The 121265-nt window shown below is 43.2% G+C and overlaps 1 protein-coding gene and 3 pseudogenes across 1 annotated transcript; 2 read left to right on the plus strand and 2 right to left on the minus strand.

The window, feature by feature from the left end:
- The first annotated feature begins 29806 nt into the window (after nt 1-29806).
- LOC133755273 (small ribosomal subunit protein eS24-like) lies at nt 29807-30180 on the plus strand (annotated as a pseudogene).
- Nucleotides 30181-41248: 11068 nt separating this feature from the next.
- LOC133755153 (protein-L-isoaspartate O-methyltransferase domain-containing protein 1-like) lies at nt 41249-46656 on the minus strand (annotated as a pseudogene).
- A 6044-nt stretch (nt 46657-52700) lies between these two features.
- Nucleotides 52701-55541, plus strand: LOC133755154 (endogenous retrovirus group K member 25 Env polyprotein-like). Its single transcript, XM_062185409.1, has 2 exons — nt 52701-54462; nt 55120-55541. Exons 1-2 carry the CDS (start codon nt 52701-52703, stop codon nt 55539-55541), a joined length of 2184 nt encoding a protein of 727 aa, XP_062041393.1.
- A 15572-nt stretch (nt 55542-71113) lies between these two features.
- Nucleotides 71114-72015, minus strand: LOC133755288 (calcium release-activated calcium channel protein 1-like; annotated as a pseudogene).
- Nucleotides 72016-121265: the final 49250 nt, after the last annotated feature.

A 121265-nucleotide genomic window follows, 5' to 3' on the forward strand; every position in this document is an offset into this window, starting at 1 on the left:
TTTTTCTAGGCCATAGCAGAGAGCTGGATTGGAAGTGGAGCAGCCAGGACTCGAACTGGAGCCCATATGGGATGCTGGCACTGCAGGCGGCAGCTTTACCCTCTACGCCACGGTGCCAGCCCCCAAAGCCACGGCTTTTATAGTGTTGATCCCTTTTCTTATCCTGATTTTTACACAGATATAATGTATCTGCAATGTTTTATCCTGGCTCTTAAAAATGTTTGCTATTTATTTGAGAGACACAACAGAGAAACAGAGCACTCTCATCCACTGGTTTACTTTCCAAATGCCTGCAACAATGCAGGATAGGCAGCGAGAAAGCAAGAAGCCAAGAACTCATTCCAGATTTCTCATCTGCAAGGATCGAATTACTTAAATGATCACCTGTGGCTAAGGAAGCTGGACTAAAGAGCTAGAGTGCAATTTGAACCCAGACACTCTGATATGGGATGCAGGCACCTTAATCACCAGACTAACCACCACTTCATGTCATACATTGATAGTTTTGGGGAGCATTTTTTTTTATGACTGTGATGTTCCATTAAATAGATATGTGATAACTTCTTAAACAAAGGTAGGTTAAATTTATTGGCCACTTAGGTTGTTTTGACATTTTTGTCATCATAAAGCCATTCAATAAATATTAATTGAGTATCTATGTGATAATACTAGATGCTGGACATCATCTTAGCACTGTGATATAGCTCCCAGGGAAATAGTAAGGCCACATATTACCATGTTTCTACTTTTTCTATTCTTTAAGCTTCTTCCTTAAGAGTCTGAATTGATGAATGAGTTCAAGTTGGGAAAAATGAAAATATTTCATTGATGAACAGTATCAAACTTCACTGATGAGCAATAAAGGTATTGGAAGCCATTGAATGTGATGACATCATATTCCATCACCAATTACTCCCTCCCTCATGCTTTGAACATTTTAGTAGCTGACTTGTCATTCTATTAACTACCACTTCCGTCAAATTCTTGGTTTTCTAAAATGTATGTGAAAGCTTGGAGGCAGGGAGAAACAGGCAAGACTTGTGTCTGCAGAGGCTGACCTAGAGCATGCAAAAGGCCACAGCCCTAGGGAACAAGACATGCCTACACAAGAGATGGTTTAGGCTACCTGACCCTCAACCCTGACCCATGTAAAGCAAATAAAAGTATATGAACATTGAAAGGCAGGGCTCAGACCTGTGAATCTGCAGTCCCCTGTCCCTCACATTTTTTCTACCTGAATGTGCCCCTGAGTAGATTTTTATCTGCCAACACACAGGGGTGGCTGGACCAACCTGGCAATCAGCAGAAATAATTCACTCCCTAAATGCCTGCAGCAGCCAAGGATACTATGGGCTGAAGCCAATAGCCTAGAACCCTACCTGGGTCTCTTACATTGATGCAGGAATCCAAATGCTTGGCCCATCTTCTGTTGCCCTTCCCATCCCCAACCCGGGGAAGCATATTATCAGGAAGCTGGATTGGAAGTGGAGTAGCTGGGAATCAAATCACTACTCTAATATGTGATGGTAGCATTGCTCACAGCAGCTTACCTTGCTGCACAACAACACTGGCTACATCTGTTACTTTTAGATGAAGGCTGTTATGAACAGCTTACACTAGCAGTTTGGAATGCTACAACTTCTCCATGAGAGCAGAGTTTACATGTAAATTATCTCTAAACTCTTCTGCATAGGGTTTTTATGCTCTATCATATGTATTTATGCATCCAGTTGTTTCTGTAAGTGTAGATTTATAGATAGCTATTTTATATCTTGGGTATATTCCAATGATATTTCATTTACTTTCTTATGGACATATTCCGACTTTGGCCATCAGGAGATTTTTCAATTGGTTTCTGTATCCTTGACCATACTCACAACCATTTCTTTTTAGCACTTCTTTACTTCTAGTGCTGCAAGATGTTCCTGGCTTATTTTGTATATTACTTGCCTCATCTTAGTCATTCATCTGAAGAATTTGGGTGCCTTTAATTGGAGAATGGCATAAAAACTGAGGATCAGAATATGAGGTATGCATGCTGCTACAGAGAAGAAGTTACTTTTAGGCCCACTCAGCTAATAGCAGGAGTAACCATATTAAGTAACCTATGTGGATACATGTTATTGCCATTGTGTAGAAACAAACAAGACTCTCACTCAAACTTTGGATATTGAGAACAATGATTACATGTGTGCACACACACACACATAGACTATGAGAATCTGTTATGTATTATTTCACACAAAATGAATTTCTGGAGAGAGAAGAGTGGCTTCCCAGGAGGTTCAAACACATAACTTGAAATAGCAGGGAAAGGAGATTTGTTTCTGGTTTTGTAAGGGTTACAGTTTGGGCTGGGATAAGGACCCTGTGTTTGACTTGAACTCATACTGGTGCAAAGAGGGAACACTTGGGTTTTCTTAACAGCCTCCCTAGATGTAGAAAAGTAGTAGAAGTCACTTGGGTGAGGCTTCAAAGATGCCCCAGTTAAAATAAAATAAAAAAAACCAGAATCTTACTCTTCATCATAATACACATAGCAGTAAAGATTTTACATGCAGCATTTTAACTGTGATAGTAGCCCAAATGACTCCATTTTGCTTTGTAAAAACTGTTGTATTTGTGACTAGACTTATGCTTAAGAAACAAGTTATGCCTGCTTGAGGATTTTAGAATATGGTCTTGAGAAAGTCAGCTGAATTTGAATCTGTAGGACGCACAATTTAATCTTTAGACCTTATAAAATAGATGGCTAACATTTTTCTGTAATAGCATAGCCAAAATAAGAACTTAAATAATAATCTCATAGCTAGATTCACTTCGCCATCAGCAAAGTATACAGTAAGTAGAAAAAACCTCCCTTTCAGACCAAAGGGAAAGAAAGTTTTAAAGTGAGAATATAATTTTCCTCATGGGCATTGTCTACCTTAGAAAAACTACTACAGAACATGCCTGTGACTATAGACTTGTAGTTCAGGCCACCAAAGATTAGAGATGAGACTTGGGCACTCCCTTGCCTAATATCCTCTGGTCTGCTTTAACACAAACCAGGAGGAAAAGAAAGCTAGGCATCAGAAGCAATGGGTGGCATGCCTATTAATGGCTGATCTGTACAGTGATCTGCCCTCAAGGAGACCCAACAGGCCAGTCCACTGCAGTGGCTTTCAATGTGGTAAGCCTGGGCTTCAGCAGAAGTCAGCTTGTGAAGAGCCCTGGCAGCTCTGCCAAGAGTTGGATCACTGGAAATGGACCTGCCCTGGAGTTGAAGGTTGCCCAGGTCAGAGCCACAGATCTTATTGGCTCTAAGCTGAAAAGCCCTTCACTCAGCCCAACTTCCAAAGTGACCCCTGCAGCTGAGGGGATGGTCAAGTAGGGTCAGCAACATTGCAGGCAGAACTGTAAATTTCTTGTTAGAGATGCCACCTGCCTTTACCTGGCCAGCTCTCCTCCCAGGCCAGCTAAGTAATGAAAGTCAACAGAGTGCCTTCCCCTAGGAGGGTCACACCTCCCTTAGGATGCACCCCATGTGAAAAGATAGGTAGGTCTGGGCCTCTTAACTTACAAGGCCTAAAGCCCACCAGATTATTATCAAGCCCCTTCTATCAGGTTCTATTTGCCTCTCAATCAGAAAAATTACTTGTAGCTTAGACAGCACCTTTCTTAGCTCCTCTAATAATGACTCTGTCCTTTGTTCTAGACCCTGTCTAGCACACTTGGGCCTCATTCCTTTGTAATCATAACCTCTACTCTACCACCAATGGCTCTTCTCCCAACCTGTGTGTACTGATGGTCCTCTTCCCCACTTAATGCTGTATAATTGTTCAAACCTGGTAAATACCACTCTTACGATCATTGGTTACTATCCTCACTCTGTCTTTTATGACCTTGTCTAAATATGATCAGAGTCAGCAAACTTGGAAGGCTTCCATAGCCTTGGCAACTCATGACGAGGGCCTAGGGTGGTTACTGGCGCCATAAACTAGAGTGTCAATTTGTTGGGTCAACAACAGGAGTCACGGTGCACTTGCTCCTCATGTGGGATCTCTGTCCTTAATGTGCTGTACATTTTGATTTAATGCTATAACTAGTACTCAAACAGTATGTTTCACTTTGTGTTTCTATGTGGGTGCAAACTGTTGAAATCTTTATACTAAATTGATCTTCTGTATATAAAGAGAATTGCAAATGAATCTTGATGCAAATGGAAGGGGAGAGGGAGCGGGAGAGGGGAGGGTTGCGGGTGGGAGTGAAGTTATGGGAGGGAGAAGCCATTGTAATCCATAAGGTGTACACTGGAAATTTATATTCATTAAATAAAAGTTAAAAAAATGAATTTGCCAAGTAAATAGCCTACCCCAGTCAGCAGGACCAGAGGCTGGGATTTGTGACTACACGCTCAAATTTAACCTCTTTGACTCTGACCATCCTCCTTATTTTCTGGCCGGAGCCCAACATGCAGCAGGGCCTATCACTGATGCCCCTTAGTCCTGATTCCCCATTCTGGTCTCATCTGAGACAATCCTGCTACCCTGAGATGCTGCGATAGTCTTGGTGACAATCACATCCTCCTTCTCCCAACATTTCTGGCTTCTTGAATTAACCTGCTTTCATGCATCAGTTCTTGACTCTTAAATATTGGTCTGCAAGCAGAGAGAAACTTTTCCTTGTTTTTGGTAAAATATCTATATCAAGAAAACATGAATTTATACTATATATTTAGTTCAATATTACATGCTTCATTCTTCCCTACTCATCATCTCTACTCCCTCCTTAACAGTGAGAATCTTGATTCCCATCACATAATAATTCTGCTTTAGAATGTATGTATAGTGATTTAGAATTAACAGCAGCCAATAATGCAGCCATATCAACTACCATATACAATGTACGCAAACTCCTTTTGTCATTGAGTTTGAAAATGCCACTCTTTTCCTTCTTAAAATATTTATTTATTTATGCATTTGAAAGGCAAACTTATAGAGTGATAGGGAGACATAGAGAGATAGAAATCTCCCTCAGCTGGTTCACTTCACAAATGGCCACAATGGCCAGGGCTGGGCCAGACTGAAGCCAGGAGCCAGGAGTTTCATTCAGGTCTCACATGTGGGAGAAGGATCAGAAGTAGAGTGGCCACAAAGGAGCTAGCACCCATATGGGTCTTTGGCTTTGCAAGCAATGGCTTAACCTGCTATACCACAATGCTGGCCCCAGTAACACTCTTTTCCAAGTTTTTAACATTGGAAGCTTATACCTCAGGCTCTTTAGTAAAGTGCTTCATGCTTCTTTTATCCTCTTATTACAATTAATTAGTGCTACTTCTATCCTCTTATTACAATATGCAGATGTTCAGGCTTTGCTCTACCACTGTATGTAGGAAGAGGGTCCTCAAAAGGTTTACTGCTCGGCGCCGTCCTCGTCCAGCAAGAGACAGAGACCGAACACTTTGCACGGGGTTCCTTTATTGCTCGGCAAGCAGGAGATCCAGCTTCGATCTCTTCTGGGCAGGAACTTCCTTTACACCCGCGTAGCAAGGGTTTATATGCACAATACACGTCACAAATCAGGTGATAGGCTAGAAGCGCGGGGATAGGACAATCTCGTGGCAAGGCGGGAAGGAGCGAGCTAGAGCGGGAAATCTAAGGCGGGAAGGAGCGAGCAAGAGCGGGAACTCCCTGAGATGAGGAAGAACCCGGAAGCAGGGAGTCGGCGCCATCTTAGGGGCACGGTTCCTCCGGTCTGGTTCCCTACATCTCCCTCCTTTTGTTTTTGCACAAATCACATCCCCGACGGCCCTGGCTCATGAGGGCCGGGAGAATATTTACTAGGCAGAGAGTAGAGGTGCATACCCAGCGTGCTTGTGATCCGTTAGTTACGGAACTTCAAGGGCCTGGCCACAACCCCTGATGTCTCCGTTAGGGATCAGTTTTTATTCCCTTTTGCTGGGGCAGGCTGGGAATTGAACCTGCATGCATATGCATATGCTCTCCCAGGACCCCCGGAACCCCCGGGTGGACTCCTGCTGCAGTACCTTTGGTCTCGCATACCCAGTTTTCGCTCCCCGTCAGGGATGGGTGATACAGCCCAATGAATGAGAGGGGGAACAAGACAACTCGAGGAAGGTGTGTGCCTGATGGAGGCATTGTCCATATGTAGCCGCGTGGTAGGCCGGGGATCCCCTGGAGGGGCAGATATGCAGTTTTGTCCCCACAATCAGCTGTGGCGATGTGAGTACGCTGCAGTACGGTGTTGCTGGTCCCCCCCTTGCAGTCGCAAGGGTTGCCTACGTTCTGCAGTAAAGCAGTGGGGTTGGAGTTAAAGCCCGCATAAGAGCCAGGGAGCAAAGCCGCTGCCAGTATGAAGAAGCGGAAGGGGTGCATCTCACGTCTCGTTGTTTTGTTGCAATTTGTCGTCCTGTGAGAGCGTGGTAATCTCGGTTATCTCGGGGGAGATGTCGTCCGTAGGTGATAGAGGTGTATCTTGCGGCGGCGGGGCTGTTTTTCTGACCAATCTTTCCGGTATCCAGAGAGGTTCTCTTCCAGATTCCTGTGGGAAGACACAGACCGCGCCTCGGTTCCAGCATAATACCGGATCCGGGCCGTACCACTTTCCCGTGAGGACATCTTTCCAACGGACATAGCCTCGTGAAGATGGCTCCTTTAACATGTGTCTCTCAGCGGGGGACATAGAATGATCTGTCAAATTCAAAAAGTTTATAGTAAACAGTGCAAGGGAGAGGCGCATTCGAGGGGTTTTGCCCGTGGCAATTCCCTCCTTTTGTTTTAAGAGAAAAGCCTTGAGGGTTCGATGAGCCCTTTCAATTATGGCCTGTCCCTGAGGGTTATAAGGGATTCCAGTTTTATGTTGTACCTGCATACGGGTGCAGAAATCTTGGAATGATTTACTTGTGTATGCAGGACCATTATCTGTTTTTAAAGTTTTTGGTTTGCCCCAGGCTGCCCATGCAGCAAGGCAGTGATTAATGACATGGGTGGTACGCTCACCCGTCTCCAGAGAAGCAAAAATTACTTGGGAACAGGTGTCAACTGACACATGAACATACTTTAAGGTCCCAAACTCGGATATGTGGGTGACATCCATCTGCCAGATATGTCCTGGTAGTAATCCTCGGGGATTAACCCCCACCGAAGGCACAGGGGTTAAAGTAGGGCATGCGGCACAATGGCGAACAATATCGCGAGCGGCAGCACGAGAAAGACCGAATTTGGCGGCAAGGGTTTTTGCGTTTACATGGAACTCTGAATGAAACTGGATAGCCTGCTCTTCTGGGGAAGAAAATTGGAGTATCCAAATGGGGCGTGTGGCTTGATCAGCTATAGCATTGCCTGTGGTCATGGGTCCAGGTAAGGAAGAATGAGCTCTAATATGAGTAATAAAGAAAGGAGCAGACCGATTCCAAATAGATTTTTGCAGGGTGAGGAAAACTGTCGCTACGGAGGATGAAGAATTGACTAGTCCTGCGGCCTCAAGGATAGACACAGAATTAACCACATAGCGTGAATCAGACACAATATTGACAGGTCCGGGGAAATCAGAGAAGACTTGGTTAACTATAAGAAGTTCAGTTACCTGGGGGGAGTTAGTAGCGAATTGGAATGTTTTTGGCACAGATCCTGAAACAACATATGCACCGACTCCTGTTTTAGAACCATCGGTATACACTACTGGGGCTCCCTGTAAGGGCTTTTGGGATGTGGACTTTGGAAAAATAACTGGGTGAGACTGAACAAAGGTTAGCAAAGGATCAGAGGGTGTTCTGTTTGTAATAGTTGCGGAAGTGGAGCAGACTAAAACCGCCCAAGCATCAGTACAAGCGATTAGCACACGTACCTGTTCCATGGAATAGGGGACAACAATGGTGGATGGTTCGCGTCCAAAATGTTGGATAGCCCTCTGAATGGCTAGGAGAGTTATCTCCGCCACTGCCACGGGATAGTAACTAATAGATCTAGTAGATGACATTGAGGGATGGATCCAGAGGAGAGGCCCATCCTGCCATAGGACCGCGGTGGGCTGTTTAAGGGTGTCGAGGACCCAAAGAGTAAGGTCTCCCGCAGGGTCCCAACGTTTTAGGGCAGCTTTACTAAGGGCATCGTTGACAATTGACAGTGCTTGTTTGGCCTCAGAGGTGAAGGTTCGGGGGGAAGCAAGATCCGGGTCTCCTTTAAGTATATTAAAGAGGGGCTGCAATGCAGCATTAGGAATGTTAAGGTAGGGCCTAATCCAATTGATATCCCCTAAAAGTTTTTGTAAGTCATTTAGAGTGGAGATAGCATTGATTTTTATTTGAATTTTTTGAGGTCTAATTTGAGTAGGGGCGACTATAGCCCCAAGATAAGAAACTACAGACGACAATTGCACCTTATTAGGTGCAATATGCAGCCCTGCCCCTTCCAGCACTTGTTGGAGTGTACTGTATAAGGCCAGGAGCCTCTCTGCTGTGGGGGCTGCACACAGTAGGTCGTCCATATAATGTAGGCACCTGCAGTCGGAATATCGGTCTCTAAGAGGTTTTAGTACTTGGGCTACATAGACTTGACACATGGTGGGGCTATTAGTCATACCCTGAGGCAAGACTGTCCACTCCCAACGCTTGTCCGGTTGTTCCTGGTTCTGGGTGGGGACAGTAAAAGCAAAACGTGGGGTATCCTTTTTGTCCAATGGAATGGAAAAGAAACAATCCTTAAGATCTATTACAATAACAGGCCATTGGTTGGGAAGTGCCGAAAGCAGAGGAAGACCACGTTGCACAGGGCCCATAGGCTGCATCTGTGCGTTGACTGCCCTAAGATCATGTAAGAGTCTCCATTGACCTAATTTTTTGCGGATGGCAAAAATAGGCGTATTCCATGGAGAGGTGGATGGGATCAAATGACCAGCGTTGACCTGCTCCAAGACCAGAGTGTTGACTGCCTCCAGTTTCTCCTGAGATAGGGGCCACTGTGGAACCCAGACGGGTACGTCCGTTAGCCACGAGATGGGTAAAGGCTCCACTGGTTTAGGAGGCGAAACAGTGACCCCTAGGAAAAACCCAGGCCAACTTTACTTGGTCTTTGTTTTGGTTCAATGGGGGAAGGGTGGCCCTGGAGCTGGACACCGAGTCCCTTGCCTGGGACGTAACCCATATTTTGTAGCATAGATCGTACTGCAGGGGAAGTGGTGACCAAAGCAACATCCATTTCGGCCAGGACGTCTCTCCCCCAAAGGGAAATGGGTAGAGGTAAAATGAATGGAGAAAACTGTCCTCTATGACCCTCGCTATCCTGCCATGACAACAAGGCTGCACTGATTTTTGGGAAATGAGCAAAACCAAGTCCTTGCAAGGTTTGTTCCGCCACATTTGTAGGCCATGTACTAGGCCAGTCCTTTGTTGCTATAATGGATTTGTCGGCTCCTGTGTCTAAAAGTCCCTTAATGTCCTTGCCATTAATCTGCAACACTAAAGTGGGACGTTCATTTAAAAGCATATGTAAGCCGGTAAAATTAATGCCAGAGGACCCAAAGTTACCAGCGCCGCGAACGTGGTTTTTAGCTGGGATTAAAGAGTGAAGACTGGGCAGTAATAACATTTGTGCGATACGGTCTCCAGGATTGATTACTAAAGGTCCCTGAGGGGCCTGAACCATGATCTTTACTTTACCAGTGAAATCAGAGTCAACTACCCCGGGGATCACAGCTAGCCCTCGGAGGGCGGCGGAGGACCGACCCAACACTAATCCAACCGAATCCGGGGGCAGAGGACCGGAGCAGTCGCTCTCCACTAATTGTACCCCCATCTCCGGAGTTAAGAGGAGAGGGGAGGTGGCGCGGAGGTCCAGGCCTGCGGACCCGTGAGTGGCACGGGCTGAGGGTGCACTGGGTGTAGCGCAGACACGGGAGGTGGAACCTGAGAGTAGATTTGATTTTGGGGGCTCCTCGCTGGGTTGGGGAGCCCCCTCTGGCCGTTTTTTGGCCCCTGGGCGCTACCTGTAAGTGGGTTGCCATCGATATCGAAAGCAGAACGGCATACCTCTGCCCTATGAGGGCCCTTGCGGCAACGGCGACAAGGCTCTATGCCTGAAGGCTGTGCCGTGGAATACCCATGGCTGAGATTGGGGCAATCGCGTTTTCTGTGACCCGGTTGATGACATTGGAAGCAAAGTCCTGAAGATATGGGGGGTCGGGTCGATTTAGATTTTGGACTGTTTTCTTTGACTTTTGCCAGCATCGCAGCTAGGCCCGCATTAGTAAGTGGCCCACCGGTATCTCTGCAGTATTTTAACCAGGAGTCCAGAGATTTATGTCTATATTGTCGAAGAATGTTTTTGCACTCTTTATTAGCCTGCTCAAAAATAATTTGTTTGACCAGTGGCTGAACGTCAACCTCGGAAGGGAAAATACGCGACGCAGCCTCAAGTATGCGAGCGACAAAATCAGCGAAGGGTTCGGCCGTGCCCTGAACGATCTTGGTGAGGTGGCTAGCTGAGTCACTTGGATTGGACGCCTGCCTCCACGCACGTTGGGCACAGTTGGAAATTTGCCTGTATACTTGTCTAGGGAATTGGGTCTGGTCAGCCTGATAAGGTCCACGCCCTAAAAGCATATCAGCATTCCACGTAGGGTAGCCGTCCTCAGCATTTTCATCTGCCTGGTCATGACAGCACTCTGTATTCATAGATTGCCACAAAAGAAAGCCGCCTGGACTTAAACAGGCCCGAGCCAATTGGGTCCAGTCGCTAGGTGTTAAAATGGACTGGCCGACTGATTCAAGGAGTGACAATGTGAATGGGGCTGTGGGTCCATAGTCATGGACCGCAGCCTTAAGTTGTTTTAATACTGTCATGTCCAATGGTTCGTGCCGGGCCTCTCGCGTGCCCAAAGCCAAAACAGGGTAAGCCTGAGCGGGGGCAGCGGGAGCGCCAGTTCGCAACTGTTTCCAGGCTTGTTGATGAAACTGTCTGCCTGAAAAAGGTGGCACATTTGGGACGTTTAATGGCCATGGCGGCACGGGTGTTAGATGGGGCTGAGGCACGCCTACATGACCGCCAGTAGGAGGCGCTGCGTCTTTAATCTGATGGGCGGGCACGACATCGATAGGAGGAGCCGTAGGCACTAGAGGGCGTAAACAGGCATCTTTTAACTTTTGCCGCAGCTGCGCATACGTAGGAGGCGGGGATTTAGGATCGCCGTCCCCTTCCCCCTCAGACTCAGAGGAGGCGGAGCCACATTCGGAGCCTGAGGCCAGTGAGGAAGTCTGGCATCCCGTGTCCTTAAATTGTATGAGGTCCCGGGCGCCGTCCGAGCTCTGAGAACGAACTTCCTCGAGAGCCTCGCGAACCGCCGTAAGAGTCGGGCGGTCCGCTCCCACCGACCTCTCCTCTTGGAGGCACGCCCGCAGTAGTTCCCATAAGGGGAGAACAACGGGGTCGATATCGGGTTCCTGGGGATCGTTAACTGTGCGCCGGAGATCCTTTCCTAATTTCTCCCAAGACTCAAGAGTTATTTGGCCCTCGTGGGTGAGCCACGGCGCAAAGAAATCAACACTTCCAAGGAACCTGACAAGTGTGGTCTTAGAAACCTTAATCCCTTTGCTACGCAATAATGCTTTTAACGGATTAAGCAACATTGAATGGCTAGATGAATTTCCCATTTTCAGTTTAAAGCGGGAAGACACGTCCGCTATCTTATTTTCAGTTTAAAGCGGGGGAACAAGTCTGCTATTCTTTCAGTTTAAAGCGGGGAAACACGTCCGCTATTCTTTCAGTTTAAAGCGGGGAAACACGTCCGCTATCTTAGGGTGCGTCCACCCTCCAACCACGAGATATACCTCACTCGCGGGGCCCAGACGGTAAGACTGACCTCGCTTACCTTCTACTTACCGGGCAACGTAGAGGAAGCTCCCCGTACGGGCCACCAGCTGCTCGGCGCCGTCCTCGTCCAGCAAGAGACAGAGACCGAACACTTTGCACGGGGTTCCTTTATTGCTCGGCAAGCAGGAGATCCAGCTTCGATCTCTTCTGGGCAGGAACTTCCTTTACACCCGCGTAGCAAGGGTTTATATGCACAATACACGTCACAAATCAGGTGATAGGCTAGAAGCGCGGGGATAGGACAATCTCGTGGCAAGGCGGGAAGGAGCGAGCTAGAGCGGGAAATCTAAGGCGGGAAGGAGCGAGCAAGAGCGGGAACTCCCTGAGATGAGGAAGAACCCGGAAGCAGGGAGTCGGCGCCATCTTAGGGGCACGGTTCCTCCGGTCTGGTTCCCTACAGTTTACATATATGCATATTATTAAAAATTAATATTTCAAACAATTGTAATTTAAAAAAACATGTATTTTATTAACTTTTCTTTACTCAGATTGTTAAATACTAGAGCATGACAATGTGTTTTGACATTTACTTTTTTTTTCTTTTTTTTGACATTTACTTTTTTTAAGAAATATTTTGTTTATTTGAGAGAGTTACAGACAGTGAGAAGGAGAAACAGAGAGAAAGGTCTTCCATCTGCTGGTTCACTCCCCAAATGGACGCCATGGCTGGTGCTGCACCAATCCGAAGCCAGGAGCCAGGTACTTCCTCCTGGTCTCCCATGCAGGTGCAGGGCCCAAGGACTTGGGCTATCCTCCACTGCCTTCCCCAGGCCACAGCAGAGAGCTGGACTGGAAGTGGAGCAGCTGGGTTTTGAACCGGTGCCCATATAGGACGCTGGTGCTTCAGGCCAGGGCGTTAACCCACTGCACCACAGCACCGGCCCCTTTGACATTTACTTTAACCTAGTTTTCTTTGTTGTCAGTTCAATCTTTATGTACAAACACATAAAAAATTCAAAATAGGGATATTCAATTAGTGTGTAGATTGTTTTTATTGTGAAGTATAACTGCAACAAAATGAGATTTTATAATATATTTTGTCTCTAATATGAACATGAAAGAGTTGAAAATCTGTGTTGGGAAACACTCTTAACTATACTGTGAAACAAGAAATTTTAACAGCTGGAAGGATCAATTAGAGTGGATTGTGCCAAAAATACATATTCAAAAAAATCTCTAAATATGTATGTATATAATTGAAACTATGATTGTTTATCTTATCAATTATCATTGCACTATGGAAGAAAGAATCAGAAGCTTCAAAAACTCTTATTGGAGAGTTGGGAGTTAAACACAAGCAACACAAACTTCTGACTTAAAGGAGGCTATAACAAACAATTCAGATATTCTTGTCCTATTCTCTGTGATGTCTCTAAACATAATTTTTATTTGAGAATAAATAAATACAGTATATATATATATATATATATATATATTGAAGATGATCAGAGAATTACAGAAAGCCATGTGCCCTGAGGGCCTGGTTTCCACCACTCAACCCCAATTAGTATGGCCTGGATACTCACACACCTGGGAGCTATTAACCTCCATTACAGAACTTCTAAGAAGACAGTCACCATGTGCCAACGTGACAGTCACTGACAGACTGCATATACAACAGTGGCCATCAAAGGATGGGACTGTTACTGTCCATCATCTAGTGACATTGCAGTGCACGCCGTGTCTAGGAGCATGCAGTTCACACAAAACCATGGCCACCAGGCAGGACACGTCACAGAGGGAATGGAGGGCCCAGGGCAGTGTGCAGCCAACGACCAGGCGTTCCTTCTACAGGACACGTATTAAGATTTCCAGATGCCCTTGAGACTTGTCTGATCTGTTTCTAGCTTATTTCTACCAAGGTGGCCGCTCTAGGAGAACTATGACCAGCAGTAAAGTTAGATTCAGTGTGAGTCAAGGCAACTCAACCACATCTATGAAGTAGTAGAAGTTTACTACTTAGAGATGTCAGAAGAGGGCCCTATACCCCCAGGTCACTGGTAAGGAAAAAGCTCTCAGAGGGTCAACTCCATGGAGTCCACGGGACAGGTGAAAGTGAAAGTAGGAGGGGGACGACTGAGACCAGGAGGAAGGGGCGGGGCCGGGCGTGTGACGCAGCAGGTGCGATATCACCAAGCGGCAGAAGTAGCAACCACGAATTCTGGACGTTGGCGGAGGCTGAGTCCATGAAGAGTGGGGCTGCCCTGCAGAGTGGGGGCGGCAGCCGCAGCCCCGAAGAGTAGGGTGGCCCCGAAGAGTGGGACGGCTGCGACAGTGGCAGCCATGAATCCTGGCAAGGCTGCAGCATTGGAAGCGAAGTGTGGGGAGGAGGCAATGTTGAGCGTGGGAAGATGGCGGCCGCGGTGGTCAAGCAACGGGCCTTGAGCGTGGGCCCAGCGGCGGTGGGGGTGAAGTTAGACCTCAGGCTTCTGTGCAGTGAGGAAGCCTGGGGCTGCCGAGGGGAGCCTGGGGCTGCAGCAGAGGTGGCGGCCACGGCGCTGGCCTGAGGAGCTCACTGGTGATTGAGTTTATCTTTGAGGCAGTGACAGATCTGGGGCCTACCTCAGTGGAGTGCAGTCGCAGCACCTGCTGGCAGCAGGCCTCTTAGGGTCCCAGCAGCAGAGGCTCAGACGTGAGGAGGAGCAGAGACTGGAGTCGGCCGGGCCCTGGAGGACACGGGGCTGGAGCTGGACCTGAAAGTGATACCGAAGTTCAACAACGACGTACTCCTCTCCGAGTTTCAGATGCTGCTCGGCGTTGGCTTAACCTGGCCAACTGTGCCTTCATCCTGGACAGGAACAGCAGGTGAGCCAGTCTGGCCGGATTGACGCTGTCAGCAGCCTGGGGGCACCAAGGTTAAGGGAAAGGACCCCCAAGCCCTGGAGGCAGTGAGGTGGGCCTCTGTCCTGCAACAGAGAGGGGCCGCAGGTATGGGGAGAAATCTGGGGTCCAAGGGCACCTAGAGGAGAATTAGGGGCCACAGAGACAGGAGGGGAAGAACGGATATTGGGGACTGAGTTTCTCTGGGTTCTGCTGGGAATCAGGGGCCGAGAAGACTTGGGTGTGGCGGCATGGGAGGTAGACCTGGGGGGAAAGTCGTGTGCTGTTGACAAAGAGTAAAACCCCAGCACTTCTGGATTTGAAAAACTGAGAAAAAAGGTCAGGGTTTAGAGTTCAGGACCAAGGTTGACAGCACTGGAGGGAAACTCTGGGGGAGGGTTAGGTGCCTTGAAAGAGCTGGGGGATGGGAGAACATGTAATTTGTGTGTGTCTCCATCTGAGGATAGATAGGAAAAGGGAAGAATATTATTGCTGAAAGCAGATGACTTTTGCAAGAGCTGTAGCAGGGATTCATGGGATATGAGATGGGGCCTGTGGAAAATCCTTAGGAAAAGTGGGGGAAAGGAGAATTTGGGAGGAGGGACCTTTCTGAAAGGACTGGAGCATGAGTGCAGTGTTAATTAGGAAACTTCAAGAAAGGTCTCCAGGATATTGGGATTCGAGAAGGAGCTTACCTGAAAGGAAACTGGGTTGATAAGGAGTTTGAGAAAATGGAGAATTTGACTCAGGCTGAGAATGAAACATTTTTTGGCTTGTGATCACTTTGTAGGACTGAATTGGGGCAGAACACTCTGGCTCACTAAAGAAGTGTTTCTTGGCTTTGGAAGAGTTATCTGTTATTTGACAGCTTTTTTTCTAATTACTTTAAATAATGCCGGAGCAACATTATTGTACTTGAAAAAGTTTGTGGGAAGAAAAATTGTATGTTTGTTTTGGTATAAAAATTTTTTGATAATCTATGCATAGCTTTGTCATGATACATATTTTCCATAAACATTTTACACATGGTAAGTTCATATTATCTAATATTCTGAAGCTTTTTATCATGTTAGAATTTATGCTCACTTGTGACTAGAGGAAATTTACTCAGGGTATGTCTGTCATGTCTTAACTGAGAAGTAGAGATAACCATAGTTACAGCCCCAGAAAGCTGTGATGAGGATCAAAAAGCTTAAGGTGTGTAGATCCCTCAGCCAAGCACCTGGCATAAGCCTGCAAGAAGTGCTAGTAAGGACCACCCTTTTTACTATAGTTGTGCATTACCAGATTAACCACTGAAAGAGGTAAATGTTCCTAAATGTAAATTCATGAACTCTTGACATCTTAAATTCTATAAAAGGCACTGGACCTACAAGTAACTGTGCTTTCATCAATTATTGAAGAATGTCGGTTCAAAATTGTTTACTAAGCTTTTGTTAGAAATTAAGTTACTTAGAATAAGGAATAATTCTAACAAGTATATGGTAACCAAAATTAAGAGAAAAGGTTAAAAAACTGTGATACACAGACATACTTTTAGTGAAGTTATGGAATATAAGAGATATGTTTTAAATAAAGGAAAAAGTAATATTTGTCCTAAAGTACAATGGTGTTTGGCACAGAGAAAGAGGAACAAAACAGGACAATCAGCTGAGGAAAATATAAAGTGTTGTAGATTTGTGGTAGATTGGCTGAGGTTATCATGGAATTGGCCACATGAGTTTCTGAAAATTGAGCATTAATACAAAAGGCACATTGACATGAAGATAGAATTTGGTCCTACATATTAATGTTAAAACAACCAGGTTTTCTGTTAGGAAAAAAGTTGACAAGAAGTTTTGATCTTTGACTTTTGAACTCTGCTCTTAGAGTTTTTCAACCCATATTTGATTGTAATTTTCCATGTTGCAACTTTTCTTTTTTTTTACAGTTTGCATTTAGTTGGAAACTTCCTCAGTTTGTCAGTCAGCTCCTGTAGCTTAAAAGTTTAGAGAGCAGGGTGATTTGATTCTGAACTCTAGCTTTTCTTGAGGCATTTAAATTGTTCTAAGTAGTAGGGCGAATATGAGTCTAATTCTATTCAAGAGTTTCTTCTTTGCTGTTTTAGTAACTGAGCTAGGAAATGAGAACTTCATGTGTAGCATATCTTGGATTCTCTGTTTTTTTTAAACTTATTTAATAAATATACATTTCCAAAGTACAGCTTTTGGATTATAGCCCCCCCCCCATAATTACCCTCCCATCTGCAATCATCCCATCTCCCACGCCCTCTCCCATTCCATCCACATCAAGGTTCAGTTTCAATTATCTTTATGTACAGAAGATAAGTTTAGTATATACTAAGTAAAGATTTCAACAATTTGCACCCACACAGAAACACAAAGTATAAAGTACTGTTTGAGTACTAGTTATACCATTAATTCACATAGTACAACATATTAAGGACAGAGATCCTACATCGGGAGTAAGTGCACAATGACTCCTATTGTTGATTTAACAATTGACACTCTTATTTACAACATCAGTAATCACCTGAGGCTCTTGTCATGAGCTGCCAAGGCTATGGATGCCTTTGAGTTCACCAACTCTGATCTTTTTTAGACAAGCTCATAGTTAAAGTGGAAGTTCTCTCCTCCCTTCAGAGAAAGGTACCTCCTTCTTTAATGGCCCATTCTTTCAACTGGGATCTCACTTGCAGAGATCTTTCATTTACGTCTTTTTTTTTTTCCCAGAGTGTCTTGGCTTTCCATGCCTGACATACTCTCATGGGCTTTTTAGACAGATCCGAATGCCTTCAGGGCTGATTCTAAGGCCAGAGTGCTGTTTAGGACATTCGCCATTCTATGAGTCTGCTGTGTATTCTGCTTCCCATGTTGGATCATTCTCTCTTTTTAATTATATTAGTTAGTATTAGCAGACACTACTCTTGTTTATGTGATCCCTTTGACACTTAATCCTATCATTGTGATCAATTATGAACTGAAGCTGATCAATTTGACTAGTTACATGGCATTGGTACATGTCACCTTGATGGGATTGGATTGGAATCCCCTAGCACGTTTCTAACTCTACCATTAGGGGTAAGTCCGATTGAGCATGTGTTGAACTGCACATCTCCTCCGTTTCTTATTTCCACTCTTATATTTAACAGGAATCACTTTTCAGTTAAATTTAAACACCTAAGAATAATTGTGTGTTAATTAAAGAGTTCAACCAATGGTATTAAGTAGAACCAAAAAAATACTAAGAGTAATAAAGTAGTAAGTTGTTCCTCCACAATCAGTACAAGGGCAGATAAAGTCATTGTTTCTCATAGTATCAGTTTCACTTCAACAGGTTTCCTTTAGGTGCTCAGTTAGTTGTCACTGATCAGGGAGAACATAAGATATTTGCCCCTTTGGGACTGGCTTATTTCACTCAGCATGATCTTTTCCAGATTTCTCCATTTTGTTGTAAATGACCAGATTTCAATGTTTTTTACTGCTGCATAGTATTCTGTAGAGTACATGTCCCATAATTTCTTTTCCAGTCTACTGTTGATGGGCATTTAAGTTGATTCCATGTCTTAGCTATTGTGAATTGAACTGCAATAAAAATTGAGATGCAGACAGCACGTGAAGAGAGCTGAGCAGCTACGTCTTCCTGGGTGAATCTGGTCTTGTGGTGTGTGGTCTTGGTGCTCCAGGTCGTGCAGTGCAAGTCTGAAGCCGCCCCATACCGGCCTCTGGAAAGGGGTGACCCTGAGTGGAGCACTGAGACAGATGCTCTGGTTGGTCCCCGCCCTTTCCATTCCTGAAGAGTAACTGAAGAACACCTCCTACAGCCAAAGACTCCATGCCCAAGTGCCTGCAATCCTCTTGCCCCTTGCGTGGTCCTATTTATATCGGGAGTCTCTCTTCCCTACAGGAGGGAAACACGACAGACTGCCCCTCCCCAACCGCCTTCTTACAGCTGTTTTTGTACCAAAATATTATATGACTTTCTTCATCTGGTAAAAAAAAAAAATTAATTTCCTTTGGGTAAATTCCAAGGAGTGGGATGACTGGGTTGTATGGTAGGGTTATATTCAGGTTTCTGAGCAATCTCAAAACTGACTTCCGTAGTGGCTTTACCAGTTTGCATTCCACCAACAGTGGATTAGTGCCCCCTTTTCCCCACATCCTCACCAGCATCTGTTGTTGGTAGATTTCTGTATGTGAGCCAATCTAACTGAGGTGAGGTGAAACCTCATTGTTGTTTTGATTTGCATTTCCCTGATTGCTAGTGATCCTGAACATTTTTTCATGTGTCTGTTGGCTATTTGGATTTCTTCTTTTGAAAAATGTCTATTGAGGTCCTTGGCCCATTTCTTAAGTGGGTTGTTTGTTTTGTTGTTGTGGAGTTTCTTCATCTCTTTATAGATTCTGGTTATTAATCCTTTATCTATTGCATCATTTGCAAATATTTTTCCCATTCTGTCGGTTGCCTCTTCACTTTTCTGACTGTTACTTTTGCAGTACAGAAACTTCTCAATTTGATGTAATCCCAATTGTTAATTTTGGTTTTGACTGCCTGTGCCTCCGGGGTCATTTCCAAGAAGTCTTTGCCGCTGTCTATATCTTGCAGGGTTTCTCCAATGTTCTCTAATAATTTGATTGTATCAGGTCATGAGTGGATTTTTGTGTAATGTGTAATGCAGGGGTCTTGCTTCAAGCTTCTGCACGTGGAAATCCAGTTTTCTGAGCACTGCTTATTGAATAGACTGTCCTTGCTCCAGGAGCTGATTTTAGATCCTTGATCAAATCTAAGTTGGCTGTAGATGTTTGGATTCATTTCTGGTGTTTCTATTCTGTTCCATTGGTCTATCCATCTGTTTCTGTACCAGTACCATGCTGTTTTAATTACAACTGCTCTGTAGTATGTCCTGAAATCTGGTATTGTGATGCCTCTGGCTTTGTTTTTGTTGTACAAGATTACTGTAGCTATTCGAGGTCTCCTGTGCTTCCATATGAATTTCAGCATCATGTTTTCCAGATCTGAGAAGAATGCCTTTGGTATTTTGATTGGTATTGCATTGAATGTATAAATTGCTTTTGATGATATTGATTCTTCCAATCCATGAGCATGGAAGATTTTTCCAGTTTTTGGTATCCTCTTCTATTTCTTTCTTTAAGGTTTTGTAATTTTCATCATAGAGATCTTTTACATCCTTGGTTAAGTTTATTCCAAGGTATTTGATTGTTTTTGTAGCTTGTGAATGGGATTGATCTTAGAAGTTCTTCCTCAGCCATGGCATTGCCTGTGTATACAAAGGCTGTTGATTTTTGTGCATTGATTTTTATATCCTGCTACTTTGCCAAACTCCTCTATGAGTTCCAATATTCTCTTAGTAGAGTTCTTTGGGTCCCCTAAATAAATAATCCTATCATCTGCAAAGAGGGATAGTTTGAGTTCTTCCTTCCCAATTTGTATCCCTTTAATTTCTTTTTCTTGTCTAATGGCCCTGGCTCAAAATTCCAGTAATAATTTTAATAGCAGTGGTGAGAGTGAGCATCCCTGTCTGATACCAGATTTCAGCAGAAATGCTTCCAACTTTTCCCCATTCAATAGGATGTTGGCCGTGGGTTTTTCATATATTGCTTTGATTATATTGAGGAACGTTCCTTCTATACCCAATTTGCTTAGAGTTTTCATCATGAAAAGGTGTTGTATTTTATCAAATGCTTTTCTGCGTCTATTGAGAGAATCATATGGTTTTTCTTATGCAGTTTGTTAACATGGTGTATCAGATTGATTGATTTGCAAATGTTGAACCATCCCTGCATACCAGGGATAAATTCCACTTGGTCTGGGTAGATGATCTTTCTGATGTGTTGTTGCATTCTATTGGCCAGAATTTTATTGAGGAGTTTTGCATCTATGTTGATCCGGGAAATTGTTTTGTAATTCTCTTTTGATGCTGTATCTTTTTCCAGCTTAGGAATTAAGGTGATGCTGGCTTCATAGAAAGAATTTGGGAGGATTCCCTCTTTTTTTATTTGTTCTGAATAGTTTGAGAAGAATTGGAGTTAGTTCTTCTTTAAATGTCTGGTAGAATTCAGCAGTGAATCCACCCGATCCTGGGCTTTTCTTTGCTGGGAGGGCCTTTAATACTGATTCAATTTCTGTCTCAGTTATGAGTGTTTAGATTTTCTGTGTCTTCATGGTTCAATTTAGGTAGGTTGTATGTGTCCAGGAATCTATCCATTTCTGATAGATTTCCCTGTTTGCTGGCAAGTCCTTGTAGTAATTTCTGATGACTCTTTTTATTTCTGTGGTGTCTGTTGTTTCATTCCCTTTTTCATCTCTGATTTTATTGATTTGGGTCTTTTATTTTTTTAGTTAGTTGGGCCAATGGGGTGTCAATTTTTGTTTATTTAAAAAAAACAGCTCTGCATTTTGCTGATCATTTGTAATGTGTTTTGGGATTCAATTCTGTTGATTCCTTTTCTAATTTTAATTATTTCTCTTCTCCTACTGTAGTGGACTCCCACAAGGCATGAAAAATAGCCCTGCCATTTGCCAAAGATACATTTCTCATGCGACCAGCACACTTAAAGATCAGTGCTTGGTCATACATTATATGGATGATATCTTACTTGCTCACAAGAATGCATCAATTCTGAATGCCTGTCTAAGTGAGACAGTAAGAAATTTAAAATTCCTGGGTTTGTCTATTGCCACAGAAAAAGTACAACATTTTCCTCCCTTTCAATTCTTGGGTTATCAAATCTCCTCCCATATATCTCCACTGGGCCCAAACCTAAGTCAAGCATGAATACTCAGTTAATGAACTTCAGCAACTATGTGGCCAAATCAATTGGCTGAAGCCCTTCCTTCCCCTAACACCTGCAGAACTTAGACTGCTATACGATTTATTGACTAAAGGAAACAGCCCTTCCTCAAAAATCACATTGACACCAGCGCTCAAATCGACTATAGAAAAGATTAACACCCAGTTGTCAAATTTAAAAACCTTTAGATAGACCCTCAGGTGCCTCTATTTGCCATACCATATCTACCTTCAAGGCCCCCTTAGGAGTTATTTGGCAACGACATGGACCACTTTTTTGTGTGCACATAGCCTGGAGCGATTGTCATAAAATAGTAAACAAAGTAGATGCCATCCTTATGATGGGACTTAAATTAAGATATTATACCAATAAGATATTTAATGCAGAGCCAGACATAATGGTCCTACCACTATCACAATTGGAACTGTCAACATTGATGCAGAACAGCATGCTCTTTCAAACTTTAGTGATAAATTTTCCAGGACAGATCGACAATCACCTGCCAGCAGACAGGCTACTCCAGACACTAAAAACCTTAGAAATAGACTATCCAAAACATGCTTTCCCTGCTAATCAACCTATACCCATGGCACCATGTGCGTTTACGGATGCCAACAAGTCACTCTTTGGAATAGTGATCAAATCTTTAACAGAAAAAGATAAGATCCATGTAGAACCCCATGGGGGATCAATAAAGTTGGGAGAAATAAAAGCAATAGTCAAGGTTCTACTCCTTAGCCAAGATGGACCGGTAAATATATTTTCAGACAGCAAATACTCAGTACAGGTAACAAGACGATCCCTTTTGCAATCTTTAACCCAACCAGTAAGCCAATTGACTAGATGTTCACCACACTTAAAGAGCTAACTGAGAACAGAAAATACCCATGGTATATCTCACACATAAGATCACATACTTGGTTACCTGGCTTTATTTTCCAAGGCAACAGAAATGTTGATCGTCTTATCTCCCGCAACACGGCTTCCATTGGACACTTAGAACAAGCCCGTATTTTACACCAAAAATTTCATATGTCAGCAAGCAACATAAAATTGCTTTTCCCAGAGCTAACAATGAGACAATGCAAACACCTAGTGCACTCTTGCAAGAATTGTGCACCCCTTGCCCCATTAGGCCCACTGCAACAAGCAGGAGTGAACCCACGAGGCCTTGTTCCTAATAAACTATGGCAAGTGGACATCACCCACATTAATTCCTTTGGTAAACTTAAGTTTGTCCATGTGGTGGTAGATACTTATTCAAACGCTGTATTTGCAACAGCCCAATCTGGAGAAAAGGCTAGTAATGTGATAAAGGCAGTTAAATCAGCCATGCTGGTCCTTGGTGTCCCCTGGACCATAAAGACTGATAACGGGCCAGTGTATACATCGCAGGAATTTACTTCCTTCCTGAAATCTTGGAACATACAGTCTGCTACAGGTATCCCATACAACCCACAGGGACAGGCAATTATTGAAAGAACTCATAGGACGATTAAAGATCTCTTACAAAGGCAAAAAATAATCATATACCCTCAGACCCACAGCTTGCTTTGACTGAGGTCCTTTTCACTATCAATTTTCTTACTTTTGATTCCCAAGGGATCAGCCCAGCTTATAAACACTGGGGATCCTTTCCATCCCAGACCCCAGCCCCTATGGTTAGGTAGAAAGACCCCCTGACAGGAGAATGGAAAGGACCACACCCTCTGCTAACCAAAGGTCGAGGATATGCTTGTGTCTTTCCAGAGAATGCGGAACAGCCCATTTGGGTACCAGCCAGAAACATCAAGCCTGCAACTGACAGCCAACCAGAACCAGCTGAACAAGACCGAGACTCTGCCTTGTTAGCAGACGCACCTGCCCTATCATCCTACCCTGAGAAACTGCCTAAAGCCATATCTGTTACTGTTGTATACCCCACTAGCTCTGGTCAGCCACTCAAATGGCCCACAGCCTGTGTGTGGTCATGCCATTCCTGATAACCATTATTCCTCATTCCTACCCCTATCTGAGCAAGCAATCCTATGGTCTCTCGATTTGAGCGCTGGTTAGCCAATGATGGGTAAGATCCCCTGGGGGACAACCTAAGACAGGCACAGCTGCATACGGAGACCACATGGAAACGGGGTCAACAATGGTATGGCCAAGAATCATGCCTCCCGTTGCTCAAAAATAAATGAAAAGGGGGAAATGTAGTGGAACGAGAAGGCCATGCCAAGGTGGCCACTGGCAAGTGAGCATCAGTTACTCAGGAATGGCTTTGAAACCCACCTGGCAACAGAGCCTGCCTGGCGACAGGCTGTGATTGGATGGCTTTAGAAACTGCCTGGCGACAGGCTGTGAATGGATGGATTTGAAACTGCCTGGCAACAGGCTGTGATTGGATGGCTTTGGAAACTGCCTGGCAACAGGCTGTGATTGGTTGGAGCATAGACCACCCCTTGACCAAATTGGCTGGTCTTGGCTATATAAGCTGTTGTACCAACTGTAATAAATGAGTCTGCGGGCTGCTCGCCTCAAGCCTGCTTTCACCTGACTCCCGGGGTCTGTGTGTTGACTCCGCGCCTCTTGCCCCCACCACGCTGCTTCTCTCAGAAACGAATCCACTGCAATGTTGTTGAGAATTCAACGGCAACATCCTACTAGTTTTGGGTCTGGTTTGCTGCAGTTTTTCTAGATCTTTGAGAAGCATTGATAGCTCATCCACTTGGTGCCTTTCCAGTTGCTTGATGTAGGCCCATATTGCTATAAAATTCCCTCTTTTTTATTAAACTTTTATTTAATGAATATAAATTTCCAAAGTACAGCTTATGGGTTACAATGGCTTCCCCCTCCCAAAACTTCCCTCCCACTCACAACCCTCCCCTTTTCCGCTCCCTCTCCCCTTCCAATCACATCATGATTCATTTTCAATTCTCTTTATATACAGAAGATCAATTTAGTATATATTAGGTAACAATTTCAACAGTTTTCCCCCATATAGTAACACAAAGTGAAAAAAAATACTGTTGGAGTACTAGTTATAGCATTAAATAAGAGTGTACAGCACATTAAAGACAGAGATCCTGCATAATATTTTTTTTAAAAAATTAATTAATTTTCTATGCCATTTCCAATGGGGCTGGTGCTGTGGTGTAGTGGGTAAAATTCCCTCTTAACACTGCTTTTGCTGTATCCCAGAAGTTTTGATATATTGTGTTGTTATCCTCATTTAATTCCAGAAAGTTTTTGATTTCTCTTTTTTTTTTTCTATGACTCACTGTTCATTCAGGAGCATGTTGTTCAGTCTCCATTTGTTTGCATATGCTCTGGGGATTCCTGAGTTGCTAATTTCCAGCTTCATTCCACTGTGGTCTGAGAAGATGCATGGTATGATTTCAGTTTTTTTGAATTTGCTGAGACTTGCTTTATGGCCTAGTATGTGGTCAATCCTAGAGTAGGTTCCATTTACTGCTGAGAAAAATGTGTATTCTTCAAGTGTAGGATGAAAAGTTCTGTAGATATCTGTTAGATCCATTTGGGCAATAGTGTCAATTAAATCTGTTGTTTCCTTGTTGATCATCTGTCAGGTTGATCTGTCTATTGCTGAAAGTGGAGTATTGAAGTCCCCCAGTACTATTGTATTGGAGTCTAAGTCTCCCTTTAAATTCCTTAACATATCTTTTAAATAACCCGGTGCCCTGTAATCAGGTGCATGTACATTTATAATAGTTACATCTTCCTGTTGAATTGATCCCTTAATCATTATATAGTGCCCCTCTTTATCTCTCTTAAAAGTTTTTGTGTTAAAGTTTATTTTGTCTGTTATTAATATGGTTATGCCAGCTCTTTTTTTGGTTTCTGTTGGCATGGAATATCTTTTTTCAACCTTTCACTTTCAGTCTGCATGCATCTTTGTTGGAAAGACATGTTTCTTGTAAGCAGAAAATATATGGGTTTTGTTTTTTAATCCATTCAGCCAGTCTGTATCTTTTAACTGGAGAGTAGAGGCCATTACATTCAATGTGGCTATGGATAAGTAGTGACTTTGCCCTGCAATTTTTCAAAGATATTTTTAATATGTGCTTTGAACTTCCTGTGATCTTTTACTGGAAGATGTTTTTCCTTTACCTTCTGTCATATTGATGGCCATGTTTCTGTGTGTAACACATCTTTAAGCATCTTTTGCAGGGCTGGACAAGTGGTGACAAATTCTTTCAATTTCTGTTTGCTATGAAAGCTCTTTATTTTACCTTCATGCACAAATGAGAGCTTTGCAGGATATAATATTCTGGGATGGCAGTTTTTCTCTCTTAGTACCTGGGCTATATCTCGCCATTCTCTCCTAGCTTGTAGGGTTTTTGATGAGAAGTCAGCTGTGAGTCTAATTGGAGATCCTCTGAGAGTAATCTGACGTTTCTCTCTTGCACATTTTAGAATCTTTTCTTTCTGCTTCACTGTGGTGAGTTTAATTACAATGTGTCATGGTGAGGATCTTTTTGGGTCTTGTTTATTGGGGGTTCTATGTGCTTCTTATATTTGGATATTTCTTTCCCTCTCCAAACCCAGGAATTTTTCTGCTAGTATCTCACTAAAAAGGCTTTCTAATCCTTTCTCTCTCTCCATTCCTTCAGAAACTCCTAGAACCAAAATGTTGGTTTTTTTAATAGTATCCTGTAGACTCCCAACAATATGTTTTAGGTTTCTAATTTCCTCTTCTTTTCTTTGGTTTAACTGTATACCTTCCTGTGCTCTGTCTTCTAGGTCCGATATTCTCTCTTCTTCCTCACTGATTCTGTTTTTAGGCTCTCAAATGTGTTTTTCATTTGTTCTATTGAATTCTTCATTTCATTTTGATTTCTCTTCAGTATCTCAATTTCATGTTCTATTAAATTCCTCATTTCATTTTGATTCCTCCTTAAGATTTCATTTTCATGAGAGAGATTTTCTGTCCTGTCCTGAATGAATTTCTGTAGTTCATGCATTTGTTTTTCATTTTTTTGACAGGCAGAGTGGACAGTAAGTGAGAGAGAGAGTCAGGGAGAACATTCTTCCTTTGCCATTGGTTCACCCTCCAATGGCCGCTGTGGCCTGTGCACTGCAGCCAGCGCACCGCACTGATCCGGCAGGAGCCAGGTGCTTATCCTTGTCTCCCATGGGGTGCAGGGCCCAAGCACTTGGGCCATCCTCCACTGCACTCCTGGGCCACAGCAGAGAACTGGCCTGGAAGAAGGGCAACTGGGACAGAATCCAGCACCCCAACTGGGACTATAACCTAGTGTGCTGGCACTGCAGGCAGAGGATTAGCCTATTGAGCCACAGTGCTGGCCACTGCATTTCTAAATGTTCTTATCATAAATTTTTTGAATTCCATATCTTCTATTTCTTCTATCTCATCATCTTCATATTCTTGTATTGAAGTGTCATGTTCATTTGGGAGCTTCATGATGTCTTCCTTTTTCTTATTTCCTTGGTTTTTGTGTCTGTTCTTTGGCATTGTGGATATATTCTTTGGTTTCTTCTTTTTTTTCTTGCTGTGGTGGCTTTTTCATTATACTATGTCTCTAGATTAAGTGGACTATCTGCTTTTCATAAATCTCTAGAGGCTTGTGGTAGGTGTGGCCAGAGAGCACTGTTCAGTTCTTCAGGGTTAAGGGTGTGCCAAAGGTGACACACCCAGGTTTGGTGTGGTAAATCTTCTCTCCCTCTTTTTTTTCTTTTTATTCAGAAGGGAAGTAATTCTGCTCAGTTGAGCTCTTCTTGGTAGCAATCAGTGCCTGAGCACTAGCCCCTGTGGGTGCAATATTCATCTGCTCTGTCCCAAGGACCACACAAAAAATCTGTGCAGTCCTCACTGTAAGCTCAGATTCCCCTGCAATGTCTTTCACCGGGTAGCCAGTGTGGCCCATGCTTGGCATCTCCCACTAAGACTACTCAAGTCTCAGCCACACTGTGAGTTATACCACACACACACAGGTTTTTCTTCACTGTCCCAGTTCATAAGCTCCACACATTCACTAGGTCTTAGTCTCCTGTTATTACTCCCCACCAGAGTAAGGTTTTTCTGTTTGGCTGATTGCTGGGTGCAGCCCCAAGCTGGCGCAGCTGTTACATATGTCCAAAATGGTGCCTGCTCTATTGGCTCCTAGGCTTTTGTAAGGTGATTGGAGAGATAGAATCATGTCTGTACTGTCCCTTTTATTTTTTCTCTCCTCTAGTTAAGCTGGTGTTTTTTCCCCCATGGGGCTTCAAGCCTTGTTCCCTTTAGGCTCTTCCTGCCACTTTTCTGCCAGTGTCTCAGGCTACTGTGGTTTTATCTCACCTCTTCTTCCAGTGCAGGTGCAGAGCCTCTCAACAGCTGGAGTCCCAAGCTGTGGGTACTTGTGCCCTCCACATAGGTCAACTGTGTCCCTCTAATTATGCAAGAGTTTCCTCTGTTGTTTTTTTCCTAATTCTTCCCTGAGACTACACTATCTTCATTTTTATTAATCTGCCTTCTCCTGGTCTTTCAGTAAGCTCCCTTCTTATTACTCCATCTTGGTTCCTACTGATTTTTAATATTGAACCATCCATGCATACCAGAGATAAATCCCACTTGGTTGGGGTAAATGATTTTTCTGATGTGTTGTTGGACTTGTTTGGCTAGAGTTTTGTACAGAATTTTTGCATTTGTGTTCATGGGAAATTGGTCTGTAGTTCTCTTTCTCAGTCGCGTCTTTTTCAGGTTTAGGGATTAAGGTGATGTTGGCTTCATAGAAAGAACTTGGGAGAATTCCTTCCATTTCAATTATTTTGAATAGCTTGAGAAGAACTGGAATTAGTTCTTTAATGTCTGGTAGAATTCAGCAGTAAAGCCATCCAGTCCTAGGTTTTTCTTTGTTTAGAGAGCCTTTATTAATGATTCAATTTCTGTCTTGGTTATGGGTCTGATTAGGTTTTCTGTGTGTTCATGGCTCAATTTCGGTTGGTTGCATGTGTCTAGGAATCTATCCATTTCTTCTAGGCTTCCTAGTTTGTTGGCATACAGCTCTTTGTAGTAATTTCTAAAGATTCCTTTTATTTCTATGGTGTCTGTTACATTCCCTCTTTCATGTCTAATTTTATTAATTTGGGTCTTCTTTTTTTTGCTCGTTCAGCCAATGATGTATCAGTTTTATTTTTTTCAAAAAATCATCTCTTCATTTTGCTGATATTTTGTATTTTTGTTTCAATTTTGTTAATTTCTTCTCTAATTTTAATTATTTCTTTCTCCTACTGGTTTTGGGTTTGGTTTGCTGTTTTTTTTTTTTTTTTTTTTTTTTGAGATCCTTGAGATGCATTGATAGCTCATTTATTTTTTGTTTTCCCAATTTCTTTATGTAGGCACCATTTGCAATGCCACAATGCTGGCCCCGGAAATGGAATTTTGAAATCCATATATACAACAAATTTTTGAATTTTGTATGAAATATTTATGCTATTAAAATTATAAATGGATTTCAAAACACATCTTTAATTCCATTCTTCCATGCATTATCCAAAGTACAATCATATATATGTATTCTATTTTTTGCCATAATTTCAATATTGCATGCTGATCAGTGATTATAACATGCACAAAATTTGTTTTGAGGAACAACAGATTTTTTTCTTAGTACTTGAAGGTTAACTAGTAGAATCTTATTTTATAAAACTTTTTACCATGTTTGATCTGTTCATTCACAGTAAGAACATTCCAAATTTATCTGTCATAGTATTGTTTTTGTAATATCAACTTGTTTTCATCAGATTAGTTCTTGTGAATATGAGACTGCTGTGAAAGTATATAAAAAATCACAGCTATTTTATCTTATTTGTGGACTGTAACTTTATGAATAAGGTATCACTCTTTTTTATTAAAGATTTATTTTATTTGTTTGAAAGACAGAGTTACAGAGAGAGGTAGAGACATAGAGAGAGGTTTTCCATCTGCTGGTTCACTCCCTAGATGGTTGCAACTGCTGGAGCTGAGCTGATCCAAAGCTAGGAGCCAGGAACTTCTTCTGGGTCTCCCACATGGGCACAGGGGCCCAAACACTTGGGCCATCTTCTACTGCTTTCCCAGGCCATAGCAGAGAGCTGGATCAGAAGAGGAGCAGCCGAAACTAGAAGTGGCAACCATATGGGATGCCAGAACTTCAGGCCAGGGCTTTAAACTGCTGCACCACAGCGCCAGCCCCAGGTATCACTCTTTATACCTTTTGTCTCAGTTGAATTGAATTATATTTTATTTGAGATTTATAGCAATATAGTAGCATTTTTCTTTTTGTAGTGATCAGCTGACATAATGAATGACACAGTACTATTTGTACCAGGAAGTTCATGACTAACTGACCACTTCAGAGGGAACAAATGGTCATTGACGTGCTCCACTCTGGGAAGGCAACTGTTCCACAGAGATTTGGGAAAAACTAGTCAAAATGTGCTAGATAACTCCTGATGGAGTCTTTGTATTTGGTTTTAGAACCCATTTTGGCGGTGGCAAGACAATGGACTTTGGTATGATTTATGATTCCTTGGATTATGTTAAAAAATGAATCCAAACATTGACTTGCAAGACATGGCCTGTATGAGAAGAAAAAGACTCAACACAACAGCAACAGGAGTGTAACAACACATTGAAGAAGTTCAGGGGAACTGCCAAAGCCAATGTTAGTGCTGGCAAAAAGCTGAAGGAGTAAAGATTTTGTAGTGACTTTATGGTGATTTTGTGAATTTTTCATAAGAATTAATAAACTGTAAAACTTTAAAAAAATAAATGTATGGAGTGAACTGTGGGGTACTAGTGCTTTACTCAGTTAAATGATGCAGGAGAAACTACAAAGAAGAAATGATGACAGTCTACAGTGACTACTCTGTGCTGCAAATACTAGAGTGTGGGGCAATTATTAGCTCAATCTCAGGCACAGCCATGTTCTAGCTTTTCCTTTTCCTGCACTGTTTATTCTAGCAAATTGCACTTGGATGATGAAGTCCAACCAGTGGTTGGAATACTTTTTTTCTGTAACCCAATCATCCCCTCATGGCAGCAGTGCTTTAAAGAAAGTTTTCCAGGTTCTCTGCCAAGCATACCTTGAAGGATCTCATCAAATAATAAAACTTTTATACATTTCTTGTCAAAGTTGAGTCACTGATACCATTATTCTCATAAAAATATTACTAATCTTATCTTTGAATTTTATTTTGTATTTCTTCTTTTGGCACCACAGTTTTTATTTGAACCTTCAAAGAATATAAAGAGGTGATGACATCTGATGCCAAACCATGCCAGTGATAATAAAGGAACAGCAAAACAATTAACAACAAAAAGAAAATTATTTAAAAAACAAACATGTCACATTTTGCAGCAGTGCTCTGGCAGCATTGGCAAGTATTTCTGGTCAACTTCTTCAAAAATGAGGGATTTGAACAACTCCCTGATCGGAGCAAAGGTACTACCACATTTGCCCCTGAGAGTTTACATTCTGAGTCACTACATGTCACACTGCTCCACTCAGCAGACTTTGTAAATTTGATCTTCATAAGTAACTGTATTGTGCATGATTACAATGAGAATAGACTAAAAACACAACAGATAATGGCAGAAAAGTAAACCAAGCATCCTGTTAGGCATCAGGAGATCACTGCTGGCCAGGTCCTTCATGTTATCAGCTTCAAGAAAAACTCTGATATTCATTTCTCAGCAAACCCAACATTCAGAAGCTTACCGAGCAGGTTCAAGTCAAAGGTTTTAGAGATAGTCTTCCCCTTCTTGCCCTATTCTTTTTATTTTTATTTTTTGGTAAATATTTCAGACAAAACATGAAATCAAACTCTGCTTTATATAAAAACTGAATTTTTTTAGACTTTTATTTAATGAATATAAATTTCCAAAGTACAGCTTATGGATTACAATGTCTCCCCCCACACATAACTTCCCTCCCACCTGCAACCCTCCCCTTTCCCACTCCCTCTCCCCTTCCATTCACATCAAGATTCATTTTCAATTCTCTTTATATACAGAAGATCAGTTTAGTATATATTAAGTAAAGATTTCAACAGTTTGCCCCCACATAGCAACACAAAGTGAAAAATACTGTTGGAGTACTAGGTATAGCATTAAATCAAAATGTACAGCACATTAATGACAGAGATCCTACATGATATTTTTTTAAAAAATTGATTAATTTTCTATGTAATTTCCAATTTAACACCAAGTTTTTTTTTCATTTTCAATTATCTTTATATACAGAAGATTGATTCAGTATATACTAAGTAAAGATTTCATCAGTTTGCACCCACACAGAAACACAAGGTGTAATAATACTGTTTCAGTACTAGTTATAGCATTACTTCACATTGGACAACACATTAAGGACAGATCCCACATGAGACGTAAGTACACAGTGACTCCTGTTGTTGATTTAACAATTTGACACTCTTGATTATGGCATCAGTAATCTCCCTAGACTCTAGTCATGAGTTGCCAGGGCTATGGAAGCTTTTAGGGTTCACCGACATTAATCTTATTCCGACAGGGTCATAGTCAAAGTGGAAGTTCTCTCCTCCCTTCAGAGAAAGGTACCTCCTTCTTTGATGGCCCTGTTCTTTCCACTGGGATCTCACTCACAGAGATCTTTCATTTAGGTCTTTTTTTTCAAAGTGTCTTGGCTTTCCATGCCTAAAATACTCTCATGGGCTCTTGAGCCAGATCCAAATGCCTTAAGGGCTGATTCTGAGGCCAGAGTGCTATTTAGGACATCTGCCATTCTATGAGTCTGCTGTGTCTCCCACTAAAATGAATATTTTCAATAGTAAAATATATATCTTTAAATTTCTGTTTAAAAAGACATATAGTAGCAGTACTAGAGAAGATTGGATTTAGTCCCTCCACCCACACCAAGATATATTAAGGCAAAGGCTCCAGGAAAGGCATGTCAATCCTGAATGTGGGCTGGAGATCGAGGTGAACACATCTGCTCCTCATGGGGTCAACAGAAGCGTTTCTGCCACACATTCACTTAACCTCCTGCATCCCAAAGAAGACTGTTTCAGCCACGTTGATGAACAGACCTGTGTCCACCATGCCTGGGATCATTTTGATAGCCATGTTCACTTGACTATGTTTGTGTATACAAACTTCCAGTCCAAGATAAAGTTCCTATTATCTGTCACCATAGGACTTGCCTTTGGACAGCCATTCTTAGTTGAACCTCACCCCAAACTTCTAGGTCACTGCTAGCCTCAAATTTCTAAATTTTTGATGTTTAAAATTATTTTACAGCCATATGCAATTCTACAAATTACATGTCTGATAAGATTATTATAGCAATAAACATGTACTATTACAGAACAGTGATATAAACTTGTAGACAAATACATATGAAGTGTTAAATCTCCCATCTAAGACTACAAAAGTTATCAGTCATTAATTTACATTAAAAATATTTATGCACACAAAATCAGAACATTTACAAGAAAAATTTTGTTTTATAATAATTTGAGAAATTTAGCACATCTACAACCACTGTAATCAAAATTTTATTTTCATTGACTCAATATTTGTTATTTACAGATTTAAAATAACATTTGATGGCAAAATGTTTATTCTGTGCAAAATAAATTGGTACAATACAGTTCTGGCTCAAAAGTTGGCAGAAAAATCAATCAGATTGATGATAGAACAGCCTGGTAAGTGTTGTCAAAAAGATCTGCCCAGAGAATCACTGGTACAATGGAGAGAACAAAGGGGTCAATCCACTGAAATCTGGGCAAGGAATCCGTGGTTACATCCTAGCTCAAGGAAGTCACCAAACCATGTTTTAACTGAGTTCATCTGTACACATTGGAACAATGAAATATCGCTCATCCTACAATGTCCTTGGGAAAAGCATTCCTATCCGAGTCACACTCACTCTGCACCAGGTACTGTATTAAGGGTTCAGAGAAACAAAGCACATCCCATAGGGTCCTGGTGTGGTTAGAAGGTAAAAGGGCTGAGGATTGTTGGATGTATCATCACTTAGCACTGACCTCTCTATCAATACATAATTTCCTAAAAGGATCAAAGATTTTAAAAGTTCCTAAGCTGCATTTCAGAAGGTGAAACATCCAAAGTTTTGCTATCTTTTGTCATGGATGTTTGGAATGAGATCAGTGTGCATCAGAATTACCTGTGATGCTAAGTGCACATGCACTGCCTCACCCAACACTTACTGCTTTAGAAACCTCTAGGAGCCTGGCAGTTCTGAAGTAACTCCCTAGTCAAACTCTTTCATTTCAAAGACTGCTAACAAAAACTTGGATCATTCTTAACAGGAACACACACATTGCCATACCACTTGTATTTTTTTACCATAAAACAATAAGTGTCACAAACCTTTTTAAAGTTCTCATTAAAAAGACTTACAATCAAAACACAAGAGCAACAACAAATGGCCCACAGCAGTGCTGACTTCATCTGACACTATGCATAATTTGTGTGCATGCATACATGTGTATCTTCTTCCAGGGAAACAAGAGTTGGGCAAACAAATAAAGGTTATGAATCCTTGACAATATTTTCAATATTAAACAACTAGTTTTTAAAAGAAAATCTGAACACTGTTACAAATGGGATAAATTGATAGAGCTGTTTGCCTGAACAGACATGTCCAGGGGGTTAGATCACAACCATGTTTTCACTTATTACACCTGTAACATGGGCACATTTCTCATCTGGGTCAGTTGCAGCACCTCAGTAAAATGGAAGTAACAGGACTTCATTCCCAGCTAGTATTACATGAAAGAAATCAGAAACTTATAAGTAACACAAAAACATTATCTATCTTAAAATCTAGTACAAGTTCAGTCTCAAAACCGTCTCATTCATATGTAAGTTTTACACTACATCTGGAAGAATTACTTAATATTAAAAACTTAATTCTTTCAAGTAAACGAGCACACTGGAGTGCTGTTTTTAAGGATTCATGATACAAATATTGTGTTACTTTAGGCACCTTGCATATAAATTAGGGAAAACAATCTTACCAGAAAATGATTTGACAGTAACATCTGTTGACTCTCTTCAGTCTCAGGATTTATGGTTCACACTGAAGTTACACAAATCTAGCTTTTTTCCCTACTCTGCAAGGTTAGAAAAAGCAGGAAGAGAAAACAGGTGTGTTTCAAGCATTTCCTATCAAACAGAAATATTATAAGCTTATGGACAGGTTGGGTGGGGAAAGCTGATAAAAAGCTCCAATGGGAAGTGTTGAAGGAAAAAAAGTTAGTTCATCCGTCTTGGAGTCAGTATTTGTTCCTAATGTGGAAGAAAATACAGAGGGGAAATAATCTATTGGTATAGATTCTGTGACATACAAAGCATGAGGATGAAGGCAGGTGCAGCCTGCATGTCTAAGATCAAAACCTGCTTCACCTTTCCAGACAAGAGACAATCCTAATGAAGAGGCAGAGATGTATAAGGAATACCTGTAACACAATCTTGGGTCTTTGAAGACGAAATAAAAACCAGCAGCCAGGAAATGGGGCCAGCCTAGCATTGTGGTATAGTGGGTAAAGCCCCTGCAGTGAAAGCATTCCATATGGGCCCCGGTTCAAGACCCAGCTGCTCCACTTCTGATCCAGCTCTCTGCTATGGCCTGGGAAAGCAAAGAAGATGGCCCAGGTCCTTGGGCTGCTGCACCCATGTGGGAGACCTGGAAGAAGCTCCTGGCTCCTGGCTTCATGTTGGTGCAGCTCAGGCTGTTGTGCCCAACTGGGGAGTGAATCAGCAGATGGAAGACCTCTCTCTATCTCTCTCTCTCTGCCTCTCCTCCTCTCTGTGTGTAACTCTTTCAAACAATATAAATAAATCTTAAAAAAAACAAAAAACAAAAAACAAAAAACAAAAAACCTCGGCATCCAGGAACTAACAAAAAGTCCCCATACCTACCCAGGACGGCAGCCACTGCCAATCTCAGGCGTTCTGTTCTGTGGCAAGGCTGCACAAATCAGCACGCGGGCGAGGGTCCCCGCTTCTTTTCCTAAGGCTTCCTTAGCGCCTCAGAGATCCACGCGTCGGGAGGCCCAGCAGAGGCTCCTGGCGCCCAGCAGTCCTTCCCCACTGCCCTCGGCTCAGAGCTTGGATCACAGCCACAGTGTCTGCTAGGCTTTATGATGCTCTGAGGCCTCGGGTTGCGTCACTTCCAGCCCTGGCGTACCAGGGGCCACACTGTCCGAACCCTGGCCCACACTCAGGGGCCCAGATGGACCAACTCACTCCCATGAGCCAATGGCGTGCTCACCCGCCCTTCTCTGGGGTGACACTGAGCCGGGAAGAGGAACGTTGGGCTCTTCCCTGTTACAGGGGCAGCGATGGCACCAGGGTCAGAGACGCTGACAGTTAACACGCCTCCGTCCCTGTGACTCCGGCGGCACTCCGGGGCCGCCCTCCTCTCCAGTATCTTCCCTGCACCTGCCTACTACAAGAGCGGGGCCTCGCTGCTTGCTGCTTCCCAGTCATGGACCCTGTCTGAAGGCCGCTTTGGCTCCAAGTCCTGAGGTAAAGTTAGAAGACAGTGGGGCGAGCCTGATGCGGAACCCAGGCAGGCTGAACCCGCGCCTTTTTTTTTGTGCTATGGGGGCAGCCATGGCAGTGCTGGGTGCTGCACAGAGGGCCGGGCCACTCTCCTCACCACCCGGAGCCTGGGGGAGTGAGGGACGCCCTGACCGGCAGTGACCGTGTCCTCCTCAGATGCCACCATTCCCTGTGCCGGCCCCTCTTCTCCGAGGAGACTGTTCGGCTGGGCCGGGCTCCCCTCCTGCTTCTCCACTTTCTCCTTTTGGGCCTCTCCGTATTCGCTCTTTCAGTCGCTCCCCAGCTTCTTGCCCCACCAGTTCTTCCTGGCCCAACAGCCACATTGTCTGAAGGGGAGCTTGAACATAAAGTGTTTGTAACTTCTAATTAGAGGTCTTACAAAAAAAAAATCACTGTAAGTTAAACCAATGATTATTTGTTGTCCTTGTCATTGGTAGCCTTTTTTAGATTATTAGCAAATGTATAATATTATATTATTGATTGTTTTCTATTAGTGTGCATTTTGAATGAACAATAATCATTTAAACACATTTGACCCAGGTAGAGGGGATGGTTAAGGATAAATAACTTCTGGCACCTTCAATGATAACAAGAAGTAAGAGACATGAAATAAGCCTTCAGCACTCTCTGCTGGTGGGTCCTGGCCCCGCAGCCTGGGAGGAAGTGGGAATACAGACAAGATTTAGTTGCTTCTGTTTCACTCTCAGCTGTGGAGACAAAAGCATATCCGAGGTGTTTCACTCTCCTCACTTTTCTTCTTGTCACCAGTATATTTGCTCAAACCCTGCAGAAGGGACAAAGTCAGTCTCCCAGGCCCAGCAGCACATGCTGCTGTATGGTTTAACCCTCAGTGACCTGGATCACACCCAGAGAGGCTGCCTGACTTGGGAAGATCGTGGCAGGCTATGCCAGTCACTTCATTGTGATCGCTGATTTCAGGAAAGATTCAGAGTGTCAGGGATTAGTGGCATAAGGGAATTCCCATCGAGGTCATCCCAATAATTCCATGGTCTACTTTCTTACCTTAACTAGATTTGATCCTGTTTGGAATTTAAGGTCAAGAATATAGGGCATAGGCACGTAATGTGATTTATATGAGAATATGTTATTTTCAAATAAAAATTCTTATGATGTTAAAAACTTAAAAATATTTTTGTGGGGTTGTCATTGTGACAAAGTGGATAAAGCTACTACCTGAAATGCCAGAATCTCATATGGGCACGGGTTCATGTCCCAGCTATTATGCTTTCAATACAGCTCCCTGTTACTGACCTGGGAAAAGCAACAGAAGATGGCTCATTTGGCCATGACCCACCCATGTGGGAGACCTAGATGAAGCTCTTAGCTCTTGACTTCAGCCTGGCCTAGTGCTGGCCATAGTGTCTATCTAGGGAGTTAACCAGCAAATGGAAGAACTACCGCTTTGTCTCTCCCTCACTCTCTAACTTTCAAAATAAATAAATCTTTAAATAGATATATATGTATGTGTGTGCCTATACATATATATATATATATATATATATATAGTCAGCCTCATTTTCATATCTAAAATGCAAATATCAGAACTTGGAATTATGGTTGAATTGTTTAAAACATTAATTTCTTCATCACAAGATCACTGTCTTTGTTTTACAAAGTCAGTAACTCTTCTTACTCTTTGGTCTCTTTTTTAACTACATCTTTGATCCTCACCAAAATGTAGTACACTGACATAATTCCAGATTGTTTGAGATTTTCTGAGTACTCTTTGCCCATTATGATCATTTTCTTCATCTTTACATCAGATTACCTTGGCATATACTAGCCTTTTGCTCTTTAGAACCAAAATTAAAGTTTCTGTTTAATCCCACACAATGTGCTCATGAGATTTTTTTCCTAATTACCTCTGGTTACTAAATTCTAGGTGTCCACTTAATAGAGGAACGTTAGGAAGAAAGATCATTCCTAAGTGTTAGAATGAGCAGCACAATTACAACTCTAATGGGAAGTTAAAAGTCATTGATGAAATTCCAGCAGAGTAATCTGATTTGGTTTCACATACTTTTTGCTTTTTTCCATTTTAATTAATTAATTTTTAAAGATTTTATTTACTTACTTAACAGGTAGAGTTATAGACAGTGAGAGGGAGAGACACAGAGAGAGGTCTTCCATCCACCGGTTAATTCAGTGGCAGGAGCTGGGCTGATCAGAAGCCAGGAACCAGGAGCTTCTTCCTGATCTCTCACACAGGTACAGGGGAGTAAGCACTTGGACCATCTGCTGCTTTCCCAGGACATAGCAGAGAGCTGGATTGGAAGAGGATCAAGTGGGACTAGAACTGCCGTCCATATGGGATGCCAGCACTGCAAGTGGAGAATTAACCTACTGCACCACAGTGCCAGTCCCTTTTAATTTATTTTTTAAGGTAAACAGAATTCATATATACAAATTTGGGCATGCAGGGATACTTCCTACCCATGCTGTCACCCTTCCTCCTCCTTCCTTATGCTATAGTTTTCATAATCCATTTTCATAATCTATTACACTCATAAGATTAACCCTAAACTAAGTAAAGAATTCAACAAAGAGTAAGCAGGGAATAGCACTGTTCCTCAAAAGCAGAGACAAGGCTGTAAACAAATATTGAATATCAAAATGTCATTTTTGTTCATATAAAAACTTTTTGTGTATACTATTAGTTACCATACATCAGGGAAATAATATGGTATTTGTCTTTCTGAGACTGGCATATATCGCTAAATATAATGGTTTTCAGTTGCATCCATTTTATTGCAAAATACAGGATTTCTTTTTTCCAGCTGAATAGTATTCCATAGTGTGTGTGTATCACATTTCCTATATCCAGTCATTGGTTGATGGACATCTGGGTTGTCTTCCACAATGGCTGTACTAGTTTACAACCCCAACAATAGTGGTTAGGGTACCCTTTTCCACACATCCTCATCAGCATTAATTTTTTATTGATTTCTGTATGGGGTGAGATGAAACCTCATTTTGGTATTTATTTGCATTTTCCTGATGGCAAGTGATCCTGAGTATTTTTTCATGTGCTGACCATGTGAATTTCCTCATGTGAAAAACATCTGTTCAAGTTCATTGCCTGTTTCTTAAGCATATAAATCTGATTTGAATTGCAATTATTTTATTTCCTCTATGAAAACTTATCTTATAAGGAAATCAAATGCTCTGTAGACCTATTTACCTTACTTTTGTTGCAATTACTATTTCTGAGTTGCTGTAAATATATTCCAGGCAATATATGAGTGCAATAATAATGCAACATATGAAGTAATTTATCTTTTAAAAAACACAAGTTTCATGAAATTTTATAGCCCTGCAACTTTTGCTTTTTAATCTGTTGCCAAAAGACCTGTGTGTGTGGGGGTGGGGTGGGGATGGGTGGGGATATCTGCTTTCTCAGAGGTTTTTAAGAGCACAGCAAGTGAATATTAGAAAGTATATACTTGGGGCCGGTGCCATGGCTCACTAGGATAATCCTCTGCCTGCGGCACTGGCATTCCATATGGGTGCCAGGTTCTAGTACCGGTTGTTCCTCTTCCAGTCCAGCTCTCTGCTGTGGCCTGGGAAGGCAGTGGAGGATGGCCCAAGTGTGTAGGAGACCAGGAGGAAGCATCTGGATCCTGGCTTCAGATCGGTGTAGTTCCGGCTGTGGCAGCCATTTGAGGAGTGAACCAACGGAAGGAAGATCTTTTTCTCTAACTCTATCTGTTAAAAAAAAAAGTATACACTTAATACAACCCTCAGTTTTTATTGCTCCTTTATATTTTCAGTATTTAAAGTTAGTGAGGTTATCTTGACTCTGGCGATTTTCAAGGTCTATTAAGGATCATTTTTCTATAGTTCAGTGTAAAAAGTATTTGGTTTGGCCGGCGCCATGGCTCAATAGGCTAATCCTCCACCTAGCGGTGCTGGCACACCAGGTTGTAGTCCCGGTTGGGGAGCCGGATTCTGTCCCGGTTGCCCCTCTTCCAGGCCAGCTCTCTGCTGTGGCCAGGGAGTGCAGTGGAGGATGGCCCAAGTACTTGGGCCCTGCACCCCATGGGAGACCAGGATGAGCACCTGGCTCCTGCCATCAGACCAGCGCAGCGCGCCGGCCGCGGTGGCCATTGGAGGGTGAACCAACGGCAAAAGGAAGACCTTTCTCTCACTGTCTCTCTCTCTCTCACTGTCCACTCTGCCTGTCAAAAATAAAAAAAATAAATAAAATAAAAAAGTATTTGGTTTAAGAGCTCCAGCATTGTGGGTGACTCTTATACAGCAGCATTTTCCCAAGGTTTAAAAAAAAATAGATTTTATAAAAGGGATTCTTTTTAATGTCTCAGTACATTATTTTTGTTACTAACAGAAACAAGTTATACTTTTTCCTCCCTAAAATTCACTCTGATGAAAGAAATAGTTATTTTAATTCCTAACAAATGCTGCATGCTCAAGTCTACAGGAATTATCAGTAGGCATTTTTTATTCTCAATCTGTTTTTTGTCTGTAAAACATGTCAATCAAGCTCTTTTTTTTTTTTGACAGGCAGAGTGGACAGTGAGAGAGAGAGATAGAGAGAAAGGTCTTCCTTTTCCATTGGTTCACCCCCCAATGGCCGCTGTAGTTCAAAGCACTGCACTGATCCGAAGCCAGGAGCCAGGTGCTTATCCTGGTCTCCCATGCGGGTGCAGGGCCCAAGCACTTGGGCCATCCTCCACTGCACTCCCAGGCCACAGCAGAGAGCTGGACTAGAAGAGGAGCAACCGGGACAGAGTCCGGCACCCCAACCAGGACTAGAATCTGGGGTGCCGGTGCCACAGGGGGAAGATTAGCCTTGTGAGCCATGGTGCCGACCCTTTTTTTTTCTTTTTAAGAAATATTTTAAAATTTATTTGACAGGTAGAGTTATAGACAGTGAGAGAGACAGAGAGAAAAGTCTTCCTTCCATTGGTTCACTCCCTAAATGGTTGCCACGGCTGGCGGGCTGTGGCAATCCGAAACCAGGAGCCAGGTGCTTCCTCCTGGTCTCCTTAACACTTGGGCCATCCTCCACTGCACTCCTGGGCCACAACTGGACTGGAAGAGGAGCAACCGGGACAAAATCCTGTGCCCTGACTAGAACCCGGTGTGCCGGCACTGCAGGCAGAGGATTAGCCTACTGAGCCTCGGTGCCAGCCAATTAAGCTTTTAAAGACTCAGGGAGGGCAGCTGATGATTTTCTTTCTCCATGAATTCTGAGGCAGCTCTTCTGGCTTCATAGCTTCACTGTGATCTTTCTCCTCTTCTTTGGGATCTTCCATTTTCTCATCCTCCTCACTAAGAGGCTGAGGCATAAGCTGATTACCTACAAGGACGTGCCTGTTAATTCTGTTTCACTCTCTTTCTTTTCCTTTTGGGTGGAACCTTTTGGCCTGCATTTCATTGTTTATGAAATTTCTAAGTGGGCTGTGAATATAAATACAAGCCAAGTCCTGCAGGTTCCTGACAGCACAGGGAGGAGTCCCACAGAAGCAGGCTTGCCATAACCATTCTTACTTGGCTGCACAAGTGGAGCAAATGAAACAGCAAGGATATTTTTACTTTCCCAAGTGTTTTGTCCCGGTCACATAATCTGTGTTAACTGATCTTCTATAGGCATGACTAGCATGCCTCCCACATTCAGTAAAATTTTCACATAGTTTTCATGGCCTTTTTGGACCCTAGCACCACAATAAATTCGATCATACTGATAACTGTAAGACATTTCTAGAGGTAGTTACCAACTACAAATGCAGGTTCACAGAACTCAAATTTATCAAAGCTATTATTTTTGACAAAGCTTTCCAGTTTTTCCTTGGCGTATTCTACTACATCTGAATGAAGCTCAATCCCATGATTTATTCTAAAAGGACCTGTGGCACAGCGGTTCAGCCCAGCTCACTGTAGCAATGTGCAGGGCCAGGCTCTTCATAATTGGTGAGCTTCCTGGAAGCCAGCTGCTGCCACAATACCGCCAACTTTTAAAAATGTATTATTTTAAAATTGTGTTCACTGGGGCTGGCATTTGGCATAGCAGATAAAGCTGCTGCCTGCAGTGCTGGCTTCCCATATGGGCTCCAGTTCATGTCCTGGCTGGTCCACTTCTGATCCAGCTGTCGGCTGTGGCCTGGGAAAGCAGTCAAAGATTGCTCAAGTGCTTGGGCCCCTGCACTAGTGCAGGAGACATGGAAGAAGCTCCTGACTCCTGGCTTTGGATTGGCACAGCTGCAGCAGCTGCAGACATTTGGGGAATGAACCAGCAGATGGAAGACCTCTCTTTCTTGCCTCTGCATTTCAAATAAAATAAATCTTTTCAAAAAAGTATTCATGCCAGTGCCATGGCTCACTAGGCTAATACTCTGCCTGCGGTGCCAGACCCTGGGTTCTAGTCCTGGTTGGGGGCTGGATTCTGTCCCGGTTGCTCCTCTTCCAGTCTAGCTCTCTGCTGCGGCCCATGAAGGCAGTGGAGTATGACCCAAGTGCTTGGGACCTGCACCTGCATGGGAGACCAGGAGGAAGCACCTGACTCCTGGCTTCGGATCACTGCAGTATGCCGGCCATAGCAGCCATTTGGGGGTGAACCAACAGAAGGAAGACCTTTCTCTCTGTCTCTCTCTCTCACTGTCTAACTCTGCCTGTCAAAAAAAAATATTCATTTATTTTTTTTTGAAAGGGTAGAATTGTAGAGATGGAGGGAGGGAGAGAAGGAGAGGGGGAGAGGGAGAGAGGGAGAGAGGGGGAGAGAGGGAGAGAGAGGGAGAGAGGGAGAGAGGGAGAGAGGGGGAGAGGGGGACAGAGAGAGAAAAGAATGAATCTTCTGTTTACTTCCATTCCCAAGTGCCCTAAATAGCTTCAGCTGGGCCAGGCCAAAGCCAGGAGGCAGAAACTCAATCCAGGTCTCCTGTGTCTGTGGGAGGAACCCATCTAGTTGAGCCACTATCTGCTTCCTCACAAGTGAATTATCAGGAAGGTGGATTGCTGTGTGCACTCTAAGTGTCAGATTAACCTGATGTGCTATGATTACAATTATTTTGTGGATAAAAATAAGTGATAACAAAATGAGCCAGGCATTACTAGCAAGAATTGAATGTGTATAATTAACAGGCAAGTATTAGTATGTCCCCAATAGGTATTTATTTAAATTATAATACCTTTTCTTAATTTCTCTAGCTTTCTGACTGCCATCTATTTATTAATTTAAAGGGAAAATTTTAAGAAATGTCTTGAAAATTGCTTTCTCTACACATTTGCTTATTGTAGGAAAAAACTACAATAATGAAGTCATATTGAAGTAAAAATAATACTGCTGTTTGATTAAATTAATTATAATCAGCTGTCTCTTTTTTAAAATTTTTTATTTCATAAATGTGGATTTACAAAGTGCAACTTTTGTATTGTTGTGGCTTCCCCCCCAACCTCCCTCCCTCCCGTGGCCCTCCCCTCTCCCTCTCCCATCCCACCCTTTATCGAGTTTCATTTTCAATTACCTTCATATACTGAAGATCAACTTAGTATGTACTAAGCAAGGATTTCAACAGGCTGCATTCACACAACCGCACAAGGTATAGGGTATTGTTCGATTAGTAGTGTTTTAAAGTTTCATAGTAAAACACATTAAGGACAGAGATCCTACGTGGGGAGGATGTACCCAGTGACTCCCATTGTTGATTTAACAATTGGCACTCTTATTTGTGATGTCAGCAATCACCCGAGACTCTTGCTATGAGCTGTCTAGGCTATGGAAGTCCCTTGAGTTCACCGACTCTGAACTTGTTTAGTCAAGGCTGTGTCACAGTGGAGGTTCCTTCCTCCCTTCAGAGAAAGGCGCCTCTCTCCTTGATGGCCTGTTCCTTCTGCTGGGGTCTTGTTCACCAGGGTCTTTCATTTAGATTGTTTTTTGCTATGGTGTCATGGCTTTCCATGCCTATAAGACTCTCATGGACCTTTTAGCCAGATCTGAATGTCCCAAGGGTTGATTCTGAGGCAGGAGTGCTGTTTTGGGCATTTGCCATTCTATGAGTCTGCTGTGTGTCCTGCTTCCCCAGCTGTCTCTTTTAATAGAAAAGAGGAACAACAAGCATCGTTTTAGACTCTAAAAATAGTATCGTCTACAATATATCTATATGATTTGGTAAATCTTTCACAGTTATGCTCCTGAAGTAATGCTAGGATTGTGTTGAAGCTGAGGGGGACAGACACTGGGAAGTCTTTTCCCTAATACCAGAGGGGCTTCATGCATCATTTGTGGGAGACTAAATTACCATAATGGACAACCTGGGTAAGAGATAAGGAGGGTGATTGATAATGATTATAAATAAATAACTAAATAAAATATTGTTTCCATTCAGTTAAGAATAAACCTGATTGAGTATAATAGATAATTGAACTCATGGGCTTTTCTAAATCATTTGTATTTTTCTAACAAGCTCCCCAAATTATATGATCTGGGGATAATACAGTAGTCTGAGAGTGTAACATTAACATGATCATGACCATGTGGCTTATAGTCTCCATACTCTTATCTCATGGCTACATATATGACCAACACACTGTGTTCTAGGAAGGGATAAAGAAAATGATTTTGCAGGTAAAATTTCCTCCTTTATAATCAACATTCCAACAAAATTATCTCAATGACTTCCACTTTCATCTTAGTTACCAAGAAAATACATCACAACAGATATTTTTGCTCATGTATTGTGAATTACAGTAGCAGCTATTAAGCAAGATAAGCTAAACAGATTTTATGCAAGTCTTCTTGATACACATGAAAAAATATAGCAAAATGTTCAAAGTTAGCTCTTTGTTCTTTATTCAAAAATAAAATTAAAAAGGCAAAAATGAATTGAAAAATAACAATACAATTTTAATACATTTGAAGGTTTTACATGGAAAATTAACATTAAAAGCATAGGGCCTAAAAATCTGATTATGGATGGAAAATAAATTATTCAAAAACAGGCCGGCGCCGTGGCTCAACAGGCTAATCCTCCGCCATGTGGCGCCGGCACACCGGGTTCTAGTCCCGGTCAGGGCACCGATCCTGTCCCAGTTGCCCCTCTTCCAGGCCAGCTCTCTGCTGTGGCCAGGGAGTGCAGTGGAGGATGGCCCAAGTGTTTGGGCTCTGCACCCCATGGGAGACCAGGATAAGCACCTGGCTCCTGCCATCGGAACAGCACAGTGCGCCGGCCGCAGTGCGCTACCGCGGTGGCCATTAGAGGGTGAACCAACGGCAAAGGAAGACCTTTCTCTCTGTCTCTCTCTCTCTCTCTCACTGTCCACTCTGCCTGTCAAAAATTAAAAAAAAAATTATTCAAAAACAGACAAACTGAAACAAAGCAGAAGATCAAAATAAATATTGAAAATAAAAATGATTATCCTATAGTGTGCATATTTTTAGGTAAAAATCATTTTCCTGGCCGGTACCATGGCTCAACAGGCTAATCCTCCGCCTAGCGGTGCCGGCACACCGGGTTCTAGTCCTGGTCGGGGCGCCAGATTCTGTCCCGGTTGCCCCTCTTCCAGTCCAGCTCTCTGCTATGGCCCAGGAGTACAGTGGAGGATGGCCCAAGTCCTTGGGCCCTGTACCCCATGGGAGACCAGGAGAAGCACCTGGCTCCTGGCTTCGGATCAGCGTGGTGCGCTGGCCGCAGTGTGATGGCTGCGGCGGCCATTGGAGTGTGAACCAATGGCAAAGGAAGACCTTTCTCTTTGTCTCTCTCTCACTGTCCACTCTGCCTGTCAAAAAAAAAAATCATTTTCCTAATATACAGAGATGGTGAATTTGGGAGGTTGACAAGGAGTGTGGTGTGATGGGGTTGATAAGATGCTCTAACTTTAATGAGTTAGACATTTTAATTTGAGACATCAACCTAGTGAAAAACAATCTTCCTTGTTGTTCAGTTATGTGTGTATTCACCCTTAAAGGCAGTGTATCGTATCATTTCAATTTCCACTCTTTCAGAGACATTCCTCCCATCAAATAAATGAGTCTATCTTTATTGTCTGTTTCAGAATCAATAGCAGTAATAAAGTTACTGGTTTCCATTGTGTTACTGTGTCCAAATGATATATATTGATTATAATTCTATAAAAGCGCTTTTGTAACATTTTTAAATGTCATGCAGTGTTACATTCTAGATACCATATTTATTGTTCAAAACATAGATTTCCTCTATTTATTTTTCCTGTACTTGGAGTATGAGTTTTCTGCCTGGTCCCTTCCATGGATGGGAGGGAGCAAAATGCTGTCATGGCAGTAGGGACTGTAGCTAGCCATGTATATGGAGGGAAATGGGCTTAACATTAGCTGTGAGTGAAGAGGATGGGACACCTTCTATGGCAGATATTGATGTTTCTGTGTGCCACGCCCACAGCTGTGATTCCAGCGTAGCAAAATGTTGTTGCGTTTGTGGTCTAAGCTTGGAGGGTCGGGGTGTGTGCTCTGTGGAGCGGAGCCCCGGGTAGTTCCTGTGCAGTCCGCGGTCGTGACGACCCCCGACTCACATAAAATGAGCTGGAGACGTGCTTGCTGGTGGCTGCTGAAGCAGCGTGTTCCTGCAATAGTAGTGATTTTGATATGCATCATCTACCTGCTTTGTTTGCACTTTGTAGTTTCGCCACATAGTAAAGGAATAGCATAGCATGATCAGAACACAGAAAATCAGATTGAGAAAATCAACATTTCTAACATTGATGTTTCACAAGACTTGGTAAAGAATATCACGGACTTTGGTCCTCCAGTAGTTAGGGCAATGTTTGAGGCACTATTAAAGTTAAATGAGAATAGTATGTTGGGTTCTTTCCTAGATGAAGTGGAACAACAGAAATTGTTAATAGAAACTCCAGTAACCTCAGAAGAAATTAGGCTTAAAAGGCTTATTGGAAATGAGCACTCGAACCCTAATCAAAAGCAAAAACAACTATTAGATAAAATTCCCAACCGCTCCCTGCCGGGAGGTTATGAGCAATACTTACTGAACGGCAGATGGTGGACACGTCCACGTTGGACCCCTTCAGCTAATTTAGAACCATTAGATTATACGGGATCTTATGATGAATGGGGATTTTGCTGGGTGAATCATGATGGGAAAAGACAGAGATGGGATAAGAGAGCAGGGGGCTGGAAGGAATACATTAAAGACAGCTTAAATGGTCTTTGGGACTTAGGTCAATACCTGTTCAGCAAGTTTCCTTTGTCTTTGGGTCCCACAATAGAAGTTAACCAGTAACCTCACCTTTACCTTTTGTTCTTAGAAAAAAATCTTGGCAAATGGAACTACAACATTTCCACTGTGTGCCCACATTGTTCCAGTGAACTCTGCATAACTTTGCTAAGTTTCTGTAATTTGTTAATGATTCTTGCCCCCTAAAATTGTCTGTAATAGTATAAAAATTGTAAGCTTGCTCTAGAATAAACGCAGCAGCATACTCATACAACTTGAGTGTCTGTCTGTCATTTCCCCCGTCGATCCTCGCTCTCCTGGACACCTTCACCCTTGTTCTCCCTCGGTCTGGGGTCTCCGGTGGAGCCGGTCCGTGGCAGGTGGCGCCCGAACAGGGACCTGAAGGACAGGTAATCTTTCTCTCTCTTTCTTTTTCCTCAGAGCAAGGACGACTCTTACCAGGGGACTGCAGCCCCGCCAGTAAAGGCTGACTGGTTAAGTGTAAGTAATTTGTAAAAAGGGGAAATCATGGGGCAATCCTTAGATAAGAATGAAAAAATGTTGGTGGTTATGTTACAAAAAATGCTGACTAAATCCGGTTTTCCTGTCTCAGTCAAAACTGTAGAGACTTTTACTTCATTCCTTAAAAGAGTGAGTCCTTGGTTCCTGGAGGGAGGCTCGTTAACCTTAGAAGATTGGAAGAAGGTTGGTAAAGAAATGCGTAGATATGTACAAAATCAAGGAGAAAATACCCTCCCCCCGCAGGCATATCAGTTGTGGTATCAAATTAGGGAACTTTTGGCAGAAATAACCCCATTTGAAGGCTTGTGCCGTGAAACAGCGTCAGACACAGGAGAAAATGACGGTTATGAAGTACTGGACTGTGGTCCTGGTGGTCCCAGGGAATGTACTCCCTTAATGGCCTTTGCGCCTCCTATGGTTTACAATGCTATTAAGAAAGAAAAGAACGATGATGATGATATGGATACCATAGACTGGGATGTATTAGAAGATGAACAAAGAGAGGAGGATGAGGAGGACGACTTTAGAGATCACCGTCGTTTTCCTCCTGGTCCTCCCCTGCCAAAGCCTAGGAAGGCACCTGTCCCTAAGCCTCGTAAACGCTGGGATCCTTTGCCCCCAGTACCTGTGGGCTTCAGGGGTGCAGTAGCAGAAGCACGAGAAGCCGGGGACTTGGGTCTCTGTGCCTTCCCCGTCAAGGTTTCCTCTGATGATGATGAGGAGCCTGCTTGGGAACCTTTGCCATTAAAAACTCTCAAAGAATTACAAAGTGCGGTAAAATCTAGTGGCCCTACTGCCCCTTATACTTTGCAAATTGTAGATATGATTGCCAGCCTTTGGTTGACCCCTTATGATTGGATGCAAACTGCAAAGGCTACCCTCAGCCCAGGAGATTTTATTCTCTGGAGAACTGAATACCAAGATAGAAGTAATTTGACTGTTTCTCAACAAAGTAAAAAGAGAGGGCCCAAGCCCACGATGGCTATGCTTATGGGGACGGGGGAATATACCACTGCGCCTAAACAGGCAAAAATTCCAAAAGATATATTGGCATTAATCACAGCGAATGCTGTGCAAGCATGGCGTTCACTGCCCCCTACAGGAACCAAACCAGGTACTTTAGCAGGACTCAAACAAGGAACTGAGGAACCTTATCAGGACTTCATATCTAGATTGGAGGAGGCTGTTACCAGGATGTTGCCTCCATCAGAGGGAACTGATATGCTTTTAAAACAATTGGCTTGGGAGAATGCTAACCCTTTATGTCAGGATTTAATTCGGCCTATCAGGAAGACAGGAACAATCAGGATTATGTTAAAGCATGCTTGGATGCCTCACCAGCTATAGTCCAGGGTATGGCCTATGCTGCAGCCATGAAAGGGCAAAAGTTTAGTGCGTATGTCAAGAAAACATATGGAGGAGGCGCAAAATCATCATCCATGGATGTTTGCTATAGCTGTGGCCAGCCTGGTCACATGCAGAGGGAATGCAAACACCCAAAAGAAGGGTCAAAAAAGCAAGGACCACCAGGCTTATGTCCTCGGTGTAAGAAGGGAAAACATTGGAAAAATGAGTGTAAGTCAAAGTTCCATAAGGATGGGACTCCTTTAGATAAGGATAAGGATGTGGATGAAAAGGAAACAAAAAACTAGATGAGGGGCGATCTCCTAGCCCCACTCCAAAGGGAGAGGAGTCACCAAGACAGAAACATCAATTAAACCCAGAGGCACCTGAATTTACAGTGCATGATTTACCTAGGGCCACCCCAGGAAGTGCGGGGCTAGATTTAGCTAGCTCTAAAGATATAATAGTTTCAAAGTGGGATGGTGTCACTTTAATCCCCACTAATGTCAAGGGAACTTTGCTGCCTCAGACAGTCGGATTAATTATTGGTCGTAGTTCAAATTACGCAAAAAACTTTGAAGTGCTTCCTGGAGTTTTGGATTCAGACACAGAGGCAGACATAAAAATTATGATTAGGCCACTGAAAGAAACTATCCAAATACATAAGGAACAAAGAATAGCTCAATTGCTGGTACTGCCCTACATAAACTTGCCAAACAGGATTTTACAAGCATCTAGAGGCCGAGGCCAGTTTGGCAGTACAGGTGAGGGCGTGTTTCTCATGCAAGACTTAGGTCAACGTCCATTTAAAACGGTTTCTCTTAATGGTAAGAAATTCAAGGGTCTTTTGGATACGGGAGCAGATAGAACATGCATAGCCTCCTCTGACTGGCCTTCAGCTTGGCCTGTTCATCGCACTGGCTCATCATTAGTAGGTCTCGGTTCAGCTAATGGAGTGCTACAAAGCTCAGCAATGCTGAAGTGGAATTGTGAAGGTAAGGAAGGTTATATTCAACCCTATGTACTCCCTTCTCTACCTTTCACACTATGGGGGAGAGATCTGCTAGATGCAATGGATGTTAGATTGGTAACAGCCGACAATTTAAATGAGCAGCATTTTTCATAGGGGCCACTGCAGAGAATCTTTTTGCAGATAAAATTCAGTGGCTGACTCAAGAACCTGTGTGGGTGAGTCAGTGGCCCCTAACAGAGGAAAAAGTGCAGGCTCTTGAGCAGATAGTACAAGAACAGGTAGAAAAAGGACATCTTGTAGAGTCTAAGAGTCCATGGAACACTCCAGTTTTTGTAATCAAGAAAAAATCGGGTAAATGGAGGCTTTTGCAAGATCTAAGGGCAGTCAACGCAGTTATGAGAGATATGGGACCATTGCAACCTGGGCTCCCATCTCCTGTGGCTGTTCCTAAAGGATGGAAAATAATTGTGATTGATTTACAAGATTGCTTTTTCACTATAAAATTAGATCCGGCTGATTGTGAGCATTTTGCTTTCAGCGTGCCTTCCGCTAATTTTAAACAACCTTTTAAAAGATATCAGTGGGTAACGTTGCCACAAGGCATGAAAAATTCTCCAACTTTATGTCAGAAATTTGTAGATAAAGCCATGCAAATAGTTAGAACAAAGTATGCTACGGCATATATAATTCATTATATGGATGATATTCTATTGGCGCATTCAGATTCGGAAATATTAGAGATATTACTATATGACACCATACAGGCTTTGACTGCTCATGGACTTGTAATTGCACCAGATAAAGTTCAACGGGATAGACCTTTGAATTACTTAGGACAAATTATTAAAGATGACTACATTGTATCTCAAAAAATTTCAATTAGAAGAGATAGATTGAAAACATTGAACGATTATCAAAAGTTATTAGGAGATATTAATTGGTTAAGGCCACATCTAAAGATTACTACAGGAGAATTGAGTCCTCTATATTCTATTCTTCATGGGGACTCAAATCCAAAATCAGCTAGGACATTGACACCAGAGGCTTTAAGAGCATTACAATTAGTAGAGGAAGCCTTATCAAAGGCAAAAGTGCATCAGGTGGACTATGTTGTCCCCTGGTGTCTGTTAATTTTTTCTACAGCTTATACTCCAACTGCTTGCTTGTGGCAGGAGGGAGTCTTGGAGTGGCTCCATCTGCCCCATACGCAGGCTAAAATGTTAGCTGATTATCCTTACTTGTGTGCTATGTTAATTACTAAAGGGAGAAATCGTTCTAAAGAATTATTTGGTAAAGAGCCACATACCATCGTTACTCCATATAATAAGAATCAAGTGGAGGAATTAATGCAAAATAATGAAGATTGGGTGATTGCATTGCAAAATTATACGGGTCAAATTAAATATCATTATCCAAAACATCCTATAATAGAGTTTGCTAGACATGTGGAATTGGTCTTTCCGGTATGGTTTTCACCTCAACCTTTAGCAGAAGGCCAAAACATTTTCACTGATGGGTCATCATCGGGAAATGCTGTGGTCTATTCTAAAGAGCATGGTGTTTTTGTGACCAGTGGTGAAAAGACCTCTGCTCAACAAGCGGAGATTAGAGCAGTAATATTGGCTTTTACAAAATTTCCACAACCATTTAACCTTTATTCAGACTCTAAGTATGTGGTAAATTTATTTCCGGCTTTGGAGACAGCTCTCTTATCAGGTAAGTCATCAATTTTACAGCTATTACAGCAGTTACAAAAATTAATTAGGGAAAGAACAGCAAAGTTTTATATAGGTCATATAAGAGGCCATAGCAAGTTACCTGGGCCTCTTGCAGAAGGCAATGCTATTGCAGATATGCACACTCAACCTATTGTGGCTACTGTTCAGGAGGCAGTAGAGAGCCATAAAATTCATCATCAGAACGCTGCCTCCCTGCGTAAAATGTTTTCTATCACTAGAGAACAGGCAAGGCAAATAGTCAAACAATGTACTCATTGTCCATCGGCATATCATCCTCCCAAAATGGGTGTAAATCCCCGTGGTCTCAAAGCTAATGTAATTTGGCAAATGGATGTGACTCATGTATCTTCTTTTGGTAAGCTAGGTTATGTACATGTGACTGTAGACACTTTCTCTCATTTTGTCCATGCTTCTGCAAGAACTGGAGAAGCAGTAAAAGATGTTATTCAACATTTAATACAGTGTTTTCAAATTATGGGCATTCCTTCACAATTAAAAACTGATAATGGTCCTGCTTATATTTCTAAAGCCTTTGCAAATTTTTGTGCACAATGGCATATAACTCATATTACAGGTATCCCTTATAATCCTCAAGGTCAAGCAATAATTGAACGAGCTCATCAAACATTAAAATTACAGTTGGAACGTCTTCAAAGTGCTAATGGATATTTTTCTCCGCATCATTTATTGTCACATTCTTTATTTGTGTTAAATCATTTGAATACGGATGAAAAAGGTCTGACAGCAGCCTTAAGACATTGGGACAGGGAAGTTTATAAAACTCCCCTGCCTAAGGTTCTTTGGAAGGACTTATTAACAGGAACTTGGAAAGGCCCGGACATACTAATCACCTCGGGACGAGGCTATGCTTGTGTCTTCCCACAGGATGCCGAATCCCCCATCTGGATACCAGACAGGCTCATCAGGGAACCCCCCGGAGCGATGCCATCTCTCACGCCGCTGGAAGAAGCAAAAGAGACGCATGCATCATCAGATGAGGAGACTGGAGATGACCCAGCAGCGGCAGAAGATCACGTGGACAATGATTAGGCATCTGGCTCGAGAAGCAAAGGATTTACTGGCTCGGGAGGGGAAACCCCGTACTACGTCTTACTTGTTTTTGGCTTTTCTTGCATTAGTCAGTACTCCAAAAATTGACTGTGTTCCTTATTGGGCTTATGTGCCTAATCCTCCTATTGTACAACCTATTGGGTGGTTAGACAGGGAGCCCGTGAAAGTGTTAACTAGTGACTCACTGCGGTTAGGTGGTGTACAGGACTCTGAAGCAAGGGTTTCCTCCTCCTCTGTAATATCTTTTGAGGGGAGAGCAGACTCTTTGCCGATTTGCCTGACACTGCAGGGACAAGCTCCTGATGGCTGCCTTACCACACGGTATAGAACCTTCCTAACTGATGGTCCAGACCGCGAAAACCCTGGTAAGCGCTGGGTCTGGGAAACTCAAATTCAAACTTTGGGGGCTCCATCCCCAGAATATGCGGATAATTTCACTGACATTCCAGAAAGTGATTTACCGTTGACACCATGTGTTAAAAAGTACCAAAATACGGATAGAACTTGGTTGTCATCTCTAACTAAATTTCCAACTTGGCTTTCTTGTGGGTTCTCTACCGCTGCCTGGTATCGGCCTCAGGGAGTAGACATCACTATATGGGATTATTCTAATTCTAATAAAGGAACTAAAGATTATGAAGAATACCTTCAAAGTCATAAAGATAAATTCAATGGTTATACATATGTGGGTTTAGGAGAGCCACTACGACGGTGGTTTTCTCCTGGCTTTGTGGAGCCAACTTGGTTTGCTGTCAAAGGGAACGTGACAAGAAAACATACTGATTTATATCGCTTAGTGGCTGCTGCAAATATGCTGTTAGAAAAACAACCTAATCAAACTGTTTCGCAACCCATAGGTGTTAAGGCTTGTGTAGCTTATCCCAGTGCTATCTTGCTAGCTCAACCAGATGCTGTAAATATTACTAAAGAGGGTCGCTCGTATAAGATTACTTGTGTAACCTGTAAAATGACCAACTGCATTACTTCAGCTGAACCTAAAGACTTTACCACCATGTTGTTGGTGTGTAGACCGCCATTTGTGCTGCTACCGGTTGAACTTGGTGAAAAAGATTGGTATGATAATTCTGCTTTACAGGTGTTAGATTTGCTTAATGGATTATTGCGTCCAAAACGCTTTGTTGCTGCTTTGATCTTAGGAATTACTGCTTTAATCACCATATTGACTACATTTGCTATTGCTACAACAGCATTAGTACAAGAAATTCAAACTGCACATTATGTTAATACATTAAATAAGAATATTACAATGGCTTTAATAACGCAAGAAGCAATAGACCAAAAATTAGAGGCAAAAATTAATGTGTTAGAGGAAGCGGTTTTAGTTTTGGGTCAGGATATCGCTAATCTGCAAACAATGTATTCTGCTCGTTGTCATAGTAATTTTAAATCAATCTGTGTCACACCGTTACCATACAACGCTTCAGAATCTTGGGGGAAAGTGAAAGCTCATTTACAGGGAGTTTGGCATGACAATGATGTTACACATGATTTGGATGCTTTGCAAAAGGAGATAGCTGTTGTTAGTCAGTCTAGATTACAATTAGGAGATTTAGAGGGTATAGCTAGTAGCTTGGAATCAGGGATAAGAAATCTGAACCCCATTACCTGGAAAAACTACCTCATATATATAGGGATTGTGGCATTAGTAGTTTTGCTGATCATTATGTTTTTACCAATCATAGTGAAATGTCTTTTAAACTCATTGCAGAACGTCCAGCAAGAAGTCTTCGAGCTGCGTCTTAAAAATAAAAATAAAAAGGAGGAACTGCCACGCCCACAGCTGTGATTCCAGCGTAGCAAAATGTTGTTGCATTTGTGGTCTAAGCTTGGAGGGTCGGGGTGTGTGCTCTGTGGAGCGGAGCCCCGGGTAGTTCCTGTGCAGTCCGCGGTCGTGACGACCCCCGACTCACATAAAATGAGCTGGAGACGTGCTTGCTGGTGGCTGCTGAAGCAGCGTGTTCCTGCAATAGTAGTGATTTTGATATGCATCATCTACCTGCTTTGTTTGCACTTTGTAGTTTCGCCACATAGTAAAGGAATAGCATAGCATGATCAGAACACAGAAAATCAGATTGAGAAAATCAACATTTCTAACATTGATGTTTCACAAGACTTGGTAAAGAATATCACGGACTTTGGTCCTCCAGTAGTTAGGGCAATGTTTGAGGCACTATTAAAGTTAAATGAGAATAGTATGTTGGGTTCTTTCCTAGATGAAGTGGAACAACAGAAATTGTTAATAGAAACTCCAGTAACCTCAGAAGAAATTAGGCTTAAAAGGCTTATTGGAAATGAGCACTCGAACCCTAATCAAAAGCAAAAACAACTATTAGATAAAATTCCCAACCGCTCCCTGCCGGGAGGTTATGAGCAATACTTACTGAACGGCAGATGGTGGACACGTCCACGTTGGACCCCTTCAGCTAATTTAGAACCATTAGATTATACGGGATCTTATGATGAATGGGGATTTTGCTGGGTGAATCATGATGGGAAAAGACAGAGATGGGATAAGAGAGCAGGGGGCTGGAAGGAATACATTAAAGACAGCTTAAATGGTCTTTGGGACTTAGGTCAATACCTGTTCAGCAAGTTTCCTTTGTCTTTGGGTCCCACAATAGAAGTTAACCAGTAACCTCACCTTTACCTTTTGTTCTTAGAAAAAAATCTTGGCAAATGGAACTACAACATTTCCACTGTGTGCCCACATTGTTCCAGTGAACTCTGCATAACTTTGCTAAGTTTCTGTAATTTGTTAATGATTCTTGCCCCCTAAAATTGTCTGTAATAGTATAAAAATTGTAAGCTTGCTCTAGAATAAACGCAGCAGCATACTCATACAACTTGAGTGTCTGTCTGTCATTTCCCCCGTCGATCCTCGCTCTCCTGGACACCTTCACCCTTGTTCTCCCTCGGTCTGGGGTCTCCGGTGGAGCCGGTCCGTGGCATCTGTGTCTACCCCAAGTGGCCCATGGTGTCTGTCCTTCCCTCCAGGCCACCTGTTCCAGCTCTTAGTGTGCGGTGGGAGAGGAACCTGCAGGCCTGAGAGACAGCATAACAGCAGAAAGCAAGGCCTAAGGGTGGAGGCCTTCTGACAGGTGGGATGGGTTGTACATTCAAATGTGAAGGAAAGTCTGGTTGAGAGGGCCTCCCAGGGCTTGCCTTCAATCTTCCCTGGCTACTCATCAGGGCTACCCCTCACCACTGAGCCTCTGAGTCTAAGGAGAGAAGGGGTTGCTGGCTGAGCCCACCTGGCTGTTTTTTTTTTTTTTCAGGAAGTCTGTCAACTGACACTGGTTCATTTCCAAAAATATATAATTTACTAAAAAGCAGCTTGCCAAACCCATGGTAACCAAGGTGTGGTAGTTGAAATGGAGTTTCCAGCCAGCTGGGCTCATTAGCAGCTGCTCCTCTCCTCCCATGCCACCCAGGTGCAGTTGTCAGGCCAACAGGGCTGTGACTGCAGATGTCAAATCAAGGTCAGGATGATGGTTCCCCTGATGTGATCTTATGTAAAATATGACAATGACATGTGCTGAGGTCCAGGACATGGGCAGCAACTGCTATCCATATGGTATAGAAAGTTCTAAGTTCACAAAGCTGATATGTTCCTGAAAGCATTCCTCTAGCCTTGGCAAATGGTGGTGATTGGAGCAGGTACCAGATCTGGTAACAGTGTGACAGGGGATCTGTCATGCCCAGGCATAGCCACGTGGTCTTTATGGAGCCAATAAGAGCAACACCAAGCCATCATGCCAATGAGCTTTGACAAATGGACATAACTCATTGCCCTTTATCAAAATCCTTCTCTTATTGACATGTTATTATTAATACCCATTCAGGTTACATTTGGACAATTCCACTTAAAGGAGAATCTACTTGCTATGTCATTGTGTTCAATTTTTTTTAAATAAATCAAGCCCAGACATTTGTTTATAAAAATCTATTTGGAGGAAGGATGATGGTATAAACCATTTACATTAGTTTTATCTTGACAAGTAAAGCATTATCCATAATGTAAGATTTGTTACTTATTCAATTAAAGACTGATAATGGGCCCACCTATACCTCTTCTGCATTCAATCATTTTTGTCAATTATAAGATATTATAATATATCCCATAATCCTGCAGGTCAAGCCATTGTTGAGCACACCCATCATATGCTTAAAACTCTTCTTCAAAAACAAAAGAAAAGGGGGAAACACCCCTGGGGAGATTAATCATAAAATGGCCATTCTTTTATTTACACTTAATCATTTAACTTATTTTTCAAAATTCAATTCTACCTCTCTTGATTCTAAAACCCTAGCACAACAGCATTCCCATCCAGCTCATGAAGAACCACGACTGTTAGTTTATAAGTAGCCCCCCCATCCTAACTCAAAGAGCTCTAAACCACTCAAAACATGGGGAAGAGGGTTTGTTTCTGTTTTATGCCTTTACAGGTCCTGTGTGGATTCCAGCCCACTGTGTCTGACCTACAGACACCATGAGTTGGCACCAGCAGTTACAGGATACAATTCCTCCTTTACAACTAAAGAAGACAAAAAATCAGTGCCACTGTTTCACCCTCTTTCAAAGAATCAAAAACAAAGCCACTTCATTGCAAGTCCCCCAAGACAAATCGACCACCTGGGGAGATATGAAGTCATTGATTGCTGATTGCTTCTGCACAACAGAAACACATTCTAGAAACTCCTGAGACTTTATTTACCACTATTTTTGCTCAACTTACATACAGTTCTACTTTGATCTTGTTAATCATTATGTTATGCTTTTCCCTCCCTGTTGGCTCTTACTGTTTAACAACTGTTACTCCTGAAGTAAAGATACCTGTAGGAAACCCTGTGTTGTTATCCTGTTTTTGGAATTGTTATCACCCATCTTCCTAGAAGAGCTTGCCTATTTTAAAAAAAAAACTGCTAAGGCCATCGCTGCATTTAGAGTTAATTCAAATTCATGAAGGTGTTTTACAAAATTATGCTTCAACAGATAGACCAGTCTAAGTTTAAAAGTGATAATATAAATAACATCAAGTACCTGGTTAAAAAAAAATAGAATTAAAAAGGAAGGAAGGACCAACATGGGAAGCAGTCCACACAGCAGACTCCTAGAATGACTTTTGCAGTAAATAACATTCTGACCTCAGAATCAACCCTCAAGGCTTCCTGGTCAGGCTGAAAGGCCTGCAAGAGCATTTCAGGCATGGAAAGACAAAACTCTGACAAAAAAAATCCTACATGGAGATCTCTGTGAGACCTCAGAGGAAAGAAAAGGTCATCAAAGGAGACACTGTTCTCTGAAGGAAGAAGAGAACATCCTCTTCGCTTATGGACATGTCCAAATACCAATGGTGTCTATGGTCACAAAAGGCTTCCATAGCCCTGGCAGCCCATGACAAGGGCATCAGATGATCACTGACATCATAAAAAGAGTGTTAATTGTTAAAGGAAAAACAGTAATCACTGTGCACTTGCTCCCCAGGTAGGACCTCTGTCCCTATTGAATTGTAATATAAGAATCAACTGCAAATTCTCTCCCTAAACTGTACCCTACATGTTGTGTGTTGGCATGGGGGCAAGTTGTTGAAATCTATGATTAGCATAGAGTTGGTCCTCTGTATATAAAGTCCTACTAAAAATGATCCATAATGAGGAAGGAGATGGGAGAGGAAATGGGAGGTGGGATGGGAGGGGGATGGAGGGTTAGGGGGAAAGAACCACTGTTCTATTAAAGTTGTATCTATGTAAAAATGAATTCATTAAATTAAAAAATTGTGCTGCTATTGATTATTTACCACTTAAACATCAAATTGGATGACAATAATTTCCAGGATTATGTTGTTTCAACATCACAGATAATTCTAATTTAATTCAAAAGGAAATTGATAACATCAAAAATGAAATTTCTCATTTAAATATTAAACCTGAATGGTGGCAATTGGGATTCTGGCTGCATTGGCTGCTGCACTTTGTGGTACCAGTTATTATGGTCCTCATCCTGTGTTTGATACATGCATCATCTCATGCATACCTAATCTAGATCTATGCTTAAAATAAAGAAAAGGGGGAAGTAAAGGATGCTGCCTAAGTGTCTCTCAGGAGAACACACTCCCCTGAAGTTAGAGGTATAGCCACAGTTTCTGATATCCACCAAAAGAGGCTGGGGAATGGGCACACTTACCCTCAAAGGAATGTGGCAGCAGAGACAGCAGGGGGCTAATGGACATTAATTGGTACGTGGGATGTTTTCCAGAATTTGTAGACTTCCAAGTATTTGAATGGACCTGTCTTTGAAGATTTACACCACTGCTCTGTTCTCTGTCATGGATCACCAGACTGGATTCCTTTTCCACCTAAAGTTGTACACCAACTGTGCCTATGTGCTTGCTAGCTTCTAGACTTGCTGGTATCCTCTAATAAAAAGTGCTGGCCAGAGCAATCTGGGGAGAACTCTGTATGTGAAAATGTCTGTGTTCTGTCTCATTCATTTTTGAAACCCCACACCTTAGATGTATTGAAAGTTTGTTTATTTGGTACCTTTCCAATTTTTTGATGTAGGCATTCAATTGTTATAAACTTCCCTCTTACACTACTTTGGCTGTATTCTATAAGTTTTGATGTGTTGTGTTATCTTCATTCATTTCCAGAAATTTTTTTTTATTTCTATTTCTTCTATGACCCACTATTCATTCAGGCACATGTTCTTCAGTCTCCATGTGTTTGCATATGTTTTATAAATTCTTGAGTTGTTAATTTCCTGTTTAATTCCATTATGGTCAGAGAAGATGCATGGCATGATTCAGATTTTTAAGATTTCTAAGACTTGCTTTATGGCCTAGCATATGTTCTATAATATAGAATGTTCCATACAATGATGAAAATAATGTGTCTTACAACTGTGGAATGAAAAGCTCTGTCAATATCATTTAGGTTTACTTAATCCATAATATCAATTAGCTCTGTTGTTTCTTTGTTGATTTTCTGTCTAGTTGATCTGTCCATTGAGGAAAATCAGTGTTGATGTCTCTCATTACTATTGTATTGGAATCTATGTCTCCCATTAGATCTGTTACTATTTCTTGTAAATAACCAGATGCCCTGGCATTGGATTTTAAACATTTATTATTGTATCATCTTATGTTGAATTGATCACTTAATCTCCACATAGTGCCCTTCTTTGAATCTTTTAACAATATTTTGGTTAAAGTCTATATTGTCTGATATTAGGATGACTACACTTGTTCTTTTTTGTTGTTGTTGTTAATTTATTTGACAGGTAGAGTTATAGACAGTGAGAGAGAGAGACAGAGAGAAAGGTCTTCCTTCCATTGGTTCACTCTCCAAATGGCCACTGGCACTGCACCAATAAGAAGCCAGGAGCCAGGTGCCTTCTCTTGGTCTCCCAAGTGGGTGCAGGGGCCCAAGCACTTGGGCCATCCTCTAGTGCCCCCTTGGGCCACAGCAGAGAGCTGGACTGGAAGAGGAGCAACCAGGACTAGAACCCAGTGCCCATATGGGATGCCAGCACCACAGGCAGAGGATTAACCAAGTGAGCCATGGCACCAGCCCCTTTTTTGCTTTCCATTAGTGTGGAATAACTTTTCCCATTCTTTCACTTTCAATTTGCATTTCTCCTTGCTGTTGAGGTGTGTTTCTTGTAAGCAGCAAATAGACAGGTCTCGATTTTCAATCCATTCAACAAGTCTGTATCTTTTAACTGGAGAGTTCAGGCCATTTACATCAAGGTTATGATCAATAAGTAATGGCTTGGCCCTGGCATTTTTTCTATATATATTCATATTGTTTGCTTTATATTTCTTTTGTACTTTTACTGCCTTCACATTCTTTCATAATGAAGTCTAACTTTCTGTGTTTCTGTGTGTAGCACATTCTTAAGGCACTTTTGTAAGGGTAAGTGAGTGGCGACACTCAATTTCTGTTTGTTATGGAAGCTCTTTATTTCACCTTAATTCATAAATGATAGCTTTACATGGTACAGTATGCGGGGTTAACTGTTTTTTCAAAGACTTGTATTATGTCTCTCCATTCTCTCCTAGCCTGCAGAGTTTCTGATGAGAATTCAGATGTGAGTGCAGTTGTAGATCCTGTGAGAGCAATTTGGTATTTTATGCTCATTTTAGAATCTTTTCTTTGTGTTTTATTGTTGAAAATTTGATTGTAATGTGTTGTGATGAAGACTTTTCTTGTCATGGCTATAAGGAGTTCTGTGTGCCTCGTGTACTTTGACTTCTCTTTTTTTTTTTTTTCCAAATTAGGAAAGTTTTCTGTAATTATTTCACTGAATATGTTTTCTAATCCATTTTCTCTTTCCACACCTTCAGGAACTCCTAAGACCCATAAGCTGGGTCCTTTGATAGTATCCCAACAGTCTCCAACACTGTTTTAAATTTTTCTAATTTCTTCTTTTTTTGTTGTTCTTACTGAAAAATTCCCAGTGATTGTGTTCTAGCTCAGATATTCTTTCTTCCGCCTCAACCAGTCTGTTGTTAGGACTTTCCACTGCCTTTTTATTTGACATATTTAACTCTTCATTTCTAATAATTTATTTTGGTTTCTCTAAAAATCTCAACTTTATGGAACAAGTTTTCTTTCATGTCATTTATGAATTTCTTTCATTTTTGAATTTTTTCTCATTGCTTCTTTTTTTTAACAGGCAGAGTGGACAGTGAGAGAGAGACAGAGAGAAAGGTCTTCCTTTTTGCCATTGGTTCACCCTCCAGTGGCCACTGTGGCCGGCACATCTCGCTGATCCAAAGCCAGGAGCCAGGTGCTTATCCTGGTCTCCCATGCGGGTACAGGGCCCAAGGACTTGGGCCATCCTCCACTGCCTTCCCGGGCCATAGCAGAGAGCTGGCCTGGAAGAGGAGCAACTGGGATAGAATCCAGCGCCCCGACCGGGACTAGAACCCGGTGTGCTGGTGCCGCAAGGCGGAAGATTATCCTGTTAAACCATGGCACCGGCCTTCTCATTGCTTCTTAATCCTTTGATTAATTTTTTGAATTACATTTCAGGTATTTCATCAACCTCTTCATCTTCAAAGTCTAATATTGAAGTGTTTGCATTCCTTTGGTGGAATTATGTTGCTTTCTTTTTTCTTTATCTTGAATTTCTGCATTTATTTTTAGGCATTTGTGGATACATTTATTGGATTTTTTCCTCTGATGGATTATTTTTGAACTATGCTTCTGTGGCTTAGCGGAGCATCTGCTCTTTTAGTGACTACCCAGATGCTTGAGCTGAGTGTGTCCTGGGGGCTCTAGTCTATGCTCCAGGATGGAGTGAGTATCCAGGGTCACACCCATTTTGGACATGGTATGTCTTCTTAATTGCCAACAGAAAGGAGGGGATGACCACCTATGTTGGCATCATCACACCTTTCCCTCTGCTCTTCTAAGGTGTCCAATGCCTGAGTGTTAGGCCGCAGTGGGTGTAACTTTCACCTTTGCTGGTATATGAATTGCACAAAGGATGAGCACAGATCCTGCTGCAATGTCCCACCCTAATTAGGGAGCTCAGAGTGTGTGGAGCTATAAACAGTAATTACCCAGAAAACCAGCAACACTCTGTACTCTCTCAGTTGCAGGGTTCCCATAGTGTTATCCCACAAGGCACAATCACAGTCATGTTGTACATAGGATCCACTCTGCCCCACTAGCCTGGCCCCATTCACAGAGAGGCAGAGATGTTCCCAGAGCCAGCTGCATGTGAGTATACTGCATAGACGGTTTGAACCTCGTGCCAGCAATACATTGAGAAGCTGGGGGCACCTCACAGTTGTACATGGGTGCCCAGCCCCCATCAAACTAGCAGACTCAAAGACAGTGGGAAACATGGATTTTTCCCTCTGGTAAAATCCCTGGATCCCACATGTGCACAATACACACTGGCTGCAGCCTTAATCATTTCAAAATCACCCCTTCTTCCCACCAGTTACTGGGCACATACAAGAGTCTCTTCAACTGTTGCTAATGTCAGCATGGCAACTTATCTGCCCCCATTGCATGGAGCTGCCAAGATGGCATCTGTCCTTGCTAGTTTCTGGGCAAGTGCACAAGAGCTGCTATAGCTGCTAAGTACTTATGTACAAAATGGCACCCACCCTCTTTCAGTTGGTTTCCAGGCACTGTTGTGTGTGTGAGGGAGACAGGTGGGTAGAAAGAATTATGCCCCTTTTTTTCCTGGGTGAGCATGCACCCTGTTCCCCTCAGGTCTCCAGGCCAGATTCAAAGTGTAGTCTACTAAGCTCTCATTCCGACTATATCACCAGTGTTACAGGGTGCTGCAGTCTGATCACACCTCACCCTCCAAAGCTGGTACTTTCTCCAGCTCTTGGCTTCTGGGGTTATGTGGTGTGTCTGTGCACATTGCTGCACATCTGCACCTTCCATACAGATCCACAATATCTCTCCTCCTTCCACAGAATCTTCACTGCAGTTTTCCCTCCAACTCACTCCTGAAAATGCACTTTCTTCACCTTTTTTTATTATTTTCTTCTAGCCTAGTGTAGTATGATCTTTCTCTATTCTGCTGCCTTGGAATCCCTGGCAAAATAAATTTTGATTTGAAGTGTATAATTATTTAGATGTTTGTCATGACTATATTTGAAATGAAGTTTAAAACTTGAAAAAAAAATAAATTTGGGGGGCCAGCGCTGTGGCACAGTGGGTTAATGCCCTGGCCTGCAGTGCCAGCACCCCATATGGGTGCCAGTTTGAGACCAGCTGCTATGGAGTGGGAAAGCAGTAGAAGATGGCCCAAGTCCTTGGACCCCTGCACCCAAGTGGGAGACCCAAAAGAAGCTCCTGGATCCTGGCTTCGGATCAGCATAGCACCAGCTGTTGCGGCCAACTGGGGAGTGAACCAGTGGATGGAAGATCTCTCTCTCTCTCTCTCTCTCTCTCTCTCTCTCACTCTTTCTCTCTCTCTCTCTCCTCCCCTCTCTCTGTGTAACTCTGTCTTTCAAATAAATATATAAATTTTGGTAAATAAATGTTGGTAAACATTCTTCCAGTGTGAGAATAAGTGAAATCATGATATGCAGTATTGAAGCAAAGAATAAAAACATATAATAAAGCTCTTTTTGTAAGAAAAAAAGATGTTGATCAAGATATGTAGCATAATGTTAAAGATTGAAAAAGTCAATTATGACATGAAAATGATATTATATGCTTCCACAAAATCAAATTTAAAAATTTATTCTCAAGGTTGGTGTTGTGGTGTAGCAGATAAAGCCAGTGCCTGCAGTGCCAGCATCCCACATTGGTGCTAGTTCAAGTCTCAGCTGCTCTACTTCCAATCCAGCTCTCTGCTATGGCCTAGGAAAGCAAAAAATGGCCCAAGTCCTTGGGCCACTGCACCTGTGTGGGAATACCTGGATGAAGCTCCTGGCTCCTGGCATCAAATCATCCCAGCTCCGGCCATTGCAGCCAATTGGGGAGTGAACCAATGCACTGAATCTCTCTCTCTCTCTCTCTCTCTCTCTCTCTCTCTCTCTCTCTCTCTGCTTCTCCTTTTCTCTCTGTATAACACTGACTTTCAAATATATAAATAAATCTTTAAAAAAGAAAATTGGCTGGCACCACGGCTCACTAGGCTAATCCTCCACCTATGGTGCCCACACACCGGGTTCTAGTCCCGGTCAGGGTGCCAGATTCTATCCCGGTTGCCCCTCTTCCAGTCCAGCTCTCTGCTGTGGCCTGAGAGTGCAGTGGAGGATGGCCCAAGTGCTTGGACCCTGCACCCGCATGAGAGACCAGGAGAAGCACCTGGCTTCTGGCTTTGGATCAGCATGGTGCGCCAGCCACAGTGCACTGGCCACAGTGCACTAGCCACAGCGGCCATTGGAGGGTTAACCAACAGTAAAGGAAGACCTTTCTCCCTCTCTCTCTCTCTCTCACTGTCCACTCTGCCTGTCAAAAAAAAAAAGAAAGAAAGAAAATTAATTCTCAAAGTTATTAATGTTACTCCAGTGTATATTCAGTATATCAGACTAAAATGATAATGTTGGGAATTTGCCCACTATGGTATTCAAAATGTATGGTATTTCAATGTACTGTATGTATCCAATTAGACCATTCTGCACTTTTTATTTGATAAAGCTGGCAATCCTAATTGCTTGAAATAACAGCACCTGGTGCCATGAAATTTAAAAATAATTATTTTAGGTGTGAATTTTGTACTGGAGGTCTGGTGGACAGTGATGCTGATCTGGGCCAGCTCTGGCTAATCTTGCCTGGTCTTCTATAACATCCCAGTATGCTATTATAGGATGGCCTTATATTTTTATGTCAATTTGCTCACCATTGAGTGGATGTTTGGCACAGATGTTAAATCACTATTTGGTGTTCCTTCATTTGATACATGAATGCCTGGGTTTACATCCCGACTACTTCTGGTTTGTGCTGCTGTACACTCTGGGATGCAGCAAATGATAACTCAAGTGAATGGCTCCTTGCTCCTTTCATGAGAGGTACTCATTGAATTCCTCTCTCATGATTTATCTGACTTAGCACTTGTTATTGTGGACATTTGGAGAAATGAACGACTATTTCTCTGTATCTGTATGTGCCTTTCAAGAAAATAAAAATTTAAAACAAATAAATTCAAGTTTGTTTGATATTTGTGTATTTGAGGCAATTTTATCTTGATGCTCACTATGAGGCTTGAGAACAAATGGGAAAAATTACTTCAGGTTGGAAATAAGCACATGCATATTAGCATTTTTATTGAATTCTTAACAGTGTCTATGTTTTATGGAACCATTAGTTCAAGTGATAGAAACTTACATATCCGAAGTCATGTCAACACATCTAGTCATTAAACTATTACGACTCATAAGTTATTGTGCACCCCATATCTGCTAAAATATAGCTTTTCTTATTTTTTATGATCTTTGAACCATTACTTGTCAATATTGTCCACTATAATTGCTGGAATTTAGCCCCTCTTGATGGTTACCTCAGCTAGATCTGAGTTTCCCAGGAATCTTTCTGATTCTTGTCTTTTCTCCTTTACAACACTGAGTTGGGACACAGAACCCTAAGACATTGCCACCTCAGTGCCCACAGTTTCCCTCATGAGTATAGAGTTGGCCTTCAAACTGTCCTGGATGGTTTTCAGGATGACTACAGTCTGTCTCAGATAGGAAGTTGCATTGCTCTCCCAGCCAACTAAACTGTTATAGTTGACTTTCTAACTTCCCACAAAACACCTCAGAGCAAGTTTTACAATTAGCAAGAACTTACTGAAGATTTTGAGATAAGTAGGAACATAACACAGGCACATCCCTGCATATCCATCAAGGAAAAAAACCAAAGCTGCCCCACAAGCCTACATCAAGTTAGAATACACCGCCATCTTATATTGTAATGATTCCATTGACTACACCAGGAACACCAGACTTTGGAAATCTGCATAATTTGACTGTAGTCTCAGATAGGAAGAACAGTTTCATGTTTGTTTGCATCTTAAGCACACTTATAAGGCCTACCCTGAAATTCTTATTTTCTGGATCGTATTTTTTCCAAGATGGTGGCTCCCCTTGGGCCTTCTTTATAGAGATTTTAGCCTGACCCCCTGAGACTCAGGGACCCACTGGCTCCTCTCTGACCATTGGCCACAATTAAGGAATAGATGTCTTTAACCCTGGGACACAACCTATATAATGGTGCAGAAAAAGGCAAGCTCAATCAGGCACAGAGTGAGACCTCAGAATGGCCCTCCCCTTGTGCAGAAGAGGCCTCAGCACCGCATAAACCACAACTACCTCACATCCAGCTCCATCCCTGCCAGTTACCCTGGATCACTCACCGGGTCAGTCAGCTCTAATCTAATGTTCACCAGGATGAGCACTGTGATGGCAGCCAGAAACAGGGTCACAACCCTATGGAGACCTGTCTTATCTCAAGGCAGGTGTTTCTAAAAATGGTCTCACAACTAGGATGAGATGCAGACCAATGACTCACTGCAGGACCCCCAACCCATCTATGACTAGGCAGCAGCTCGCATCCTTCTCCTCCCTAGGCCCCACCTGCTTCCCTCCTTTGTAATGCTGCAACCAACAAGGAGACTCAGGTGAATGACCAGAGGCACTTGGAGTCTAGGGGCAGCAGGGCAGCCTGTCTGTCCTGAGGGATCCCAGGGCCCTGTGACCACAGGCACAGAACAAGGTTGGATTCTTCCTCCTTTGTGTAGTATCCAGGTCTGTAACTGCTCATCCTTGGCCATGGTGTCTGCTCACCCTTTTGCCTACTACACCTTCAGGGCCCACATCTGCTAGAAGCTACAAGACAAAACATGTACATAAAACAATACTGGATAACTGCAGGGAACTACCCCTCACAGAGCTCTTGTCCATTTCATCAAAGGAAGATTCAGGTCCACAGACAGATGTATGACACCTGGAGTCTAGTTTCCAGAAAGGTGACTTCTTTGAAGTACAGGGACAGAGGGAGCATCAGACTTAGGGTTTTTGTCCAACTTCTTTGACACACAGGAAGACTGCTCCTCACACAGATTGGGTTATGAGTATCCTCCAGCAGCCACATTTTCCATCATAAAGGGCCATTCCCATCACATTATAGGTCATGAAGTCTCTGAGTCTGGTGCACCCACAGCTCTGAGATCACTGTTGACTATAATGGCTCCCTAGGGATTTATGTCCCTCCACAGATCCATATCAAAGGGAAATTTGCACCCATCCCACAGGGTCAGAAACAACTATATTCATATGCAGTATACAGTGGACACCACTGGGAGTATAGCAAATATCACCTTCCTCATTAGCCAGGAGAAGTCAGGGCCACATGCCTTGTAGGGACTGTCCCCAACTCAGCAGGAAATGACAAAAGCAGGTCCCAGCCACCTGTGTTCTCCTGTGATGAATGAGCTTCCTAAATTAAAAAAAAAAAAAAAAAACAACTCCAAGTCAGTAAGCCTCTAACTACAGTAGAACATAGAGGGGTGCTAGGCAACAGTGACATCATGGAACCAGCCCTGTCACAATGGTACACTCCACAGATACTAGGGCCAAAGTCAGCCTCCTCAACACACTGAATAACCAAAATCTCCAGGGATAGATCTTGGGGTCTCTCTAGGAAACGGGCAAAAAGTAAGATCTGCGGTAGGTATTCCATGTGACCAGCTATACCAGTGCCTTCTACACTTGCTATACAAGGTCCCAGGTTCCTGCAAGCCTCTACCTCAAACCCATCCTCCTTCCCCCAATGCAATTATATTTTGTAACAGCTTTTTAAGCCCTTTTAATTTTGAATCAAAATTTTTGCAGTGAGGCCCCACACAAACCTACTACATCTTCCTAAGGTTCCCATACTCTGTTTCCATTCCTTCAATAAAAACTGAGTAATACAATGGTAAAACCTCCTCCACATAAGAGTCTTCACACCAGCCCTGCTGATCCAATCTGATGCCTTCTGCTCTAGTACTGCCCCATCTCTCTCGTGCTGTCAACATTGGGCTCCAGGGAGTCCTCCTGGAATGGTGGAAAGGGGAGAGTGTAACTGAGCACAGCCTGCCTGGGATCTTGAGCTGTACAATCTGTATGAAGAACAGGGACACTTTTCTTGATGCAGGTGAGGGGTTAAGGGGTGGATCACTCTTACTTTTCCTGACACTCATGTGCCCAACACTAAGGCTGATGTTGAGAGTACCTAGGATATCTGCACACTGGGAGGACCCTGACTCAGAGTGGCAGACATCCCTGTCACAAAGAGCAGCCCCATCTCTCCAAGTCCTACTCTCCTCCTGTTCTCTTCTGGCCTTGCAGAGGCAGCAAGAGACTGGTCAGTTTTCTGTAGGTTGACAAACTAGCTCCTGCTGTACTCCAGTTGTTTCTTGCTTTCCCCACCCTGGACTGCATTCCCCTGTATAGTTCATGGTTGTGCCACTGTGCATGTGGATAAAATAAGTCCATGAGTATCCTGTGGGTGTGTATGTTCTACCACTCTAGCAGGGCCTTGCTGATTCATGCTCAATGTACAAAACTCATTGTCACTGTCACCTCTTGAATGAGACTTCCATCAGAGTTGCAGCAGGTGCCTCCCGGTTTTCCCAGCATACTCCAGGGGCCATCATGGGGAGGTACATGGGAGTTGGCAGTCTGAAGCCCTATTAGGAAACACACCTGTTACTAGGGGGATCTAGGTAGTATGGTAGGAACAGAAAAATAAGTCACAAAATTCTACTCATATGTGAAATATAATAAAGCTGATCTCAGAAGTCAGGGTATTTGGATAGTTACCAGAGTCTGAAGTGACTATGGTGAGAGAGGATAGGGAAATGTAAATGGTACAAGTGATAGTAAAATCCTACACTACACATTGGGGATGAAAGTTCTGTTGTTGCATTGCACAGTAGAGTGACAATACATAATGATAATGCTTATTTTATTTTAAGTAAATGTCAAATGTTTATTTAGATACTATGCTCCTAAATCTGTATTTATGAAATAAATGAAATTTGTTTACCATAAGAAATTTTAAAACAAATGAAAATTAATAGAAATAATTTAGGGTATTTTCACCATAAGATATGATATATTTGGGGATGATGCTGTGGCGTAGCAGGTAAAGCCACTGCCTGCAGTACTAGCATCCATATGGGTGCCAGTTTAAGTCCCAGCTGTCCCACTTCTGATCCAGCTCTCTGCTATTCCTTGGGAAAGCAGTAGATGATGCCCTAAGTCCATGGGCCCCTGTATCCACATGGAAGATTCAGAAGAAGTTCCAGGCTTTTGGCTTTGGATTGGCCCAGCTCTGGCCAATTTGGCCATTTGGGGAATGAACCAGCAGTGGAAAACTTTCTCTCTCTCTCTCTCTCTCTCTCTCTCTCTCTCTACTCTCTGCTAATATGCCTGGGAAAGCAGAGGAAGATGGCCCAAATACTTGGGCCCCTGCACCCACATGGGGGACCTGGAAGAAACTCCTGGCTCCTGGATTCAGATTGGCTCAGTTCAGCCCATTGTGGACATTTGGGGAGTGAACCAGCAGATGAAGATCTCTGTCTCTACCTGTCTTTCTCTAACTCTGCCTTTCAAATAAACAACACAGATCTTTAAAAAAAAAAGTTGATGTGAAAAGAAGTAGCCAAATACACATCTCATAAAAGTTAATATGTTATGTTTTCTCAGAAGTGCAGTTAATACTTACTAATTTTGTACAGTATCTTATATTTGCCCATTTTCATAACAATAACATTCCTGATTCCATTTTGCCGAGTTGCTATGTCATTTTTTTTTTTGAAATAGGAATCAGATGCCATCCTCTCTCACTGAAGACACTGATGACAGAGTGCAGAAGCCATGTTCAAGGTGGGTGTGGCCTGGGTTTCCTCCCTCCTGGCTGTGTTTGAGGGAGACATAATTTGGTCACCCCTGGGCATCTTACACTAAGTGGAAGCAGGTGTGCCTTGTGCTGAACAGAGAGACAGTGTGTCCACAGCCAGGGCTAAATCCTGGGGCCTGTGCATTCCCTCATAAAATGTGCACACTTGAGCCCCAACTCCTCATGCACCAACAATGCCACAGCAGGAAGAACAAGCATGACCCTTGCCCCTGCAGCAGGAGCTAGTTCTAACCTCACTTACCACTTGCACTGACAGGTGGGATGGATCACTCCCTGAAGAAATCATTGGATGATGCTCTCAGTAGAAGACATGGATTTTGGCCAGGGAAAAGCATCAGAGTTTGAGGATCATGCAAGTCCAATCCCATTTCTACATAACAAAATGTTTTTTCTATTGTGTTTCTTTGGAGTAGAAGTTTTCTATTTGTTTTTTTTTTTTAATTCACCATTTCTTTTTTCCCTTGTGAGTATATTTATGTGTCCACACTTGCACACGCTCACTGCACAACAGGGAGGGAAGTCAAGACGGAAAGGACAGGAAGCATCCAGGAGGCACTGGCATGGGGGAGGAGAAGGGACAAAGAGGGTGTCTGTCCCCACCCGGGCCCCCACCACCTCCTAACCAGGAGGTTGACCTGGAGCTGCAAGAACAGGAAGTGCTTACTCTGACTTGGAGGAAAGTTTCAAAGTGCAGTAATCTCCTTTACAAAAAACCTCTTCCCTCCGCACTCTGCCCCTCGATGAAGCCCAGCTCCCTGCACAGGCTGTCCTTGAGGCTTTGGCAGGACAAGGTCATGGGGAAGGGCTCTGGACCACAAGGGCTTAGGCATAGTGGCTGCCGGGCATCAGGGAGTGGTCCCCTCTGTGGTCCATCTGGTCCTGCAAGTGGGCAAACTCAGCCAGCTCACTGAGCTCCTGGAACTGTCTGTCTTGTGGCTGACCAGTGAGTGGTAAAAGTGGACAGCAAAGACGATGAAGACCAGGCCAAAGGGCACCATGATGGTGGTGGATGCAATGGCTGCTGCCTGGCCCAGGGTGATGCCACTCTTGCTGCTGTTGTGGGAGGCCGCACCACCAGCTGGGGGCTTGCTGGTAGGGCTTGGCTGCCCCCGGCTGCTTCTTGAGGGGCAAGAACTTGACCCAGCAGAGCAGCACAACCTCGGCCAGGAAAAGCAGCGTGCCGATGACGGTGGAGAAGGCCCAGGCCAGCTCGATGTGGCGATGCATGCGCTCGTGGAGCGACTCCTTGACCGAGTTGAGGTTGTCGACGTTGCTGACAGCCTCGATGTTGGGCAGGATGCAGGTGCTGATCATGAGTGCAAACAGGTGCACGGCCACCAGCACCGTGGTGCAGGCACTGAAGGTGATGAGCAGCCCCGGTGGATAGTCCTGCTCAGTGTCCAGCTGCACCTCCACCATGGCCACCATGGCTAAGCCAGACAGCAGAGCCGAGGTCCGGCTGGAGGCTTTGAGCTTGACACTGCTCAAGTAGAGCTTACGCCAGGACAGCGCCTGCATCGAGTGTTCGTTAAGGCTCATCACCTCGGAGTAACCCTGGCCGATCAAGTCCGGGTAGCTGACTGCTGGCAGCAGCAGCGGTGGGGACCCTGGGGACTCCCCATCCCCACTGCGGTGGTTCCGGCAGCTGCCGCTAGTGGTACTCCCGCTGCTGAGGGGAAGCTCGGGATTGTTGCTGCTCTGGGGCAGGCGGGCTCCGGATGCATGGAGCACGCTGCAAAGGCGTGGGCCGGCTCGGGAGCCTGGAAGGCAGTGGCCCCCGACCCCCACGAGGGCCCGGCCCTTATTCACCATTTTCTACATCTTGAAAATTTATTGATTCTTCTTCATTGTTCTATATGTTTTTTGAATTCCTTATTTTGTTCCCATATTATTATTGATATTCTTGAGTGTTCCTCTGTGTACTTTTCCAGGTTGAACAACATGTATACCCAACCTCAGAACACTAGAAAATATAAGCAAATGTTGAGAACTCTGAAGGGATAAACAGCAATAGAACAAATGTAGCACATCAATACTTCACTTTCAAGAGTGGTAGATTTGAACAACATTGTAAATCAACTTTTCCTAACAGTTACACAGAGAGCATTCTACCTGACAGCAGCAGAACATGTGTTCTTAACAGCTGTCAAAAATTCTCCAGGTGGGATCATCAGTTAATTCAGAAAATATGCATCAACAATTTTTAGAAAATTGGATTCATATCATTGTCTTTCATAACTCTAATAGAATAAAAATAAAAATCAATTCCAGAAAAATGGGAAAAGTCACACATATGTGGATGTCAATCTACACTGTGTCAAATAGCCATTGGCTTGAAGAGAAAATCAAAAAGGAAATCAGAAAATATTTCAGTGGGTACATTTTGAGTTTTGAGCTGGGATCCATAGCCACAATCACAATCCTCAAGTCCAGGCTTGGTACAAAGAGAAACCAGGTGGACATGGAAGGTCACCAGTAAAAAAGCTCTCTGAACATTGAGAACCATGGGGATCTTTAAACAGAGCAGACAGAAGTCTTCTTACTGCCCACAACAAATTAAGGAGACCAGGATGCTGATGCTTATGACCGAGTTCAAAGGCAGATTGCAAATTCATATATATTTTATATACAATATAAACATTTCATAGTCATCTAGGCTTTATTTTATAAACGGACTGATTATACATGAGCTCCTTCATTAACATTTAGTAAATAGTTCAGTTTGTTCATTCAACAAATGATCTTCACATGTCAGGCATTAGACACTATTCTAAGTATTTGGGATGGAGCAGCAAAAGACACACAATCAGGAATGCTGCTTTTTAATGGGTCACACACTAGATATGAGAAAATGAATGAAAACTCACACTGATGCTGTCATAAGTGCTATAAAAATGTCAGTGTGGACAGAGAAAGAACTGGGATATAAAGAAGCTGCTTTGAGTACTCTGAACAACAATCAATCCATTTCCTCCTAAAGTGTAATATCCCCCAGAATCTTGATCCTGAAGGGAGATATTTTAGAGATTTATTTATTTTGTTGAAAGGCAGAGTGAAAGGAAAGATGATACACACACATAGGTGGTAGCTTTGGGATCTGCAAGGGGGGAAGGCCTACACTTCTGGGAATGGAGAATCCCTACCCGCACTTTCAAGGAAGAAAAGTCCTTGTCAAGGTCCCTGCTGGTGCCTAAAGGTCAACCAATGAGGATCAGACCCCCCTCAACCTTTAACCCCCATGCCCTGAATCTATAAAAAGAGCCCTCTCAATCTCTGATGTGCGACTTCCCTGGCCCCCACTCTGTTGCTCTGTTGGGGCCTTGGAACCTCTCCTGGGAGCGGAACCCCAATAAAAGCCTGTGAATTAATCAATTCATCTGCCTGGGAAGATTTGTTATGTGCCAGACACCTTTCAATAGGGGAGGAATAGAGAGAGAGAGAGAGAGAGAGAGAGAGAGAGAGAGATATTTCCATTCACTGGTTCCCTCCCCTAAATGGCTGCAACAGTTGGGCCTGGGCCAGACTGAAGCCAGGAGTCAGGAACCCCATCTGAGTATTTCATGTGGGTGGCAAGGAGTCAAGCAATCAGGACATTATCTGCTAATTCCTAGGCACAGGTTAGGAGATTGGATCAGAAAGAACACTGCTAGGATTCAAGTTGACACTCTGATAGGAGATGCAGGCATCATACGTGATAATTTAATGTGCCATACTGCAATGCCAGTCCCAGCAAATGAGTTTTATGTTCATATTCTTGATGTTTCCTATTCCATATTTGCATTGGAACCTGTGAGCTAAACTGCAGTGGAAGGTGAAGGAAAGTCTATTTTCCTGAGAACAAATGTAGGTTTCAGTCAGATTTGTTCTTGGAGGATATTTAACCCATATCAGGTTGTTTCTTTGCACTGGAACCTGTGAACTAAACTGCAGTGGAAGTTGGAGAGGTCCCCTGCTGAGAGGCCTGGTCTGGCTCCGTGGTCAACTCTGGCAGTAGGCTGATAAGGACTCCAGCCAAGGTGGTGTAGCAACATCTCAGCTGGAGTTTTGATCCCATAGTCACCTTGTGTCACTTAGCAAGGGGGCTAGTGAGCTGGCACTTCAGCTCCAAGTGTGAGGAGATCCAGAGGTTCACAAGCACTGGGCCCATGCACACATACACACTCACACACAGACAGTGGGGTTACAGCTCAGGGACAGCTCTGCAAGTTAGCTTGTGCTGCTACCTGCTCCATGCAGAGTAGCGGACTGCCTCTTCAGCTCCAGGTGTGTGGAGATGCAGAGGTTCACACACACCAGGCCATGATCCCTGAGAGGATGGAGAGTGGTGAAAGGGCTCCCCTTTTTATCCTCATTTTCTGGCAGTCCTCCAGCTTGCCATCCTCTGATTTGTCCAATCAATGCTGTTTCCTCCTCGTGTTATGCCCAGTTCAGTTGTCCCCAAAGACCACCAAGGAGCCGATACCACTGTAAAGCACATGAGAGTTTTATTGCAGGTCTGGGCCTAGACTCTCAGTCAACACCAACCCAGCAGGTCTGAATTGAGAGCCCTGACCCTTCAGTTAACGGGTTTTTATAGGGTTTTCAGAGACATTCTATACATCATGGTACCATTTAGCAAATCATTTCATCCCATGGGAAATTCAAAGGACATCTCCTAGAATTGATTAGTGCATTCAGTGGCGGGAACAGACCTGCTAAAGGTGGTTGGATGCCTTTGGGGTTGATGCCTTTTGAATTGATTGGCTGAAGCATAGGGTCTGAGCTGCTGGGGTGTACGTGCTGAACTGCAGGGTCTCGGGAAACTATCAGTCACCTTATCTGCCCTGAGAAGACACCAGGAACTCTAGGTATTTCTCTGTTGTCTGTTATTGGCTGTTGTTAGGAGAGTTTATTGCAAGGGGAGTTCATTTATTTACTTTTAGGAGCTTCTGGCTCAGAGTTCAGGGCCTGGTCAAGCTCAAGTTACAAGATGGAGGCCTAATTAAAAATAGTTACACCTTGATCCAGCTCAGGTCTCATACTTGCTTGCAGTTAGTTGAACAGCCCAGTCAGTACTGTTCCTGTCTTACTTATGTTTGAACAGTCCAGTCAGTGTGGGTAGCACACTGTTATCTGACCAGAGACATCTTCTTGGTATGATTAGGAGTGTGTCCCTAACAGCCGTTAGGCATTGCCTCAGCTCCTAACTTATAACTCCATTTTACTTTTATTTTGTGGCTAGTGGTAACTTTTCAGTGTTTTACTGTGGAGTTTCCACAGTTCATCTCCTTTTCAGGTAGGTGATCCATGACTCTATTTTTTTTTTTTTTTGACATGCAGAGTGGACAGTGAGAGAGAGACAGAGAGAAAGGTCTTCCTTTTGCCGTTGGTTCACCCTCCAATGGCCGCCGTGGCCGGCACGCTGTGGCTGGCGCACCGCGCTGATCCTAAGGCAGGAGCCAGGTGCTTCTCCTGGTCTCCCATGGGGTGCAGGGCCCAAGAACTTGGGCCATCCTCCACTGTACTCCCAGGCCACAGCAGAAAGCTGGCCTGGAAGAGGGGCAACTGGGACAGAATCCGACACCCCAACCGGGACTAGAACCTGGTGTGCCAGTGCCACAAGGTGGAGGATTAGCCCATTGAGCCACGGCGCCGGCCCCATGACTCTTTTTAAGTTTCCTTTGGGATTCTCCACAGATGAGCAGAATAATAACAGCTTACAATCTATCTGAGGGCAGGGACAAAAACCATCAGAAGGCCAGAATCATATTCCTGTCTAGCCTGCTCTTGTTAAAACAAAAAACCTTGGGAACAGTAAGATAGGCAAATTCTATTCTCATGGTAAAAGTAGGAGGTCAGAAGGGTGGGATCCTTACTTCCTTTCTATTCTCATGATAAAACTAGAAACTCTGAGGAGTGGACTCTCCACTTCTGTCTTGCTAATAGACAGGTTGTGGGGAGAAGTAAGTGTCTTGCCCACTCTTAAAAGGACTCCTCATTAGGTCATCTAAGTCCTCACAGCAGCATGCCCTTCCTTATAACCTCTATATAAGCCTTCAAAATATCCTCCTCCAACAGAATGGTAGTCCTGTAACCACAAAAAATGCATTTTTGCTTTTCAAATAGTTACCTTAATGAAGGCACCCTCTTTTGCTGTAATCTTGTGAATAATATTTGCATAAGAATTTCAGAAGCCTACTGAGAAAAGGAGATGATTAGGAATGGCAGGTTTTTGCCCCAGCTGACAAAGAACCCTCTCCCAACTGAGGCAGAAGGTACCTTCCTGGTGACACCCTGGACTCCCCTGACTGGCTGGTGGGACCTTCCTCAGAACAAAGCCTGAAAATCTGCATAATTGTTAATTGAATAGGCTCATTGTTTTATTTGAAGATTCACCCTCAATTAGTCCTGTCTCTTTAAAAATCATCTGTGCTTGGTTGTTTGGTAAAAAAGTGCTTGTTTGGATTGAGAGAACTTCCTTTTTCTTACCCCAAGGCTGCTGCTGCCTTCTTGCAATAAACTTTTTCCTCCGGGCAGGCCTCATCTTTGGTGAATTGAGGCAGTGAGAATCAAGAGCCAGATTATTCGCTCAATAACCATATTGGTGAGCTAGCCCAGAAGTCTGGGGTGTATTCTTCAAGTGGCCTGGCCCTCTCACACTGGTAAGGAGGGCAATGGCCACTTGCACTCCACCCCCAGAATTGCTTGTGAGCTAACCTGGTGGCTGGGACTCTGGGGACATCCAGCAGCTGCCGAGAGCACTTTATCTCCTGGACTTTCCTTTCTCTTCCTGCTGCGTATTAGCTACCTATTAGCACAATGGCTTCCATTTGTGTATGGAGTCAACAGCTCTGAGACTGGGTAAGTTGAACCAGTAGCCTATCTGAAATTTCTGTCTCTGCTCTTTGGGTTCATGGCATTTAGACCTGGGTTAGGTCATTCTTTGTGGTACTGGTTTGTGGGAGACAAGATTCTAAGATTTTTGCCTGGGTCTCTCTGTGAGGAAGATTTGGGTATGGTTTGGAAAAGGACTCATTTGGTGAAATACGAGTGGTTCAATTTAATTTCCATCCCAAAGCACCTTGAGTTGCATTGTGGCAGATTGAGCAGCTTATAGTTACAATCCTATTACTAAGAAGAAAGTGGTGTTCTATTGTAATACTGCATGGCCTGTGTATGTGTTAAATTCAAGAGAAGGTGGCTGTTAAGTGGATTTTTTAAATGTTTATTTTATTTGAAAGGCAGAGTTACAGAGAAGCAGAGGCAGAGAGAGAGAGAAAGAGATAGAGAGAGAGAGAAAGAGATAGAGAGAGAGAGAGGTCCTCCATCTGTTACCGGAGAAATGGCAGGGTTCTTGTCTTCGTGTAAGAAAGAATTCAGGTGTGAGACAGAGTAGTGCGAGGTAAAATAGCAAGATTTATTAGGGAAGGGACATCCATAAGAACGGATGGGCACCTCTCCAGACAGGTCCTGGGAGAGAGTGCCCAGTCACTCAGACTGGCAGAGAGCAAGGTTACATGGTTGAGTGGAGAGAGTACACCTGGGCAGGCCAGGTGGGTGGCTCAGCAGAGAGGCAGAGGGCTGAGAATGCAGGCCAGTTGAGGCAGGGAGTGGGGGGTGGGGGGTGTTAAGGAGATGAGTCTTGCTTCCCTGCCTGTGCTCCTCTTGAAACAAAGGACTTTTTGGATGTAAATAGAAAAACTTTATCTGAGTTTTCCCCTGAAGGTATCAGACAGGAGGGAGGGTGAGCAGGACCCCCTAGAGAATTGGGACCTGGAGCAGGGTGTTTGAAATGCAGATACTGGGCTGCATCTGTGAGATTGTGGAAGATTTGTCAGGCAGAAGGGGTGGGGACCCCCACCTGGCAGGTTACCAGGTAGAAGGGGGGCAGGGCAGGATGCGAATACTGGCTGCCCCTGAAACACCATCAGGATGACTTTGAGTTACAGATGCATATGCTGCACATAGTCTTCTCTTTAGGCCTGTCACACACACATAAGCTCATATCTGACTTCCTACCTAACACATCCACTGGTTCACGTCCCAGGTGGCCACAATGGCCAGAGCTGGGATCTGAATCTAGGAGTCAGGAGATTCCTCCCAGACCCCCTCCACCCTGGATGCAGGCCCAAGTACCTGAATCATCCTCCACTGTTCTCCCAGGCCACAGCAGAGAGCTGGATCACAACTGAAGCAGCAGGGACTGGCCCTAACTGGCACCCAAATGGGATGCTGGCACTGCAGGTGGCTGCTTTACCCAATATGCCACAGCATCAGCCCCTGTTAAGTAGATTTCCAATAGTAGAGGTTTTGTGAGGTTTCTGGTAAATGGGATGGAGTAAACATTTAAATCCCTAAAACCATCCAGCAACTGTGTATGTGGCTGTTGATGCCCAAGGAGACAGGTTAGGAGTCCTTGTCAATTTAAAAAATGCAGGAGCTGGGCCGGCGCCGCGGCTCACTAGGCTAATCCTCCGCCTTGCGGCGCCGGCACACCGGGTTCTAGTCCCGGTCGGGGCACCGATCCTGTCCCGGTTGCCCCTCTTCCAGGCCAGCTCCCTGCTGTGGCCAGGGAGTGCAGTGGAGGATGGCCCAAGTTCTTGGGCCCTGCACCCCATGGGAGACCAGGAGAAGCACCTGGCTCCTGCCATTGGATCAGCGTGGTGCGCCGGCTGCAGCGCACCAACCGCGGCGGCCATTGGAGGGTGAACCAATGGCAAAAGGAAGACCTTTCTCTCTGTCTCTCTCTCACTGTCCACTCTGCCTGTCAAAAATAAAAAATAAATAAAATAAAATAAAATAAATAAATAAAAAAGAAAATGCAGGTGTTTCAGGGATATTTGTCCCATTCTTGGTCCTTTCCTTTCCTTCCCTCCACTCCCCTCCTTCCCCTCCCTCCCCTCCCCTTCCATTCCCTTCTCTCCCTCCCCTCCCCCCTCCCTTCCCTTCCCCTCCCCTCCCCTTCCCTTCACTTCCCTCCCATCCCCTCCCCTCCCCTTCCCTTCACTTCCCTCCCATCCCCTCCCCTCCCCTCCCCTCCCCTTCCTGCCTCTCCCTTCCCTTCCCTTCCCCTCCCTCCCCTCTCCTTCCCTTCCCTCCTCTCCCCTCCCTTCCCTCCCTCCCCTCCCCTTCCCTCTTCTTCCTTTTCCTTCACTCCCCTCCCCTTCCCTTCCCTCCCCTTCCCTTCCCTCCTCTCCCTTCCCTTTACTTCCCTTCCCTTCCCCTCCCCTCCCCTTCCTTTCCCTAGTCAATGGCTTTACTTACTTGAGGTTAAAAATTCTTAGTGAAAACTGCTAACAGTTTTATGATTTGCTGTTTAGGTAGAGTAATGTTGATATGTCGTTGCTTTTAATATTACTGTGAAATGATAAGGCACCTGCAAAGTAAAACATGCAGAAACTACCTGTGTGGCTCCCCTTTCCCAAGGAGGTAGAGACTGGTTTTCAAATTCATTTCCTGGATACCATCTGGAACCAGGTCTATTTTAGGAGGAATTTTAAATTAGGACTAAAATTCTAGTAATATTATTGGGAATTTACTTAGGGTTTAAAGTCACTATGTTACAGAAACTTTACAAATGAACATATGAGCCAGAAGCTAAATAAATGTTCTTGCCTTTATCTCTCTTCAAAGGGAGAAAGCAAGGGTCAAAACAATGTCAATTTTCCAATCCAAAAATTCCCCTACGTTACTTTCATTCAGCAGAAAGTAGCCAGAATGGAGTCAATTCCCCTATTCCATACATATGGATCAGAAAACTTGACAATGAGGAATTATTAGCCATAATAAAGGCACCTTCCCTCCCCTCATTTTAACTTCATGAAGGCATCTAATCTAACACAATCTTGTGAATATTGTTTTCATAAGAATTTCAGGAGTCCACTGAAAGGGGATGATTTGGAATGGTAGACTTTTGACCGAACTAAACAAAGTCTCCTCCCAACTGATGTTGAGCTCCCTATCAAGAAACTGCCAGCTGAGGGATCCATGCTGCACCCCCCTGCCAAGGTAGAACCCACATCAGAACAAAGCATGAAAATCTGCATAATTGTTAATCAAATAGACTCATTGTTTTATTTCTAACCTCACTTTGCAACTGTCCTGTTGGCTTGTTGGGAAAGAGCTCATTTTGGATTGGGTGATCTCTCTTTCCCCCAAGACCACTGACTTTTTAAAATTAACCCTTTCCTTTTACCAACACTCTGATGAATTGACCATCTGAGCAGCAAGGGACTGATTATTTGGTAACTATCATCAAGATTTGATAGACTTTTGTGTCCTCATTTGCAAAAGATTAACTGTTCTGTTTTATTCACCCCAAAACCATGTCCTCATTATTTTAATTGGCACTTGGGACAGAGTCCAAGCCTTTGGTAACAACACTATTCTAATTTTTAATTAAATTTTAGTACTTTATCATCAGGTTTTATTCCCAAGTTATCTGGTTGAGCAATTGTTAAACAGACTACAAGAGAATATTTTACATTTCTGATTATTAAATGAGGAAAAGACATTTTATGTTTTGTCAAAATCTCATTCTCTACTTTTTTTTTGCTTTTTAAGATTTATTTATTTATTTGAAAGTCAGAGTTACACAGAGAGAGAGAAGGAGAGGCAGGGAGAGAGAGGTCTTCCATCCATTGGTTCACTCGCCAATTGGCTGCAATGGCCGGAGCTGCACCAATCCAAAGCCAGGGGCCAGGAGCTTCTTCCAGGTCTCCCATGTGGGTGCAGGGGACCAAGGACTTGAGCCATATTCTATTACTTTTCCAGGCCACTGCAGAGAGCTGGATTGGAAGTGGAGCATCTGAGACTTGAATCAGTGCCCATATGGGATGCTGGCACTTCAGGCTATAAGACCCCTGCTAAAAGTAAATATTAAAATAATTTTAGCAAGGGTTAAAAAGTTTGGCTGCTGACAGTAGCCATTTCTTAAGATAACTGTGTCTCCACCTGCCTGCAGAATAACCTTGGGAAACTGCCTTGTGAAACTGCTCTGTGTCTGTGTAATGGTCTCACGCGATAACACTTGCAGGAGTCCGGAAAAGAGTTACAATAAGGTTCTGTGACTGAAAGGGCTAATCAAGAGACAAGATGGGGGAACTAAGGTTAACACTAGCCAAATTTTTTTACTTCTGTATAATGGCTGAGCTTGTAAAACATGTGTTATTTTTAGAGAACAAAGAAGAACGGAAAGTCTCCAACCCCTTATCTTGTGACATACTAAGGTTTTACCGTTCTACTGCCATCCTCGTCCTTGCTTGCTTTGGCTGATAAGAAGAAACTATCCCCGACCTCCCATCCCAAGCCCCTTACCTAGCAACCATTAACTTACCCAATAAAATGCTAGTAACCTGTAGCTTGCCCAATAGAATTGTAACACAATCAAATATGCTAATGCTGTGGTTTTAAGCTTTAAATACTCTGTAAGCTATTGTTCGAGGCCGCTCTCTCTCTCTGCACCTTACCAGAGGGTGCTGCTGAGACAGCCCATTTGCAAATGTAATAAACTTTCCTCTTGCCTTTTGCATCGATTGGAGTGGAGTCTGTGTTTCTGGGGTCCGGTTTGTGGGACGCCTGCTTAAGGGGTCTTACAAGGCAGTGCCAGCCCCTTCATTCTCTACTTTTGTTAGGTTTCCATACTTAAATTTAATAGTTGGAAAGATAGTTTTGTTATTAATATATTTAAGTAATTTCTTTATTAATCAAATAATTTTTTAAGGGACAGGGTTTATTGGAGAATACCCTACAGACTAGAGTGAAGGGGCAGTGAAGGAAAAAGAGGAGACTGTAAGAGAGAGAGACAGAGAGGAGAGAGGAGGGAGGAGAGAGGCAAGAGGAAGAGAAGCCAACAGAGCAGGGAGCAGAGCCAAGAGAGCACATATTCAGGAACAGGCCCTTTTAAAACTTTGCCTGAGGGCGGGCAGGGAATCCCATTAGGATGGGGGTGGAGCCTGGCTCAGGTAGCTGGGCTGTGCAGCCACCTGGCTAAAACTGCACCAGTTTCCTAACATTCCCCCCTTTTGTTTTTTATAAAGCAGGATTTCTATGGGGTTACATTAGTCCCAAAAGTCCAGGGGGGGTAGAGGGATGATGATCTGTCTTTAGAGCTACTTCCTGCTGGCATGTGGCTATGTCTCAGGCTGCTGTCTCCTGGGTGGGGAGCCGAGTATATTCCTGTAGCAGCATTTGGTTGACTGTCTGGTTGTTGAAGACCTTTCATTTGTTCCATTATAACTTGCTGTAAACACTTAGACACTGTAGTATAAAAGACAGGGTTGAGAATAGTAACCAATGATCCTAAGAGTAGCATTAACCATTTCATAGAGGAGAGGAAATTGGGGGGGGGGTCTCTGGATCCTTGTGGGGACAGTTTGATGGATGTGGCTTAAAGCTGGTCCCAGCCAAGACTGGGAGAAAAGGCCACTTAGCTTTTGCAGGTAGCTGGGCTTGTCTGTAGAGAAATTCTTAACAATCATACAACATTAAGTGGGAAGAGGACCATCAGTAGACACAGGTTGGGAGTAGAGCCATTGCTGGTAGAGTAGACGCTATAGTTACAAAAGAATGAGGCCCAAGTGGGCTAGATACAGAGGACACAGTTGTTATTAAATAACCTAAGAAAGGTGCTAAGCTACAAATAAGTTTTCTGATTGAGAGGCAAATAGAACCTGACAGAAGGGGCTTGATAATAATCAGGTGGGCTTTAAAGCATTGTAAATTATGAGGCTCAGACTCATCTATCTCTTCATATAGCCTACATCCTAAGGGAGGTGTGAACCTCCTTGGGAAGGCACCCTGTTGACTTCCATTACCTAGCTGGCCTAGGAGGAGAGCTAGACAGGTAAAGGTAAGTGGCAACTCCAACAGGAAATATACAGTTCTGCCTGCACTGTTACTGACCCTATTTGGCCGTCGCCTCAGCAGCAGTGGTCACCTTGGAAGCTTAGAGCCAATAAGACCTGGGGCTCTGACCTGGGCATCCTTCAACTCCAGGGCAGGTCCATTTCCAGTGATCCAACTCTTGGCTGGCAGAGCTGCCAGGGCTCTTCTTAGCTGACTTCTGCTGAAGCCCAGGCTTGCCACATTGAAAGCCACTGCAATGAACTGGCCTGTTGGTTCTCCTTGAGGGCAGATCACTGTGCAGATCAGCCATTAATAGGCCTGCCACCTATCTCTACTTTTCTGATGCCTAGCTTTCTTTTTCTCCTGATTTTTATTAAAGCAGACCAGAGGATGCATGTCAAGGGAGTGCTGAAGTCCCATCTCTAATCCTCGGTGGCCTAAACTACAAGTCTGTAGTCACAGGCATGTTCTGTAGTATTTTATGTTGAGACAGACAATGCCCACGAGGAAAACTATATTTTCACTTTAAAACTTTCTTTCCCTTTGTTTTGAAAGGGAGATCTTTTCTGTTTACTGTTTACCTCGCTGATGGCGAAGTAAATTTAGCTAAGAAATTATAATTTAAGCCCTTATTTTGGCTATGCTATTTACAGAAAAAATTTAGCCATCTCTTTTTTATAGGATCTAAAATTTTGAATCTTGGAGAATCCTTCATAATAGAATTAGTTTTCTACCTCGAAGAGAATAGAGAAAGAACAAGTTGGGCTCAGAATAGAGAAATGAGGGAGCAAGTCCCAGATCACTTACTGACAATAGCAATATCACATGAAAACTTAGAAAGCAGTTTTACTATTAGATAACAACTTAAGAAAACATTTACCAGAAGGTCCAATGCCTTCCATAAATATTAAAAATACATATTTGGAAACATCTCTTAAATATCTAACATGATGTAGCTTGTTTAACCAGCAAATTTAAGCACAAACATATAAAATGTTTTTAGTTTCTTTTTACCAACAAGTTTTAAACATATGATACAGAGATTTAGGTCACATGAATTAAAATATATCTTTGAATAATTTTAGCTGTTTAAATTTATGGACAATCTTTTATCTATGAGCCAATTAAAAATAAAACTCTTAATAAATTTTTCCATGTAGACATACAATATGTATACACATATAACATAACATAATAGACCAATAGAGCAGTTTTAATAGCTTTTTTTAAGAGAATCTAACTCCTGTTTGTAAATTACCAATTGATTTGAATTTCCTTTTGTTTTAGTAACCTCAGCTAACCATACTTTTTTACAGTTGGTACCTTTAATATATGATTGGCTTCATCTGTTTAGAGTCATCCCAAAGTACTGAATACAATACTTGTGGCTGGAAAAATTCCATCAGAACCTATAGGACAGCTAAACAGAACCAACAATGCTTTAGTTTTATAAGCAGCAATTTTGATATAAAACTGTGGATGACAAAACTTTAAGTTGCCACATTCAAAATTATAAACTCATTAACCAACAAGAGGCATTTGCTTACTGCACACAGTATTTTTGAAAGCACCTGTAGGATTTTACAAAGCATTTTCCATCTTTAGGCCTCTGGGGCTTTCTCATTAAGATAACCATCATATCTAGTAATACAAGATTATTAGACTTTTAAATTTTCAAACATTTTTATCAACAGCATTTTACATTATAGAAACTTATTTTAGTACCACTTCACATCTTGACAGTACTTCTAATATAATCCAGATAGTCTGATTAGTTAGTGTCTCTATAAGTCTTTCGATTTTTTCAGTTGGGCCCGAACTGGAAAAACCAAAGTCCAAAATTTACTGGAAATTTGAGTCCAAATTCTTTGAAACTTTGATTTTTTTGAATGTCTGTCAAGAATGTCAAGAAGGCTCAAATTCAAAATATCTGGTTGAAATAAGATTCCTTAAAATCATGACATAATATAGACCAAATTTGATCACTGTTACAAAGTGATTATTTAAATATTTGAAAATAAGCTCATATTTAAATAACCCATAGCTCTTAATAAAAATTTAGCTGTTTTTAAACAATTAGAATTTAGCAGACATCAAGAGTGAAGGACCCAAAGCTGGCGGGGTCCTTGGTAGCACCCTGGGGACCCAGAAATTCAGACTCCTGACACCGGCAATGCAAACAGCAAGAGGCGGTTTATTTACATTTTGCGCAAAACGGACCCCTCCCTCCTGAGAGAGTGAGGTACTGGACGAGGGTTACAGGCAGTATTTAAAGGCAAAACCCACAAAATTATCTTAAGCAAGTAAATACAAAGGGGAAAGGGATTTTTGTTTACAGTAATTTCACTTATCTTAGTATACAGCAGTTCTACTTGTCTCAGTACACATCAGTTTTACTTATCTTAACCATTGCACAAGGGGGGTTTCCAAACTGCTATTCCCTGTTATCTGCTAAGTTGCAGTTTCCCAGAAACTGACCTTTCTTGAAACTTTCTAACTGACCTTTCTTGAAACTTCCTAGTTGTTTTTTTTTTTAAGCAGGTTAGTCTGGTAAATTTTCACAATTTTCCACAAGTCCTTCAAGAGAATATAACAGATTACTTTAACTTATTGCTTTAACAGAGAATCAGATTTTAATTCTATGAAAAAGAGAAATAGATTAGTATACTTGTGATGTTTTCCATCTGCCAATGTCCTTGATTTACATTTTGAGACAAACTGTTAAAAATTAAAATTGCATTCATATAAGACAAGTACTAATTACCCATTACTGTTTCATTGAGTACTGATTACCCAGAAACCTGTTAAAATAAATTGCATAATAAGTTCAGCATTTTACAAAGCAATATTTTTAAAGGTAGTGATCTTTTTAGATTCAAAGAAAAATTAGTTACAGTGGGCCAGGTCCATGCAGGAAATCTGAATCTCCAGTCTGGCTTGCTCAGGATAAAACAAAGAGCCATCAGAAGGGTGGGATACCTAATTTGTTTCTCAATAAGCAGGGAGCCCAAAAGGATGGGACTACTATTCCCTTGCTATTCTTATGGTCAGACTGGGACAAGAGAGGGACAAAAGACCAGTTGGAACCATGGAGACCACCAGAGACTTTGGCCAGGACTGGTTTTAAGATAAAGTCAGAATTTCTAGGTGGGAGGGGGAGCTAGGGAGGAAGTACACGTGGACTGAGAATGGCTTTGAGGAATAGATAGGCAAGAGGGTTGAGATAAAATGGAAGAGATTGCAGTGGAGGTGGGAGTAGAGGTTGACCCTGCCCCCTGGAATTCGATGGGAGGGGGAGGTGAGGACGAAGCCAGGGCCGGAGCTGCTGCATGGGAGATAATGGCGCTGGAGCTTCGGCCGCGGAGGCGTCAGGAGGCGGCTGAGCCGGTGACTGTAGATTGGAGCATTAAGGGGGAGGTTCATCTGCAGGATCAAAGGAGTTGTGGTAGTGGCGGGAACAGGATCGGGGCAGAAGAAAGGATTTTTTGCTCAAGCTTCTGCCCCCTAGTGCAAATCTTGGAGACCAGAAGGACTTGAGCGGGACAGCAAGAAGTACACAGGGAAGGTTTAGTTCGAAGATAGGCTTGAACGTATGGAATCTCCTTCCATTTTCCCGAATGCTCACGGAAGTGATAAAGATGTTATCAGGGTCAAACTACTCTGACTTCCGATCTCTCAGGGCCAAATGCGCCACCACGGAGGGGCCGCTTTTTGAGAGCTGGCGCCAATTTGAGAGGGACCATATTACTTAAAAGGCAACCAAGAGGAGAATCAGATGGAACGCGGGAGGAAGAATGTCCCATGGCGACTCGGTAGGTCAGATCGGTGGACAGCAAGCGTCCTTGAAGTCCTGGCCATCTGACTAGGAGAGGAATGGGAGCAGAAGGTGGGGTCGTCACCCAAGCGCCTGCTGAAGCCCAGGGCCTCGCCTGTAAAGAGGCGAACAGAGATGGAGTTGTCACTCACACCCACTGTTGCCTGGACACAGTGTCCGTAGAGGCTAAAGGCCTTAAGTAGAAGTAGGAGTGGTGGCTAGAGTCCAGTGTACGACCTTTACGAGAGTAGTCAGGCGAGTATCCGACAGTAGACCACCACTCAAATAGCAGTCGCCGTGAGGAATTTTCGTTCCGCGTCTTACCTCAAAATTTGGAAGGGTGATGTGTGGATGGAGATCGCAGAGCGTTCGGTGGCTTGGAAAGAGTTCCGGAGGTGTGCTTCGTGACCGGCAAAAATCCAGGACCCCAGAGAACTGGAGGATGCTGGATTACCAATATAAGGCTATCCAAGTCATGGCACCAATGTTTTATCTTTATGTTAGCCATCGCAAAGCACACCGGACACCGGAGTAAGGGAAAGGGTATTGGAGAATACCCTACAGACTGGAGTGAAGGGGTGGTGAAGGAAAAAGAGAAGGAGACTGTAAGAGAGAGAAACAGAGAGGAGAGAGGAGGGAGGAGAGAGACAAGAGGAAGAGAAGCCAACAGAGCAGGGAACAGAGCCAAGAGCTAATCAAATAATTTTTATTACTAGACCAATTCCCCAGAGATTAGAGTTGGCTAGAGGATAAAGGTTTATTTCAAGGACTAAATCTTGGGTAAAGAGATCTCAAGATCCAAAATGTGCTCTTCCTGCCCATAAGCTAGTAAAAAAAATGGAAAAGGAGTAGCTACAGTGGGATTAGAAAATTTGAGTCTAGTTAATTGATAATTTGGCAAATTTTTCAGGCTTTGTGTTCTGATGATTAACTGGGCAGCCCAAGGTGTCAGTCAAGCATTTGTTTGTAATTTGAATTTTGTCAGGTGCATCAGCTGAAGAGTTTCCTTGTTAGCTGGGTTGATCCTGGATTCCTTTTGTAGGGAACAAAACTTTGGCAAAGGCAAGTGAAATCCACCTTAGCTAAGTGTTGCCAGATCTGACGAGCAAATACATTTGGTGCACACCAAGGTTTGGCTATATATCCAAAGCCAGGAGCAAGATGCTTCTTCTGGGTCTCCCCTGTGGGTGCAGGGACCCAAGGCCTTGGACAATCTGCTGCTGCTTTCCCAGGCCATAGCAGAGAGCTGGATCAGGAGAGCAGCTGGGTCTTGAACTGGCACCCATATGGGATTCTGGCACTGAAGGCAGCAGCTTTACTTGGTACACCACAGTGCCAACTCCAAGTCTGACATTCTAAATGAACTTTCAGTATGTTCCCAAAATTCTGAATTCAAATGTTCACAAAAGCAGCAGAAGAGAAAATGTCTGCATTAAGCTAAAAATCTGAAAAGGATAAGGAACATGACTTTATTATGGTTACACGGGTTCCCTTGTGAACTTCATGTTAAGCAGAATGCTACCCAGAACTCATTCTCTAATACATTTGTAGAAACTTGCTGCTTTTTATTTATTTTAAAAATATTTATTATTTGAAAGACAGAGGTAGAGATAAAAGGGAGAAAGAACTTTAATCTGCTAGCTTACTCCCCAAATGACTGCAAAAATTGGAGCTGGGCCATGCTAAAGCAAGAAACCTGGAACTCCACCTGGATCTCCTAGATGCATGGCAAGAATTCAAATATGTGGGCCATGTTCTTCTAATTTCCTGGGTGCATTAGCAAGGAGCTGGATTGGAAGTGAAGCACATGGGATCAGAAGCTATCACAAAGTGAGGTTTAAGCCACTGGCCCCATTTGTTGCCTTTTACTTACGCTTTGCCAACTTATTTAGAAATGCTATTCTATTATTTAAGTGTTAGCTTGTTATTATCTTTATGGAGCATGAAATTATTCAATGGTATGATGTGAAAAAGAAAATTTTTTTTTCTTATCGATCACACAAAAGTTGTGTCTGGTTTTATTTTTCCTTTGTCAATCTCTGTCTTTTGGTGCATTTAGATAATTCACATTTAAACTTATACAGTTGAATTCATTAAAATAAACTATTTTAGCTGTCATTTTTCTTTAATGTCTTATTTATTTTTATTTCTTTGAAAGGCAGAGACAGAAAGACCTTCCCATCTGCGGGCTCACTGCCCAGGGGCCTGCAGCAGCTGTGGCTAGGCAAGGCTAGAGCCAGCACCCAAAAGCTGTATTTGCATCTACACAGATAGGCAGGGGAGTCAGTACTTGGATCATCATCTCTCAGGATGAACATTAGCAGGAAGATGGATCAGGTGGAATAACCAGGCTCTAACAAAGTACTCCAATATGCAATGCCGTTATCACAAGTGGCATTTCTTACCCTCAAAACTCCCTGCAATGTGCACAGAAAGCAACTCTATTTTTTTTTGACAGGCAGAGTGGACAGTGAGAGAGAGACAGAGAGAAAGGTCTTCCTTTTGCAATTGGTTCACCCTCCAATGGCCACTGCGGTAGGCGCGCTGCGGCCGGCACACCACGCTGATCCGATGGCAGGATCCAGGGGCTTATCCTGGTCTCCCATGGGGTGCAGGACCCAAGCACTTGGGCCATCCTCCACTGTACTCCCTGGCCACAGCAGAGAGCTGGCCTGGAAGAGGGGCAACCGGGACAGAATCCGGTGCCCCGACCAGGACTAGAACCCGGTGTGCCGGCACCGCAAGGCGGAGGATTAGCCTAGTGAGCCACGGCGCTGGCTGCAACTCTATTTTAATGGAGCACATTTGTGGTGGCTTTGTGTTGCCAAGTTTGGAAATAGGGAGAAGAGAGCAGAGAGGGGCCAAAATTATTTATTATTTTATTTCTTTCAGGCAGAGACACAAACTGACACAATGCTTTCATGTGCTGGTTCCTTAAATGCTAACTCAAAACTAGGAGCTGCTGGGGCAGGAACTGTACTACGTCAGTTTAAGCTGCTGCTTGGGATGCTCACATCAAATACCAGAGTGTGTCCTGCCTACTGTGATTTTTTTAAAAAAACTTTATTGGTTTACAGTTAATGTGAAACCTAGTTCGTCATGTTTGATATCTAGAACTATGATGAAGTACATTGACATGTCAAATGATTTGTAAATGTCACACATCCTGATTTATTTATTTATTTTTGAGTAGTGTTATTTAATTTACCACAGTTAATTTACAAGTCATGTTTAGTTTAGTTTTTTTTTTTTTTTTGTGGCAAGAGAGCAGTGTCATTCTTTTTTTTTTAAAAGATTTATTTATGGCTGGCACCACTGCTCAATAGGGTAATCCTCCACCTGCGGTGCCAGCACACTGGGTTCTAGTCCTGGTCAGGGACTAGAATGCATATACATATGCATTTGACTTATAGCAAATAAATAAAAATTATACAGGTATAAAATACATCCATTTTATTTGTAATTCTTACTAAGCATTTTTGGGTGACTAGGCAGTTCATATGCTGGTGGTACCTGTGATCACAAATGAGGTTTTAGTTGTCTAGTGCTTTAATTGAGGCTGCTGCCTTCAAGATTGCTTAACTCACACCAATATGTTTTTTAAAGATTTATTTATTTGTTCATTTGAAAGGCAGAGTTATAGAGAGACAGGGAGAGACAGATCTTCTCTCTGCTCATTTACTCCTCAAATGGTTTCAGTGTGGCCGGCACTATGGCTCACCAGGCTAATTTTTTGCCTGCAGCACCAGTACCCTGGGTTCTAGTCCTGGTTGGGGCTCATAGATTCTGTCCCAGTTGCTCCTCTTCCAGTCCAGCTCTCTGCTGTGACCAGGGAGGGCAGTGGAGGATGGCCCAAGTGCTTGGGCCCTGCACCCACATAGGAGACCAGGAGGAAGCAACTGGTTCCTGGCTTCAGTTCGGCACAGTGCAGTGGCCGCAGTGGCCATTTGGGGGTTGAACCAATGGAAGGAAGACCTTTCTCTCTGTCTCTCTCTCTCACTGTCTAACTCTGCCTGTCAAAAAAAAATGGCTTCAGTGGCTATGACTGGACCAGGCCAAAGTCGGAAGCCAGGAACTCCATCCAGGTTTCCCAAGTGGGTATAAAGGGTCTAAGTTCTTGGACTGCCTTAAGATATTTTCCCAGGTGTATTAATAGGGAGCTGGATCAAAATTGAGGAACAAGAGTTTTAACCAATGGTGGTAGCAACCCATGGTTCCATATCACATATCAATACTGTTTCGCTAATTTATTCATTTGAAAAGCAGAGAAAAAGACTCTCCTTCTGCTGGATAACTCTACAAAAGCCCACAACAGTGAGGGAGGTAGGAATGCCATGTGGGTATCCCATGCAGATGGCAGGAAACCAAGTTTTTGAGCCTTGAGCTGTTGACTCAAAAGAACACTCATGGGAGCAGTGTTGTGGTGTGGTGGGTAAAGTCACCACCTGCAGTGCTGGAATCCCATATGGGCATCAGTTCAAGTCCTGGCTGCCCACTTCTAATCCAGCTCTCTGCTATGACCTGAGAAAGTAGATCAGCCACATCCTATGGCCCCTGTGCCTATATGGGAGACCTGGAAGAAGCTCCTGTCTTTTGGCTTTGGATTGGTGCAGCTCCAGCCATTGCAGCCAATTGGGGAGTGAACCAGTGGATGGAAGACCTCCCTCTCTTTCTCTCTGCCTCTCCTTTCTCTGTGTTACTCTGTGTATTAGATAAATAAATAGATCTTTAAAAAAAACTTGCAGGAAGTTGGGTTGGAGCTGCGGAATAGCCAGGACACACACCAAGCACTCTGGTATGTGATGTGGTATGTCCAGAGAAGTAGCTTAACCTACTGCATCATAATGTCTACCCTTCCAATGTCTGGTTTGTGCAGCCTATGACCTAGGCCCTATGTGTCCAAAAGGCAAGTCTCAGGATTCTCCACATGATTGCTATGCCAGAAGGCAAACTTCCAAAGGCGAAATACTTTTTGAACTATGTTGGTATGATATTTACTGTTGTCTCATGGGCTAGAACAAGTGAACTGGAAAATGTCAGGGGGGTCCCTGTGGTGAAGGATTATATTAAGGTTTATATACAGGGAGGATTGTCACATGGAACAGTTACAGAAAGCTGCACTATTATATTATGTTAATTTTTCCTAAAGATATAATTGTGGCCAAAAACTGATTTTCAAGCTGCATACTTTTATGGAATTTTAGATACATAAAATAATGTAAGGAAAACAGGATTGCCTGAGTAATTTTCTGTGTAATATGGATACTAGTGAAAGCATAATGTGTACTGCTACTTGTATGAACAATCATGATGAACATTATAAATTATTTCTATGCATTGACATTGCTTTTTTATGATTTATTTATTTGAAAGGCTGAGTTACAGAGAGGCAGAGGCACAAAGAGAGAGGTCTTCCATCTGCTGATCACTTCCCAAATGGCCTCATTGGCTGGGGCTGGGCCAATCTGAAGCCGAGTCTGGAGATTCTTCCAGGTTTCCCACATACCTGCAAGGGGCCCAAGGACTTGGGTCTTCATCCCCTGCTTTCCCAGTCCATAGCAGAGAGCTAGATCAGAAGTGGAGCAGGTGTACTGGAATTGGTGCTTCACCCACTACTCCACAGTGATGGCCCTGGGATTGATTTTTTTTTTTTACAAAATTGGTAACAAATTAATATTTTAATTAGCCTAACAATAGTCTATGTTTAACCTGAGTGATTGGTAGAATTGTGTGTGCTCTTTCAGGGTCTTTTCTGCTCTTTCCATGTCTAAAGTCTATATTCCCCCATAGGGAGGGTACTTTATTTTTGTTGCCCAGCTAATATGCCCATTTTTCTACATGCATTTCCTTCATGATCTTGCTAGTGCAGTAGAATCTAGGAAAAATTTAGGCTGTTTCACCCCTCCCTCCAAGTAATTTCTCTTGCAGATAAGATTCTAGAGACATCTACATGTGGCCAAGTCCAATGAAAATAAATATATTGCCAGTAAGTTGTTTATTTGTTCCTTAGCTTCTTTCACATTGTATTTTAAGAGCTTTCTTAGATTTTGTTAAATAAATTGGAAAAGCATAAAGAAATATAAGTCAGAATCAGGATTTATATAATATAAAGTAAGTATGGCTGCAAGATCTAAAGCCATCTGAGCTGAATGTACATTGGTCTCAATTTTTTTATTGCCATAGCTACAAGACTTTTTACATGGCTTGAGTTGAAACTCAGAGAAGAATTTGCTACCTCAAAAACAATTAATTAAAATGGTTATATTTTGATTTGTTAATGTAGGGTGTCCTCAAAAGCTTTTTAGAGGCTGAACTTGTTTCATGGATCAGATCAGAAATTGTGTAGAGGATAGAATCTATTGCACATCCTTAAATAACTCTCCATAGTTAGGAGACTACATAGGAATATTTCATACTTGCAAAGTTATGTTTTCAGGCAAATTATACCATTTTTTTTGACAGGCAGAGTTAGACAGTGAGAGAGAGAGAGACAGAGAGAAAGGCCTTCCTTTTTCCGTTGGTTTACTCCCTAATGGTTGCTGCAGCTGGCACACCATGCCCATCCGAAGCCAGGAGCCAGGTGCTTCCTCTTGGTCTCCCATGTGGGTGCAAGGCCCAAGCACTTGGGCCATCCTCCACTGCCCTCCCTGGCCACAGCAGAGAGCTGGACTGGGAGAGGAGCAACTGGGACAAAACCCAGTGCCCCAACCGAACTGGAACCCAGTGTGCTGGTGCCACAGGTGGATTAGTCTAGTGAGCCATGGCGCCAGCCAAATTATTCCATTTTTCAAAACATTTATCAATGGCATAAACTATAATCAGAGCCAAAGACAATTCTCTAATCTTTGCTTTACTTGAATATTTTGCCATCTTAAAATATGTATATACTTGAAAGAAAAGAAGAAGTAGATGGAAATATATTGAGACCTTTTTGAAAAAAGATTTTATTTATTTATTTGAGGGGCAGAGTTACAGGGATAGGAGAGACAGAAAAGTCTTTTTTAAAATTTTTTTGACAGGCAGAGTGGACAGTGAGAGGGAGAGAGAGAGGAAGGTCATCCTTTTTCCATTGGTTCACCCCCTAATGGCCACTGCAGCCATGAAGGTGGAGGGCCCAAGCACTTGGGCCATTCCCCACTGCACTCCCAGGGCACAGCAGAGAGCTGGGCAGGAAGAGGAGCAACTGGCACAGAATCCGGCACCCTGATCAGGACTAGAACCCGGGGTGCTAGCACCACAGGTGGAGGATTAGCCTATTGAGCTGCGGCACCAGCCCCAGAAAAGTCTTCCATCCACTGGTTCACTCTCCAAATGGCCCAAACTGCTGGAGATGGGCTGATCCAAAGCTAGGAGCTAGGAGCTTCCTCTGGGTCTCCCAGGCCATAAACAGAGAGCTGGATCAGAAGAAGAGCAACTGGGGCTAGTGCTGTGGTTTAGTAGGTTAAGCCTCTGCCTGCAATGCTGGCATCCCATATGGGCATCAATTTGAGTCCCAGCTGCTCCCCTAATGATCCAGCTCTTTGCTATCACCTGGGAGAGCAGTAGAGGTTGGCCAAAGTCTTCAGGCCACTGCATCCACATGGGAGATCTGGAAGAAGCTTCTGGCTCCTGGCTTTGTATTGGCCTAGCTCCAGTTGTTTGTGACCATTTTGGGAGTGAACCAGTGGATAGAAGACCTTTCTTTCTGTCTCTCCATCTCTGTAACTCTACTTTCAAATAAACGAACAAATAAATAATCTTAAAAAGAAGAAGAATAGCTTCCAGGAACACATACTTTTGCCCATATGGGATGCTGGCACCATGGGTGTAGTCTTAGCCTGCTATGCCACAGAAAAAGAGAGAGAGAGAGAGAGAGAGAGAGAGAGAGAGAGACCTTTAATCCACTGATTCACACTTCAAATGCCCACTGCAGCCAGGGCTGGAACAAAGTCATAGCTGAGAGCCAAGAATGTAGTCCTGGCCTCTCATTTGAGATGCAGAAGCCTACTTGCTTGAGTTGTCAACACTGACTTCTGGTGTGTAGATTTGCAAAAATCTAGAATTAGGAGCCAGTGCTGGAAAGACAACCAGAAATGTTATTGTAGGTCTAGGGCACTAGCCTAAATGACTGCCTCACTTCTAGAATCTTTTGCCTTGCCATAGTTGAAACTACTAGACAGCCTTCTGGAAGCCATCCTGTTTGTATCATGACATCACGGATGGTTTCTTCTCTTTTTACTGGTATCTTGTTGATTCCACTCTGCAATTCACCTTGACAGGTTTGACCCTATCTGGTCTGACATGTCTGTTTCCTTCCAACTTGTATTTCTTGCACAGCATGTATACCGCTATATCTATGCCCTGTTGAGTGTTTCTTTGTAGCTGTCCAAATGGCACCTCATGCCACACAATTCTAAATTGAAAACCTGGGGCTGACATTGTGACATTGTGGTACAGTGGATTAAACAGCTGCCTAGGATGACAGCATCCCTTATGGGTTCTGGTTTGTTTCCTGGTTGCTCCACTTCCAATACAGCTCCCTGCTTAGGGCACCTGTGAAAGCAACAGAAGATGGTCCAAGTGCTTCGACACCTGCCACCCATGTTTGAGAGCCAGATGAAGCTTCTGGCTCCTGGTTTCAGTCTGGCCCAGCTCCAGCTGTTACAGCTATTTGGGGAGTGGAGCAACAGCTGGAAGATCTTTCTCTGTCTTCTCCTCTCTCCCAAAACTGTCTTTCAAAACAAACCAGTTAATCATTAGAAATAAATAAGATGAAAAACACATAATTTATTTTCTTTTTAAATATTACTACCAAGTAGCCTTGACCCAAATCATCAAAATGAAAATTTTCCTGGAATGCTCTTCTATCTTTTTTTCCCCAGAAACCTTTTAGTTAAGGAATACAAACTTCATGCATTTCATAATTGAAACTTTAAGAACATAGTGATTCTTCCAACCATACCCACCCTCCCACCCACACTCCTACACCCTTTCTTTCTCCTATTTGCATTCTTCTTTTTCACTAAGATCTATTTGCAAATAACTTTTTACACATATGATTAACTATACTAATTAAAGATTTCAACAAATAATATGAAAAAAAACTCTTCCTCAATAGTTGAGACAAGGGCTATTCAGTCATTGCTTCTCAAAGTGTAAATGTCATTTTTATAGATTACCTTAGGTGCTCTATTAGTTACCACAGATCAGGGAGAACATATGGTATTTGTCCTTTTTGGACTGGCTTATTTCACTAAGTATGATGTTTTCCAGTTTTATCCATTTTGTGGCAAATTAAATGATTTTCTTAACCTCTGTCAGTATTCCATGGAGTACATATCCCATAAGTTCCTTTTAAAAAATGATTTATTTATTATTTATTTGAAAGTCAGAGTTACATAGGAGAGGCAGAGAGAGAGAGAGAGAGAGAGAGAGAGAATGAGAGAGAGAGAGTCTTCCATCTGATGGTTCACTCCCCAATTGGCTGCAACAGCCAGAGCTGCACTGATCTGAAGCCAGGGACCAGGAGCTTCTTCCAGGTCCCTGATGTGGGTGCAGGGGCCCAAGGACTTGGGCCATCTTCTACTACTTTCCCAAGCCATAGCAAAGAGCTGGACTGGAAGTGGAGCATCCAAGATTTGCCAAACCAGTGCCCACATGGGATGTTAGCACTGCAGGCAGCTGCTTTACCCACTATGCCACAGCACCAGCCCTGATAATCTTTTTCATCTGTATTTCTCAGCGTGGCACTGGTTTTAGTAGAACTTAACCTTCAGACCTATCTTTTTTGCTTTCTTTGGACATTCATAACCTTCCCAACTTTCCTTTTTTTCTCATGGTAATCCAAATGATACTCATATTTTATGGTGTAATTCAATAGTCATAATGTCCCATGTTGCACTCAAATCCAGAATCTTGAATAATGCCAGGCACCCGTGTTATCCCCTGAGGTAGCTACCCTTGGTCCATAGACCTGTTCACAGAGAAATAAGTTATGTGCTTTCTGTGTACCCCATGTAGAGGCTTAGAGCATGGAGGGGAATCATAGCAATCTGCCCATTTTGGGGGCAGAAGTAGGGAGAGACCTCTAAGTTCACATGAGACACTCTATATGGAGGCCTTGATTATGCACCCTTGCTGCACATGTCTCTGCCCTCTGCAATCCACACTGTACCCATTGGCAAGGACTATCAGGGTTAGATTGCTTAGGTGTTGTGTTTCCTCTGTATCGCCCTTGGCCTCTCTACAGCTTAAACCCTGCATACTTTTTTGACAGTAACATTGCTTCTGACAAAATAAAAAAATAGACCTAGATATATGTTTTCATCATTTTAGATGGGGTCAACTTTTTGAGACATGGTGTTTTAATCTTGCCTTTTATGATTTTTGAAAACCATGTTTTATGTATATTTCATTCTCCTTTCCTTTGTCCAATTTTGAGCATTTGGAAGCATTTACTTGGGATCTATTTAACCCGTTCACATACTTAACAGTGTTGTCATTACCATAACCTTCAGTTATTAGTTACTTGAGAGATGACAGATTCCTCTTGATTCCCAAAGGATTGCTAGTACTTTTTATAAGAACTGGAGGAGGCAACCTTAAACAATAATATATAAAATGAGAATACTCTCTGACTCCTGTTACTTGTCCAGGAGTGGTCATGTTTCATCTTTTTTCAATAATTTATTTATTAATTTGAAAGGAAGAGTTACAGAAAGAGGAGAGAGATTCTATCTGCTGATTCATTACACAAATGGCTGCAATGACTGCTGCTATGACAGTCTGAAGCCAGGATTCTGGAAGCATCTTCCACATCTCCTATATGCATGCAGGGGACCATGCCCTTGGCTTATCTTCTGCTTTCTGAGATACTTTAGCAGGGATCTGGATTGGAAGTGGTGCAGAGAGGCTTTGAACTGGCACCTATATGGGATTCCAGTGTTGCTGGCAGTGGGTTAACCTTCTATACCACAGTGTTGGCTCCAATATTATTTTATTTTATTGTACCACCCAAATAGGAGTTTTCATGGGGATTCTTTGAGTCTTGCAGGTATAAATTGTGTGCAAATAATAATTTTTTTCAAGATTTAAAGGCTAAGCTATAGCCTGAATCCAATATGGATACCAGTTTGAGTCTGGCTGCTCCACTTCTGATCCAGCTCTCCTAATGCTCCTGGGAAGTCAATGGAAGATTGTCTAACTCTCTGGGCCCATGTAGCCATGTGGGAGACCCAGTAGAGCCTCCTGACTCCTGGCTTCAGTTGGTTCCAGCCCTGGCTTTTGCAACTGTTTTGGGAGTGAGCTAGCAGATGGAAGATCTCTCTCTGTGTCTCACCTCCTCTCTCTCACCCTGACTTTCAATTAAATAAACAATATTTTTTGCCAAAGAAATATTTTAAAATGTATTTTCTCAATGCCTTTGTTGATGATCATGAAATTTTTTTCAGTAAACCTCTGAATATCATGAAATATGACAGGGGTACTTCATAAATGTTTGGGAAATAGAATTGAGATGTAAGTTATTTTTGGTGCTATAAATCTTGAAACCATATATAGTCAATAATTTTTTTAAATTATTTATTTGAAAGACAAGAGTTACAGAGAGGCAGAGGCAGAGGGAAGATAAGTCTTCCATCCACTGGTTCACTCCCCAAATGACCACAAGGGCAAGACCTGGATCAATCTGAACTCAGGGGCTAGGAAATTTTCCAGCTGTCCCGTGTGGGTGCAGGGCCCCAAAAACTTGACCATCTTCCACTGCTTTCCCAGTCCATATCAGAGAGCTCTATTGGAAGTGGAGTAGTCGGGACTTGAACCAGCACCCACAGGGGATGCTGGCACTGCAGGCAGCAGTTTTACCCACTATACCACATAGCTGACCCCATATTTTTTAATATTGAGATTTTCATTATCCCTGGAATAAACATTAAAATTCCTTCTCTCCTGTCCTTTTTTTATTATGTCCTTCCCTACCAGTAGGTGTCAGAGTTTCCTCAGATCCTGTTCACATTCCTTTTCACATTATATTACCCTGTTCTTTATGATATTTCATTCACTCTGATCACAGAAATTCTGCTACTTTGATCTCTATACTGAGCTCTACCTCATATTTCTAGTTGCCCATTGTTGATCCTGACATAATTAACAGCAGAAATTTCAAACACAATGTGTCCAATTTCAGTCTCACATCTTTTCATCATATTCTTGTTGATTTTTTTTGCCAATTTCAACATCCTATACCAGTGCCCACACAATCTTTCATACATACATCATGGAATTGAACTCCACTTTTGATCCTTTGCCCAACCAATTATAACTGAATTGTGTTCTTGTTTCCTGTCTTTTCTGTTTAGTATTCTTACTTCTCTGTCTAATGGTTACTGGTCATGTCTCTTTTTGATTTCTCCTCTAGTTCTTCCTCTCTATGACTCCATTCTCTTTCCAGAGTTTGGCTCTTAAAATGCAAATCTTCTGGGGGTCAGTGATGTGACATAGGCTAAGCCTCTGAATGTGGTGCCAGCATCCCATAAGGGTTCCCATTTGTGTCCTGGCTGCTCATCTTCTGATCCAGCTCTCTGTTTGTGTCCTGGAAAAATAGTAGAAAATGGCCCAAGTGCTTGGAACATGCACCTACATGGGAAAGCTTGAAGGAGCTCTTGGCTCCTGGCTTCTGAGTGACTCAACTCTGGCCATTGAGGCCATTTGGGGAGTGAACCAGCAGATGGAAGACCTCTCTCTCTCTTTCTCTCTCTCTCTCACTGTCTCTCTCTCTCTCTCTCTCTCTCTTTCTCTCTCTGCCTACAACAAAGCCATCCAGTCCTGGACTTTTCTTTTTTTGGGAGGGCCTTTATTACTGATTCAATTTTTGTCTTGGTTATGGATCTGTTTCAGTTTTCTATGTCTTCATGGCTCAATTTAGGTAGGTTTGTTGAGTCCAGGAATCTATCCATTTTCTAGGTTTCCCAGTTTGTTGGCATACAGTTCTTCATAGTAATTTCTGATGATTCTTTATATTTTTGGGTGTCTGTTGTTACAATTCCTTTTTCATCTCTAATTTTAGTGATTTAGGTCTTCTCTCTTTTTTTTTTGGTTAGTTGGTCCAATGGTGTATCAATTTTATTTATTTTTTCAAAAATCCAGCATTTGCTTCTGATTACTTCTCTGTATCTTATGATCAGTTTTTGGAATTCCATTTCTTGATTTTCTTCCATCTCATCATCTTCACAATCTAGTACTGAAATGCTGTTCTTTTGGGGGTGTCATGTTGTCTTTCTTATTGTTTCTTAAATTGGTTTGTTTGTTGTTTGGTATTTGCAAATTAAACTCTGCTGGGTTGAATATTGTTTCCTTAAATATACCTAGAATCTCAGAATGTGATTTTTTCCTGAAATAGAATCTTTGCATATGTAAGTAGCTAAAGTAAGACCTTTCAAGATCAGAATGGGCCCTAAATTTAATGTGTTTTTTCTTAATATTTTTTATTTATTTGAGAGGCAGAGTTACAGAGAGGCAGAGGCAGAGAGAGAGAGAGAGAGAGAGAGAGAGAGAGGGGTCTTCTACCTGCTGGTTTGCTCCCCAGATGGCCACAATGGCCAGAACTATGCTGATCCAAAGCCAGGAGCCAGGAGCTTCTTCCAGGTCTCCCATGTGTGGGCAGGGGCCCAAGGACTTGAGTCATTTTCTACTGATTTTCCAGGCCACAGCAGAGAGCTGGATCAAAAGTGGAGCAGCCGGCACTTGAAGTGGTGCTCATAAGGAATACTGGCACTGCAGGTGGAAGCCCTACCTGCTACACCACAGTGCTGGCCCCCAATATGTATTGTTTTTATAAGCAGGTCATACAGGGACCAGTGCTGTGACACTGAAGTTTAATCTCCACCTGTGGCACCGGCACCCCATAAGGGCACCAGTTCTAGTCCCGGCTGCTCCTCTTCCAATCCTGCTCTTTGCTGATGGCCTGGGAAAGCAGTAGGAGATGGCCCAAGTCCTTGGGCCCTGTACCCATGTGGGAGACTTGGAAGAAGCTCCTGACTCGTGACTTTGGATCAGCCCAGCTCCAGCTGTTGCCACCATTTGGGGAGTCAACCAGCAGATGGAAGATCTTTCTCTCTGTCTCTGCTTCTCACTGTCTGTAACTCTACCTGTCAAAAAAATAAAATACTAAAAAAAGAAAGCCATATGAAGACACACAGAAAGGAGATGTCATGACAACAGGGGCAGAAGTTAGAGAGATACAGCTTCTAACCACTGAATGCCAATGATTGCAGGCAATTATCAAAAGCTAGGTAAAGGCAAGGAGGCATTCTTCTCCAGAGCCATTAGAAGGAACAAGGCCCTGCCGACACCCTGATATCAGACTTCCAGCCTCCAGAACAGAAAAAGAATATATATTTATTCCAAATTTTTATATGCCTATCCCATTTTAGTTGTTTTAAGTCACCTATTTTGTCATGATTTTATGGCAGCCTAGGAAACAATACACGTTCATATGCTTCCATCTTTTACTCTGAAACATCAGATTCCGCATTTATTCACTAGCAAGGCATTACTTTTTTTTTTATAGGCAGAGTGGACAGTGAGAGAGAGAGACAGAGAGAAAGGTCTTCCTTTTACCATTGGTTCACTCTCCAATGGCCACTGCAGCTGGCTCACTGTGGCCGGTGCACTGCGCTGATCCGAAGCCAGGAACCAGGTGCTTCTCCTGGTCTCCCATGCGGGTACAGGGCCCAAGCACTTGGGCCATCCTCCACTGCACTCCCAGGCCAAAGCAGAGAGCTGGACTGGAAGAGGGGCAACCGGGACAGAATCCAGCACCCTGACCGGGACTAGAACCTGGTGTGCCAGTGCTGCAGGTGGAGGATTAGCCTATTGAGCTACTGCACTGGTTGGAATTAATCTTTCAGGCTGTCCTTCTCCAAGATAAATCTGCATTGCTTCAAACATTTTTGATGTAGCACAATTACTACAACCTGGTTGATTCTGTATCCTGCAACTCTATGGAATTCATTTTTGGATTTAATAGTTTTTTTAATTTTCCTTTTTAAATATATATCTATTTTAGTCCAGCCACCACCTGCCATTCCGCTATATCCCATGTGCACTGATTAGAATCCTGGCTCCTCTACTTCCTATCCAACTTCTTGCTAATGCACTGGAAAATTAGGGGAAGATGGTTCAGGTGCTTGGGCCTTTGCAACCTATGCTTCTGGCTCCCCAACCATGCCACTGTAGACTTGTGGGCAGTGAACCAAGATCAAAGATCTCTCTATCTCCCTGTAACTCTGCCTTTCAAATAAATGAAAGAAATCTTGAAAAATATTTATTTGCTATGTTTGCTTGCTATAATATTTATTTACTTGAAAGGCAGTTACAGAGAGAGAGAGAGAGAGAGAGAGAGAGAGAGAGAGAGTTTTTCCATCTGCTGGTTCACTTCTGCAATAACCAGGGCTGAGACAGGCCAAAGCCAGGAGCCAGGAGCTTCTTCCAGGTCTCCCATGTGTGGGCAGGGGCCCAAGGACTTGAGTCATTTTCTACTGATTTTCCAGGCCACAGCAGAGAGCTGGATCAAAAGTGGAGCAGCCGGCACTTGAAGTGGTGCTCATAAGGAATACTGGCACTGCAGGTGGAAGCCCTACCTGCTACACCACAGTGCTGGCCCCCAATATGTATTGTTTTTATAAGCAGGTCATATAGGGACCAGTGCTGTGACACTGAAGTTTAATCTCCACCTGTGGCACCGGCATCCTATAAGGGCACCAGTTCTAGTCCCGGCTGCTCCTCTTCCAATCCTGCTCTTTGCTGATGGCCTGGGAAAGCAGTAGGAGATGGCCCAAGTCCTTGGGCCCTGTACCCATGTGGGAGACTTGGAAGAAGCTCCTGACTCGTGACTTTGGATCAGCCCAGCTCCAGCTGTTGCCACCATTTGGGGAGTCAACCAGCAGATGGAAGATCTTTCTCTCTGTCTCTGCTTCTCACTGTCTGTAACTCTACCTGTCAAAAAAATAAAATACTAAAAAAAGAAAGCCATATGAAGACACACAGAAAGGAGATGTCATGACAACAGGGGCAGAAGTTAGAGAGATACAGCTTCTAACCACTGAATGCCAATGATTGCAGGCAATTATCAAAAGCTAGGTAAAGGCAAGGAGGCATTCTTCTCCAGAGCCATTAGAAGGAACAAGGCCCTGCCGACACCCTGATATCAGACTTCCAGCCTCCAGAACAGAAAAAGAATATATATTTATTCCAAATTTTTATATGCCTATCCCATTTTAGTTGTTTTAAGTCACCTATTTTGTCATGATTTTATGGCAGCCTAGGAAACAATACACGTTCATATGCTTCCATCTTTTACTCTGAAACATCAGATTCCGCATTTATTCACTAGCAAGGCATTACTTTTTTTTTATAGGCAGAGTGGACAGTGAGAGAGAGAGACAGAGAGAAAGGTCTTCCTTTTACCATTGGTTCACTCTCCAATGGCCACTGCAGCTGGCTCACTGTGGCCGGTGCACTGCGCTGATCCGAAGCCAGGAACCAGGTGCTTCTCCTGGTCTCCCATGCGGGTACAGGGCCCAAGCACTTGGGCCATCCTCCACTGCACTCCCAGGCCAAAGCAGAGAGCTGGACTGGAAGAGGGGCAACCGGGACAGAATCCAGCACCCTGACCGGGACTAGAACCTGGTGTGCCAGTGCTGCAGGTGGAGGATTAGCCTATTGAGCTACTGCACTGGTTGGAATTAATCTTTCAGGCTGTCCTTCTCCAAGATAAATCTGCATTGCTTCAAACATTTTTGATGTAGCACAATTACTACAACCTGGTTGATTCTGTATCCTGCAACTCTATGGAATTCATTTTTGGATTTAATAGTTTTTTTAATTTTCCTTTTTAAATATATATCTATTTTAGTCCAGCCACCACCTGCCATTCCGCTATATCCCATGTGCACTGATTAGAATCCTGGCTCCTCTACTTCCTATCCAACTTCTTGCTAATGCACTGGAAAATTAGGGGAAGATGGTTCAGGTGCTTGGGCCTTTGCAACCTATGCTTCTGGCTCCCCAACCATGCCACTGTAGACTTGTGGGCAGTGAACCAAGATCAAAGATCTCTCTATCTCCCTGTAACTCTGCCTTTCAAATAAATGAAAGAAATCTTGAAAAATATTTATTTGCTATGTTTGCTTGCTATAATATTTATTTACTTGAAAGGCAGTTACAGAGAGAGAGAGAGAGAGAGAGAGAGAGAGAGAGTTTTTCCATCTGCTGGTTCACTTCTGCAATAACCAGGGCTGAGACAGGCCAAAGCCAGGAGCCAGGAGCTTCTTTCCAGGTCTCCCATGTGGTTTCAGGGGCCCAGACACTTGGACCTTGGACCCAGGTGTATTACCTGAGAACTGGAATGGAAGTTGAGCAGATGGAACCCACACTGGTATCCATATGAGATGCTGTCATTACAGGAGGCCACTTAACCTCCTCTGCCACAGTGCGGGTCCCTATTTGTTTTAAAAGCTGGAGACTCTGAGATAGGCAGAGATAGGTGGGAAGAGAAAGTAAGAATGACAGTTTATTTCTTGAATGGCTACAACAGCCAGATCTTTGGCAGGCTGAAGCCAGCAGCCAGAAAATACATTATTGTCTCTTACACTGGGTAACAGGCACATAAGGCTTGGACCATCCTCTGCTGCTTTCCCAGGCATATTAACAAGAAACTGGATCAGAAGCAAAGTAGCTGGGATTAGAGCTGGTGCTCTGATATGGAATGCTGGCAACACAAACAATGGCTTGACATGCTGCACAATTCAGGACAATGAATAGCCTCTCATGGAATCATTAGGGTTTTCTAAATAGCTAAGTTCCAGTTTTATTTCTTTTTGTCACTAATTGCTCCCACTACATGTTTCAGTCCTATACACAATTGAGGTGATGAGAGTAGACATCCTTGTATTTTTTTGTTGTTATAGGAAATGTTTTTCTTTTCTTTTTTTATTAAACTTTTATTTAATGAATATAAATTTCCAAAGTACAGCTTATGGGTTACAATGGCTTCCCCCTCCCAAAACTTCCCTCCCACCCACAACCCTCCCCTTTCCCGTTCCCTCTCACCTTCCAATCACATCATGATTCATTTTCAATTCTCTTTATATACAGAAGATCAGTTTAGTATATATTAGGTAATGATTTCAACAGTTTCCCCCATAGAGCAACACAAAGTGAAAAAAAAAATACTGTTGGAGTACTGGTTATAGCATTAAATAAGAGTGTACAGCACATTAAAGACAGAGATCCTACATAATATTTTTTAAAAAATTAATTAATTTTCTATGCCATTTCCAACTTAACACCAGGTTTTTTTTTTTTTTTTCATTTCCAATTATCTTTATATACAGAAGATCGATTCGGTATATAATTAGTAAAGATCTCATCAGTTTGTACCCACGCAGAAACACAAAGTGTTTCTTTTCTTTTTTTAAGATTTATTTATTTCAAAGTTAGAGTTACACAGAGAGAGGAGAGGCAGAGAGAGATATAGGGGTCTTCCATCTGCTGGTTCACTCCCCAGATGGCTGCAACAGCTGGAGCTGTGCCATCAGAGGCCAGGAGCCAGGAGCTTCCTCAGGGCCTCCCACTTGGGTGCAGGGGCCCAAGGACTTGGGCCATCTTCTACTGCTTTCCCAGGCCACAGCAGAGAGCTGGATCAGAAGAGAAGCAGCTGGACTAGAACCAGCACCCATATGGGATGCCAACACTTCAGACCAGGGCTTTAATCCACTGCACCAAAGCACTGGCCCTGGGAATGTTTATATTTTCAAGGAGTCAGGAGAGACAGAGAGAAATCTTCCATGCTCTGGTTCATTCCTGATGGCTGCAATGGCCAGCCTTGGGCCAGCCCAAAGTCAGAGGCTTCTTTTGGGACTCACATGGGTTACAGGGGCCCAAGCATTTGGAGAATCTTCTGCTGACTTTTCCTGGTCATTAAAAGGGAGCTTCATCAGAAGTGGAGCATCTGGGACACAAACCAATGCCATATGAGAGGTTGGCATTAGATGGTGACTTTAGCCAGTATCCCACAATGTCTGCCTAAGAGGAAAAGTTTTCAAATTTTCACTGTTGACTGTGGTGTTAGCTGTGAGCTTGTCATTTATGGCCTTTATTTTATTGAGATATATTTCTTTTTAAAAAATATTTATTTAGTATTTGAAAGTCAGAGTTACAATGAGAGAGGAGAGGCAGAGATCTTCCATTCACTAGTTCAACTCCCCTAATGAATGCCCAACTGATGGCAGGGCTGGGCCAGGTCAAAGCCAGGAACCAGGAGCTTCAACTAGTCTCCAACATAGGTGTAAGCAGTTGGACCATCCACTGCTGCTTTCCCTGGCACAGTAGCAGAGACCTGGATCAAAAGTGGAGCAGCTGGGACTTGAATCAGTGACCATGTGGGATGCTGATGCTGTAGACAGTGGCCTAACCATCTGTACTGCAACACTGGCCCTGTATCTCTCTCTCTCTCTCTCTTTTTTAGAGATTTATTTATTTGATAGTCAGAGTTACACAGAGAGAAGAGAAGGAGAGAGAGAGAGAGAGAGAGGTCTTCCATCCAATGGTTCACTCCCCAGATGGCCGCAACAGTTGGACCTTTGCTGATCCAAAGCCAGGAGCCAGGAGCTTCTTCCAGGTCCCCACTTGGGTACAGGGGCCCAAGGACTTGGGCCATCTTCCACTGTTTTCCCAGGCCATCAACAGAGAGGGGGATTCGAAGAGGAGCAGCTGGTTCTAGAACTGGCACACATATGGCATGCTGGCACTTTAGGCCAGGGTGTTAATGTGCTGTACCACAGCATCAGCCCCTGGCCCTCTCTCTTGAAATTTTTATTTATTTATTTATTTATTTATTTATTTATTTATTTATTTATTTTTACAGGCAGAGTGGATAGTGAGAGAGAGAGAGACAGAGAGAAAGGTCTTCCCTTTTGCTGTTGGTTCACCCTCCAATGGCCGCTGCGGCCAGCTCATTGCGCTGATCTGAAGCCAGGAGCCAGGTGCTTCTCCTGGTCTCCCATGCGGGTGCAGGGCCCAAGCACTTGGGCCATCCTCCACTGCCTTCCGGGCCATAGCAGAGAGCTGGCCTGGAAGAGGGGCAACCGGGACAGAATCCGGCACCCCAACCGAGACTAGAACCCGGTGTGCCAGCGCCGCAAGGCGGAGGATTAGCCTGTTAAGCCACGGCGCTGGCTGAAATTTTTAAATAATGAATCTGGGTTTGTTTTGCCAGATGCTTTTTTTTTTTTTGACAGGCAGAGTGGACAGTGAGAGAGAGAGAGAGAAAGGCCTTCCTTTTGCCGTTGGTTCACCCTCCAATGGCCGCCGCGGTTGGTGCGCTGCAGCCGGCGCACCGTGCTGTTCCGATGGCAGGAGCCAGGTGCTTCTCCTGGTCTCCCATAGGGTGCAGAGCCCAAATACTTGGGCCATCCTCCACTGCACTCCCTGGCCACAGCAGAGAGCTGGCCTGGAAGGGGGGCAACCGGGACAGGATCGGTGCCCCGACCGGGACTAGAACCCGGTGTGCCGGTGCCAGAAGGCAGAGGATTAGCCTGTTGAGCCATGGCGCCGGCCCGCCAGATGCTTTTTTCTTTGCAGCTGTTATAGAATACAAAATTAAGAGAATTTATATAACCTAAGAACCAATTTTTTGAAAAACAAATTCTAGCAGAAAAAATAAATATATAGGAATGAATTTAATCTAGGACGATAATTACCTGAATGCTGAATATTTTATAATGTTGATAAAAGAAATTGAATACAATAGAAATAATTGACACATTACTCACATTCCTAAATTAGAATAGTATTAGAATATTCTGACTATCCAAAGCAATATACAGACTCAGTGCAATTGCAAAGTTTCAATGCTATTCTTTAACAAAACTTTTTCAAAGATTTATTTGAAAGAATTGCAGAGAGACAGAGACAGAGAATGAAGTGTTCCATCCACTGGTTCACTCCACAGATGGACATAAAGGCTGGGGCAGGGTGCTGACCCAAAACCAAGAAACAGGATTTCTTCCAGGTCTCCAAGGACTTGGGCCATCTTCCACTGCTATCCTAGACCATAGCAGAGAGCTGAGTCATAAGTGGAGTAGTCGGTACTTGAACTGGCATGCTTATGGGATGCTGGTACTGCAGGTGGTGGTTTTACCCACTAAACCACAGTGCCAACCAGCCCCTCTTTAACAAAATATTTTAAAGTCCCCAGAATTGTACAGAACTGTGAAGGATAATGAATAGTCAAGTCAATATTGAAGTAAAAGAAGAAGGCTGGAATGGTCACACTACTTAATATATTTTACAAGGCTATAGTAATCAAAATAGCATATCACTGGCATTAAAGCAGATGCATTAAGCAATGGGGCAGAATAGAGAACAAGTCATTAACCTATAGTCAATTGATTTTTAAGGTGTCTAGAACAGATGAAGAACAATGAGTAGTCTCTTTAATACAAGGTGTTTGGAAAAGTCAACCAATTTTTTTGCATTTGAAGAGAAATTATCCAGATAACATTGAGAGCCTAGAGTGCTTCATGAAATTTATGGGGTAATGTGAGGGTATTTTAAGGATGAAAAGAGAGGAGGCTGTAGGCATTTCCTTAATTTATTTATTTGCTTACTTATTAATTAATAGAGAGAGAGAGGGAGAGATCTTCCACCTGCTGTTTCCCTTCCCCAGATGGTGGCATCAGCCAGAGCTTGATCATGCCAAATCCAGGAGCCAGGAGCTTCTTCATGGTCTCCTGCTTGGGTGGCTGGGGCACAAGTACTTAGGTCATCTTCCACTGTTTTTGTAAGGCCATTAGCAACGTGTTGGATTGGAAGTGCAGCAGCCAAGACTAAAACCAGTACTCATATGGGATGCTGGAGTCATAGTTGGCAATTTCACCTGTTACACCACAACAGCAGCTGCTGTAGGTGTTTCTTTAAGAAAAAACTCCCTAGTTCTGGGTTTAGCTGTAGTGATCTTCTGCATAAATAGAAGGTTTACACAGCCAGCTTCTGCATAGCTTTATCTTGCAGGTGCATCACCATTCTACATCAGTAATAAATGCAACATGCTATTTTTGTACCTCAAATGAAACCAGAGAAATTAGTGATTTTTCTGCCTGAAAAACTTTCAGTTTAAAACCAGGAAGAGTCACTGATTAAGACTTTGTGTGCATGGGGCTTCCACTTTAGTGTAGAGGATAAAGCCACCACCTGCCTTGGCAGCATCATATGGGCATTGGTTTGAGTCCCAGATGCTCCACTTCTGATCCATCTTTGATAATGCACCTGGGAAATGAGCAGAGGATGGTCCAAGTCCTGGGCTCCTGCAACCACTTGGGAGACCTGGAAGAAGCTCTTGGCTCTTGACTTCGGTGGGCCCATCTCTGGCTGTTGCAGCAATTTGGGGAGTGAACCAACAGATGGAAGATCTCTCTGTCTCTCCCTCTCTCTCTTTGTAAGGCTATCTTTCAAATAAAAAATAAATATTTAGCAAAAATAAACAAGACTTAGAATGAGGCCAGACAATGCATTTTAAGACATGTTGAGTTCAGAAGCAATCCACACAGCAGACTCATAGGATGACAATCATTTTAAATAGCATATAGATGTAGCATTAGGTGTGAGAATATTAAGTATCATATCTAGTTCTTATCTCTTTTTCAAAATGGGAGGGCACTCTAGAGATTGTAGTTCTAGCAGAGTCTTTTTGTGCCAGTTACTATCCATCATTCATTAAAAATCTTTATAGCTTCTTTGCTTTATCTAATTTGCTTTAGAGTTCACACCAGTGACTCACTACATCTTGACTTTTATTTCTAATGTTTTCAAGGACATTGTGGTATGATGATAATAGATTCTTCTTTTTTTTAATTTATTCATTTTTACTTGAAAGCCAGAATTACAAAGAGGCAGAGGTAAGAGGGAGAGAAAGATGTCTTCCATCTGCTTGTTCACTCTTCGAAATGGCCACAAAGGTCAGAGCTGGGCTGATCTGAAGCCAGGAGCTTCTTCTGGTTCTCCCACACTGGTGCAGGGGCCCAAGGGCTTTAGCCATCTTCCATTGCTTTCCCAGGCCATAGCAGATAGCCAGATCAGAAGTGGAGCAGTTGGGACCTGAATCATTGCCCATATGGGAGGCCAGCACTGCAGGTAGCGACTTTGCTTGCTATGCCACAGTGCTGGCCCTGATAATGGATTCTTACTGAGCTCATACAATAACATTGCCACAAGAAATCAAAAAAGTTTTGCATTTTAGAAGAATTAAGGAGGTGGAGAGGTAAAAATTTCCATCTATTTACAAAACTGTACTAAAGTATATTAACCAATAGAAATTGTAGAAATCTTCCTGAATCTAGATGAAACACTGAAATGCAGAACCAAAAAAAAATTAAATAAAAGCATAGAAATCCAAAAATATGATTAATTCATTCTCATGTAACTAATTCTATATATTTGAAAGACAGTTACAGAGAGAGACAGAGACAGAGAGAGAGAGAGAGAGCACTTCCATTTGCTGGTTCACTCCCTAAGTGGCTGAAACAGTTGGAGCTGAGCTGATCTGAAGCTAGGATCCAGGAGCTTCTTCTGGGTCTCCCATGTAGATGTAGAGGCCCAAGGACCTGAGCCATCCTCTGTTGCTTTCTCAGGAACATTAATAGGAAGCTGGATCAACAGTGGAGCTCCCAGGACTCAAACTGGTACCCATATGGAATGCTGGAGCATCAAGCCAGGGCTTTAACCCGCTGTGCCACAGCACTGGCCCCTCTACTAGCAGTTTAATGGGATTTTTAGTTTTTTTCTTTCCCTCAGCATTCTGGAAATTAGTGTCTAAAGTAGCCTAAGATCTGTATTTAAGAATATTTTCTGTTAAACTGATTTCAAGTGTTTTTAGAAAATACAAAATTATGGATGGCACAAATCTTTGAATATACATGGTTAAAATGAAATTGATTAATCGACATGAGCCATTTACATTCATCCCATACAGCAACTAAAGCAACTAAAGAGGGGGCATAGCATGTTAAGCTGCCACCTATGATGCCAGCATCCCATATGGGTTATACTTCAAGTCCTGGTTGCTCCACTCTGATCCAGCTCCCTGATAATGCACCTGGGAAAGCAGCAGAGGATGGCCAAGTGTTTGGGCTCCTGCACCCTTTTGGGAGATATGGGTGATCCTCTCAGACTGCCTGCCTTGCCCATGCAGGAGGTTGAAAGGGCATGGTGCACCATGCCTCCCAGGAGGGACGCCGCGGCCTCCCTCCTGGCAGGCAATGGGATCCCTGAGGGCATTTCCCCTAACCACCACCAATCAGGTAAACTCCTGGGTGTGGCCCAGGCCCACCTGGAAATCTACTCTTCAAGCTGAATGGAGAAGCATAGCAGTGCCAATGTCAGCTTCATCCTGTAGAATTAGTATTGCCCTGAATTAGTTATTCTCCCACTGCCAGCCCTTTAAAAAGTATACATGGTTGTAAGCCAGTGCCATGGCTCACTAGGCTAATCCTCCGCCTTGCAGCGCCGGCACACCAGGTTCTAGTCCCGGTCAGGGCACCGATTCTGTCCTGGTTGCCCCTCTTCCAGGCCAGCTCTCTGCTGTGGCCAGGGAGTGCAGTGGAGGATGGCCCAAGTTCTTGGGCCCTGCACCCCATGGGAGACCAGGAGAAGCACCTGGCTCCTGCCATCGGATCAGCGCTGTGCGCCGGCCGCAGCGCACCAACCGGGGCGGCCATTGGAGGGTGAACCAACGGCAAAACGGAAGACCTTTCTCTCTGTCTCCCTCTACTGTCCACTCTGCCTGTCAAAAATAAAAAAGAAAAAATAAAAAAAAATGAAAAAAAGTATACATGGTTGTTAATAAAGCAGACATGATCACCGAAACCTGGCCCATCCTTGGCTATTGTGTCCCTTTGGGGTGTGAACCAACAGAAGATCTCTCTCCCTCTGTCTTTTCTTCTCTGGAATTCTGCCTATCAAATAAATAGATAAATATTTTTAAAAGGAAGGATAGAAACTGAATGATTTTACAAACCTATTGTCTTCCTTAGTCCTCTGGGTCTCCTTTTTATCAAGATAACCATCATGACTGATAACAATACAACAGAACTATCAGATTTTAAAACATATAACTTTTAGGAAATTTATATATCAATGGTATATCTATATTAATATAATTTAAAATTGAGCATAATTTCATGACAGTACTTCACATACAATCTAAGTTGCATAATCAGGTATTACCTCTACAAGATAGGATATATCCTTTGAAATATCAAGGGTTCCTGTTGGAAATCTCAAAGTGAAAAAATTTAGAATCTTGATTCTGAGAAATCTGTTAAGGATACCAAAGGGGCTTAAAATATTTGGTCAAAATAAACTCCCTATTAATTTTGAAATAACATCCATCCACTTAGAGTGATCCAACCAGTTATAAACCAGATTTATTCTATCTGATGATTTTATAAATTTGTATAAATTATAAATCTGATGATTTTTATTTTATAAATTTGATAAATCTTCATTAGGTGATCAGTCAGATATTCTGAAATAAGTATACATACAACTCTTTTTTTTAAGATTTATTTATTTGAAAGAGTTACACAGAGAGAGAAGAAAAGGCAGAGAGAGAAGTCTTCCACCTGCTGGTTCACTCCCCAATTGGCCACAATGACCAGAGCTGTGCTGATCTGAATCCAGGAGCCAAAACTTCCTCCCACTTGGATGCAGAGGCCTAAAAACTTGGGCCATCTTCCATTGCTTTCCAAGGCCATTAGCAGGGAGCTGGATCAGAAGTGGAACAGTTGTGACTCAAATCAGCAGCATATGGGATGCTGAGTCACAGATGGCAGTTGTACCTCGTACACCACAACACCATCCCTGTAGGCATTTCTTTAAATAAAGTTCCTAGTCTTGGGTTTAGCTGTAGAGATCCTCTGCATTTTTTTTTCAGCTGGTACTAAACAATTCAGCTTTTATTAATTTATATCTTGCATCTTAAAAAGGAAACACACAAAAAAATAGATGAGTTAGCAGAGCCAGGAGAGCTCCCTGCACAAATGCAGACAGAGGCAGACAGGATTCAGGAAGCTGGATGAGCACAAGGAGGCAGCACCCTCCGGGAGTGGGCCTGGACCCAGGGGTGCCTCGAGATCTGGGCCAGGGGCAGCCACTCTGATGGCTGGTATCTCAGAAGCCTGGATATCAAGTCTAGGGCTCCCAAAGACATTGTTACAGGAAACTTCACATCCACCTTAAGGATGTGTCTTGTATGTCTCAGTGTGAGAGATGCTCTTGAAGTTGGATTTCCCACCAGCAGCTCATAGCAGAGCACCCCAAAGTGTTGCACTGCCAGTTTCTGCACAGATTTTTTTTTAAAGATTTATTTATTTATGTGAAAGGCAGAGTTATAGAGAGGCAGAAGCAGCGAGAGGTCTTCCATCTGCTGGTTCATGCCCCAGATGTCTACAATGGCCAAAGCTGAGCTGATTCAAAGCCAAGAGCCTTGGAGCTTCTTCCAGGTCTCCCACACAGGTGCAGGCGCCCATGTACATGGGCCATCTTCCTCTGCTCTCCCAGGCCATAGCAGAAACCTGGATTGGAAGTGGAGCAGCTGAAACTCAAACCAGTGCCCATATGGGATGCTGACACTGCAGGTGGCAGCTTTACCCACTATGCCACAGTGCCAGCCCCTCTGCACAGCTTTATCCTGCAGTTGCATCACCATTCTATATCAATGAAACTAAGAACACACTACTATTTCTATACCTATAATGAAAGCCAGAGACATTCATAATCTTTCTGCCAGAAAACGTCCAGTCCAAACCAGCAGTAGAGTTATGAATTCAGGCTTAGTGTGGATGGGGCTGGCACTATCGTGTGGAGGGTAAAGCCACCACCTGCTTCACTAGCTTGTGTCCTAGATGGGCACAGGTTCAAGTTTCAGTTGCCCCACATCTGATCCATCTCCATGCTCAGATACCTGGGAAACAGCAGAGGTTGGCCTAAGTGCTTGGGCCCCTGCACCCACTTGGAAGACTTGGAAGAAACTCCAGGCTCCTGACTTCAGATCAGCCAAGCTCTGGCTGTTGCAGTCATTTGGGGAATAAACCAGCAGGTGGAAGATATTTCTGCCTCTCTCTCTCTCTCTCTCCCTCTGTAACTCTGTTTTGCATGTAAATGAATAAATCTTTATATAAAAAAAACCTTAGAATTGGTCTAGACATAGCATTTTAAGACATGTTGAAAACACTTTGCCAGTGTTTAATGTGCAAAATCACACTCTCCAGTCTTATATGTAGAACAAAGATGAATAGCTAGTTTTCATATGAATGGAACAGAGATATGGACTAGCTACAAAGAAAGTTTGGGTAACACAGATTTCTGTATACCTTTCCCATCTTTCTTGAACCCAGGGAAGGTGCAAAATATGTCTTTAATCAATATTCAGACCATCAACATCCCTCTTTCCTAACTCAAGTCAGTGAGAATTGTGACTCTTACTTTCTCCTAGACATAGGCATGGGTGAGGGCTTTGAGTTTAGCATTCTGTGCTAAGATACCTTGTAGCAATGCTACTCCTTCCAAAGTTTCCTGGGGAGTTACTGCTGCATAGTCAGCATGTGATTCTTGTCTGTGAAACTGTTTCCACCCATGATTGTTTCTGGTTTGTAGTTTCTAAAGCAAAGGACGTTTCTTCCAAGGGCCATCTGTATATCTATACCATTATTCACAGGCCATACCAAATTATCAATGTAAGATTTAGCCCAGGGGCCAGCACTGTGGTGTAGTGGGTAAAGCCACTGTCTGAAGTGCTAACATCCCATATGGTCACTGGTTCAAGTCTTGGCTGCTACACGTCTGACTCAGCTCTCTGCTATGACCTGGGAAAGCAGTAAAAGATGATCCAAATCCCTGGGCCCCTGCACCTGCTCAGGAGACCCAAAAGAAGCTCCTGGCTTCTGACATTGGATTGGCCCAGCTCCTACCATTGTGGCCATGTGGGGAGTAAAACAGTGGATGGAAGACCTCTCTCTCTCTCTCTCTCTCTCTCTCTCTCTCCCTCTTTCTCTGTCTCTCTCTCTCTCCCTCCTTCTGCCTTTCAAATAAATAAATCTTTAAAAAAAGATTTAGCCTACTATAGGTTTATTGAATTTCAAATCCCATTTGCAGTTGCCTTAGCACTGTCAGACCAAGTGATTTCATGGGCTTTTTATGGCCTACACTATGGATGTTCCCTACTCCTGCTAAAGGGACATTTGTTGGACCCAGCCTGCTAGTACACACTTGTTGAATGTCATGATTATTCACATATATGTGTCCCAGAGAGGTCTCATGGCAAGATGAGTGGATCATCTTCTACTGCTTTCCCAGGCAATAGCAGAGAGATGGATCAGAACTGGAGCAGCTGGGACTCAAACCTGTGCCCATATGGGATGCTGGCACTGCAGGCAGTGGCTTCACCTGCTATGCCACAGTGCCAGCCCACTTTTATATAATTTCTATGACATTTATATCAATAACATATCCATGTTAGTATAACAACATTTAGCATGATTTTGTACAACAGAACTTTATATAAAATCCAAAGAGACAAAGTAGCTATTACCTCTATAAGATGAGATGCATATCCTTTGACATATCCAAAGGTCCAGCTAGAAATATCAAGGTCAAAATGCTTAGAACCTTGATCCTGAGAAATCCTACCAAGAATGCAAAAAGGGCTTCACATGTTTGGTCAAAACTTCTCTTGTCGTGAGCTGTATGGAATCCTCTCTGGATTTGGGGGACCAAAAATTGGGAATTTCTTACACCCAGGGGGCTGAAGCTCATGGCTCTAAGGCAATCACCATGCTGAGAAATGACTATATTGACTCCTCAGGTACTAGTCTCTACTGTGGACAACATATTGATTGTCAGAGTGCTTTGCTTGCACACTAGAGTTTCTCACCTGATTTCACTCAGTTATAAAAGCTGTAGGAAATCATAGGAGTAGCCATTAGGAGCTTAGGTCTCCAGACATCACCAGTCGCTGGGTTCCACATTCCCCTTCCTTCCCACAACTAAGTTCAGCTAAGTCAAAGAAAAAGGGTAGCTCTTTGTATTTCCTTTCTGAAAACATCAATGCCAAATACATTTAAGTGAAGTCTTTAAAAATTTCAATTTGATGGGCCGGCGCCGTGGCTCACTTGATTAATCCACTGTCTGTGGTGGTGGCATCCCCTATGGGCACCAGGTTCTAGCCCCAGCTGCTCCCCTTTCAGTCCAGCTCTGCTGTGGCCCGGGAGGGCAGTAGAGGATGGCCCAAGTGCTTGGGCCCCTGAACCCGCATGGGAGACCAGGAAGAAGCACCTGGCTCCTGGCTTCAGAATGGTGCAGCTCCAGCCATTGTGGCCATTTGGGGAGTGAACCAACAGAAGGAAGACCTTTCTCTCTGTCTCTCTCACTGTCTATAACTCTACCTGTCAAATAAAAAAGAAAAGAAAAGAAATTTCAAGTTGGAGAGAACATTTAGCCAAGGTCTATGATCTAGATAGCTGATTATTTTTAGCATCTTTGAGTAAGAATTGTTAATGAGCTTTTAATCTTAGATCACCAAAGTGTTCCAAGTTTCAGTGAAGCACCACAGAATTCAAAGGAAATTTCATCAATCTCTTCCTAGCAGTTTATTTCCTGACAGCCACCTCCCAATAAAAGCAGCCAAAAGAACTTCTAAGATCACAGACACACATTAATGGAGCCACATTCTAAGTCCATATTTATAAATTAGCTTTTAAATGGTCGGGGATTGCGGTAGTAATCTTAAATCTCCATGCACGAGTCCATAAAACAAAACAAGACAAGCTGTGTGCCAAGAAAGAGGAGACAGAGCATGGAGCCACAGGCAGTCCATGTTTATTCAGAAGGTTGATTCACTCCAAGGTGAATGCATGGCAGAGAGTTCCCAGCAAACACAGCAAAGAGAGAACCCCCTGTCTTACAGGCTAGTGCTTTATATAGCACAAAGTGGTAAGAAGGAGCTTGGAGGTCAGAGCGAAAGCAGGGCTGCTGAGATAGAGCAGTGCTTGGGCTAGATTTAAAGGTCCTTTGAGGTCACAGTGTGAGCTGGGAAGGGTTTGGGCTGAGGCTGGACTCTGAGGCTGAGTGCTGAGATAGAGGGAGACAGCTTGGGAGGAGTGGGGGAGATCTCAGGCTGATAGCAGAGTTTTCACATAGTGTTGTGCCCAAAAGTTGAGGCAGGGCAAGGCTGGTCAATGCGGGTTGGTGGGGGGAGAGGCTGTATTAGCAAGTCAGAGAAACGGGGGAATGCTTGTTGTGTAGGTAGGAGATCAACATGGACATAAGGGTTTTTGTCCTTTCTCCATTACTGTGTATGACAAAGTCAGAATAAAGCAGATTTTGGTGGGAAATTTCTGATATACATTCTATAATAAAAATTTAGCCAATCACAATCTTTTGCAGTTTGGATAGATTTCTGTGGGTGATCCCATGGGACTGCCTGCCCTGCCCATATGGGAGGTTGAGAGGGCATGGTGCGCTATCCCAGGAGGGACCCCACAGCCTGGCTGCTGGCAGGTGGCAGGAGCTCCAGACCCATTTCCTCCATCTCCTCTTCCTGTTGGAAGCCTTGTGGCTGTACTTTTGTGATTCATAAACAGAGAGCTGATAAGCAACTCCCAGATGTGGGCTGGTTGCACAAAGGAACCCAGGGGCCTATGTGTCCTACGTGACCTATAAGTCAATTAGTTAGAGGCCTTTTGGCATGTTGCCCCTTCTGCTCTATAGACTTGCTGTTGCCACCCAAGGTTTTTTCTACCCCTCTTACCCTATAAATTCTGAGCCTGATTGCTAATAAACAGACAGGCTCATCAGGCCTGTCTCCAGTGTTTCTTGTGGAGAGATGCTGTTGCTCTTCCATCCCGACAGCTGAGGGTCTCACACAAAGAGACCACAGATGTCAATCTTTCGATAATAGGATTCATGTTTTGCTGCCTTTCAGCTGGGACCTGAGGAAATATCTAGCAAGGGTAGATGCCATAGGAGTTGTCAGAGACCTAGTAGAGAAAATGATGTGCACCACCAAAGGCAAAATCCAGCTCTAATGACAGAACTCCAAATCCCCAATATGGAGCCACACATTTAGCATCTTTCAAGTCAGCAAGGAGTACTTACATTTTGCAAGAACTCTCAGTCAAGTCTCAAGCTATGTGCATGCCTATATTTGTTTTAAGCAAATATCATTTGTTGGGCCATTTGTAGGAAAGACAAGCAGAATATTAGCCACATTAGGCCCTTTATTCACAAGTTCCAACATCATTACTACCACCAATTCAGAATCAGGCATGTGAGTGAACACATGGGACAGTACCCAACATTGCACATTTGGTGGTCATTATGACCCACAACCTGCATACATTAACCAGAATCTCATCTGGTGGTCTCTCAGCATCACCCACCCAGGTTGTTGCATTCAACTCAGGCTCATCTAAGTTCAGAGGAGCATAAGGGGAAGGACATGTAGTCAGGAGGCCACGCTGCCTTGCAGGGCTACCCCTGCCACATCACCTTCTGAAAATATTGTTGCTTTGGCAACTTTCCAACCTTGAGGCCAGTGCTTCATACTTCCTCTGACTCTAGGTCTACACACATGCCTTGGCCTCATCAGGTACTCCAGGAGAAGACTCGCTCCATGCATACTGCAGCGCTGGCCAGGCAGAGGCAGGATTAGCTCAAACCACTGCCACCAGTCATCCCTGATGTGTCAACAACGGCAGCCAGTACCACGAGGTCACAGCTCACAGCACATCTGTGACCATCCTTCTCTGTGGGCAGATCTGTGATGTGGCAAGCCTCTGAGTCTTCTGCTGGTTCCTTTGACCAATGGGCTCTAGAGGGGCAGGGCTTTTCCTCCCCAAATGTTTTCTACACAGTCAAGACAGTGCCTGCCCAACTTTGGTCTTAGGGGATTTGTCATTGTTAGAGCATGTACTCAGGAGGTGGGTGGCTGGGCACTTCTGAAGTGTGAACAGGATTTTTTTTTAATTAAAAAATTTTTTTTTCTGCTTTGTAAGGAGGACTCTATGGTTGAGCATGATCAAAGTCCTCTGCCTCAGTTTTCTCCCCTTCATGTACACCCATAAGGTGAGAATAGATTCATGAGTCTTCCATTTACATGATACCTCAAGATTCTGTTCATTCAGCCATTCACATTCACATGTGCCCTGTGATGTGAGTCTATGGGAGGTCTGGTGGCTTGAGAGGTTTATGCTAAGAAGACAAGGCCAGAAAAGAGCCTTCCTATGAAAGAGGGAATCTCAGGGTTAAAAAGAAGATTCTGGCTTCAAATGTGGGTAGCTCCCACAGTCCCCTCAGCCAAAACCAGAGATGATTTTCTCTTTCTTGGTTATGCCTCTCTGCAGACATGGGCACTAGGATAGAAATTGGGAGATCCCAGCCTAGTCCAGGTTAATGATTGGTTTGACAGCCTGCCAGTCAAGATCCATGTGCTGATCCCAGCTTTAGTTACCAAGCTTCTACCTACCATCTGCCTATTTTCATTTCATACAATGTTGTCATTTCTGGGCTCTGCTACCTCTGAGATCTGACTCTTTTTTTTTTTTAAAGATTTATTTATTTATTTGAAAGTCAGTTACACAGAGATAGAAGGAGAGGCAGAGAGAGAAGAGGTCTTCCATACACTGGTTCACTTCACAGTTGGTGGCTGCAATAGCCAGAGCTGCACTGCTTAGAACCCAGGAGCCAGGAGATTCCTCCAGGTCTTCCCATGAGGGTGCAGGGGCCCAAGGTCTTGTGCCATCTGCTTTCCCAGTCCACAGCAGAGAGCTGGATCAGAAGTGGAGCAGCTGGGAATTGAACCAGTGCCCATATGGGATTCTGGCACTGTTGGGAGTGGCTTTGCCCTCTACACCACAATGCCAGCCCTGAGATCTGACCTTAACCTGGTGGTTCCTGCCTGATGGGCATGGCATCCACAAATGATGCAGGTGATTGTATTGTGCACCTACAACTTTTGTCACATTGTTTTTAATTATCTATGTCCTTGTCATCCATCCACCAGGACTGAAATTGCCTTTAGGGTAATCATGATATTTACATTATTTGTGTTGCACCAATTATACCCAGGAGAGTACCAGGCATAATACAGACAAGTCACCCCATCTCCATTCATCCTTGGCTCCTCATTCCCACAGTGCTAGGGGCTCTTGCTCTTCTCCTCCTCCTCCACCCCTCCCTCTGCACAACTACCACCACCATGAGACCCTCACACACCATGCTCCTATACTCCCTCTGACCCCATATGCTCTCCAGTTCCAGTGGATCCAAACAGGATGACATATAAAGTGTGGAGGTTTAGTTGTACTCATAAAGCAAAGCTACAGTGCTCCACTATCACTAAGTGAATTGTGGATGTTGGACTTGAAAGCTCTGATTGTTGTGCTCAGTTCTATGGTCCTAGAACAACTGAGAGCATGGCAGAAATTAAGGAGATGCCTGCCTGCATATCACATTCAGTTAGGAGCCACAGAGCTCTGCAGCATTGTTGTTGGAGCCCTTTCCATTTATTCACTGCTCAAACCTATTGCTTTCTTTTCTGCCTTGTGTCCATCCACTCATATCAGAGTAGCCAGGACAGAGTGAGTTTTTATGAGTCAGGATGGTGAGCCAGTGGCTAGACACCTTACTTGGACTTTATAATGTGCATTTTGGCTATTCCAGGAAATTGTTTTTTTAAAGATTTATTTATTGATTTGAAATAGTTACACAGAGAGAGAAGGAGAGGAAGAAAGAGAGGGAAAGGTCCTCCATCCGTTGGTTCATTCCCAATTGGCTGCAATGGCCAGAGCTGTGTCAATCTGAAGCCAGGAGTCAGGAGCCTCTTGCAGGTCTCCCATATGGGTTCAGGGGCCCAAGGCCTTGGGCCATCTTCTACTGCTTTCCCAGGCCATAGTAGAGAGCTGGGTCAGAAGTGGAGCAGCCAGGACTTGAACTGATGCCCATATGGGATGCTGGCACTGCAGGTGGCAGCTTTACCCACCATGTCATAGTGCCAGCCCCTTTCTAGGGAATTTTTTTTTTTACTTCTTTCCTGCTTAATTGTGCTTTAGTTACCTAAGGTTGGTGAATATATAAATGGTGAATTAGCAAGGTATTCCAAATTTAGCTTTGAATTATATGATTTTGTGGGTTTTTTAACTTAACTTTTTTTTATAAATATTGGCCATTACTACTCTTTTTTAAAAATATTCATTCATTCATTCATTTATTTATTTGAAAATCAGAGTTACACAGAGAGAGGGG

This window comes from Lepus europaeus, unplaced genomic scaffold (assembly GCF_033115175.1).
Source record: "Lepus europaeus isolate LE1 unplaced genomic scaffold, mLepTim1.pri SCAFFOLD_3_1, whole genome shotgun sequence".
In the NCBI taxonomy this organism is placed as follows: domain Eukaryota; kingdom Metazoa; phylum Chordata; class Mammalia; order Lagomorpha; family Leporidae; genus Lepus; species Lepus europaeus.

What these genes read in the sequence shown, in the direction of transcription:
- LOC133755154 (XM_062185409.1), top strand. Translation starts at nt 52,701, where the DNA reads ATGCCGAATCCCCCATCTGGATACCAGACAGGCTCATCAGGGAACCCC. An exon ending in ACAATTAGGAGATTTAGAGG is followed by an intron (nt 54,463 to 55,119) that starts GTATAGCTAGTA and finishes GTTCTTTCCTAG; the next exon opens with ATGAAGTGGAACAACAGAAA.